This window comes from Heliconius melpomene, chromosome 20 (genome assembly GCF_056956725.1).
Source record: "Heliconius melpomene rosina isolate 202511_hmr_F chromosome 20, ASM5695672v1, whole genome shotgun sequence".
Lineage (NCBI taxonomy): Eukaryota > Metazoa > Arthropoda > Insecta > Lepidoptera > Nymphalidae > Heliconius > Heliconius melpomene.
The window spans coordinates 4874894-5019072 of record NC_140408.1 but is presented as its reverse complement, the minus strand read 5'-3'; the positions used below and the strand labels follow the sequence as shown (position 1 = coordinate 5019072).

Genomic DNA, 144179 nt, shown 5'->3' with positions numbered 1-144179 from the left:
CGATGTAAACGCGACGGTTGTAGATTCGATTCCCATTTGGGAAAATTTAATACGTTCATTTCCTTGCCTTGGTTGCAAAGTTAATTGCGGCATTGATTTGATCCGCCACTTAACACCCAACGTCCCAACAAATCGGCAGAAACTGGGAAACAAAGTTTCCTTATGGGAACTAAGTGTCTTAACCTGCTATGTGCGGGATAGAGCGTGAAGTGAACATTATACTGACCAGGATCCTGGGCAACAACTTCAAATCCGTCTTTTTTACTACTTTTTGCTCCAGATTTGTTTTCAGGCGCCGTTACGTTCTCTTCTACGTCGTAATCACTATCAGATGACTCATCACTTGATTCATCAGCACCTTGTTTTCTTTTGATACCACCAGCTTTTACATCGTTTTGGTCAATTTTAACTTTTTTTCCTGTAATCAATCAATATAATATTACTACTGTACTACTACTGTACTCAATATAATATTACTACTGGGCGTAAAAAGTTTAAATTTAGGCAGATTTATTGGATAATACTGAATGGCATTAAAAGATTGTCAGAAATTGTAACAAAAACGGAAAAAACAATCACATCAAATGATAAAATTTGAGGCCATTATGTCACATTAAGATTACGTTGTTCTAGTGTTGTTCGTGTTGTAAGTTCATTATTGCACACAAAAGATATAACTATCAAATAATATTAGTGTTTTAAGCGTATTTCAACAAAACGAAATTTCCATTAAAACAGGCATATAAATGGTAACTTATAAATACAATATAATACCAGCCAGAAACAGAAGTATCTCAATATGCCTCAATATCAGGTTCCCATGTTTCCTCTGCCTATCCTACTATTTTTTAGGGCAATAAAAATGTACAGAATACAGGGTGAAACTTAAAATAGTTTACCTTTTTCTCTATAGCTTTCAGCTAATTTATCTAAATCCACTCCTTCATCCTCTTCTTCATCTATGTCTTTGAAACTATCTTTCTGAAACCACAGTTCAGCTTTCATTGACCTCTTGGATACTGGGTCAGTGTTATCTAAGTCCGTAAGTAAAGGATTGTCCTTCGGTATTGAAGGCTTTGAATTAATTTTGGCATTTCGCAAAGTATTCAATTTTGTTATTTTATCGATTTTTTTGGACTCATTTTCTGAATCGGAGAATGCTGTAAAAAATATAAATAATAAATGATTTTAATAGGCAGTAACAAGTGTGTGACTGTAAACGCGACAGGTTGTAGAATCGATTCCAATTCAAGGAAATTAAATATTTTATATTTTTCTCGCTCTGGTAAGGTAAAGCGCGGCGTTGAGTTCCGCCACTTAACATGCAATGCCTCAAGAAATCGACGGAAAGTTCGTAACGGTTCGTAAGTGTCTTATTGGGAAATGAAGTGTCTTAACACTAGGTTTCGTGATTCCCTCTGCTTACCTTGCGCTGTGAATCCCAAATAGTGGGATACATGTAATGAAAAAAAAAGGAAATTATAATTATTTACCTAGAGTTTCCTTATCGTTATCACCATCTGAATCAGATTCCATTTCAAGTTCACTGTCGGAATCCTTGTAGAAGAGCCCTGATGAATCTAATTTTGATTCTTCTACATCATATTTCATATATTTAGGTTTTGTCTTCAATTCATCATCAGATCCACCATTATCATCCACTACAATATCGGGTGATTGATCGACAATCATTTTCAATTGCTTAAATTAGAGAAAATCATTTATTAAATATACTATACTATATTAGTTATAATATTGACGAAATAAATTTTTACAATTTTTTCTTTCATTTACCTGCATATAGGATAGGCAGAGAGAATAGGGCGGATCCATTCTTATATGCATGATTGGATTGGAATTTAACAGAAACAATAGTATGAATTCATTGTTGAAGATTTTGCTTTTAAGTTAACTTTAAATAAAATTTAAAAAACTAATATGGAGTTTAATTTTCAATATATAATAATATTAATATTGCATTTCTTTACCTCCTTGTTCTTAATATCAGCCAAACTAAACATGTCATGACTTTCCAGGATAGGTCCATCATCACCTTTAAGAACCATCTTAAGATTCATTTTTTCTGCTAGCTTTTGTCTTTGCTTATTTAACTGTTTTCGTTTTCTCTTTAGTTGTCGTTTTTCTTCATCCTAAAATTACAATTAAATTAATTATAGAATGTTATTGTGACTGAGTATTTTTTTATATTTATCATCTTAATAATAAAGAAATAAATCGCAACAATAGTAATAAAAAAGAGCAATAAAGGAACAGACAAAAGAAATCTACAGTGTATAGTAACAAAATGTATAAAAATATACTTAAGATACATTCTTAATCACTTTAATTATAAGCCATTTATTACAGTGCAGACTACTTAAATGAATGCAATTGATTTGCGAAGTAGGGACTAAGTCTTCTCTTAAAGTAATAAATGTACAATGAGTATAATATATATGACTTGAACTATAACCAAGTCAATTCTGAAAATCTCTGGAAAATCAAAAATCTAAAACTTTTTTTATTTATTACTGATTATTATTGTGATATACATTACAAATATTAATTTACAATAATTACTACTAAAAACCACAAAAGTTAATCTCAGCTGTACAATCAAGTATGTGTCAGGTAAAAGTGAACTACAGAAATGCTTAAAGCCAAATTCAACATGGATGCCAATAATGAAGACATTGGTCAATTATTCAGAATTATTATTGTTTTGTGTAAAGTGAAATTTAATCACTCCCAATCACTCAAGAAGTTCAAGACTTATGCGTTCAAAACACCATAAATAAAGAACTGAACTGAACTGAACTCAAGACTTGTATCTAAAGGTATCTAAAAATAGGTCGGTGTCTCATTTTAATTTTTAAATTTTTACAATTACTTACTTGCAGTTCAGCTATTTCTGTATCAACTTTGTCAGTTTCATCATCAGAATCCTCTTTACTTGTCTTGTCTTCATCTTCTGTGACAGATGGTTCCTAGTACATCATTCAAGAAACTAATTAATAAACCTTTTTAATTAGACTAGTTAAAAATATAAATATATTATATTAATTTTATTGTTTATGTAGTATACTGCTACTTACTACTACATTAGCTTGAGAAGTTTTCCAGTCTTTGACATGTTTCAACCAACTTAATATAGCCTTGACATCCTTTCTTCCCAGAACTTTGATATCTTTGCAACATTCCTTTATTTCACTAGTTGTCTTAGGATGATTCAGAACATCTTTATCATCTAATATAATCTAAAAAAAGAAATGTAATATATGAATTTAATTTTTTCACTAAATAATGCACCACATTAAGCATAAAACCAAATAGACTAGATTTCTATACCTCAGAACATCCCTGCAGCATGTCAATTGGATCCTCCTTTTCAAGTAGTTCTGCTACTGATATACTATGATAAGTTGTATAATCATTTTCTTTGTAGCCCTCTGCCTTAGGTTTCTTCTGTTTTTCAGGATGTAAGATGTTATTATGTTGCTTTTTAATGATTTCCAAGTCTTCAAACACATATTTTGGGTCCAGTAATTTAGGATCTATACTATCAGGAGCAATGTATCCTTGGCATACGACAAAAATTTCAGATGACTCATTACGAGAAGCTTGTGGTTTTGTTGCATGAACTTTCTTAAAAAATTGTTTCAAAACCCAGAGCAAAGCATGATAGTCTTTCGATCTGAACACTTTTGTTACAAACCAACCACCTTGTCTCAAAAAATGAGAAGCTAATTTCATAGCGCTTAAAGTAAGTGATGCCTGTTGATATGCATCATGAATCCAGTTAAGACCGACATTTGGTGCACCATCGTTTAAAACAACATCAGCTTTCCAAGTTTTTATTTCTTTCTTTATAGCGGTTTTACATTTTTCTGTTGTAATATCTTCTGTAAGACTTATACAACCAGGTACAGGTTTTATTGGAAATAAATCAACACCTATGACGACGCTGGAGACGGGCATATTCTGATGCGCCACCTGCATCCATCCACCAGGTGCTGCACATAAGTCGATACATACTCTAGATTTTTGAAGAAAGCCAAATTTTCTATTTAATTGAATAAGCTTAAAAGCAGCTCGAGAACGATAACCTGAAACAAATATAACAAAACATTAACTATCTATCAAAATATAAAAAGCACAACAGTAACTAACAAAACTAACCTGTTTCTTTTGCAAGTTGATAATATTTGTCTTTTCGTTGTTTTCCTACTTTTGTTTTCTTCCCCATGGTTGTAAAATATTAAATACTATTTCTCATAAAGAAATTCTGTTCATATAAAATACACACAATACGCTATGGTTTAAAAATCATGATCATTGTTCAGGCCTAACCTAAATTTAAAGTCACGATTTATCAATGTTTATTTTATAGGTTATGTTTTTACTTTATTTTCTTGACAACTAAACAGATAAATAATTAAATCTAGGCTCACTAACTGCAACTTATATTGACTACATTTTTATAATTATAAGTTATATTAATGTTAATTTTCAATTTTGTCATATTTTATTATATTAATTAAAATAATATTGTTTTGTATATATTTTTTAAAAAAAGTATTACAAATTACAATAGAAAGAAGTAGTACAACAAACCGATTAGTGTTTTAAAAAACAGTTACCGTGTTATGTTACTATTGGTTAAATTACGTCCCTGAATAATCGATTTTAATTCTTATATCGATTTTAAAAATAAAAGAGATAATTTATTTTGTTTTTATTTTCATTACATGGATAAATATTATTATGTTACATGAAAATTATACTCGTTCTTAATTTTTTCGTTATATTATAAAATTAATATTGATCTTTTTCCTGTTATAATTTTTTTCTTTACATTTTATTTTATTTTATTACTATAACGCACAAATCCCACTTCATCAAATTACTTGAAGAGTATCCTTTAGTTTTAAATTTAAAACTATTTTTGCTAATAAGTACTAACTTGGCTATTGTAATCGATAATATTATCGACTACATATCGATTATAAATGTTCTAGTAAATTACCAGTCCAATGTTCATCCAAACTCCATTTTATAAATTTCGTGGTACATGAAAGAAAGTGCATTGTGTTTATTAAATTGTGTTCTATTGCATCACTTTAATTCACTTCTGTTTATAGCGTTTTAGGATAGTGGATTAACGCAGGTTTTTGAAAGAATATAGAAACGTATTGAAATTATCTGGTCGTCAATTAAAAGAAATTTTCAACATGACTCCAAATATACAAACTTTCATAAATAGCTTTCAAAACCGCCTGTAAGTATCGTATATATGCTATTTTAACTAATAATTGTAAATTCTATTATAAGTCTTTCTTTATTTACGTCAAGGTCATTGTTATCGTCACAATTTATATTAACTAAATAAACAAATTATCCTTTAACATTAAGATTATTCTCGAAGAATGCATCATATACATTGAAACCACAATAAAAAATGAATGATAATAGAAAATTTATTATAAAAATATTATGTAAACCTCCCATGATTTGCATTTTTTTTATTGAAATTGTAATGCAATGATCTTTATTTATTTTTTTATAGGGAGCCCCCAGTGCGTCAGCATCTTAAAAATGTTTATGGGACACTTATGATGACCTGTGGAGCAGCATCAGCTGGAGTATACATTGATATGTATACAAGATTTCAAGCAGGATTACTTTCAGCAATTGTTGGTGCAGGTCTTATGTTGATGCTAATTGCCACTCCTGATAATGGAAAGAATACACAATTGAGACTTGGATATCTCTTAGGATTTGGGCTCACTTCAGGTGAATTTTATTTGAAATTGTTCACTAGAATGATATTGCTTAACTCACTTCTCTACTAATTAAATATTTTTTTAGGCTATTGTGGCCTATGACCTTAAAGAAGATAGTTGTGGGTTTGATTCAAACCTAGGGATTGAATTTTCATTGCTCTGGAAAAGCTATTGGTACCCACCAAATTTGAGACATAATGTCCCTAATTTAGTAGGTAAAATATAGTGATAGTAGTAAAAGAGGCCATTGTAGTACAGTGGGACATCTTCTGACTATAAATGTGATGCTTATAATACCCACTCAGATAAAATAATTATTTTCATTTCTTCACTTTGGGGAAGAAAAAATGCAACATTTGTGGTCTGCCATTAAATACATATTTATTTGGTATTAAAGCAGAAATTGGAGAACAGTCGCTGGACACTAAGTTCTCTCTGCCTGTTATGTAGGAAAAAACATGAAGCTGATCTTTTTATATAATATACTTATAATTTACTGTGAACAAATAGAATTATAATATTATCATTTCTAATTATTTATCTAAATTTTATAATTTATTAATATACAATTATTTTTTGTAGGCATGGGTATGGGTCCTTTGTTGGAATATGTCAGCATTGTTGATCCTTCCATAATTGTAACAGCTCTTCTGGGAACTACAATAGTATTTGTATGTTTCTCCATTGCTGCTATGCTAGCAGAACGAGGAAGTTGGTTGTTTTTGGGTGGCACACTTATGACTTTGCTAACTTCCATGTCTTTGATGACTTTGGTTAACATCTTTATGCAGTCTCATTTCCTTTACCAGGTAAAAACTAAATATAATATTAAAATTTTATTGTTTATGTTAATGTATTTATTGTGTGTAGATGAAGAAAAATTATTCTGTAGAATTTTTTATTCCCTTTCAAGGCCATAATTAGTAAATAAAGCTATATTTAATTGGTGTGTAAACAAAAAAAAGCTTATTTTGATTTTTTTATCTTTCAGGCTCATCTTTACTTAGGACTGATGCTTATGTGTGGATTTGTTCTCTTTGACACACAACTGATCATTGAGAAACGCAGGATGGGTAACAAAGACTTTGTCCAACATGCTTTGGAACTATTCATTGATTTTATTGGAATGCTAAGAAGACTTCTTATTATCTTAACGCAGAAGGTATTTATACCAATTATCTATGTCTTTCTTTATTTATTTTTTTAATTAAAAATAGCATTTATACAAATTAAACAACATATTGTATTGTATTTCAGGAGGAGCAAGATCGTCGCCGCAAACGTGAATAAATCTATGTTAATATTTATTAATTGTTTAAAATTATTTGGTGAAATTGACTCATACTTTATTTTATCTTATGTTATGTGTTCAGAAGTTTATAAATTTCATAATATTAAATAATCTAAATTATATTTTGGTTTTATTGTGTATATATATACCCTGTCATTACTGAAAGTAGCTTAGATTAAAAAAATATGTAAAACATACAGTATCCTAAACAAAAAATTATGATATTTTGTTTGTTCTATGTAAGTATTGACACCAATACTAATTGAGCATTTAAGTACAAGAAATATCTTTTATCTATTTTATTATTTGATTAAAATAATAATAGCGACTTTATGCTAAGTACTAGTTTAAAAATGAACACAAAAAAAAATGTTATGAAGTAAAAGTGGATTAAGTTATTAGCTCATTGGCTGACTTCATCAAGACTAATGACTATATAATTGCGTCTACCTACGTCATATATTACGATTTTTAGCAAATGCGAAATAAAAAACAAGTAAATTTTATTTAAGAAAATTTAACAAAATATTTTTTAAAATCATACACTTAAGGCACTTGTTACAACAATAATTTACCACACTCTTTGATTGTACATAAGTACAGTTAGATTCCTATTAGCTGGATAGTTCAATATGATTCGGATGAATTTTATTATTCTCATACAAGAAAATCTTTTTTGCCTTATTTATTTCATCATTTATTAAAGTGTTTATTAAATTTTTCATGCTGGGTTCGTGATCAAGACTTGGAGTTGGATTACTTTCGCAATTTACTTCATTTGATTGTATTTTATTTTGGTTAAATAGATACAGCCGCTTAGTTTTTGATCTACAACACCGATAACTCGTCGAAATAGTATTCTTGTTGGAGTTTCTCATTATATATTCGTAAGTAGAAACACCTAAGAAGGATATGTATATATGAAAACACAACAAATGCAATAAGGCACATGAGATTGCTAATCCACTTAAACAAAACGTAACTAGAAAAGTTAAGAAAAATAAGGAATTTTTACAGTATTTAGTATAAGGAACAATATCTGTTGTTACTGTGCAGTTTATAAAACTCTTTGCTACAAAACTAAATTCATTTGTATCTTTTAAAAAAATAATAATGTTCGTTAAGCATAATATAGAAGTAAACAATGCTATTAAAAATGCCGATATTACACATACAATAAAGGCTATATAGTTCCGACGGCCCACACAATTGTTCAGCCACTTGCAGTGATGATCAAAATGATAAACACACTTATTGCATATGCCGCAATGCTTAGTTTTCTTATCTGAAGTATTAATGTTACATAGGTGACATCTTCCATTTTCTATAACATGGGCGTGCACCGCGCGATCGAACTCCGGGACAATATTTATTTCTTGCTTTCTTAAGGCACTCTCACCAGGATCCAGAAGCAGAGCAGTCACATGTGAAACGATGTGAAACACGTACAACAAGCTAAATATTAAAATTGACACAAATTTTAATTCATCAAACAATATTTGGACTAATATTAAAAAGTTAAGTAACATCGTAATAATAAACACTATCCATCCCAACACTTGGAGGTAGTTGAGTGGAAGCTGCAGTCCATGTAGCCTTCTTAGGGTCCTTTGCGTTTGATGTAATGTGCAACATTTGTGCATTTAATGAAGGATTTACGAAAGTTTTTGTCACCTTGGCCACTGCTCAAACACGCTGGGATGTTAATTATGCGCGCGCAATGGAACACAATGCATGATTGACTCGACTCGATGTTCGATACGTCTACATCTACCTACATGTAATACGCATATACACCTTTTCTATTTTTAGGTACTTACGTGACCTGCTTATGCTTTCAAGTTTAAAATGAATGTCACCTCAATTGTATATTGTAATTAAATCTTTTTTTTTATTAATTAGCTGATTATAATTTCTTCCAAGCTTAATCAAGTTTATAGCATAAAATTGCAAATAAAAAATTTTATCTTTTAGAAAAACATGTTTATTTATATTTATGTACAATATATATTTACAAATTACTATATATTTATGTACAATATATATTTACAAATTACTATAAATAATAATAATATCATAAGCTATTTACATAACACTATCTATGTCTCAACAATTTTATTTACAGCAAACTTTTTGGCCATTTCTCGCCTTGTATGAACTAATATTCTGTGACCTTTGCAGTCTAAATCTTCTTCAAAACATTTATTTCTGCAACATTTCTTACAAAGCTGGTAAACACATTTTCCTCCCTGTAAAAACCAGTTTGTAAATTGGTGAAACTTTTAGTAAAGTTTAACAAGAATAAATCGGTTAAGGATAAATATATTTCACTTAGAGTAAGCAAATGACATATTAAATTAGCAAAAGTACAAATACAAATATACACAAAACTAAAAGCTTGTAAAAATACTTGATTTGATAAACGTAAAACTGAGTAGTTTTTTTAAGTATACAGCTCTCTTAGCTACTAAGGCACACAAAGTGATATAGTAAATCAATATCTATTTTAATTTTTGTCCAGGTTGCCTCAAGGAATGCTCTCTCAGCAATAAAGCTGCTTATTGTGATATTTTACATTATATAATTAATTCTTATAATGTATTAAGAATAAAAAGAGTTTAAATTTCACTTGAAAATAATAGAAGAAATAAATAATTACCAGAGGATTAGGGCAACTGTCATTGATACATATTACTCCGCTTCTACCATTTTGTAAATCACATTCAGATTTTTTGGGACGTCTTAATATTTTTCTCATTTTTTTCATCTTCTTTCTGGATATCATATTACCATCTGGATCCTCAAATGTTCTTTTGATGTCATTGTTATTACCCTTAAAAATATATCTTACTTAAATTTATACTTGTATTATATGTTTGTGTTTATTGTATAAAATGTATAAAGAAACTGAGAAAGAAAAAGGACTTAACCTGTGCCTCCTGGAAACTATGCAAGCAATCTGGCCACTAAGCCAAGTTGTTATAACTTATTTATATTGTTAACATATCCATAGAGAATTTTACAAATTTCTGCTACCTTAAAATTACTGTTAAGAATGATCATTTGGTAAGAGAGAAAACAGATAATTCTAGTGTTTTATAATATTTTTAAAGTATTACTCTCCACATTAAAAATAGAAATATTTTTTAAAAATATATAATTTTAAAGTAGCAGTACTCAAATTAATATCTCTTGGAAAGTCCCACTACAATTATTTTTTTATATGCAAACTAAATTTTTGTTCTCTCTTTAATGTAGAAAACAATGAATATGAAGAAGTTTGTTATCTAATGTTACCTGTTCTGTATTTAATTTTTCCATTTTTTTTGTGTGCTCCTCAGGTGACATTCGCACATAAGGTTGACATAACCATGGTGGTAAAATTAAGTTAAATCCATTTCTACTAACACCATCATCATTATTCATTGATATTTTTCCTTCATGATATAGTATATACTTTTCTTTTATTTTTATACAAACTTGTTTAAAGTCATCTAAATTTTGAGCAATAGCCAGGAGTTGTCTTTCTTCATTGTTGTTCTCAATAGTAAAGCTAGAAATGATATAGAAGTAACAATATAAGTTTTAATATTTAAATGTACAATTTGTCTCACTGTTTCCTAATTAAAACTATAATATGTTGGATGAAATGTTCCAGAAACTTACATTTTATGAAATATTTTAAATAAATGGCCTCTTATGTAAGATGAAGGACATGGATATTTTTCTACAAGTTCTAAATATTCCAATGCAATGTCCCATGTTACAGCATTAATGCCTTCAAAAATTGCTGGATTTGTAAGATTTCCCTCAGCACTCATCACACCATCAACTCTTGTATAATCTATACACCTATATACATCTTGTAGACACTGAATATTCCCATTAGCAAACATTGGTACAGAAACAGCTTCCCTAAAATTAAATTGTACAATTTTATTATATTATATTTTACAAATTTTTCATAATGCATATATTGCAGTTAAACTAACCTAATAGCTTTAATATGCTGCCAACTAGCTATACCTGTCAGTGGCCCTTTCTGTTCTCTTGTTCTGCCATGAACAGTTAATAATTTGCATCCAGCTTCTTGTAACATTAATGCATACTGAACAGACTTTTCTATACTTTCAAAAACTCTTACTTTACAAGTTATGGGTACTGAAACTGCTTGTGACATTGCTACAACTATAAACAAATAATATTTAAATGACAATTATATATATATTTTAAATTCATTTTGTATCCTGCACATAGCAGGGTAGGTAGAGGGAACCTGGGAACTTAGTATTAAGACATTCTAAGTGTTCAGTGGCAGAACTTAACGCCGCATTTCTTGCCTCAGCAAGGAAATGAAAATATTAAATATTTCATTATCCATCTGTGCAAAATGAACCAACAACCATTGTGTTTACAGTTGCATGCTAGTTGTACCACAAGCCTTTATATTATTATAATAATAACAATACTAGCCTATCTGTTGTAGTAATTGCCAGTCATCTTGAAGAAATGATCCATATTGACCTCGTTTTGCTATAGACTGGGGGCATCCAAGATTTATATCAATAGCATCACAGTCATTTTCCACAAATTTAGCAGCGGCTGCCATTGTCACTGGGTTATTACCGCAAAACTGACAAAAAATCAAAGAAAGATAACATTAAAACAAAGTTTTCTATGGTAAAAAGTTTACATTCATTTATAATTTGAGCATTACTTGAACAATCAACGGCCGATCTTGACTACATGTTGTAAAATTTTCTTTTCTATATTTAGGATCTTTTGTAAAAACAGTACTGTGAAGCATGGGAGTATAACATAATGTAGCACCATGTCGTCGGCACAGAAGTCTCCAGGCCAACTCACTGGCATCGACCATGGGAGCTACTATAAATCGTGGATTCCCAATTTTATCAAACCATGTAGAAGCCATTGTATATGTATTTGTATTAACATAACCTAAAAATAAATATAAATTGTAATTTCAATTCAACTTTCAAAAAGCATGACGTTGTTTTGACTTTTGAGTGATTTAATCGCTTGACGAGTTACGTCTCAGAGTTCTCAGGTGTCAAAAATCTAAATAAAAATATTTCAAGTCGTTTAGAAACCGGCAATTATAATAAATTGTTAAAAAATTTCATGTATTAAAAATATTCACTTTTCCTGTAAATAATATAATATCGTTTTGGTTATATTTTAGGCAGCATTATTAAAATGTAATTTCAATTCCAAAGCTATTTCTGTCCACCCCACTATATGGTACATATTTTATACTCGTAAAGTGGCCTACTACTCAGTGGGTCACTGAGGTACTAATTATATATTTTTACACTAAGTGCAAAGAAATTCACTTTTGTTATGATAATTAGATATTTTTTGTTTTTCATATACCTATTAACGGACACCTAAGCAGCCTGCTTATTGTAACTAGCCAAAAGCCAACTAGTAACCAACGTCACTATCATTGTCATATGTCAATTGTCAGTATTAGTATACTGTAGAGATAACCTATCTTTTTTTGTTAATTTCGTATTATATTACTGAAAATATATTAAAATTTGTAATTTAGTAATGAAATAATATACAACAAATATGTCACTGCCACAAAAAAAATATTACAGACAACGCGCACATTCAAATCCAATTGCTGATCACTGTTTTGATTAGTATGTTTCAATGAAACACATTTTTATTAGTGTTAATATGTAAACTTTGTTAGGATTTTAGTTGTTTTAAATGATAATAATTAATCAATTTTAGCCCCGTGCATCCTGATAGTTATGATTGGTCAGAGCTTTATCCTATCATAAAAAAGGAGTCTACTGAGAATAAGAAAGTAGAATTCTTAGATGTCGGATGTGGCTATGGAGGCCTATTAGGTAATTCATAAATTTCAAATCAGGTATCAATTTTAATCAAATAAAACGGAAATATGAATTAATTTTTTAATAATATATTATTACAAATTTCAGTGACCTTATCACCAATGTTTCCTAACAACCTCATATTGGGGCTAGAAATAAGAGTTAAAGTTTCAGACTATGTCAATGATAGAATACATGCATTAAGAACCCAATTTTCAAATCAGTATGAAAACATTGCAGTTTTAAGGACAAATGCCATGAAATATTTGCCTAATTTCTTTGATAAAGGCCAGGTAATCATTTAAGGAACTTCCTTTAAACAGATGGGCAAGATTTTAAGTATATGTATTTTAACATTTTAAAATATTTCAGTTAAAAAAAATGTTTTTCTTGTACCCGGATCCACATTTCAAAAAAGCAAAACATAAGTGGCGGATTATTAACAAATGGCTTCTTTCAGAATATGCATATGTGCTTGCAGAGCAAGTAAGTATAGTAATAATATTATTATTTAAGTGATTCTAGTTGTAAAATATATTTACACTTATAATTTAGGGTTAATAAAAGAAACTTAGTTTATCATATTCTTATACTTAAGACCACTTTTCTAAAAATTGATATATTTTTAAAAAGTCAAATTTACATAACTTTCTCATAAATACTTATTTTAGATTTACAACTTATTTCAGTATTTTATCTTACTTAAGTGTCCAATAACACTTTAAATACATTAAAAATACATTTTCATAGAACATTTTCACATATTAAATAATTTCAGGGTTTGGTTTATACAATAACTGATGTAAAAGATTTACATGAATGGATGGTTACTCATTTTGAGGAACATCCATTATTTGAAAGAATATTAGAAGAAGATTTGGTAAGTTGACAATGCTAGCAAATCGTGTATATGTTATTTTGTATATATGACAATACTAGCAATTATAATGTTTCTAATATATATATTGTATCTTAGTTTCTAAGCTATGCAGTTAATTTAATATATGTAATGTTAAGTATGCCATGCTTATTTTTATTCAGCTTCATGCTGTATCCCACATATAGCGGAGCACTTTCTGCTGATGAGATACATAATTGTTGCTTCATGCTTTTTCATGCATAGAAAGAGGAAGTGGTGGCAGAGGGAGTCAAAGTGTTAAGATACTCCACCCAGCTCTCTCCACCCAATTTTATAGACATTGAATATATGAGTGGTGGAACTTAATGCTGCACATTGTTTACTAGCCTGGGTTAATGGAAACTGAGAGTATTAATACTATTAATAAAACAAAATAAAATTAATAATTTCTCTGATTTAATCTCACAATCATCACTTGTACAGTCAAACACTGCCCCTTTATGTTACAACAGATCTCAAATATATAATTGGTTAATTTTATCAATATTTTAATTTCAGAAAAATGACAAAATAGTTGAAAAGCTTTATGAAAGTACAGAAGAGGGACAAAAAGTAACTAGGAATAATGGGGATAAATTTCTAGCAGTTTTTAAAAGAATATCAGATACTTATATTTGAATTATAAGAAATGTTTTTAATAAACAATTTTATTAAAAAAAAATACATTATTATTTTAAACATTTTGATGTGTGATAAAAATATACATTACAAATATTAATCTACAGCTCTTTCCTTATGTATAAAAGTACAATTGTGTTATAATTAGTGAATGTTTATGAAATTAGAAAAAGCTATAAATATTAATAAATTTATTTTATTACTTCTTTACAATAGTATTTAGCCATGTAATTGGTATAGAGAAGCAATTTTTAATATTAATAAAAACAAATAAATTAATATAAGAAATATGCATATGCATTTAATTGCTTATAATTTTTTTTTCTATAAGATTGAGCCACCGGCTAAGAGCTCTACTTGTAGTAACATCTTTCCGCACATGAGTAACAGCACTTAAAATCCACTGCTGTTTGTCTGACCATATTTTGTTTGTCACGACAGAAAGTAATAGAGCAGCCCAAATTTCAGGTTGGCAAGGGTATAAGTGAAGCCCTATTTTACCTAACAAGAGAGCTTTAATTTTATCTCCAGCAAGATATTCAGCAACACTGGCAGTAGCAAGAATTTTTGCAGAGTTATTTTTGATATTATGTGCCGAATTAAGAGCTTTTTGGGCGCAACAACTTGATATTTTTGGTTTAATATAGGATTCTTTTAAACAATATTGTGCCATAATGAACCACAATTGTGAATTACTGGGATGATCCAGAATAGAATTACTTAATATTTTAATAGCTTTGTTATGATCTTCCCTAGCATGGTAAGATTTTAGGAAACCTATGTCATAACCAAATTGACTATCTTTTTCATATTTTTGTAATTCACTTATGGCCAATTTTGATAAACTTTGATCAGAATGAATAATCCCCAAAGAACAAATAGCAAATAAACTACATGGATTGGGCTTCTTTTGTGATACTTGAATACTATGAAAAAGTAAAGTTTTTGCATCATCTAGTCCTTTAAACATGTATACAATTCCTGCCATAGCAATAAGAAGATTTGCTTTATCATCATCATTATCACAAAGCCAGTGATAAGCAGTATCGTAAGCTGCATAAGATTCTTCATGGAGCCCTTTTTTAAATAAAGCAAGTGCAAGCCCACATGCTGAATCAAAACTAGCTTCAGTAATAGATTTGTAAATTTTCACAGCCTCATCATATTTCTCCTGCCTTAGAAAAATTCTTCCAATATTCAATAAAATTGTATTTTTCTTTCTATCATCTGCATACCTAAAGGCTTTTTCATATGACTGTAGAGCTGTATTCAGAAGTCCACTTCTTTCTTGTAAAATACCCAATATGTTACAAGCACAAGGATTATGTGGTTCAAATGTTGAAAACCACATAACCAAATCCATTGCATAAGGTACTGCATATAAGCTGTCTATAACATATTTAATTTCTGGGCTACTGTCATAATCATATTTCTTTAAAGTGCGACACACCCAATCAGCATATGCCAAAGCGCTTTCAGGATCATAACCTAAGCGAGATGCATGTCTAAATAGGTCCATTGCTTCTTCTTCTCGAATGACTTCTGCTATTAACCCTTGACCAATCCAGCTCTGAGGATAGGAAGGTAAAGTAGATTGTCCACGCCAAAAGCAATAATTTGCCAATTTATAAAGTTTAAGTTTTACATAGAGGGTTCCCAGATTGCACCATATGGGAGCATTAGACCATTTTCGTGTAACTAATAGGGCTTTAATAAAACAATGTTGAGCAAGGGAATATTTTTTCATGAACACACATATTCTGCCTAGTAAGTTCCAGTTGCGCCAAGATGAAGGTTTTAATTTAACACAAGCTACACTTAATTGAAATGATATATAACAGTTATTAATATTCTTAGATGCATAATAATATTTTAAATATGTAGATGCTAAATCATAAGAGGTAAATTGTTGTTTTTGTTTTGCTATATGGGAGTAACATGCTAATGCTTGAGGATAAATATCAAGCTTGTCTTTTCTAACTTTGTTTTCGTTTTCATTCAATGTACTATTAATAAATACAAATGAATATTGATCAGGTAATTTTGTAATAAACATTAAAGTGTCAGCTAATAAATTCCAAAAACAAAGATATTTCTGTTCTTTTGATAGTGCTTTGATCAAATAATTTATAGCATTTTGGGCTGTGTCTCTAGCACTGCCATATAATTTTGCGGTGAATTGTTTTTTCGCAATTTTTGACCAGGTATCTGAAATGCCCCTTAAAGCCAAAAGTGAGTCAGGATCTTCAGTTAAAACTTTTTTAAATGTTGATATAGCATCGTCATATTGTGTTAATAGTGAATAAATATGGCCAATTTTAGTGAGGCAGTAAAGAGTCTTTTCAGAACTCATGGACATGACCTTATCATATGCCTTTAATGCAGAAGTAAATGATCCTCTAGAAAAATAGGCATCTGCTAAGCATTCAAAAGCCATTACATCTTTATTATTGAGCTTGATTACATTTCGAAACTGCATAATAGCATTTTCCCAATCCCTACTATTGGTATAATGTAGCCCTAAACGATAGTTAATCCATGGCTGAGATATTTCAATATTCTGTGAAGCTTTATATAATAGATCAAAATTATCTTTCTTGAGATCTATTCTAAGGTATATATCACTCAAATGTTGTACTGTCTCTATATTATTATTATTAAGATTATAGGCTTTTTCGTAACATCTTCTTGCTTTTTGGTAATCTAATTTGTAATATTGAAAAATTTTTCCTAAATATATGAATGTATCCTCATGTTCAGCATTTAATTTAGCTGCTTTCAATAAATTAACATAACACTTATCATATTCATGTATTTTCCAATAGGAAATGCCAATGTAATATAAATTTATTGAATTTTCTGCAGACTGCTCTAATAAGGATATAGCATCTGTAAATTTTTCTTGCTTTATTAATGACAAAGCTTCAAGCTGTATGTGATATTCTGTTGTTTGCAAACTTGCCATTATATCTCCAGCACTCTCATTACTCTCAATATAACATTTTGCAAGTAATGCATGTTCATTTGTATTGAAGAGGTTGTTAGGAACTTGTTTTGCCACAGATATGGCTTGCTTCCATTTCTGCTGTTCAGCTAGTGAGAGAAATAGAAATTTCTTTAGAATGTGTGTGAAATCTGTATTTCTAACTTTCATTAAGAAATTTGTAGCAAGTTTCTGGGCTACCGACCATTTTTTTAGCATCAATGTACACTTTATTATAAATGTCGCCTCAGTGAGGTCTGCTTCCTGATAATTAACCAAGGGTATACATTGTTTATAAGCTTCTAAAAACAATTCTTTATTATAACATATCATACTTTTTAATAATCCAGGGTACTTTGAATTTTCTATCCCTGCAGTAACTTTATCAACATACTCTTCAATATTGACTTCACCAAATGAATCATATTGCACAAATTTTGTACATAAATACTTACAAAGCCATTCTCGAAATTCTACACTAGACTTAAAAAAATCTAAGTTTAAGACTTCTTCAAATGCAATGTTAAAATTTTTTTTTTGCATGATTACATTTCCTAACAAAATTTGTAATGATGAATTATTGTTTTGTTTTTTTATTTTTTCTTTTAAATATTGTATTATTCTGGGAATATTCTCATCCTTACATTGTATACCAGATTTTAAGAGATCTAAAAGTTGTGTTTCAGTATTTATAAATATTTTTTCATCCAACTTCTTATCCATATAATCAATAAGAATACTTATAGATTGGTTATCCTTTAAGGTAAGCCCCAGGTGACCGAGTTTGCTTAAAATTTCATTAACTTTTTCATCTTCTACTTGTAATTTTAAAATTTCAGCATATACAGTAAAAAGCTTACTTTTAGTAGATATATCTTCTTTACGTTCGTAATAATTGGCCAACCCTTGCCAAGCTAATGGATGATCTATTTTAGTTGATATTGCTTTTTGAAAAGCTAAAGCTGCTTGATCAGACTCCTGCAATGATTTACCAAGTAAAACCAAGCCTATATAATTTTGCTTATCTTTTCGTAAAATATTTTTACAACATTCTTGAGCTTCATCATATTTTTTTTCATCTATCAATTTCCGTGCTTCTTTTAAAAGGTTTTTAATATCAGCCATCTGTAATTATAAAAAAAATACCTAGTTTGTAATTTTTAAATATCACATATCATGCATTTTTTTTAAATTTATTAAACTATTACTGACATTTAAAAAATTAAATTGCTACAGAAGCATTTTTAAAAAATGTAAGAAAAATAAAACTAAAGTGTTAAGATTTCGAAAATGATCACCTGTGATGTGATTTGACACTTCTTTTGTAGTTCGCGAACGAACTAGTTCGAAAGAGCGCTCCCACAGGTGAACTATGCGAACTAGTTCGCGCAGTGAGTAAATGTGTTCTGTTCTGTGAGTCAGCGTGTGCAGCTGAATGTGTAAAGATCCATTCCAACTCCATAGTAATATGTAATATTGTAAAATTTCTTTATATAAATATATACCAAAAGTACAGTAATCGTTGATTATTTTTAAAACTTAATAAAAATATGTAAACAAGTGTGTATACTAATCATTACCTAAACAGCAGTATTTATTTATATGTTTATCCTATTTTGAGAAAGTTAAGTTGAATATATATTTCTTATTTTTGTCGCAACATGTAGCAAGAGCTATATTCAAGCAAACGAATGATCTGCCAGCAATAAAAGGAAGATCCTTTGTTTTTAGTTCATCGGTCACCTAGCATAGACGAAGTAAAGGAGCGAACTAGTTCGTTTAAGAGCAGCGACCTAAACTGAGCGATCTTTGTTGCGAACTATTACGTCGAATCCTACTTCGTAGTTTTATTATAATAGAGTGCTGGTATTCGTTTTTAATCAACTTTTTCATAATAATCCATATGTGTGAGCTAAATTATGCTTGTAAAAAAATTATATATATCATTTTTATACCCCTGTTAGAAAATCAGTAAAATATTTAGGTCGTATCGATAAACATTTTAAGTGAATTCTACATTTAAATTGAGTTGATAGAAGCACAAAGCTAGTTTTTGACAATTAATGTTTTCGGCTTTAAATACAAAATATATATTATATTGAACTATGTACATTTAGTACAGAGTAAAATGTGTATTTAAGCACAAACAAAAATTATTACATACAAAAATTAAAGTAATTTCTATTTATATTAAAGAATGTGGGGTCAACGATACGAAATAAGGGGTGAATAGAAAAATGCTAGGATCAAATTAAATAGGTACTCGGGATATTTATATCTAACTTAAAGTCTAAAAATGTTTCTATTGACCTCATCTTTTCCCCCCGCTTTCTACTCTAAACATTTGCTTATCTTCGCGTCCTCACTAAAACGGAAAACCGTATCTTATTTTGTCAACAGATAAGATATATAGAAAGACAAGCTTTTTAATGTCAAATATAATTTAAATTTAAAATTTGGCTTTGTGGACAATTTGAAGTTTGAAGCATTGAACTTTGAAGTTTCATAAACAATGTTTATGAAACACCGGTTGTCGGGGTTTTAGTTTGTGTTGTATATTTTAAATAAAATGTAACAGTGTAACTCAACTTCGTGTTATTTTAATAAAATTTATATTACTAGTAAAATTTAATTTACGATGACATCTACAGATACCTTAAGTATTTATATAAAAAAATTGAGTATGTACTTAATATTTAAATCAATCATCAAAATATATTTGTTAAAACTTTTTTTTAAAATAAATTCTAACTTTAAACTGCTTATATATTTCAGGTCACCCTGTTAAAGAAATACGTGAACGGGCCTTACATTTATTGTTAGCGAAATTTCGTTTAGGCTGGGAACTAGAGGATGAGTTAGCCAGCACTAGAGACTTGCTGGAGGCGTTATTAGCTTGGTTTCGTACACAAGATCCTTCGATGCAACAAGAAGCTTTAAAGCTTTTAGTGATAACCATCAAAGTAACAATATATATTTTTTCTATTTTAATAACTCAATAAAAAAATCAAATCAGCTTCATGCTGTATCCCACACACAACAGGGTAGGCAGATGGAACCTTGTGTAACACTCTGTTCCCGTCCGCAGTACGGGGATACTGTAAATATTAAATTTCACCGAGTGGGGATAAAACCCACAACCACTCACATTTACTGTCACACTGTTACTGCCCCTGCGCCACAACTACCATTGAACTATTTTATCGATATCATAAGTGTTATATTTTTGTAGACTAAATCTGGAACTTACATATCTAAAGAGTTGGGTATAAATGCAATTTTGGAGAATCTTGATAAAATTAAATGTAAAATACATGAAGATGCCTTAGAAACATTTGATGACTTAGTAGACACTCTTCTTTTTTTGAACACTGTTGATTCACAGTCAAATGTGGCTGTACCACCACTTAAAATAAATTCTGAAACAAGGTATGTATTCGTTTTATAATTTTTTTACATCTATAATACAATATTATAAATTGGGCAGTAAATTTTTTGATTGATATACTTTTTCAAATAAATTTTTGATCAATATAATTTAGTGTTTAAGAGTATAGTAATGAAATGTTGATGTTAATATATAAAAAAACACTATTCTTAATAAGGGACTTATGTTTTCCTCTTTTCACTAAATTCTAGGGGCATTACATGTTGAGTGACCTTGTTACTGGAGAAAGAAATTAATAAAATATTTCTACATTTCCTTTCTCTGGTTTTTTATTTCATATTTTTATTAATTATAGTTATATAAGGCCATTACTAAAACAAATCCAAAGTTAAAAATTTATTAATAAAATTAACTACTTTTTTTCAGTTCTAACACAATTGGATCAAGTAATTGTTATTATAATTTAATAAATGGAAGTAAGGTGTCATCCGAACCCACTTCTATAGTAAAACTTAGAGAAGAAAATGTAAATGACATGTAAGATAAGAACCTAAACTATGATTTAACTTGCATTTAAAAGAAACTTGTACTAACAATGTGAAAGTAGCAAAAGATATGTTTTTTTTTGGATAAATATTTTTTTTGTGTCCACCTGACACACTCAAAATGCCATAGCTGAAGAGTTGAACTCATGGACATTTATTAAAGTAATGACTGACTATGGTTTAAAAAGTGTTTCTTTGAGAAATGAGGGAATGATCAACTATATGTATAGATACATTGCCAAATTTAATTATATATTGAAAATTTCATTTAATTTATTAATTTTTCAGTGTAACTCAGGATGGCATAGTAATCTTGTTATATCCTTGGGTATGCCTAAATTCATCAGATTTGAAAACAGTTACATTAATAAGTGATTCTTTAAAGATCTTGAAGTCTACCAGAAGGTGTTGCAGATTTATACAGTATGTATTCCTGAGGGACTTCCCTGCTGAAATGTTTTTGAACAGACCTGCTATTATTAAGGTTGGTAATATTTGAATCATATGAAAACAAAAATTGCTTATTAAGTTTTATTAAATTGATGTTTATGAAGTTCTGTCTGCCTACCCTGCAAAAAATGTTTTATTTCCAATTAAGTCCTTCTAAAATAAAAAAATAATAAAAATCTCTTATAGATATTGTTGGCTATATCTGACAGACAATGTGGTGGACATCCAGTGGAAGCTTTAAATGCACTTTTATATATAACTCAAGCATTATGTTCAAGATTTTATTCATTGTTTTCAATGGACTTGACATCACAATCACATGAGGTTTGTGTTGTATTTGTTTTTTTTAATTACTTTGTTAAATATTTCTTTGACTTGAAAAAATGCATTGTAATGTGGTAGGTAAATTATCTGAAATTTAACTTTAGCTTTCAGACGATTTCAAAGACTGTGAGGACAATATAAATATGCAACTAGAAAAATTTGTGAGCCTATCTAGTTTATCGTTACAAGACTCTTTAGTACCATTACGACAGCTACCAGCACCTTTGTTTGTGTTAGAAACAGCGCAAATTATAATTACAATTATGACACGAAATGTAATATTAGTTGACATGAATGATCAAAATGATGTCTATGATATGGTAAATATTTTATACATTTCAATGTGGCACACACTTTTATTAATATCTATTGTTATACAGTACTAATTCTACATATTTAAAAAATGTATGCATTTTTTGTAATTTGAGATGTATGTACTTCATCAAAGTAAACAATATGGATGATGAGTGTTTGTTTAGGGATTTTTAATAAATAATATATAGTTTTTCAGGTTGATGATTAGATCTTTGAAAAATGTCTGATGCACTGTCTTACTCCTGTAAAGAGGTCTACTCTTTACACTTTCTAAGTGAAAAATATATTTTATAAGCTAGAATTCTGGTAAAAACCAGAATGATATAAATATTTGTGCATTTATAGAAGTTAAAAAATAATCATTTGTTATTACAGAATGAGTTGAATGTATGTCTATGTCTGGTAGAAAATCTAGTTAAACTGCTGTTACAGTGTGTCACAGAACACTTTTGGTCAATAGACCACACTAATAAAACTCACAGGGACATCTCTCATAAGTCTTGTGTGCTCATGCGCATGTTGGGAGAACTTGTAATGAAGTATAGGTCAGTATGCAATTTGTTTTTAATTTAGCTTTATAAGTCCTTTCTAGGTTCCCATGCTCCCTCTGCTTACTTTGCTATATACAGGACATACAATGTGAAGCTAAAAAACAAAAAATAATAAGTAGTTTGTAATTGAAAAAAACTTTTACATAATAGCAATAATAACTTTTAGGACATCATTTACTCAGGATCCTAAGCGTATGCATTATCGAGTAGCATGGTTGCGGCTAGTTGTGTGCGCTGAAAAGTTATTAAACTGGGCTAAAGATTCTTCTTTGCCGCCGACATCGCTGATAGCGGCGTTACAAGCTGCTCTCATTGATCCTGCTTTAACAATAATATATCCTGATATAAGTGAGAAGATTTCATTTGTTTTGTTTGTAAGTTATTTATATTTTGTAATATCTTGGGTATTTTTCTGAGACGGATCTGTGAACACATGTGTGGAAATTATACGTTACATATATATGAACTAATGTAAAATACTAATTGTTAATAAAATTATTAGTTTTTTAAATTAAATTATATGGAGCTTATATTCATAAATTTTAATTATTAATTCACAGAATGCTAAATCATCTGTGGATAAAGAATATAAGAGTAGATACAAAGAGCTAAATAAATTATTCGAGAGCATGGATCATGAGAAGCAGTTTATAAAAATAAAAGACACAAGTTGTAATCCTGCAGTATTACTAAATTGTATAAAAAAGGCTCTTCCATCATTACATATAAATTTAAATGAAACATTTTTAGGGGATGTGGGGATGGTTTTGTTGAAAAAATTAAAGGATTTTCATATGAATGATGCAGATTGGTCCATAGCTCGAAGTATAGTGTTGAGTCTAATGGCTCACAACTTATCGTGGGTAAAAGAGTCTTTTTATAAAATGTTGGCTAAGATGGTGAAAATAACATTACTTGGTGATGATATAAATCAAACTGAAAATGAAAAATGCTTAACATTGATTTGTGATGTTGGTATTCTCTCAGAGATTTGTTGTCATGGATTATCTGCAACTCTAAAGGAGGTAATTTTTTTTCTGTTTTATGTGGTTGTAAAATCATTTAGAGAGAGATTTTAGAGTAATCAAATCTATTTGTTTTTTTTTTACTAACTGAAATTGTGAAAATATTAGTAAATTAAGACAATGTATATATAATATAATAATGATAAACCTGACGAAGATATTTTAGTTAAAAGCAGAAATAATTTTAGAAATAAATTAATATATTAATTTAACATTTTTTTAAATATTTATGATAAAAAATGTAAATGTTGTGAAATTTAATATTAATATTTTTTGTGGAAACAGAGTGTCTTATCACCAGGTTCCCTCTGCCTAATAAAAGCAAAAAATAACAATAATGTTAATATTTTTTTCAGGTGCAAAATAATGCAAGTGAAATAATGCTATACTTATTGCGGGGGAGAATGATTTTAAGTGACAGTGTCTGGTGGAGGCTGCTGGCCAGCTTACTGCCTGTTTTGCCACTACTTCACGTGTATGCTGCTCATGATACTGATCTGGGTGAATATTTTTTTTTCAAACTCTTATTTGCCCGTGCCCATTTTCCCATATAATTATATTTATATAAATATAATTATTTGAATATAATTATTTTAATTCGAAAAAGAAGAAGCCCTGGCTGTAGCACATAGAACTGTATTCATCAATACATGTTTTTGATCACAACCCTATGTTAATTATAAAAGTCGCTTACACAAAACTAAATAATATTAAAGATAAAAATGAAAAACAATAATTGCGCTATAGGGATTGATATTTTTTTATTTTAACTTCTTAAAGATACATATTTTCAAAAATCTTAAATATGCTTTGATACCTACTTCATTTATATACGCTTAGGCTTAAGTGTAAATTGATGAAATAATTAATATTAAAAAATGTCCTATTTTAGACAATATTATTTTTTCAGGTAAGGCAATTTGCAAGTCGTTAGAAACAGACATTGTAGAGTGCATGGGCGTTTCTAAAGCGGAAAGGATCGCCGGTCTCACTCGTTTGATGTTCGTAAATTGCGCCCCAGTTCGATTAGATGCTACACATTCAATTTGCCGCTTATTAGGTAAGAACCATTTTTTAAATTTTTATCATCGTCCACATCTTACTAGTTTTTCACTTTTCGCTCACTTAGAAGTATTGTATGTAAGGTGCTAACAGTGAAATGTACATAAGCGCACGTTTTACATCCTATTTGAAATTATACTCAAGTAATTTTGTAATTTTCAATCTAGACCGTAAACTGGAATTAAAATTTAAATATTATATCTTGAAACTTTTTTATTTAAATGATTATTGCTAAAAACATAATTTATGGCAAATTTCGTCAACTTAGTATATTCAATCATATTTTTTTTGGTCTTGCAGATGACAGCAAATATTTACCTCCTCGAGAAGTCTTACGTGCTGATGTTATAATAAACGCACTGCGGCGAATCAAGCCACAAGACTTCAATGTTGACCAGGCTAGTTCTCCATCAAAGAATCCACAGGTATTTAGATATTACTTGTTCTACTATAAATGAATAAATTATATCAATTATATATTATATACAAAAAAGAAATTGTAATGTATTAAGATTTACACTAGCATTGTGATTTATCAAAAATTGGAGATTGCTAAATTAGCTTGGTGTTTACTTGCTACTCTTGTTCCACTACTTAACATTTCATACTATAGTAATATTTTTTAATTATCTTTTAGTATATATGTTTTAGAGCTTTTGTGTTATTTCCATTTAATAATTTAAGATCCAAATATAGATATGCAGTTACTACTATTTTTATTAATAACAATTATTAATTTTGGTTTCACGATGACGGATCTCGGTCGACACTTGATAGAAATGATCAAAAATATATGTTATATAATATGAATATACTCGTACTATAAAATATTATGTTTAAACCGACCCGACAGACTACACATAATATAAAATACTGTACATTTAAGCCGTCATCGTGCTTCTTCGCTATGTTAACGAGGCAATACACAATGCACCTCTAGAATTCGGCGGAAAGTGGATAATGGAAGTATGTTAATGATGAATGGAGTTTCTTAACACTAGGTTTCCACGCCGTATCTCGCCTTTAGCAGGCCTATTCTGATATGCTACTGCTATGATCTATGATACTGCGTTAAGCTAAAAAAAGTGTATACATTTCTTACAGACATCTGGACTAATACAGACTATAGAAGTCTTAAAACAGGATCTAATTATTGATGAAGAAACTCTTGAATATAAAGGGCAAAGTACTAGTAGACCCGCTTTAGAGCCATCGTTACGTAGAAGTACTTTACAACAGCTAGCTCTTATGATTCGACAGCAAGAGTTACATGATACTTTTATACAAAATGATGGGGTTAATCTCATAATTTCTTTGCTAAGGTAAAATATGATGCTACCCACATAATATTAAAATAAACTATTTCTAATATATTACATTATTATTATTCATATAATTTTTATTTCCGATTGTTTTTATTTTTTATACAAGTACAATGAAATTTATAAATTTAATGTATTTTTATTATTATTTCAGATTATCATTGATGGTAGACGATTATCTTGCATTTCCTGAATGCGCGATCAGCTGTGTATCGGTGCTCAATAGTGCATGTTTCAAATGTAGACATAGTTTGGTGAATATACCGGATTTACCTTTACTTTTAATAAGAGGTAACATTAGTTCTATAATTTCTATAATTAATAAGCTAGTAAATGAGGTTACAATTTATTATTATTTCTAGCTATCAGTTTTGCTCTATAGCAATGCATGTGGTTTATTTTATGGAAAAATAGATAAATTGATTGTACTATTATTATTATATTTATTATATTAAAATATTATGATCTAAAAATTAACAAGATTAATTGTGATTTGAGATTGACTGTAAATAAAAACACGATATTGCGAAATACTTTCATACAATACAAATATGACTTTAAACGCGATTCTATCTCCATTTGGGGAAATGATTGTGTTTAAATTATTTTCTTTTATCTGTTCTTGTACATAGTAGTAAAGATAGTATAGAGTGTCTCAAGACTATGTTCCCTCTGCCATACTCTGCTGAAAAAGAGCGTAAAGCAGCAATAAAAGACCAAAAATTAATATTTTAACATTTATATAATTTTTTTTTCAGTCATACTGATATTCCCCGCGAATGACGATTGCGTATTGATGTCAGCACAAATACTAGCACTTATAGCTTGGGCCGGTTTTGCTCTACAGGAGTTAGATTCGTCTCGTCGTAAAGTCCCTGCGTTACCTGCAAATGTCACACAAAATACTAGCTTACCTTTTGTTGCTAATAGCTACTGGACCACTAGTCCTAATTGTGAACATTCTTCTGTAGGTAAATATATTTTTTGTTTTTGTTTAAGTATTTTTTCTTTTACAATTTGATAGCAGCTGATGATCATTGTTTTTATCTAATTATCGTCCCTTTCTTTTAAATTACTCGTCAAATAACTAATTATTAAATTAATACTTTATTAAAGTTTGTATTTATTATATTATTATTATTATTGCAGCTGCTATATGATATTCTAGTGATACTATATGATATTTATAGTTAGAATGTCTGTGTTTAATACAATTTGAATAGTTAATACTATGTATCCAGAATATTGATCTGAAATGTCTATCGACCACAATGATTATGGGTAATATATCCAATTCAAGAAAATATTTCTACAGGCTTAGTAACATATACAAAAATATTCCTTTGAAAAGCAAAGCTATTTTGCTATCGAAACTTCTAAATCGAATTTCTGCAACTGTGCTAAAACTTATTAAAATAGGTTCTTGATTTTAATTTTTATTATATAGAATGGCTGCTTGCCGAGGATATGTGGCGTACTGCAATAAGGGTACGTTGGTGGTGGATTCAAAGCGGTGGAAGGCTCGCGTCCCCTGCGCCCTCTCTCCCGCCCTCCTCCCTTGCCTTGTTGCGTGCTGCCAACTTGCGTCATTCTTGTACCAATTTGCTATTGGCATTAGAGAACGCTACTTCTCACTCACAAGTGTATGATGCATTGAATTTGTTGGAATGGTATGTAATACTTAATTATGTATGTGTAATTATATTACATGTTTAAAAATGTACGTTTGATTTTGTGAAGGCCCATGAATGTTATCTATCTTAATTTGCGTCACTCTTGTAACTATGTCATGGAATGAGTTGATTCTATAATTTTATTTATATTTTTTTTCTTATATAGTTATGTACATTTGATAAAATATCTACCATCGAGTGGTAAAGAGTTAGAAGGTCTGCCGTGGCATCTTATGAAAAGATTTCTTGCAGCACCGCCGGCTTCTTTACACGACACCACCCTGTTGATCTCATTATTGCAATTTATTATAGTTTTTATGGACAATGCTTCCGAAGATGGTATGTAACAGTTATTTATTACGTTGTTAAAATAGTAATAATTAATAGTTGCAAAATATAATATAATAAGACAACAATATTTATTTCAAGATAATACAATAACATGGGTTCTATCGTCTTTCATTGGAAATGATGCGGTAATAATATCCCTGTTAAGTAAAGATCGCCTTTATCCCCAACAAACAGCGAACGACATAGTAGAAGTGACTCAACTACGTATATATATAGTCAAAATAGTATTTCGATGTATAAAACAAATGGAATATAGAAGGGATTATAGTAGTAGAAAAGTGGAGAGTTTATTGAAGATTTTATTAACATGTTTGGAAAGAATTGATTTGAAAAATTTTCATATGCTTGGTGAGTATTCATTTATATATAATATTAGTGGCCGACTTAGCACGCTTGAACTATTTACTTAATATTATTTAAATTGTCTCTGTTCTTTTGTACTAACATATAAATTGCTCTAGTACTTTCCGCTAGCTCCTCTACTTTTATCGATTCGGCAGTTCCAGAGGTGAGCCCTGACACACACAAAGACAAACAGGCAGACAACATTTTTAAAATCGTTTGTTTGTGTTTTAGTATTGTGTAAATAGCTGTTTTTCAAGCCCTTAGGCAGTTAAAAAACAGATATGTTGGAATCACAGGCAGACATCTTAGTTTTATTTATATGTACACATAATATTACATACAATTTCCTAATTTTAAATTGATATTTTTACTGTTCTTATTTGAAATCCTATAACATTCAATAAAATCTTCATAATATTCATTCATTCTTTAACCTGATTTCATCATACAATAGCTATTAGATGTTTAAAGACTAACTACACATTGTTAGAATTTTATTTCCTAACTTCAAACTCATACTTTGCCAATACAATTTAATGTAAAAAAATTAAAAATCTTTTTTTACATATTAAATTAAGTATATAAATGAAGTATATATTTTGGGATCCTGTCTGGTTTGTTAATTAAATATTCATTAATTAATATAAATCATTCAAAATATAATATTTTTTTGAGATGAAACTTATCACTGAGATTTGTCTAAATGTGTTTTTTACATTAAAACATGTGTTTTATATTAAATGCCGCTAACTCTAAGTGTGCACTCAACATATGTTTGCATCACATGTATTTACCATGACAGTTGCATCTCATCGTTAATTATAGTAACTGCATGCGAATGTGAAACGATAATTTAAACTACTATGATATAAACATGCTTAATCTTTATATTGAATATTTACAATAAATTTAATAGTAATATTTCTTTTATTTTGTTGCTTAAGACTAGTAATTCGGTCTTTATGTACGCTGTTCAAAAAGGTTACCTTTACCTTATTAACATTACCTTATGATATCCTAAAACATTTGATTTGTATGTAAAACTTGCTATAGACAAAAAATATATGTATATAAATACAAATGGGTATCTGACCGTAAATTCCCATCCAAACATAATATAGGGAGACGTTTGTTTTAAAAATACTGACGCAGAAACGCGTCAATTTATTAACGACAATATAATAATAACCTTTTAATAATTTAATATACATAATTAATAGTAGCGATTACCCCTATCAAATGGTTTTTCCAATATTCTAAAATATTAACGCTATATTACTAATAAGCACGAATATTGCAGGATATCTCAATGAATTGATACACTGCGTGAGATACGCGGTGTATTCTCAGTATTGCCAGTTATCGGAGGATACTTTATTGGAAAGCTTGAGAGTGATGACGAATGTGTTGAGCGGATGCGCGAGCGGCGCCGGGCGCAAAGGACAGGCTTGCAGACTCGATACAATGCTTACACTGCTCGCTTTGTTGCAATATATACAAGAGCAATCTATACCTGTGCAGGTATGGATATAGTGTACATAATTTTAGTCGCTTATATATTTGTTCTGAGTGGATTTATAGGAATTTACGATAGACACGCTATGAGTACAAAATTCGATAACACATAAGTAGTTTAACATTCTTGAGGGGTTAACGTGATTGATAAGACCGCAAATAGACTTTATTCCTTGTTTTTTGGTTAAGAAACATGCTTAATAGATGGGGTATAAAAATTGATGAGACAAAATATGGAGCGTCCTTTTGTGATTTCAAAAAAATAAAATGGGTTTGTCGCTGATATTTGATAGTGAAAATGAAATTAATTATATTAATAAGAAAAGAAAATTTCATGATTACTTTTTATAAGTTATCGAAAAAAAAAATTTTTTTTTTCGTGTAACCGAAACTAATAATAACTTCAGAAATGCTATCTTATTTGGCGTCCTATTATTTTGCAAACATGTTACTGATTAAACATGGACACGTTTTAAGATAAAATATATAAAGATAAACATTGTAGGTATGACTTCAGTATTTTTGTTGTCGTTTATGTCATAATTTTAATATTTTACGATAAAATAAATAAAACATATGCATTGCGTATTTATTTTATACTAGCTCTCAGCATACACATTCTCTCCTTTTTTAAAATAGAAATATAGAAAAAAAAATCATCTTTATATAAAACCATCGTGCCTGATTTTTAAGGAATTTTGGATAATTTTTAATTCTGTTATTTATTTTTAACCGAATTCTGCAAAAGAAGGTTATCAATTCGACTGTATTTTTTATAGAAATCTAGTATATAAGATTTGAACATAGAATTTCGCTATAAAACATTAATTTTTATAATTATTATAAATATTAACTATCATGAAAATAATATAATTAACAAATGAATCTTTTATTTTAAATTATATAAACTGATCTATTTTAAAAAAGAGATGGAGTGAGCTGTGGAGCGGCAAGGTAATGGACGCGGTGGGTCGCTGCGTGACGTCGCAACTTGCAGAGCTGCGCGCGGCGGCGCTGAGCACCGTGGCCGCGCTGGCACACTACACGCAGCTTATACCACACTTGTTGCAGAGTGAGAAATTAATGTTTTTTCAGCTGTTTTCATTGTTTCATATATTTTATAAGCTCATATTTGTATGAGTCCATCGTAGCGCAGTGGAATAACGTCCGACTGTATCGCAATGGTTTTGAAATTTTATAGAGTGATTTATTATATTTTAATTTTCCTGTTATGGCAATCAACACAAAATGTGTCCAATTCAAATGGAAAGGGAAAAATTAAGTAACGCAAATTATAAAAGCAATGTTTTCAAACATTTAAATTTCTTATAAAATCTAAGTTAGGTATGATTGTTAGTTATTCGCTAACAAAATCAACTATGGCAAACTATTTATTTATTTTCAACAAACTTCAAGTTTAAAAGAAAAAAAAATGGTTGAAGTTATTATTACGTTTATATCATAGACTATTTTTCAGGTGTGGGTGTGGAATCATTAAGCAAGTTAGCGCTAGAAAACTTCTCCCGCGCCGGGGAAGCAAACGTGGTGAGAGCGGCCGCTGCTTCCTTACTTACCATTGCCACGGCTCGGACATCACCTCAGACTCAAGTAAGTTTACTTAATTCTGTATACGCATAAATATATGCGAACATTCAAAAAAGGATTATGTTGATCTCATTACAATTATCTATTTAAGTTTTATAAGTAATTTATACAAGCTACAGTTTTACCCTGTATCCCGCACATTGCAGGGTAGAGTCTAGTGCTAAAACACTCCGCTCCCGTTTTCCACTTTCAACAAAATTTGAACACAAAAACATGAATACAAAAGTCACAATCCACATTTGCAATGAAAGATTCACAATGGCCTATAATTTATAGTAACCGCAAGTGTTCGTGCGTGGAATACCTACCCAGGACCACCTACGTTGGTGTTGCGAGATAGTGTTATTTAGTACAGTAGTACAGGCAGTGGGTACTGTGCGTCATTAAAAATATTAGTAATGGAACAGTAATTCATATCAGTTCTTTGTTCGCTAAAAATATCACGACTATATTTGTAATACAAATAGTATGTGATGACATGTAAATATTTTATCTGACTTTATTGTGAAATTGTAATAGTTTTAGTTTAAGATATTTTTATATATTGACTTGGTATGGACTTGGTGGGTGGTTTTTTCCCCCCAAAGGGGTTTTGGAGGTCAGACGGCAGTCGCTCCATTTAAAAACCGCCAACCGCCACTTATATGGACCGACAAAACAACAGACTGGGTACGGCTAGGGCGTCGCCGCAAAACGACGCGCAGGCACATCGCCCTACACCTGCGACAAGTGGGCAAGGGCTACCGTGTCATGTACGGGCACGGCTAAAGACGCTAGTACCCAGAAGGAAACTCCGCTTTGCAACGTGGAATATTGGCTCTCTGACCGGACGATGCAGGGAACTCGCAGATGTACTCATGAGACGTCGGGTCCAGTGTGCCTTCCTCCAGGAAACACGCTGGAAGGGCAATAAGTCCCGTAACATCGGACAGGGTTACCGGCTTATATACACTGGGTCACCTTCGGGTAGAAACGGTGTAGCGGTAGTGCTATCTGAAGAGCTTCAGAATGGGCTCCTTGAAGTTGACCGTCGCTCCGACCGCTTGATGCGAGTGAGGGTACTGATTGAGGGCGTCATCACAAACTTAATCAGTGCCTATGCTCCCCAGGCGGGATGTAGCGCGGCCGAAAAGGAGACATTCTGGGAGCAGTATGAAGGGGTGCTACTTGCTGTGCCGTGTACCGAAGTGGTGGAATCAGTGCCTATGCTCCCCAGGCGGGATGTAGCGCGGCCGAAAAGGAGACATTCTGGGAGCAGTATGAAGGGGTGCTACTTGCTGTGCCGTGTACCGAAGTGGTCTTAGTTGGGGGGGATTTGAACGGGCACGTCGGTAAGGCTGCTGAGCCGTATGAACGTGTTCATGGGGGTTTTGGGCACGGTCTTCGCAATGCAGAGGGAGAAAACATTCTGAGAACCTGTATTGCGTCTGATCTGGCCGTCGTGAATACGTTCTTCCAAAAGAATTCTCAGCACCTTATCACGTATAAGAGCGGGTCCCACTCAACTCAAATAGACTACTTATTGACCAGACGGTGTCATATGGGCAGGGTAACTAACTGTAAGGTCATTCCAGGCGAAAGCCTAACGGCCCAACATCGTCTTCTTATCATGGACTTTAACGTCACTCCGAAGAAGAAAGTAGCCGAGAAACGTAGGCCTCGGATCAAGTGGTGGTTGCTGAATGGACCGATGCAGACCGACTTCCTGGCAGAGGTGAAAAGTCACGATATTTCGACTAACACCGAGACTGCTCAGGATGCTTGGGATCGGGCTCAGTCGGCAATCATTGCGGCGGGCAGGCGAGTTCTTGGCCTTTCTAGGGGAGGACGTGTCATCGACAGGGAGACATGGTGGTGAAATGACGAGGTGCAGGAGGTTACTCGTGAAAAGAAGGCTGCCTTTAAGAAGTGGCAGGAATCCAACTCTCCTGAAGACAGACTGGAGTACACAGTAGCTAAACGTGCCAGTAAAAGAGCTGTAGCCAGAGCCCGCAGTGAGAGTTTGTCACCATTGTATGATAAACTTGAAACTGTGGAGGGGCAGAAGCTCATTTACAAACTGGCACGTTCCCGGGATAAAGTGACGCAAGATATCGCAAAATGTCTTTGCGTCAAAGATTCCCAGGGCACGCTGCTCTGTAATCATGACTCTGTGAAGGAGAGGTGGAGAAGCTACTTCCAGGAGTTGCTAAATACTCAGCACCCGTGCAGTCTTCATCACGACCCACCGCCTAACCTCGGACTTATTGCCCCAATAACCCTTGACGAAACACGTAATTGCCTTCGACGCATGAAGAACGGAAAAGCGGTGGGACCTGACGACATCCCGATCGAAGCGTGGAAATCGTTGGGCTCTCTTGGTGTGCTCATGCTTACTGACCTTTTTAACCATATCTTGAACACTGGTAAGATGCCGCATCAGTGGCGGCTTAGCTTTATTACCCCTATTTACAAGGGAAGGGGCAGTGTTCAAGATTGTGGTAGTTATAGGGGCATTAAGCTTATGAGTCATACCATGAAGCTCTTCGAGCGCATGATCGACCTCAGGCTCCGCCGAGAGTGTACTGTCTCTGAGTCTCAATATGGATTTCAGCCAGGATCGGGCACCATGGACGCCATTTTCGCCCTCAGAACTTTGATGGAGGCATACAGGGAAAAAAGGAGAGCTCTGCACGTGGCCTTTTTAGATCTGCAGAAGGCCTTTGACTGTGTGCCTCGTCAGTGTATCTGGTGGGCATTGCGATCCAAAGGGATCCCTGAGGCCTATATTGAGATTATCAGAGGCATGTACCACGATTCCGCTTCTATGGTTAGGACTGCTGTTGGCGACACTAGACCCTTCCCGATTACAGTGGGGGTTCACCAGGGCTCGGCTCTTAGTCCGTTCTTGTTCAATGTAGTGCTTGATACTGTCTCGGCTCACATCCAGGACCAGCCTCCATGGCTGATGATGTATGCCGACGACATAGCACTCATTGCCGAGAACCGACTGACGCTGGAGCGTAAAGTGAACCTCTGGAAGGGTACGCTTGAGAACGGCGGTCTTAAACTAAATGTGTCGAAGACAGAGTACATGGCCTGCGGGAGCCGGGACTCGAGCACCATCCTTATAGGTCCTGAGCCAGCCGTTAAGTCGGAGAAGTTCAGGTACCTTGGATCCGTTATGCACGAGTCTGGAGGCATCGACCACGATGTCCATGGCCGGATAAGCGCTGCCTGGGCCAAATGGCGGGAGGTCACTGGTGTGGTCTGCGACCGCAGAATACCGCCCAAGCTCAAGGGGCTGATATACAAGAGCATCGTCCGACCGGTTCTTTTATACGGCAGCGAATGTTGGCCAGCACTATCTCGGCACACTCTGGAGCTTCACGTCACGGAAATGAAGATGCTGAGGTGGATGTGCGGCGTAACGCGGTCTGACCGCATACGCAACACATTCATTCGAGGTAGTCTTGGGGTCCGTGACGTAGCGGATAAGCTCCAAGAGCGTCGCTTGAGATGGTTTGGCCACGTTACGCGCCGGCCTAAGAACTATGTCGGACGCAAGTGCCTTGCTATACTAGTTCCTGGGGCGCGACCTCCCGGACGCCCAAGGAAGCGCTGGTTGGATGTCGTGATGCAGGACATGAGAGCCAATGGTCTAACCACCGAGGACGCAAAAGATCGTGCAAAGTGGAGTAGGGTAAGTAGGAAGGCAGACCCTGGTAATAGCCGGGATTAATGCCAGGAAGAAGAAGAAGATATTTTTATATATTGACATTAAATGTTATGCCCCATCAATACTCCACATCATGTCGAACGAATATTCTTCAATCAATTTATGTATGACGCGGCTTTTGTCTTTTTCGCTGGTGGTTTGTCTCATAGAGGTTTTTTATTGGTTATGTTATATTATCATTCTTCCACGTGTAGCACGTAAACCATGTGAGAGAACCATGTGAACCATGATCAACCATAGAGTGGATTGCTAGTTTTAGATGGTCAATATAAAGCAACTGTCCCCCCTGAGCATCCAGTATACATCCATAACAAGTAATAATACCATCAATCCAATAAGAAAATAATAATGGAGCAACACAGTTTGAACGCACAACATAACGGCCTAGAAGTACCAAATGGCACCACACTTATGCATAATAAAAAATCATGATAGCATATCGCAGCAATTGTACAATTTTATTTTGTTGTAATACCTTTGTTTATAATATGCATAAACAAAAGTATTACAACACTTTACTTGTATTTTATTGATAAGTAATAATATATTAACAAAATGACTAAGTTGTAAGTTGAAACTATTAAAAAAAAACAACACTGATTTCTCGGCGTTGGCCAAGTTAGTGTGGGTAGATATGACAAAAGAAATTATACAAAAAAAATATGTTGTTTTTGTTGTTCTTTAATTATGGCGAAAAAATTAAATTACATTCACCCACCATTCCGTTGACAGTGAAATGTCAGACTATATTGACATAAGGCGCAAAAATTTACACACATTTTATCGGATACCGTTAGGCTATAATGGGCTGAAACAAAGCTAACATAAATAATAACAAGTAAGCATTACTTGTATACAACATAAGTAACGTAGCCACAACAATATATATATTCAATAACAAAGGAAGGAAATGAGTTCTGAATAACTGAACTATTTTTACAGAATTAAATTTGACTTTAATTCATTTTAAAAGTGTGAAAGGAATCTACTACTATTATTATTAGATACACTATAATATTCTAATCTGTGTCATAGTACTTTGTTAATGATTTTTTACTTTAAGAAATTGTGATGCTATCTATATGTATGAATAAAGTTTGAATAGTGTTTAAATAATATATAACATAGCTTAGTTATTTTTAAGGAAAAATCAAACCAATCGTAAATGTGTACGGTCGTAAAATACGATCGTTCGACTGTAATGATTTACAAGAGAATTGTTTTTCTCGAGTAATCTCGAAAACCATTTTCACACAATATATTATCCATTGTGTACAGTACAGTACGTACTCACAACATTTATCTTCTTCCTCCTGGCATTAATCCCGGCTATTGCCAGGGTCTGCCCTCCTACTCAACCTACTCCACTTTGCACGGTCTTTTGCGTCCTCGGTGGTTAGACCATTGGCTCTCATGTCCTGCATCACGACATCCAGCCAGCGCTTCCTTGGGCGTCCAGGAGGTCTCACTCCAGGAAGTGATATAGCAAGGCACTTGCAACCGACATAGTTCTTAGGCCGGCGCGTAACGTGGCCAAACCATCTCAGACGACGCTCTTGGAGCTTATCCGCTACGTCACGGACCCCAAGACTACCTCGAATGAATGTGTTGCGTATGCGGTCAGACCGCGTTACGCCGCACATCCACCTCAGCATCTTCATTTCCGTGACGTGAAGCTCCTGAGTGTGCCGAGATAGTGCCGGCCAACATTCGCTGCCGTATAAAAGAACCGGTCGGATGATGCTCTTGTATATCAGCCCCTTGAGTTTGGGCGGTATTCTGCGGTCGCAGACCACACCAGAGACCTCCCGCCATTTGGCCCAGGCAGCGCTTATCCGCCCTTGGACATCGTGATCGATGCCTCCAGACTCGTGCATAACGGATCCAAGGTACCTGAACTTCTCCGACTTAACGGCTGGCTCAGGACCTATAAGGATCGTGCTCGAGTCCCGGCTCCCGCAGGCCATGTACTCTGTCTTCGACACATTTAGTTTAAGACCGCCGTTCTCAAGCGTACCCTTCCAGAGGTTCACTTTACGCTCCAGCGTCAGTCGGTTCTCGGCAATGAGTGCTATGTCATCGGCATACATCATCAGCCATGGAGGCTGGTCCTGGATGTGAGCCGAGACAATATCGAGCACTACATTGAATAAGAACGGACTAAGAGCCGAGCCCTGGTGAACCCCCACTGTAATCGGGAAGGGTCTAGTGTCGCCAACAGCAGTCCTAACCATAGAAGCGGAATCGTGGTACATGTCTCTGATAATCTCAATATAGGCCTCAGGGATCCCTTTGGATCGCAATGCCCACCAGATACACTGACGAGGCACACAGTCAAAGGCCTTCTGCAGATCTAAAAAGGCCACGTGCAGAGCTCTCCTTTTTTCCCTGTATGCCTCCATCAAAGTTCTGAGGGCGAAAATGGCGTCCATGGTGCCCGATCCTGGCTGAAATCCATATTGAGACTCAGAGACAGTACACTCTCGGCGGAGCCTGAGGTCGATCATGCGCTCGAAGAGCTTCATGGTATGACTCATAAGCTTAATGCCCCTATAACTACCACAATCTTGAACACTGCCCCTTCCCTTGTAAATAGGGGTAATAAAGCTAAGCCGCCACTGATGCGGCATCTTACCAGTGTTCAAGATATGGTTAAAAAGGTCAGTAAGCATGAGTACACCAAGAGAGCCCAACGATTTCCACGCTTCGATCGGAATGTCGTCAGGTCCCACCGCTTTTCCGTTCTTCATGCGTCGAAGGCAATTACGTGTTTCGTCAAGGGTTATTGGGGCAATAAGTCCGAGGTTAGGCGGTGGGTCGTGATGAAGACTGCATGGGTGCTGAGTATTCAGCAACTCCTGGAAGTAGCTTCTCCACCTCTCCTTCACAGAGGCATGACTACAGAGCAGCGTGCCCTGGGAATCTTTGACGCAAAGACATTTTGCGATATCTTGCGTCACTTTATCCCGGGAACGTGCCAGTTTGTAAATGAGCTTCTGCCCCTCCACAGTTTCAAGTTTATCATACAATGGTGACAAACTTTCACTGCGGGCTCTGGCTACAGCTCTTTTACAGGCACGTTTAGCTACTGTGTACTCCAGTCTGTCTTCAGGAGAGTTGGATTCCTGCCACTTCTTAAAGGCAGCCTTCTTTTCACGAGTCACCTCCTGCACCTCGTCATTCCACCACCATGTCTCCTTGTCGATGACACGTCCTCCCCTAGAAAGGCCAAGAACTCGCCTGCCCGCCGCAATGATTGCCGACTGAGCCCGATCCCAAGCATCCTGAGCAGTCTCGGTGTTAGTCGAAATATCGTGACTTTTCACCTCTGCCAGGAAGTCGGTCTGCATCGGTCCATTCAGCAACCACCACTTGATCCGAGGCCTACGTTTCTCGGCTACTTTCTTCTTCGGAGTGACGTTAAAGTCCATGACAAGAAGACGATGTTGGGCCGTTAGGCTTTCGCCTGGAATGACCTTACAGTTAGTTACCCTGCCCATATGACACCGTCTGGTCAATAAGTAGTCTATTTGAGTTGAGTGGGACCCGCTCTTATACGTGATAAGGTGCTGAGAATTCTTTTGGAAGAACGTATTCACGACGGCCAGATCGGACGCAATACAGGTTCTCAGAATGTTTTCTCCCTCTGCATTGCGAAGACCGTGCCCAAAACCCCCGTGAACACGTTCATACGGCTCAGCAGCCTTACCGACGTGCCCGTTCAAGTCCCCCCCAACTAAGACCACTTCGGTAGACGGCACAGCAAGTAGCACCCCTTCATACTGCTCCCAGAATGTCTCCTTTTCGGCCGCGCTACATCCCGCCTGGGGAGCATAGGCACTGATTAAGTTTGTGATAACGCCCTCAATCAGTACCCTCACTCGCATCAAGCGGTCGGAGCGACGGTCAACTTCAAGGAGCCCATTCTGAAGCTCTTCAGAAAGCACTACCGCTACACCGTTTCTACCCGAAGGTGACCCAGTGTATATAAGCCGGTAACCCTGTCCGATGTTACGGGACTTATTACCCTTCCAGCGAGTTTCCTGGAGGAAAGCACACTGGACCCGACGTCTCATGAGTACATCTGCGAGTTCCCTGCATCGTCCGGTTAGAGAGCCAATATTCCACGTTGCAAAGCGGAGTTTTCGTCTGGGTACTTGCGTCTTTAACCGTGCCCGTACTTGACACGGTAGCCCTTGCCCACTTGTCGCAGGTGTAGGGCGATGTGCCTGCGCGTCGTTATGCGGCGACGCCCTAGCCGTACCCAGTCTGTTGTTGGTCCGTTCCATATTGTGGCTGTTTGTGGTTTTCCTGGAGCGACTGCCGTCTGACCTCCAAAACCCCCTTTGTGGGGAAAAACCGAGGGGAGAGGAAAATAGAGGGGGGTAGGATAGGTATAGGAGGGAGCTGGAGAAAGGAGGAGGAGAGGGGGGGGGACACCATTCTTACGGACTGGATGAGGATATAAGAGTGGCGGCTCGAGGATCCGGGGTCGCGTACCCGTATGCCCACAAACCAATATCGGACAGGTATTAGTCTGGACACCCTCTGAATTGACACCCTCTGAATTGTACTCACAACATTTATATATATATATATATATATATATATATATACGCTTTATTTCACACATATACGTTTTAACAGCAGTTAAGTGTCTCTAGTAAACTAAAAATGAAAAATGTCGACGTTTTTCCTCTTACTCGATAGTTAAAAGATCATTTAGAACACCACGCTTAAATAAGAAATATAACCACTCACTACAATAAAAAAAAAGCTGTGGACATGTTAAATGTAAATAATTTAGCTTAAACGACAAACCGCACCGAATGTTCTTAATTAGTAATAAGATTATTACTATTTTATTACTTAATTAGTATTACTTAGTATAAAGTAAGAAACAGAAGCAGAGTATTTGCTTATGTTAATAAACATTATTGTTATCAATTTATTTTTATTTGTAGTGCTAAGTAACAACTAACCTTATTTATTATCCTACTAATATTATAAATATGAATGTTTGTGAGGAGGGATTTGTTTCACTTTCACAGAAAAAATATCTAACGGACGGATGAATGTACAAATTGCGTATAATTTTGCTATAGTATAAATTTAAGCGGGCGAAGCCGCGTGTGAGTCGCTTGTGAAAGTATAGCGATGATGGCATGATGCTCGTAATAGATAATAATATTTGCTTTAATAATGTATAGTAGGTTCGTGGAATGAATTGAGAAGCTTAAACCAGTAGATATGATTCAGATTTCTTATCAGCATTGTATTGAGTTAAGTGCGTCCTTAAAATTGTACAAACATTAATTGTAATGTTCATATGATATGTATATGCGAATCGTGTTTAACTTATATGATTAATTTAAATTACTGATTAAAATTAATTCCAATTACATCTAAAATTTGCCAATTTGCTTGATAGAGATTAAATGGATCAGGTAAAGATCGAATCGACAATCTCGGTTCAGCTGGCAAATTATGTATTGCACATTAGTGTCTATTAAGACAACTCTACATTTTACTGAATAAGATCGCAATTAACGAAATAAAATTAAAAAATAGAAATAAAAAAAAAAATCTACTGTACATTTGTTAGGAGGAAACGTTAAAGCTTTCACGCTGGCGGGGCTTTCCAGATATGTGATATGTCTACTTTAGCAGTATTAGTTTAAATAAATTGTTTGACGACTACTTTAGCAGTTACATATTTAGATCTTAGAAAATAAATATATACATTTATTAGTAAAATAGTCTACTGTCGAGAATAGTGTACGGTGCTTAACGCTTGGCTATGTTTATTTTTTTTATTGTTGATGCAGAATGCAGATCATGGGCGTAGGAACGAGGGGCCAGGAGGCCTGTGCCCACCCCAGAAAAGTCTTGTGTTCACCCCAGAAATTTTACTACCAAAAAATTAACGCCTATATTAAAAAAATTTTACACGACCATATCTGTTCAAAGCTGTAGAGGCCCCTGGAAAATATCTCTATATGCACCCATGGTTGAGAGTGGGAATAAAAGTAAACAGTAATTTTATAAGCTAAATTGTCAAAACTAGTAAAAAAGTGTGTAAAAACTAGTAAATTGTCGTTGCTAGTTTTTATTTGTAGTTAAAAAACGCCCCAGAGTGGACATGCGGGTGTATGCTAAATGCAAGTCACGAACGCGGTACGTCAACATATATGACCTTGGGGCTACGCATAGAGCTTATCTTGACGCTCTCGGGCGATACTAGTCCAGTGCTCATTCGATTTCTGGCCGCGGTCGTCGCAAGCGCCGCGCCTCACTACAAATTCAATCGGTCACGCACTTCGTTTGTTTACTGTTTGTTTGTATACCGCATGAATTAACAAGTGTTGTTTGAAAGTGTTAATTGTATTTTTAAGATATTGGAAAAAGTGAAAATGCTTGTTACGTTTGGTTTAGTTGCGATTTTGCTTATATTGTTATCTTTACTTGCGATATTTCATTATGTATCGAATGGTAGAAAATATTGGTACTACAGGAAAGTAGCGTATAGAGAACCATGTCCCATATTCGGGAACTTTGGTGCAACACTAACCATGCGACGGAGCTACACGAATATGCTCCAGTTTCTTTATGATGAATATAAAGATGAAAAATATATGGGAATATTTCAAGCTCGAAGACCAGCTTTGTTGTTGTTTGATATTGGATTAGTAAAGTCTGTGCTATCAAAGGAATTTTCTTGTTTTAGCGACCGTACTTCAGTAGCTACGGATACAAAACGAGAGCCGTTATTGCGAAATGTAGCCAACATGAGCGGTACAGAATGGCAAAAAATGAGACACATCATAACCCCCACATTTTCGTCGGCCAAAATGAAAGCTATGTTTCCTTTAGTTGCAGATTGTGCGAAAACTTTGCAAGCTACTTTAATACAGGAGTCAAAAGACGATATAGAAGTTCCAGAATTAACATGTCGTTTTACTACAGATGTCATAGGCAGTTGCGCATTTGGAGTGGACCCTGGTGCACTAAAGAACACAGAGTCTCCATTTTTAAAAATGGCCAAGAAAATGTTTAGAGCTGACAGGACCACTATTTTAAAAAGATATTGCCGCACATTTTTTCCAAGATTATTTAAATTTTTAAACCTCAGGACTTACTCGCCAGATATAGAAATTTTCTTCACTGATATTATTAAACGAGTTATATCAGAGAGGCGTACGACTGGTAAGCAACGTTGTGATTTTATCCACCTATTGCTAAATGTGCAAGATACTGACGCAGTGTTCCCTATGACGGAGGAGTTAATAATATCCAATTCCTTCATATTTATGTTAGCTGGTTTGGAAACATCATCAACTACAATGTCGTTTTGTTTATATGAATTAGCTAAAAATGAAAACTTGCAAAATAATCTAAGAAAAGAAATAAATGAGTGCATACAACGTTACGGTGGATTGAATTACGAAGCAGTGAGCAATATGCGTTTGGTGTATCAAACAATCCTGGAAACTTTAAGACTACATCCACCCACACCGCTTACCACTCGTCTTTGCACGGCACCTTGCACTTTACCTGGCACTGACCTACACATGAAAGTACGAGACGCTATCCTCGTACCTATACATTGCATTCAAAGGGATGCTCAATATTTCCCAGATCCTGAAAAATTTGATCCAGAACGATTCGAAAACGACCTAAATCCTACAGGCTTCGTTGCTTTTGGCGACGGTCCCAGGAGTTGCCCCGGTAAGATTTTTCCTTTTTTATATTGTACAAATTAATAAATTCATTTATAATTAATAGTTGATTAACTATTAAATTAAGTTTGATTGTCATATTGTCTTGTTCAATTTTTAAACACTACTCAAATTCAAGTAGCATTCACTGAATTCGTTGTTGTTTAAACAATACTCAAAGAATGTGAAAGAGAATAATTTGCTTACATTACAATACGATTGTTTAAAAGACTACATTAATATTTAAATTACGATCAGCGCACTTTTTTTAAAAGTAGAGTATGTATAAAACAGTAAATTCAATTAAATTTACAGTTTGAAACGTCAATTTTTGGTACTTTTTATACTTAGTACATATATGTACTTAGTATAAAAGGTCTTTTCCTACAAACATGTGTTCTGGTTGATATAACAAAAATCTAAAAAAAAAAATTAATTGCTCCAGACTAAATAAAATATTTCTATTTTTTTCAAAGTGAATAAACAAAGTCTTACTATTATAAGACAACATACTATATAATAAAAGCTTTTTGCGGGACGAATACTTGCTTCTAATAGTAAAAAGAGGTCATCGTAATAATATATGTAGATATTCTAGTTACCGTTATCGATGAAGACATCTTATCGACCAAATTACCAATTTATTTGACATGTTAGGAATTATCTACACTTAAATATTACTGTTTTATAAATAGTATTATTTACTAAGATAATGTTATAGGTTCATTGATCTTATTTCTACAGCTGCATTGGAGAATAGAGTGTCTAAAAATAAGGTTCATTTTCCGAAGTAACATTTTTTCCCTAAAATCAAAGTACATGTAGTTACAACAATAGTATATTTAAAATAATATAAATAATAAATAATTTCACAGTTAAATTAATTAGCATTTTGCTTGTGTTCAATGACAAATGAAAATTTATCGTCATTTAAACCATAGATTTGGTGATAAACTTCATATTTATTTACATAAAATATTTTTTTCATACATATATTATGAATGTTAACTTATCGTAATTTCTTACAGGTGGACGTTTCGCTCAACTAATTGTAGGCGCAGGCTTGGCAACAATATTATCAAACTTTATAGTGGAGCCATGTGCAAAAACAACACCGAGAATTCAATACGATCCCAGAAGCGTCATGTTGAAAAATAAAGGAAGCATTTGGTTAAGATTTAGAAATATACAGTCTCGTTAGTTGTACTTACTTGTGTCTTACGAATGTAGGTTTAGTCATCATGCTATTTTCAGTATTAGTTATTTCTTAATTATGTTTATACTTTTTTTTAAAGATTATATAGATTTTATAAATATATTGTGACGATTATTAAATTGTATAAGTGTGCAATTATATGACAATTGAATGTATTGAATTTATCACAGGCAGCATCTGCTAATATTTTAAATTTGTCTGTGACTTTAAAATATTATAAGATTCAAAAGATTCTCATAGAGTATAATTTGATAATGTAAGGAAAAAAAGATTAAAATAACAATATATTTATAGGTATTTTTAATTCATGTACATTTATAATGTTATAAAGGGAATATTAGGTACAAGCAAGACAAGACTTATAAAATTATATTGGTTTTATTTATAATAAATGTAGTAAAGAAAAAATTAAACACTAAGTTGTATTTTTTATTTCATGCGTAACTGATACACTAGGTATCTCCTTGTTATTCGGGTTGGAACTTCGGCAAGTAACTTCGGTTTCGGTTCAAAATTATATAATATGTTTAAATTTTTAAACGTAGATATTTCCATTTTCTCGTTTTGGTAACAAGGTAAAGCGCGGTGTTGAATTCCCCCACTCAACACGAACTGGAAGTATCTTAATGATGATGAGGAACGGAGTGGTTTAATACTGGGTTCCCAGGTTCCCTCTGTCCATCCTGATATGTGCGGAGTACAGCGTGAAGTTAAAAAATATATTATGATTCCATCGGGCACAATGTCTGACTAAATGTTATGACCGTAAATGCAAATCCTAGACATTATAGTATTTATAGATTCCATCCACGGTTCTTTGAAGTAGCCTTGAATATTCTAAATTATCTATGTCTGTTTCTTGGTGAACGGACAGTGGGCATAAGTTCCTCGAAAAGTAAAAATCAATATTTTACGGATTGGGCATATTATAAGAATTATCAGAAAAAGGAAAAAGGTCATCTTATTTTGATAACCAAGAGATAAAAATGATTATAACAATATGGACGTTGGGAAGATGAAATAAACAATATCTCAGATAAATAATTTATGCAAAAAGAAAAACAAATAAAAAAATAGATAAAAATTAAGGATTTAGATCTTCTAAATCCTACAATTTTCGCGTCTTCGCTTTTCTTAAAACAGGTACAGAGCAAGATGTTTTTTAGCACTTGAATTTTTTTGAAATTAAGGCGTTTATTATTATTTGTCTTGAAATTCGCCAGGTAATGAAACATGATACTTTTATTTCATTAAGTTTTTATCACAAAGCAATATTATGGTGAAAATTACATTATTTTATACACTCTTCAAGTAAATAAGTATTTACTTGAAGAGTGTACAAAATAAAGATAAAATATCGTCTCGACGGGTACATTAGGTATAACATATTGTGGCTTTGGTCAATGTACCTAATATTAAAATGGAACACTTAAACTTACCTTGCATGCGTACATAGTGAAGGTAAATATTTATACTGTGGGAAGAACGAACTTTAGACTTGGAATTTCCGCTCGTCTTTTATTTATTTGTGAAACTCGTTTCTTCATCCTTTCATTATATGCAAAGGACTTAGTGCCTTGTGCTATTACATTAAGAAGTATAGTTTTTCACACTTATATTACTTTTACAAACAATATTTTCAATACTTAATGAATTAATATTTGCTATTTTTGAATTATTAAATAATAATTGATTGTTTAGGTATTTTGTATCTATAAATTTTATTTTATTTCAATATAGATATTTTTGTCACATATTTTGAAAATAAATACTTAGGTATAAAAATTAAAGCAATCGATCACAGGATTCGTTCTTTTACAGGCTGTAGAAGTTGATGTGTTACAAGCGTTAGCAGACGGCGAGTTTATAGAAGAGTGCCTAAACATCTTCGTTGAATTCTGTAAAGATAGAGATTATAAAAGTTATATCGGTAAGAAATATATTAAACTTTGAGAAATCACAAATTTAATTGAACTTTTTATTAAGTATAAGTAAAAAAAAACACGACGAATGGTAATTTCAATATTAGAATAGAATAGAATAGAAAAAACTTTATTGCTCACATAAATACAGATAACAGAAAAAAAGAAACAATATATGTTTATAAAATGTATGCAAAGGCGGCCTTATTGCTTCAAGCAATCTTTTACAGGCAACCCTTGTAAAATAAAGGACTAAAAATTTAATATCGAAATGGGAATAACGTAATATTATTACATATTTACAATATTATTATTAATTTATTTATGAAATAGAATAATAAAATGTAAAATTTCATATTTCTAGAGCCCAATGTACCTTTGTCGATGCTAGAACGCGGTGAAGAACTCGAAGTTAGAGCACAGAAAAGTGGAGAATTGAATTTGGCACCGTCATTGCCTTTTCAAAAACCTCCACCTACTTCAAGTTTAATTGCCTCGTTAGCTGATGTTGTCCACAACCTCACTACATATAAGAACGCGCCCGTACAGCAGTGGAACGAAGCAGGACTCTACAGAGTATTATTCAAGTAGGTACCTCGTGTTATTACTATTCTGTTTTTTTATCTATATTTATAGATGTATCTGATCGTTGAGTGTACATGGAAGATATCTATTTGAGAAAGTCCATTATTGGGGCCATTTTTACGTTTGTTTTCTTTGCATTTGCGCTGGGACCAATAAAGGGCTTAACCGATTAAATGTATTCACTGTATGTTTGTATTTATTTAAATTATATACATTATATGTAATTAAATTTCTGTTTGTGCTCCCTACTAAATGTCGTCATGCAATATCTTTATCATCAATTCTTCCTAAATATACAAATATACATACATTTGTACTTCGTTCGCAAAGTGGAACATAATTTTTTTGATGGACATAAGTACCCCACTTATTGCCTTTAAATATTTTTTATCTAATCTGATCTGGAAACGGTGTGTTTTGTTATTTTTTTCTTTTTTTCTAAAGGTAGATAAACTTAAATAATGTCACACTAACTCTACATTTTTCGGCAGATGTATATTTTGGTGTCAAGGGTCCGATCCAGAAGTCTATAACGTGCGTAACTCAATAAGCCGCGCCCTAGCTACAGCGTCTAACAAGAAATGTGTGCGAACATCTCTTGCAGGCACTAAGGATTGCTTCTATAATTTACTGTTGACGCTGACACCCTTGGAAGAAGGTATTTTTTTGTATATTCCTTATATAGTTCATATTTGTATGTAAATTTTTTATTGTATTTGCCTGTTGCATTTTTTTTGTTATAGCTAAGAGAACTTAATGACGTGAGTTACGTAACTATCGGTAACCTTTGTCTGACTAGACTGAAAGATCGCCTATATTTTTAAATTTGCAGTAGAATTTGAAACGCAACTATTGTATGCGGTTGAACAAATATCATTAAGGTTACGCAAGAATACACCAGGCACAAATTCATCGAATAATATTATTGATATATTAAAATAGATTAAAACAATCTACCAAAGGTTTCCAAAAATATATATAATAATTGAATTATAAATGTTTATTCATTTGCTAAAATCCGCATTCTTTTTGTTATCAATAAGTAATAATTGTTCATGCTTATCCAATTAAAATACTTTTCGCTTTAGACATTTCCGCTGCTAATATCTCAGTATGTAATTGGATTATATACACGATGACTTCAATTTTCGTAGAACGTATGAAATTAATATTAAGAAAACAATAATATTATATCACATTATATTATCATAATAAATCATAATTTCCTGTTTTATCTTTAACATGATGTTATAAGGTTTTTATTATCAAATTATGTTTCTTACATTATAATTATATATTTTATCGTTCTTAGTATTTACTATTGTGTCACTTATTCTCCTTATGCGATCAAAATACTTGGGCACGTTATTAATTTCCGTTTTTATACCTATGTTAAAGCTTCAGTATTTTTAAACTATTAGTATTTACACACAAGATATCGTTCAGATCACATTTATTTTCACTATCATACAAATAATAATATGCGTGCTCAGAAGGTTTAGATATATTTGGAGAATGAGTGATTAAAGAATGGCATAAAGATTTATGAAGGAAGAGTGAGTTGTAAGAGAGGCAGGGGGAGACCTCAGTTGACCCTCAAAAACACAGTATCGATTATACTTGTGTAGAGTCACGTAAATCTCCTGGAACTCCTGGAGGGGACGTATATGCGGATTGATGAAATTGGACGAGGCGAAGGAGGTATGCAGAGACTGCAGCGTTTGGCGCTCTTTTCCCTCTAGCTATTTCGTTTGGGATAAAGCATGAATCTATAAGTAATAATGTGTCAAAAAAATATTTTTTTTAGAGGAAAATGAAGCTGAGTGTGTGCTAGCGCGGGCGCAATCGCTTAATTTGCTAGCGGCGTTGTTGTCAGAGCGCGCGGCCAGTGACGTTGTATGGTCGGAGTTGAAAAAAAACCACTTGTTATTCCATTTGCTCCTTCAAGCTCTACAAAGTGAATATGGAGGTATGATTATAATTGGAATACTTTATATAATATATTCATTTAAGCAAAATTGTTATTTTATATTAAAATTGCTAGGAACACGAAACTTTAAATATTTCGAGTTTCTTGCCGGCTCTTCTCAGCAGAACTGCCTTCCGAACCGGTGGTAGCTTTTTGTTCATATGTTCATTCGACGATTCAAAAGTGCTTATAATAATTGCCTATTTGAATAAAGAATATTTTGAATTTGAATTTGGATTTCAAAACGTAAGTCTTTTTAATAAAATTATCTACTAATTTCAATTTAAAAAAGTTAATATTTAATATTGTTAATTTTTTTCAGAATTACAAGACGCGTCAATGTATTGTATCACACAACTGGCCAGATCTTTATCGTCTAAAAACAAAAAATGCGTCGAGGCATCAAATCGTGAATCGCTTATGAACTTTCTCGATAATCTACCGTCACCGTACTCGCAATCAGATAAAGATATACTGTGCGCTGGAGATAGTGCCAGAGAGGACTGCCAACCAGAATATATTATCGAGGACTGTTGTAAAATACTAATAAATAAATATTTGAAATGTTCTGATAATAATTTAGCACGCAGTTGTCAAGGTTTGTATTTATTTGTTAAGTTTGTACACTTTTTTTCACTGTCATTGCTTTCATTTGAGTAGATTAAACTGCTAATATTGCTTGATTCGCCAAATAAAATTTAAAATGTTTATTTATTCCAATTTTTATATCTATTCAATTCTAATGCATAACGCTATTGATATTTACAAGATTATAAAAAAAATGTCATCTGTTTATTTAAAAAATATTACATGTTGGTTTATATATATCAAAAAATTTGCATATTCAGATGACAAATGGACATTAGTATGCACGTGCATATGCAGCCTACTAACGTGCAGTGCACGTGCACGTTATTACTGCGTGCATCGGCGATTCCCGCGCGTGTTGCTGCGACATTTGCACGCATTGCGAGACTCGATGTCGTTGCATGCAAAACCTGTTGAGGTTATACGAAACGCTGATCACGTAAGATTTTTAGTATAACAACCGATTTATTTAGTGTGGAAGGTTAAATGATTGTTAATAAAGGTTAAGAATAATGAAATATTTTTTTACATGATACATTTTTTTTAACGTCACGCAGTATCCCACACATTAGCAGGGTAGGCAGAGAGAACTTAATGTAAAGACACTTTGTTCCCCATTTTTCGGCGAATTCTGTATGCGTTGCGTGGTGGAACTTAACGCCGCGCATTATCTCGACACCAAAGCGAAGAAAATGGAAATATTGCATTTCCTCGAGTGGGGTATCCACAGCCTGTCGCGTTTACAGTCACATTTTACGTCCCTTGCACCACTGCTGGCCTCAATATATAAAAATAAATAAAAATATATACGTTATATGATAAGCGAGACGGACGACGTCATGATTATATCATTAAGAGTTATTACATTTAAAGTTAATAAAACTGATAAACAAAAAACTTACATGAAGAATAATTCAAGCAATTATAATTATGATTTGGCAAATAGTATAATATTATATTGGCAAATAATATAATTATAATTTGGATATATAAAAACGTGGGAATTGTTGTTAGTACGCACACAGTTTTTATATATCTAAATATAAATAAATCTGGCGAGTAATATATGCATAAACAATTTTTGGTTGAATACGATACATAAAGTATGAAAGAACAGTTATATAAAAATAATAGCGAGTAATTTAATAAAATTATTTTTTTTCTTACAGGAGCCATCTTTAAATACTTTATATTGGATTCTTACTCTGATCACTTGTCAAATGTTCGAATGTGCACCCGCTAAGGAGCATATAGCGGAGGACGTAGCTCCTTCTTTAACGAGATTGTGGCGCTGGTGTATGATGAACGAACGATTGAGAGATGCACTCTTGAATCTACTGGTTACTTTTACGAATGATTGTCCCAGAGGTACATTTTATATTTAAAGTGCTAACAGAATAAAGCTTATGTGGTGTTACTTCTATAACCAAATTATCCATAAAATTAATTTGTTGATGATTTGTTACTTAAACAAAATACGGTGATTGTTAGTATATATACATATGTTATCCGTACATAATGTAGTAAAATATAACAACAACTACCGCAAAGTTTTCGCAGCATTGGGTTTCCAAAAATGAATAAATTTCTAATAATTTACTTTCCAATTCTAAACAGTCTGAATGTAGTTATAAGTTTAATTTAAATCTGTAAAAATTACGAATGTACGAAAATCAACGATTAAATTAGTTAAATGAACATGATTCTGTTTGTTTCACGAAATTAATAATACTTTTTATTTATTATTGCAGCGTGGGCGAGCATGTGCAGCTGCACCGGCGGGCGCAGTCTCCTCAATGAGGCGTGCGCGCTGGCGACGCGCGAGGCGTCGCGCGCGCGCCCCGCCCCCACACTTGCACTCGCCCTGCGCGCGCTCACGCACTGCGTACCGCACCACCATTGCAGGAATATTATTATTAAGGTATTGTTACAAATTGGAAACGATAAATATATATAAAAATACAATTTAGTATGGTCTAAAACTACTTATATTTAATAATATTTCACTTTAATGAAATACAAACGTTAAATCACTAAGACTCTAACAACCGTTTACTTTGAAACATAAAAAAAGCACAACTAATACATTAAAATAGAACGAGCTCACAATATCTACGCCAACCACCTTCCTGAATGACAAATTAGCCTGGTACTATGTTGCTGGGTATTGATACCGTTCGCACGCAAAAGTTCCGCTAACATCATTTTTATGTTGAATTGATAACCTCTTTTTATAGAATAATAAATCAAATCAGCTTCACGTTGTATCCCATGTAAAATTGAGCGATGCGGTATCTTTATACTAGGTTCCTTTTGCGTACCCTGATATATGACGAATAAAACGTGCCTGTAAAAGAATCACACCTCGTTGACAGAACGACGTTCTCTCGTGCATGATAAAGCTGCGTGCGCGAGGCAGCTACTCAGAGGGCACGTGGACAGCGGTGGGCGCACAGTGGGCGCGGCTGTGCGCGGCAGCCGCTGCCCGCGCTGATGGTGCTGCGGCGGTGCTGGCGGTGGCGGCTTCGCCGGCGCTGCGTCCGCTGCCCGCTGCTTTGCTGCCCGCGTTCGCTAACGCCGCGCACCACCAACGGTTGACGTTTCTGCAGTCCCGTTAGTATTATATATACTTTTATTCTCTTAAAATATATTCTTCTTTTTGTACTTCCTCATTATGGCGAAAAAGATTTGTCTTCTGTATGGAAATAAAAAAAATAATTCCCTCGAATGGGGATCAAATCCACAACTTAATATTTACCAATTATAATAGCTAGACATTACAGAAAATGATTTTGGTTGGTCTTGAGTACCGTACCATTTTCATTTGTTATATTGAATTTATAAACCATGTTGTAGTTAAAACTTAAAGGCCAGTGTGAGAACATGTTTAAAATATACTGCTGTAGTAAGAGAAATATTTTCAAAACAACGATAAAAAAAGAACTTTATCCTCTTCTCTGTATTTTCCACAGAGGAATAAAAAAATTAAAGAAAGACTTCAATCTTATAATGATTCCATATTCCGTAAAAACTATAACAAGCATGATGAGATATTTCAAAATATCAATACTTTTTATTAAAATCGTCCGTGAACTCACTGTCATTACCCCAAATAATGTTGTACCTAGATCTCCCTTCCCATTTAACAAATAACAAAAATATTTTCCATATTGATTTTTAATATATATTGAATTAATAAAACACATAACATAATGTGTTTAAATATATATTTCAATATTTGTAGCGGATTTACTGGAGTTTCTGTCGGGTTGTCTGTTAACGGGCACAACGAAGGAGGTGGTATCGGCGGCGCGTGCTGTTTGGGCTTTGGCAGCAAATAACCATAGGGTAACATATCTTTGGTGTTTACTTCTATACAAATAACATAAAAACGTACACTGGCAAACTTAACAAATAATTTATTTGGACAGGCCAAATTAGTATTCCGTAGTGCGGGCATCGTGTCCGCCGTGCAGTCCGCGCGCCAGCGACTGCAGCGCAGCCAGGACGAAGCCGCGCAGCGAGCTGTGGAACTACTGACATATACAAACACTGTATTACTAGCAACATGATCTTATTTATGTATTATTAATAAATCTCGCTTCTTTATAGGCTTTGGAACGTGCCTTAGAGGTTGAGTACAGAACACACAAAGCAACTTATTGTTGATGATGTTGTTGATTGTTGTTTTTGTAATGGAAAAGTATTTTATTACATCCACATATCTATGGAAAATGTTACACGATATTACGACAATTTTAACAGCTTACATTATTACGGACTATGGATGTAACTAAATTCTGCATTAACAGTAATGTACCTGCGACTATTGTTAACCTATTTAAATAAAATCTAAGAAATCTATTATTTTACTGTAGCAAAATATATACAAAAGCAAAGGAATTCAATACAAAGAAATTGAATTTACATATTTTTGATTGTTTGCGAATTAAATAAATAGGCTAGTTAAATAGCAAGAGATTTTCATGTAAATAGAACTTTTGTGTAATTTTTTTTCTCATAACAATGGAATAATATATTAGTAATTCGATTATAGGCACGAATCATTTCACTATTAACAAGGAAGTTAAGATCTCCTGCAATCTAAGACTACTAAAGTTTTTTTATCTCAAAATTGCTATTTTTTCGTCTAGTTTACTATGTTAAAGTGTTGACAAAAATGCTTGTTTCGTATGGCATTTAATTGCGTAATGGAAAATTATGTTGAAATTTTGTATGAATTGAAAATAAATTTTTGAATTAAAAGTCGTGTATTTTTATTTAACACTTTCGAACTACCATAACTGAACTTCCTTTATTTATTTTTTTACATGGAAAGTTTAGCAGGTGCTTCAGTAAGGTGCTTAAATTAGTTTACATGGACTCTCTTTTGTTTGTTTTTCTGTTTGTGCAATCATAACCCAATCTCAGAAAAGGCCTTAAATTTTAATTCTTTATTTTCAGTATTAGATTCTGGCAAGCTTCACCTAACATGTAGTGTTTGTTTTATTTCAATCGTTTCACAAATTAAAAAAGTTTTTTTTAAGAAAGTTATATAAATACTTACATGCAACAATATTGCTATAAAATAAGTGTTTTGTAGAATTGGCTAAAGCTTTAGTTATGAATGTATGGATTTTGTCTTTAAAATGACAATGTTATTAGGTCACGAAAGTAATTAAGATTAGAAAATATCTATTTCTGTTGTACAAACGAGCAAAGCCACATGGGGACCACTAGCTGTATATAAAAATATTGCTATATATATTGAAATAGAAGTTTGTACGTAAGCACGACAACATATTAAAGAGGAATATACTCGTAAATGTACATTACGTTTCGGGAAGATGGCACTGATAATTTTAAACAAAGTTGTAAATGTAATTAACAACAGTTACTACAGCTCTATCGTTTTACTTCTTGAATTATAGGATATGTGATGAAATGATAAGTAAATTAATTGATTAAGTTCTAGCGAATATTTTTTCTAGTAAAACTTAGAATCACCTAAAATGAATAATTATTAATACAGCTACATATGTTTTCCATATAAAGCTACGGTACATACCTTACAAAAAAAGTTTAATCACTTAGAATAATGAACGTACGTACATTTTATTTATAGTGCGTGAGTTATCCATTGTTAATAAGACAGACGCACATACTTATATATACGTATACTTGCGTACATTTATCAATTGTTTATATATCATAAATAATGTAGGTAGTCGCAAGATAACGAGGGCCGCTCTGCGGTGGCAGGACTAACCGGGCACGTCTAACCGTCAAACATCAGTTATTATACATCTTGCTAAAGTCCATTAATTAATGATAGAATTGTGTGTTTTGTTAATATAACTATAAAAAATGATATTGACGCGATTTGGGCTATAGGGAAGTTTGCATTGGTTATTATCGCTATAAAGTGTGATACAGTGTGTCCGCGTACGCCTAGGCGCCGGACGAGCGTCAGTGAGACCGCGTCCCTGCCGCGGCACCCGCGCCGGTAGTACACGTCGCGGTCGCGCGCCTGCAACGTTCACGGCTGATCGATAAGGAACCATGAATACGCGAGTCGGTCACAGCTGCCAGCCTGCTATCTGACCCGAGCATTGGAAACCTAAGGGACCATTCCTGCTTAATTGAAGAGGTGTAACGTGATCGTGATTGGAAATGTCACCAGCGCCATTCATATTTCCACCAAAAAGTTACTCGGCCGTTTACACCGGCGACGGTACGAGTGCAAATGTGAGTATGATTGTATCGAAGAGAGGCGAGTGGCGATCGGTGTTATCTGAACGGTATGCGTGTGCGCAGCCTCAAGGCCACGCCGGTGTACGCCATCAGCTATTGGTGCATTCAACTTGTTTTATAAATTAAAATAAATAAATACTGATAAAACTTGTATTAGTGGAGTCGACTAGTAATTTAAGTCATCAATTATGTGGATTAATGTGATTAGGAACTAAAGATTAAGCTTAAATTGTAGCAAGTAAATCTATATACATTTGTGCTATTCGTTAGCTACATCTGTTGTGTTCTTTTGCATATTCAAGGTTAAGAATACAGATTTATAAAGCTGTAGCTGAGTTAAAGTTTTGTTTACGTTATTGTAATTTAACAAAATGGTTTAATATAATATTTTATTTATTTTAATTACTACGCTCAATTATGTGTGTCATTAAGTGTCAGTAATAACGACAATTAAAAATAATACGTAAGTAACTGTTTTTCAGTTAAACTTTCATTTATATATATAGTTTTAACCTAGTTTATATTATTCTATTAAATAATCGTTTACATGTAATTACATTCAAATGCGTTATACAGGATTTGCACTAAATGCAAACGATAGTAAAATCAATGTAGGTATGTGTGTGCATAAGTGTATATGCAACGTAGAAAATGTACTTTTAAATACACCAGATTAATTTACCATTTTAATAGAAGAAACACTAAAGCTTATTTTATATTGAAAATTTGAATTCGTAATGAAATCTTTGCATATGCCTAATACTAATAATGTATACATTTGAATCTATAGTATAATAGTTATATTTAAATTTATTAGAAAAATTATGAAAAGTTTTCTTTTTTTTATGCAGCAAGAGCATATAGACATATAGGTATTAAATGGGACAACTTTATATGGACTAATATTATTTATAACATTAAGGTACGCCACGCCTTTTTCCACTGTCCGTCCGTTGACCTTCTATAGAGTCGAATTGTCGATAGGAACCTTACCACGAGGGCCAAGCAGGCATGAAAAGGGAATTTTGGTCGTTCTTAATATCGATATTAGTACAAGTTTTACATAACAATAAAACTTGTATTATTGTGGAGAGACGATGCACAGCATCTGTGAGAGGGCGCTGTATACTTCCCTTTGATTATCCAATGATTTACACTTCCGGTTGCTGTTTTCGACCAATCAGCGATTCGCCGGAAGTCACGTGGTCCCAGGTGGTAGGGCGCCGAGACGTTGTAAAGGCGACGCTACGCTTCTTACCTCATAGCAGATTCTCACCAGGAGCCTTAAAATGATGCTGTGCATCGTCTCTCCACAATAATACAAGTTTTATTGTTATGTAAAACTTGTACTATTATTTGGGATGTGACGATGCACAGCATCTGTGAGAGACGTGTTTATAACTCCTGGTGACCACGCACGACGCTATGTGATCTAAATCAGAATGATTGTATAAATTGATTCTGATACCTTCAGATAAATTGATCTGTAAAAACACAAAAAACACGAGTAACATTGTTTTATTTATAAGCAATTTGAGAAACAAAGAATTGTAAATTGCTTAATTTTTTTTTTTTAAATTCAATTAATAATCGCTCTGCCAGAAGCGGAGCCAAAATAATTAACTTCAATTATTAGACTTACTTATAATCTGCATACAAACAAATTTTGAAAGATATTTCGCAACTCGCTGATAAGCACGAGTAGGAAAGGAAGCTTCCATAACTGTCTAAATAATAAGCTAGATGTTCTCACTTTTGATATTGATATAATAACCTATTTATATAAGTATCGATTATTATTCATGAAGCCCTTGCTTAGCCTCACCTCTAAATTAGACAACAAAATTGTTACCTTTTGTAGCCCGTTTCCGGTGGTCTAGCTAGTTTCTTAATGTAGAACCTAGAAAAACATTTTTCTTAGGATGACACCACCGTCTCTAGAGCGTAATTTTCAATAGGTCTCACCTGTTTCACCGAAATATTTCTAATCGAAATATGATGTTAGAAGAACGAGCAAGATCAAAATGCCAATGAAAATGTCGTCCGGTCTATTGGAAACTATCTCCGGCTCAGACAGCAGGTCATAGATAGAACCGGCAACCGACTCCATGCTTCCTAACATCTATAATAAATTTATAGTAAGCAGAGACGCGTTCTAGAGTGGAGACCACGCCTCGCCAAGCGTAATAATGTAGGACGTCCTTCCGCCAGGTGGGGCGACGATATTCGTAAAGTGGCGGGCAACGACTGGATGCGAAGAGTTGAAGATCGAGCTCAGTGGCGTGCCATTGGACAGGCCCACGTCCAGCAGCGGACGAGGACCGGCTGATGATGATGATGAAGTAGTTACCAGAGTTAACTTTACCTTGTAATTGAAGATATTAGTACCATATATTAATAACACAAGAGCATTTAATAGAATGCTCTACAAAATACTATGTACTTAGCCCAATAATATGTTCCAATTCAGAATTAAACTGGTCAAACCTTTGAACGCCTTTAAGACTTGATTTAAGACTTGATACCATCATCACACACTTTGAGTATTAACTTCATAAAAGCATCAATGAATGCTCACCAGAACTGCAACCAGTCCGACCATTCATGATATGAATATCCTATCTGCTACTTATTTATTTATTTGTTTATATATACTTTATTGCACAAAATTACAAATAAACAATGTACAAAAGGCGGGCTTAACGCTAAAAGCATTCGCTCCTAGCCAACCTTGTCATGTGGGATCATAAGTATGCAGGTACTTAGGTACAGTTTTGAAGAAAACTGGACTTGACATACGACGTGTTAGAAAATGTGAGTATATAAGCTCATTAGTTTTTCAACCAAAATTTAGGCCGACTAATGATTATATCATTCTTCAAAGTGTAATAAAGTTATAAGTAATTGATACTACTATACATTTACATATCAAATTATCAATTTTATAATATTTCAATTATCGCTTCTTAGCTGTATTTTAGAACTACAATAGTCCACTCTCTGAAATTCGCTTTTAGAAGCAACTTTACAGTTTCAAAATTTATACCATTTAAATACAGATGTACTCAATTTAAACGTCCGATTTTCCCCGGACTTAATGATGTCGTAGACATCCAACATGCTCTCCGCCATATTGGAGTTGCGACTACGTGTACACCTCGCTAGCCAGGTTCAGTTTAGGCAAAACTCATGGCAATATGCGGCGGAATACCTACGTTACGCACGTAGCAATCGCCAAAGTATATATGTAGACATTATATAACAAGACTGTTGACAGTAATAATTAGCACAATTACCTTACACAGCCCTCATGTTCCATAAAGACGATTATTTTCATTAGCTTTCCCCAGCTTTGGAACCAAAGTTACAAAAACGAATTACACTTCTTGATAGTCTTTTTGCAATATTATTGTGTATCATACTTTATGGTATCCAACAACTTAGTAATAAAAGGTTGTCTGTAATTCTCGCATTTCATATTTTATCCTATCTGACAACTTCAGTTATAAAAGGTCGTAATACAATACAATTCACTGCTTGATAGGCCCAACTGGCGACCTTAATTTGGTCTTGATTTGCCTTCTGAATTATTTAACTGCCTTCTTTTCCTCTTTCTCCTGCTTCTTATTAACGTTTCCTTCTATTTAAATGCAAATTTTACTACTTTTTCCAAATATGAAACTTTTATAATACTTATGTGGACTTAAACGACTGTTTTAGTCAGTTTCTAATTTAGTTTTAGACGCATTGCTTCTTTTTATCCATTACTTAACAATTCATATATCAAACTTTTTTTTTTTTTTTTGATAAACCTTTCATTATCTATTAGAAAATTTCCTATTGGTTTGTTTTGTCGAACGCGAGTCGAACTGTTTTCTATCCTTGCTTTCTCGAACCGCTTGAAAATTCTTATTGGATAAAGCCAGAGATGATATGGAGAATGCTCATTATTAAATCGAAAAGAGTTTTCAGAGCCCCCAAACCATCTACACCCGTCTCCGATATACCCAGAGGCAGGCTCCGTATTTCTCAACACAATGTATACAGAAAGATACGGTTACATTTAAATAAAGTTATTAACAGTCATGCAATACCCTTGTACTAAGTTCTGGACTTGTGTTACCAGTCGGCGGATTCTCACTCCATACTACCGATATCCGGTATGCACCGATACTTGACAATTGCTAATGTATAATTAAATGTGCTAGAGTTTTATACTCAACTCATGCTTCTTAATTTCTTTGATGCATGTACGGTTGACGAAGGTCTAACTGCTTCAAATAATCTTGGAAAAGGATTATTGGTGGTATGGAGGTAAATGGCTAGATGCATTCCCGCGATTAAACCGGGAAGGGCCTACGGAGCCCAAACCATCAGCCACTGCCTCCGATACGCTCAGAGGCAGCCTCCTTATAACTACCCCCCTCCCGTACAATTGAGAGCATTTCTAATTAAAATGGTACCGAGCTTTTTTAAATTCTAATGGACAGATAAATGCACTTTAAATAATTGGACATACCTTATGTAATAGCCCGAGTCCACCTTAAGGCAACTAAGATAAGGTGACTGGCTAGATCTTTGCCGAAGATGCCATACAGAAGATCCCGTGATTGCTAAATACTATGACGCCCATTGCTAAATGTTATGACGTTCATAGCGATGGCAGTAACCATGAATAAGCAGCAAATCCACAATTGCTTTATCCTCACTCCTCCAGGGATGAGAAAATAAACCTCCGATATTCCGTGTTTGAAACACTTTTCCTGCCAGGCTTTGAAATTGTCTTCGAATTCTTGTGTCTAATTCTTCCGAGTATTCGCTTGCAATTGTCAAAAGAAGCCAAAAGAAACTCCCACGCAGATTTATCCATTGTTGTTCGTTAACTCGCTTAGGATACGCTCCCAGCGAATATAACATTTCAACAAAGTTAGTAATTAACTTATTACAAATAAATAAAAAAGATTATCTAAAAATAGACAGACTTTTTATATATGTCGGAGAATGAGGTGGTTGGGACCGGAGCTTGTTCCGATCCCACTTCTGATTGTCATCGATCGGTGTCACGTCAGAGTGACAGGCAACGCCATCTGGTTTTGACAACTGGCAACTATTAAATAATCCGCTTCCCTGATATATATGATGAGAAAAGATTTTTTTTTTTTTTTTTTTTTTTTTATATATTTGATAACTCGCTCAGGATACGCTCCTAACGAATTTATCGCATTTAAACGAAGGTAGTATATTAATAGATAGTATACAACTAAGTAAACTCGGTGAAAATCGATTTATTTAGTAAACTCCGTTTACATCGCATGATACTATGCCGAGAACGTCTCCAAGAGCGTTAAACAAGCGATGAGTCCTCTTGCTTTGTGCAATGCCCGTTAGTTGAATAAAATTGGGCCACAACTGCTAAAAATCTGAGACATATACCTAACCTTATTGTAGGTTATAACACAGCCGTGTTCGGTAAAGCTCAGAATCCACTACAGTATTGGTATATATAATACCAAGCAATAGAACAGTATTACATGCATGTAGATACTTGTTAAACAAGAGGTTCAAATGACTCACCCGTTGTCCATTTTTGTACCTTTGAATTTCACAAAAGAAAATTCTCTGACGAGGATGTACATCTTTGCTGGAGGCCTTCCATGAGTAGGCCCGATATAGAAATCCGGGTCACGACGTGAAGAAATTCCACCTCCAACACTACACTTACCACAGCACTTTCACTTTTAAACGATGTTACTCTATTGGGAAATAACGACGCTATGAGGTAAGAAGCGTAGCGTCGCCTTTACAACGTCTCGGCGCCCTACCACCTGGGACCACGTGACTTCCGGCGAATCGCTGATTGGTCGAAAACAGCAACCGGAAGTGTAAATCATTGGATAATCAAAGGGAAGTATACAGCGCCCTCTCACAGATGCTGTGCATCGTCACATCCCAAATAATATAAAAATATTTATTATTGCAATATTCATTCCTTAATTCAATATTCATAATTTTTAAAGATAAGGTAAACTATTTAAAAATAAGTAATTTTGAATATATTAGTAAAGTAAAGTGGTAAAGGTGTTTTCATTTCTTCGCTCTGGTGTCAAGACAAAGAGCAGCGTGGACTCCCGCCACTCAACACTCAATGCTTTTAGAACTCATAAGCTTCCTCTGCCTACCCTGTTACTGCGGGATACAGCGTGAAGCTGAATAGAAAGGAAGTTTTAACTTTTAATCAATTTTAATTTGGCAGGTCGTGAACACCATATTAACTAGAGGCGAGGCTGGCAGTGCTTTGTCGCCGGTGTCTAGTGTTAACACATCCCCCGTATCAATCTTTAGTTGCTTCCATTGTGCTGTAAGTTGAATAATGTCATACTATTAATTAAATAATAGGTAAAAAATTAAAATAATATATTAATATGTGGCAGTTGGTATGTCTGTTATCAGCGAAGAAATGAAAATGTTAAATATTTAATTTTTTCAAGTGAGAATCGACCCGCAACAAGTCACACGTTTGTGTCGCACAAGCATTATTTTTCTTTCTTTTAAATTTACATATACGATTATAGCATTTACGCAAATTATGAAAAGAAAATTCTCCTTATATTGTATCTACCTAGTTCCATTAAAAACAACAGAAATAAAAATAATTAAATATTATTGCTTTATTATTACCATGATTTTTATTAGCACTTAACTGAAGAGTATTTAACTTTTTAATAGTCAAATCAGCTTCAAGCTGTATCGCGCACACAGCAGTATAGGCAGACGGAACCTAGTGTTAAAAAAATGAAGTATAAATTTAAATAAACATTTCATTTCTTCAAGTGGGAATCGAACCCACAACCAGTCGGTTTACACACTTTGTGCCCCTGCGCCACAACTGGCCTAACTGGCTAACTATTTATGGTATTTAACTTTAATGGAGAATATTCGCTTTAGTATTTGATATTTTATGTATGAGATGTGTTTAGCTTCACGCTGTATCCCGCACTTAGCCGGGTAGGCAGAGGAAACCTAATTTTAAGACAGTGTGTCCCCATTAAGACATTCGGTCCCCCATTTTCCGCCGACACTCGAGATATTACGTGTTGAGGGGCGGATGGGCGGATGAAATGAAAATATTAGATCATTATAACAATATATTTTTGTTTTCAGTTTTCAAATAACATCAAAGTTATAAAGAAAGAAAAAAGACCGAGAAAGGATAAGGTAAGTCATTTGAAACGTAGTTGGAGTTACTTATATAACATTAATAAAACATTTTTTTATTGTATGAGACCGTGGTAGCGCAGTGGCATTAGCAGGTGACTATAGACGCGACGGTGATAGGTTCGAATCCTATTCGCGGGAATTCTCAGATCTTACTATGGTAATGAAACAAAGTGCGGCGTTGAATACCGCCATTTAACACGCAATTCGGGGAATGGGGTCTCTTTAGTCCTAACACTAACCTCGACCCTGTTACAGTATACAGCGTGAAGCTTAAAAACAGGTACCTATTATTGTCAAAAAAACAACATTTTAAATTAAAAGAACAATAACAAGTTATGATTCATTATGTAAGGATTTGTATTGAAAACGTTTACATTTGAGATTTCCAACTACTAGGAAATATTTGCGTTGTTCATTCAAAAATAAACGCACTAAAGTATGTTTAACAAATAACGTTTAAATAAATTAAACAGTTTCAAGTCATTATCTTGTTTACAGAGTGGGTGTGTCTGCCCTTATAAGAAAAAAATACTTTTTATTTTCGTGATCAAATATACCTAGTTGTTTTGGATATTGGATTTTAATTATTAAGATAAATATAGATACTAAATGCCAACGCGAATGGTTGCGGGCTCGATCCCGACTTGAGGAAATGAAATATTTATTTAAATTTATATTCATCATTTCTACGCTATGATGTCGCGTTGAGTTACGCCATTCAACACGTAATGGAGTGTCTTAACACCAGGTTCCCTTTGCCTACCCTGCTGTGTGCGGGCAGCGTGAAGTTAAAGATAATATACAAATGCAAATAAAGGTTATATAATAGTACGTAGTTTATATAGGCACTAGGTAGTATTTAAAATACTCTATATTTGTAATGTATCACACAATTCAACAAATACACAAAGTAATCAAAGTTCTTATTAGTTTATTATATTCTGATATTAATATAGAACTTACACCTTGTTTTTCAGAAACAATTTCTACAGTATACAGTAGCTTATGTTACAAAAAATATTTCAATATTTAGTAACTTTTCATTATACATTTCACGAGCTAAATGACTTTTTTATTAGAATAAATTCTGGAATAATCCAGGCTTATACTAAAGTAAATGCGGTGAGTGACCTGGCGACCGTCGCGCGATCACGTTTTTTCTTTTGCCGAGTAAATTTCTTTCTTCCTTCCTCTTTTTTCTAGGGAACACGTGATTACATAATTTATTATTATTTAATATAGATCATATTGCTTTCCATATTATAAAAATTTAATAAAATATAATATGTAAATATTTATTATAATTTTTATAATATATAAATTATGATACTTCTACGTAAATATTTCGTAATGATTAATGGTCTATTCTATTTTAACCTGTGTGAACTTTCGTATTATATGAATTGTATTTTTTTATCTGTAATTTAAATTAGAGTTTTAAAAGTAATAGAATTTATAATAAAGTAATTAGAGTTTTAAAGTATATTTTATCTGATAATAAATATATTATTAGAATTGAAATATTTTTATCTATCCAAGTGAATATTTAGATATCATAATAATACTGATTATAACTTAGAAAAGATATTATGGAAATTTTCACAGACCTGTCTATAGTATAATTTTAGTAAAGGTCACTTAAAGAATAAGTTTGTCACGTGTCCTAATTGTTTTTCAAGTAGGTAACTGTTACAAAGTTAATATTGATCTGAGCTATTCTACGAATAAAAAAAATATATTAGATATATAGAAAATTATATTAGATGCACGAGTATACGTACATCAACGTGGTAAGGATATAATATTATCATAAATTATTACATATATAATAGTTTTTTTCCATAACTCCAACCGAAACATGACTTTCATATAATATTTATTGATATTTGAAATAAATACTTTATGTTTTTCGATATTGTATAGTAGGTATACGTTTCATGTTTTCTTGTAAAAAGTAATCATCTTTTATATATATTCAATATTCATATAGACATCATCTATGATTTAATATAGCAACAACTTTTTTTATCTAGATTTAAGCACTAGCCACGAAAAAATGTTTCGATTTAGTATGTACAGTCATTTTATTATAATTAATTATAATATATGTGATATTAATGGTGAGTCGTCAGTACTAAAATAAGAAAATTTTCTATAGGCCAAAAGTTAAAACAATATAAAAAATGTAGCTATTAAGTAATCGAACACATTATTATTTAATCGGATTTAGATAATTACAAGACCACATCCAACGAGTACTTAATCGACTTTCTAATATTTTTTTTTCCATAAAAAAAAACAACGATTTCAAAACTGTGAAAAACAAAATCAAAAAAACTTTTACCTATCACATTGTAATTTTCAATGACTTACGTCGGTTTTAAAAAGAAAACGAAATGGCCACATTAATAATAAATAGATAGAGTCACGTGTATTTCGCTACTTTTGTCTAAGTTTCTGTAGTTGGTGCTTTAAATGGCTATCACTTGAGGGCAACACGTGTTTTACGAATCAATTATAATATTTCAGGCTGTTTATTCAAAGAGGCTCTTTATTTAGGCGGCACATAAGCAGTTCAAGATATTTAATTAGCCTCCACGGGAAAGGTTGTTTAGAAATTAAAAGTAGCTTTTTGTATTTTTCCGTGTGAACTTGTAAACATGTTTGATTTAATTTATCGATAAAATAAAATGTAATTGCTTTCGCCGCGTTATCACCGTCTACTGTTCCCCCTACCACCTTTAATGTTTCAGTTTTTTTCTGTTCTGTAATTATAGTTTGGAGCTGGCTAGTAGTAGATCACTCCATTTTTAGGGTCCCGTACCTCAAAAGACGGACGGAATCTTTTTAAGATCAGTTTATTTCCCATCTGTAAGTCTGTCAAGATAATTAATTTCAAAATCGTGTGAAGGTATCAACCGCTCGAAGCGCCATAAATAAAGAACCGAACCGAACCGAAGGTATCAAGCTGAAGTTTATATCAAATATTCTCATCATGTTTCTAAGTTACCGCAACTAAAAGATATGAGCATCAATGGATCGCTTTTGCTCCATTTTGTATGAAATTTACCGTGAAATCAAAACCTATGGGGTATTTCCCAATTTTCCATTGGGTTTCCCACTTTCCGCCGAATTCTTGAGGCAATGCGTGTTGAGTGTCCGAACTTAACCTCGCGCTTTTCTTCAGTACCAGAGCAAAGAAATGAAAATATTAGGTGAATATTTTATTCGCTCGATGAATGAGAATCGAAATCACAACCGTAGCGTTTACTGTCCACGCATTAGGTATATTGTGTCAGGACGGCCTCAAATTTACTTGTTTTATCATCAGTAAATAAAGCTCTTATTCAAAAGCTTGTATCGTCGAAGAATTTTATCTAATTTTAATTTCCTGTTTTTTACATGCCCTTTTTTTCATGGTGTCGATCTATTGTATTTTACGAGTTGAACGCTTTCATTTATGATATATACGATACACGATACCCATATTATCAGTTGATTTTGTCGCGGCGGTCAATTTGAAGTAACAACAATGTTATTTACGTGTAATATTGTTGTTATCAAAACGGAAGGTAGTCCAGTTTGAGGAGCTTTTAAGGGTGTTTTTAAAATGGCTTCAAGCCTTCAAAATTTAATTAAAATGATGGTGACAAGCGACAGAAGTGAGTACCGGACGTGATGAGTTTAAACTTAATATAATGTTTTACTTAACTATTTTTATTTAACTTGCTTTGCCAAAATTCTAAGAATCTCTTAGCTCTTGGGAGGTCTTATGAAATTACTTATTACTAAGGTAAAAAGGATTTACTGGGCGACATAATGACAAAAAGTCGCAATTCCAGCTTAATTAAACACTGGCCAGTGGGTCAAATAGAGCTTACTAAATTTCATATACACTAACTAACACTAAGAAACTAACGACGACATACGTCAAGTTACATAAAATCTTGTAATAAATAACGATCCGTGAACGACGTTACCTAACGTATAAAAGTCAAGTAATACAGTCTTACATATTGACAAAAAACGTTATATCACGAAGCACGTGTATATTTGTTATTCCCATTCTGTAACTTTTATAACATCGCAAACAATAAAAAAACTTAAATTTATTCCATTTTGAAGTGTCTGTATGCTGCCATAATTCAATTACGTAACTTACGTTTGAATGACATGGAGTTGGACATAAAAAAATTGGTGAATAATGAAGGTATATTACAATTACAAGTTTTTTCTTATAAACTACATATATATTTATTCCAGTTGTATAAAATTTTCTTGAACAAATACGTTTTAATTGATACAAAATGGTTTTAGTGTTGCTGTGAAAAGTAAGTTATTTCTTTTAAAGTTATTTTTTTTTTAACACGATTCAGTTACATTAATGTTTATTATCATGTAAGGCATTACAGCTGTCTTGTCTGTCTTATTTTATGTACAATTGTACAAAAGACGTTTCACAATATAAATATATAGGGGAGAGCGTGACTGACAGTGCCGGGGCTAATTTATGTCGGAATAATATCGTTTTTACCATTGGCAGAATTAAGGGAGAAATTCAAGGGAGAACTATAAGTTACATACATCTGAGGCTGACATCAAGGATGGAAGTAAAATATTCTCTAGCTATTTTTAAAATTTTTATTATTCATTCAAATGTGTCGGCGTCAAGGGTCTAAGCCATCGGTGGCCAGGGCTTCAGAGAGACAAACCTCCCGAAAAAATCACAATACGCGCCATCTCAAGTAATACTGCCTTCTGCATCGGGTTCTAGATCCAACATCTAAGCGATACCTCTTAAAAACTAAAAGCTTAATAAGCCATAAGCTTATCAATAGTGTAAATTATTGATTTATTTGTATGTTATGTAAAATGACATTACATATGCTGATACTGAAAAAGACCTTGAAGGCTTTTATACGAATAATAACTAGCTTTGCCTAGAAATACAAAAACATGTGAGTAAAATGGGGGACATAATATAATCGTTGCGTAACCCATATCAACATAACATTACAGTCCTTATGTTACAAAACAGAAAAATATTATACAAAATATAAACTGTGCCCATTATTCTTCTGTAGTCAAGTGACTTTATAGTGATATCACCTTATCATGATATATGTAGCTTTATAGAATATACGTATATTACATCTTTTAGATCTTCTTAAAGGTATTATAATTTGAAACGAAATTATCTTAATTATATTTTAAAATCATAATAAGTCAGTTGAAATACTTATTCATCATCATCATCATCATCATCATCAGCCTGTCCTCGTCCGCTGCTGGACATAGGCCTCTCCAATGGCACGCCACTGAGCTCGATCTTCAGCTATTCATCCCACCCCACCAGCTGGAGGTACTTATTAGAGTTATTTAACTTTTTTTGCTTGTGAGTTTTGACGAATATAGTGTATTTAGGTATGTAGTAATTTGAATTATGCTGCATTAGTGTTGCTGGAGTGCAGTTCAACATGAAATACCTTTGTTATAGGATTAAAGAATAACGTAGACATAAATTATTATAAGTAATGAATTTTAAAAATTGTAAAATTATATAATTATTTGAATAAATCAAATACGGGTGTGTACGTCTGCGTAAAAAGTAAAACCCATATTGTTTTTGGCAAACCCATTGTTTTTATCGTGTAATTCATGACAGTCACGTTGACATAGAAACTTTCGAAAACGTGATTTTTAAATCTAAACAATCATTAATATGAATGAATGAAAGGTGTTGTGAGAAATTACAATGATAGATACATACCTATGTATAACCTAAACACTGATGTTATTTATTTGCTGTCTCCTATTTTACAAGTAATCTAGGTTCCCTTATTGAATCTATAGAAAGGTTGATGTTAAAATTTTGATAATTTTCTGAAAAGCTCCCCAATTCTAATAAAAATTCAAAAGGCATTAAACGGATACCGCCATTTAAAATCAGTATTTACCAGATATTGCATTGTTGAAATCTTCATGAACTCGAATTCTCTAAAAATAGTAATAATAAATAATGCAGATTATGAAAAAAGAATAAAAATAAAGATTTTTTCTGCGCCTTTTTATACAACAACTTACTTACTTATTACTTAAAATACTTTGTTGCACAAATGGAAAATAATATAATTCAATTACAGATTACAAGATTGATTTATTGTTTTTTTTGTTATACTATATATAATTGTCAGCGCCACTTTAAATGAAACCACAGTTTTAACTACTCTATAAAAGCCTAATATAATTCGGAAAAAAAATAATTCTCAAAAATGAAAAAGTTTTTTTTTCAAACAAAATAAATAATAAAATTATCGTTTTAAAATAAAACGCCATTTGTAAAGTATAACATAGGCACGCACACACTTACCTGTCAAAGCGGCAACGTCGCATACGTATGTGTGCGTGACACGAAATACAGGTATGGATAAAAATCGTGAAATGAAAAAAAATCCTACGTCCAAACCGGTGAAGTACCTTGATTATTTTTTTTAATTCTGGGTTTGAAATATTTTACCATATATGCAGTTTCAGTAAAAGAAGCGCTGCCTCTTCCACCCTGTATAGATAAAATAAAATTAATAAGTCTTGAAAATTTCAATATCGCAACGAAATAGCACGTTTAAATTTGTCTTTAGTTTATAAATTTACGAAGGGAGATTTTTTTTATTGGGAGAGAGTTCTTTCTTTTTAAACATAGCTACTTCGTGGGCTAAAATATATACATACTAGTGGGCCTGGACGCGGCTACGCCCGCGAAAATATAAGCCTAAATAATTAAAATAAGTAGAAAAATAATAATAAGTGGAGATTTATTATTAGAAAAAATATCTGAGTAACCGAAATGAACAAAGAAAAGAAGTAAAAGTAACTAAAGGAAATTCTTAATATTAGAAAAAGTACCTAAAGTTTGCCGTGCGCGCGTACTAAACATTTTTCAATATTAAATAATCATTAATTTTTGCGAACAATATTAAATAAAATCTAAAATGATTAAAATTATGATATTTTAAGTTTATAACATCGGTATAGATAACCGAACTGAGATAAATTAATTATAAGTTTACAAAATCATCAAAGTCATCTGCCCGTTCGCGTCGGTCATACTATACCACTCGTAGGCTAGGTCATTTGGAATCAGTGACATCTCCTTAATTATTTATTAGAATATTATACAGTAAATTATAATTTCAATCTAGATAAAATGCTAAAAGTGACTCTTATATTTATTTTCATAAGGATGAATATCAAATATCGGCGCGCGCCATGTATGCATTAAGCAAACTCACTTTGGGTGACATTTTCTTAAAACAACAAACTTTGCAAGTCGTTGCTTAGCAACGCGTAGCGACGATTGTTATTAACATGGCGGAATAAATTGCATGTCAAATTAATTATTTTAATATTTTGGTATATATCGAAAATATTACAAATATGAGAAAAAAAATATCCTATGTTCATCCCGAGACCCTCAAGTATCTCTATATGAGTATTTTATCACAATTAAATTAGCGGTTTGGCCCTGATTGCGTAAAAGACAGACAGACAGACAGAGTTACTTTCGAATTTATAATATAGGTATGGATATACTTATATGTAAAAGTTGATTTCTTTACAGTTACTAGCAGAAACTATAAAGGGGTAACTCGATCGACAAAGTTGTCTATAAATGGTAGACCTCAGTATCTACCTATATTATTTTCTACAATCTCTGAAACTTAATATTAACCACCACCCAAGTGCATTAGCCAATATACCGAAATAGTCTGTGTATGTGCGTAGAAGGTCTCCTTTTATTATGTGGAGGTGGACTTAGTGGCTATTTATCTTTTAAACTTTTAATTATTACATATGAAATAAACTATTGACTTTCGTTGCGGAATTTCAATTTTGTGACAGCGATGATTAAAAGATTTTTCTAATGATATTTTATCAGCTTCACGCTGTATCCCGCACACAGCAGGGTAGGCAGACCGAACTTAGTGTTAAGACACTCCGTTCCCCACTTTCTGCCGAATTCTGGAAGCTTTGCGTGTTGAGTGGCAGAACTCAACGCCGCGCTTTGCCTCGACACCAGATGATATTTTGATCGACTAATGATATTTTGATTCCAAATTTTCAAAATGCACACATTTTGTATAAATTTTTCAATTAACTTCTCATAAAGATAATTGATAATTAATATGTTTAAAGATTTTTAACAATATACACAACCACCTACAATCTCAGTAAGAATGATCCACCTTGATCGACAACCTCCTCTTAATAACATTTCTCAAATGTGACTAGAGAATTACAAAACAATCTTAAAAGGAAAATCATTTAGGTAATACGTAAACATACTATATAACATACGTATATAACATATTTTCTTTGTTTTTGTCATTTAAATTCTAGAATTTACTTCTTGTAGTTATATTAAATACAATTAGTAAGTCTAACTAAGCCTTAGCCGTTACAACGAATAGGTATTTTATATCAACCCATACATATAAACAGCGAACATATCACGATTGACGTATTAAATGCTAATTCTCATACGTTTTGAGGATTTCGCTAATTTATAACATTGAATAACTTGAAATATGTGTCGTAATTCGAATGCGCTACGAATAGTGAGGAAGCCGGCGGGTCGGCAACGTATATGTAGGGTATTTCGGCACCGATAAGCAGGCAGGAGGCGGGCTGGTGCTGACAGAGGTCAGGATTGACGTCAATGATCACGTGACCGAGTACCAATACCTACGGCCGTGGAACCGTCCAAGCTAAGAATGCTGAGAGCTAACAATGCTCGATGCGCGTACGCACGTCGCGTCGCGGGCACAGTGCACCTAAGGCAAAATAAGTAAAGTGCCACATGTCTTATGTAAAATATAAATAAGCTGCATATATTTAAAATTTGTATTTGCGTGTTAAGTATATGATTGTGTACGACATCCACGTTGCAAGTAACTTGTTTCTATATAATTATAAAATATATAAATTTATCTACAAACATACTACTTTGTTAATTTTTGCACATGTGTTTGTGTTTTTACAACCTATGTTGTTTACATTTACTTATTTTATGCAACTATTAATGTAATCAATTATCGGCAGTACGTTAAGGAAATAAATTAAAATATATTTTTAAAACGAATCAATGTTAAAGGGCTGGAAGCTCACCTTTTTAAACTTCTCTACAAATCTACTTACCTGCATGAAATTTGGGATACTTATTAAAACCACGAAATTAAAAATCAACCTGATAGGGGTACGTCCAGTACAAGCTGGAAGTATACTACCTTGAAAATAGCCGTAAAAAACATTGTCAAGTGAAATTTCGAACTTAAATTACTTATATCCCGAGTGAACACTGAGCTCAGCACCCTACGTAGATCTCCGATTCTTTTGTCAGTGAAGTAAAAAACTTGGCTGTCATTTCACATATTATGAAAGTATTCACATTTTCTAAAAAAACTATTATTATGTATAATGAATTACCGACATAAATATATTAATAATAAATTATTATGAAAAAAATACTTATTTTCTAAACTACTGCCCCTTGTTAAAATATTAAGCAAAATGTCCAAGCGACTCTAAAAAAAATTGATCAGGCGTCGAATTTAGATTTTCCTTAAGATTATATTCAAATTAACAATTTTATATAAATATTATAATAAATGTAGATTCTTATTTTCTATGATTAATTGTAACATCCACTGTTGCTCACAGTCTTCCTTTTAGGATCTTCACGACAATCAGATTTGCTCTTCAAGCATATAGCGAATTTCCACGACTTTGAATAGGGGGTCCGGGTGGTCCGGGAAAAATATTAGAAACCACAGTGTAAATTATCCCAACTAATGGAAACCAACTAATAAATATTAATAAAAATACTACTTCTTAATAAAAACTTACTTAATAAAATAGACATTGCGTGTTGAATGGCAGAACACAACGCCGCGCTTTTGCCTTGACACCCGAGCGAAGAAACGGAAATATAAATTGAAATAAATATTTCATCTTCTCGGGTGGGGATCGAACCCACAACCAGTCATACTTAGTGCCTCTGCGCTACGACTGGCCCCCAAAAAAAATTAAAAGATTAAAAGGCGATTTATTAATGGTCGTACTGGTGACACCGAGCGCTAGGTATATAACATAGAAACTGCATAATTTTCATATTATTATAATAACACATTCGATGGTACTAAAACTTTAATATACGAGTGTAAATTACACTTAGTCAATTACGTAATTAGAAGATTATTTCCATAGAGAGTTAGCTGTTACATAATTATTTTGACTTCATATATTATAGCCATAGTCGTATCTCGTGATATATATATATATATATTTTCTTATGTTCGTGTAAACGCTGTTCGTTATTTTTTCTACTATTGGGACTATTCTGGGGTGGGAACGGACCATCCCCCCCTCTCCCCATATTCCTACGTTCATAATTATATCGCTGTTTCGTGCGAAGCAATCATTGTTATAAAAGCACGGCGCTAAGTTCCAACACTCAATATGTATTATGTCCAATTCTATGGAGGCTCTTAACATTATATTCTCTCTGCCTACTCTGGTTGTGTAGTATTTTTTTTAAAATATACATAAGTCGATTTAGAGATTTTTTTTATATCGCTGGAAAATTAATTTACGCAGAACTCATGGACGCATGGTGCTGTGTGACTTGCCGGTGATTCCGATCCCACCCAGTAATACCCAGAAACTTCTTATTCACTTCATCTAATGTAAAATAAAGACTACAGTAGCGCTTGTGCGGGGTTTTGTCCATAGGATCACTTTCCGGTGAGCCACACATTTGCCTGAGTAATCTAACTTCTGAGTAATTATACTTAAAATAGATTTCTTTCTAGAATTTCTCGGCTTTACATTTCATCTATTTAAATAAAAGTTTGCTGTTGTTGTTGCTCTTTATTTATGGTGTTCCGAGCGTGCCAATTCAGCACTAATCACTTCGCCAGTGTCACGTTGAATGGAAAACACACAAAGGAGAATGTACGGTAAAAAAGACAATATAACGCAATAGGAGAATGCACGTTAAAAAGAGATCCAGCTAAGATACTGCCTTCACCTATAAGTAAAAAAAACTAAATATTATATATATACAAATATTACAATATATACATACTAAAAGTTTGCTGTACAGATAATGTAATTGTAAAGCAATGTGTACACATTTTTTTTTTCAAGTTTCACCACGCTATTTAATGTGCTCGTACGTCCTTAATAGTTTTTACCTTTTATATTTGTTGATAACTTTAGTTCTTTGAACGTATAAGTGGAATATAACATAGATTAATATAAAAATTGTCATTAAATAGACGGTCATCAAATTGATTCGTTATAAGAAACGATTTAAAAATGTGTTTTCTATCCCTGCCTGTAGTCACGTAGGCTTTTCGGTGCAGAAAGGCTCGTGCCTCACACTAATAGTTGCCGGTTTTATGCGATTATAGTTTCGCTGTAAAAGCCAATAGGGCTAACAGCATTATCCACATGTTCGAAAAAATGCGATTACAGTATAATTATTTTCTTAAGCTTCACACTTTATCTCACAAGCATAGAATTTTATATCAAGATACTACTATAGATTACTTGAGGCCAGTCCTGGCGCAGGCGCACAAAGTGTGACTTTAAACACGGCTGTCGATTCCCACTAGAGGAACTGAAATACTTAATAATTCCATTTGCTTTATTCTGGTGTCGAGGTTTACCTAGAGGTTTACCTCGCGTAGCCTTGAGTTTCCCCACTCACAACGTAATGTGTCCGGGATTCGGCGGAAACGGGGAACAGAGTTTATTTATCAAGACGTATGGCGTATTGAGTGGCAGCACTCAACGCTGCGCTTTGCCTCTACATCAGAGCGAAAAAATGAAAATATTATACATCATTTCCTCAAGTGGGAATCGAACCTACAACTTGTCGCATTTACAGTCACACTTTGTGCCCCTAAGCCACGTCTGGCCTCATTTTTTTGAAAGTTAATACTTTTTATCTTTGAAAATAGCAAATATTAATGTCCTTTCTTTAGTTTCAGGCTTTAGCCTCGTAGTAGGCAGAAGGCACTAAGTGCCATATTACTATTCTTAATTCTTTTAAATTTCTTTTAAAATACACGTGGTCCGGGAATTACTTTAATTATAATCCAATTAACCCCATTTAGTTGTCCAGATTCAGGTTTAAAATACAAAATTGTATGGAAAATCTGGATATTCACTACATTAGGTTAAAGCTGCGAAATCTTCACATAAGGTACGAAAACATAAGTAATTAATTAATCAGTGAAAAATATGTATATACATTATTTATTAGACTTAGCGGTCAAACTCATTTTTTTCTTCATGTTATAAATTGAAGAGTCGTCAATGGGGGTGTAGGTAATTTAGGTTGCTTCTTTCATTACTATCAATATTTAATTAATTGATATTGCATAGAACTATTCAATTTTCCAACAACGTCAATCTCTAATTGTGTCATTAATTTATCTGTGGTTATAGATATATTATTTTTTAATGATCGCAGAACGACATTAGGGGCAGTGTGATTTTTTCATAATTGGCGTTCTCATTAAAATGGGATAGTAATATGCATGAAAATTAATTAATTCGAAGCGTACGTGACTGACTCCAAGTGTGTCAGATTATATCTAATGCTCGGAGGCGGGTCTATTAATTGTTACGTTAAATTGATTTTTAATTAATAATTAATAATTTTAGTAAATATTTTCCTCATCTCATTAAAATATTAGGGGTCTTAATAATTTAAATAATAAGAGGACAACTTGGCACGTGTCCGCACTTTTTTTTACATTCATAAAATTTGAGCATGTTCCGCCTTCGCTTTTTTTAATGAAATGTCTTTTCATATAATATTTTAAATAAAATATTTAAGGAAAATGCATTAAATTAATATAATTTGAGTAATATATAAGACGATCAACTCACTTGTTGAAGTTTCCCGTTATTACTTTGTGATGCGTTACTTACATTGGTCAGATCAGACTTTACTATAAATTAACATTAAGTTAATTCGAAGTAAGATTTTTCCGAAATTGGAATTAAGTGTCATCATACGTTTAAGAATTTCCGGACAGTAGTAAGAGATCAATAAATTATACGGGAATTATAAGAAGCTTCTGTGCGTTAACATTCGAAAATCATTTATTATAAGCGATACACTATAAATTTTGATGTCGCATTGTTTCAGTGTTACCAGTGTAGGGTAAAGGGCAACGCTCAGGACCTCGGAGCGAGCTAAGAATGCAGACGTTCGGGGTAAACGGACTTTAGCCTGTTAATGCATAATTCAGAAGGTGCATCATTGACCCTTGCTATCTGAATCCATTTATTTTCCTTCTATTTAAGTATGTACATATGTCGTCTTGCGAATCTGAACATGTCTGTTGGGGTAGGTATGGTGTAACTATTTTTTATACATAAATGTATTTCATAAATTTATAAAACCTTTTACGAAACTATTTACGAAATGATAACCCTCCGTTTCGCTTGCGTGAAAAAAAAAAATGGTACTTCATAATATACACTAGTCGTAGAACGTAACTTTAATAATTTTGATCCGGAAATAGGCAGAAGGAAAGTTATAAAGGGATATTTTTATTATGTCAATTTAGGTGGTCTGGTAAATGTCTGGTCTATAAAATAGCGTAAATTTTTCCTCATTTACTTATCCTACATAATATTTAACACCCATATCATACAATATGAAAGCTTAAAAATTCTAAGCTTTCATCAAAACTTACACAATTTTATATTATACAATTTAACGATCGTTCTAGAATATTTTCATATTTTATACGTAACTTTTGCGCGTCTATTTTTATGAAAAAAAAAAAATGATCAGTAAGTGATTGAGGTTAAACATAGGTTAAATCATAATTGGGTGTGACAGCACTCAACCGTGGGTTCAGATGTAAAATGATGCCCGTCCGTCCCACGGTGCCAGCGCGTGCTGTGTAGGCCCACCGCGAACTTTATTTTTATCTATTACCTCCAATTTTGTATGAAGTTCTTGTATGCGTAATTTAAAAAAAAACTAAAGTTTTGTAAAATATAGTTGCCGTAAGTATCTTATTTGTCGTTTATTCGACAACGTGATAGATTCATATGATAATTCACACATTTAATTAGTGCTAATTTTAAATATCATATACTCGTATAACACAATAACATATTTAAAAATTAAGGTTTGTAAAATTTATATACAATCTTATTATTATTTTAAAATGGTTATTTGATCATTGAATATAGACAAAACATAAAACTTTAGTTAAATGACATATTTTTTAATATAAAGAAACATTTCAATGAATAAGAAATATTATATTTATAAAAAATATTTAAAAGCAATTTTTAAAAAGTAAATAAAAACAAAATATTTTCATAGCAACCATCGAACATAATTATAATTCATTTATCGAAGGCAGAAGAAACTCAAAGGGCAACCCCTTAGATAATATAATCTTGATGACTGAGAATAATCACATCCTCGTCGTCTGCATCACATTAAAAGGATAAATAGTACGTAGGTGGTACTGTCTGTGGGCGACAGGCGGTCATCAGTCACAACGAGAGCGCGTGCTGCTGCCGCCCACGAGACGGCGCTCACTGATCGCTTCAATCACAGCCATTACAAATGATTAAAGTAAATATGCTTATAAATAACATAGTATCAACAAGCGTATATAAAATAAAAGGTTTAAAGTTAAAGCTAGAAAGAAATGTTGGGATATTTTGGCAAATATTAAAATTAATAATAATGTATGCAATCTTTGTTAACTTTACGCTTCACTTTAATTGGGAACCTAGTGCTAAGATATTCCGTTCCTTATTCGGCCACTTCTAATCCGCGATTTTCAACCAAAGTTTCTCTTAATACACTTAAATAATATTGAATAGCATGCGAAGTCTCGTGGAGCCACTAGTAATAATATAATAGAAATTGCATCTTTTATTGCTGTTATAATAAGTACTCTTATCTGATATTTAAAAATAGAAACATCCAAAATAAATATTAAATCGGTAGAGAATTTAATTTTTTTTTCTTATGTCAGAAAGGATGTGACTAAACCATGTTTCACGAAATGTACGTACATATATATATATAAAATCAAAAGGTCACTCACTCATAACGAAATCTCAGAAACTACATGTGCTAGGAATCTCAAATTTTGCATAGGAGCTATTTATAAGACGTAGGGAATTTGCAATATTCAACTTCTAAGGGGTTGTTTTTGGGGTTGAAAGTTTGTATGAAACTTCTTTCTCAAATAATAACGTAGTGCACGCAGGCGGAGCCGCGGGCGGCCGCTAGTATTATATATGTAGATATATAACTAGTCCACTGTAGCCTTGTAATAATTATAAAATATATATTCTATTACGTCAATAGATAATATTATGTAAATAATACGTAAGTATATGTATATAATTATACAAAAATATGATGCGATGTTAATTTGTAGTATATCTAAATGGCCATCTTAGGAGTTTATAATTATGTTATAAAGAACAATGAAATGAAAAAGTGGGGAACGAAGTGTCTTAACACTGAGTTCTAAGAAAATAAAAAAAAAGAAAATAGAAAATAAATATATTAAGCTTTATATATCATAAGCTTTATATAAGTAAAATAAAACGATGGAAAAATTAAATTTCAGCACTACGACGCCATTACAGATTTTCATACTGAGTATTGTATTTTTAAACGACATCATGTAAATTTCTCATTTAAAATTAGTATAGGCACAAAGATTTTACATGCAAAGGGTACGCCTTGATTTGCAAATAAAAAATTTGAATTAAAATTCTTTAGTGTTTGACGCATTTGAGTGTAGGTAGTTTCAGAATAATTCATTTTATGTTGGTGACAGATGTAAAAAAGCAAGTTGGTTCTGTATGCTTCAAGTAATAATTTTAAAAGGTTTTTTTATTATATTTGGTATATTAATGAATTATTAATGATTGCGGCAAACGTATTATATAGATATATCTTACAAATATGTACCATATGTTAAATTATTTTTTAATAATTAATAATATTTACTATAGTAAAAACATGTCTATGAAATAAGTATCTTTTATCAGATTATTTCATCAGAGTTGTGGGAGGGTGAAATGTTCTAAGTTCTATGTAAACAATTCTGGTGTAAAATTTTTTGAAAATATCTGGAGTGAATTTTTGTTCTATTTAGTAAAAATAAAATAATACTAATAATAATAACATAAAATACAACATTTTGTTATTCTCAAGTTTAAAGAAAGATAGTATATTTACGTAATGACCTTATACATTACATATATGTCAATATATAATATAATTGACATTTAATATGTTATATGTATATTTTTTCACAAAAAATAATATGAGTAATTCCCGCCGTACTCCATACGGGCGGTCGGTCGGGTCAAACGCCCCGGTAATCATCTACATTTGATTATTGCAGTGATTGTCCGCGGGTAGTATTTTAAGAAGCTTCCATTAATATTAAAGAAGCACTTTGCTGCATATTCAGTGCGACCTCGGCCATGGACCGGTCATCCGGCGAGTCACTCACGACCGACGATACTGAGGTGTAAGACCAACGAATCTTCACAATCCCTCAAACTTTAAAAGAATACTATAAATTGTAAATAATTTTAATTAATTAATTTATATTATAATCCATGATAAACAATTTTTAAATGTGTAACTGAATTATGTGTTTACTGTAAGAAAAATGAATTTAATTTTTTTCAAATCAATTTACATTGAAAATTGTAATTTCCAATATTATTTGTTTATGCTAGTAAATATATAAAATTACGAAATGTGACTACAGTGTTCTTTCAAGACGTCTTTTTGAAAGGCATTTCTTATTATAAACAATATTGAAATTATTTATATGTAAAACCGTAGGCTAAGACTATAGATTTTTTACGTCCGCCTTTGACTTCTGGGGAGCACGTTGAGTTCAACGCTCCATGGGTAAAAAACTATAAGCGACACCCTATGAATTATTCTTCCACATAAATAATAATAAATATTAACACTGACCACACAAGAATTCTTGGTAAAGAAGGAAAATGTTGAGATAAAATTCCAAGATAAATTACCAGATAAGTTTTCCCAATTTTCGTGCAAGTGACGTAAATGTAAATATTGATTAATACAAAACATGATCTCCAAAATTGGAAGTTCTTTTTGTTGCTTAAAATGTCTCCAGAATTCGGCAGAAAGTGGGGAACGGAGTGTCTTAACACTAGGTTCCCTCTGCCTACCCTGCTGTGTGCGAAATGCAGCATGAAGCTGAATTTTTATTTATTTTTAAAATGCTATATTTTCACATTTACTTTAAATCCGATGTAACATATTATTTGCGACTTAACTTATATGAGTAAGTTCTGCCACAGGAATACAAATCGCTTAATTACTGTCTTCGATACAATGAATTCTATATTCGCCCACCCATAGCGAAAACATAATAAAAATAAATTATATCAGTATATATGATTATACAATTAATCGTAAAAACTATAATATGTTATTTCGAAGTAGTAAGCTTGGTTTCGCCACCCACGGCTCGCTTTTTTTTTAAAAGGGCAAAGTTGCGTAATAATTTCTGTCATTGGATCTCTTCAAAGGGTCGCATAATGTTGTTTGTCAACAATATTTGTTTATGTTATATCTTTGAAATAATATTCTGTCATTTGTTATACATTTCAGGTAGTAGAGATGCATAGTTTAGAACTATTTAGAACGATTCATTGTACATGTTTTTTAGCCTTATGCTATATGCTGCACATAGCAGAGTACGTAGAAGGAAAGTTTTTATGAAATTACTAAAACTAGTCAAGGCTTTTTTTTTATTTAACTACGACGTGTTTGAAGTCTTGTCTTGTCTGTTTGAAGTTCGGTTGGTACATGAATTGTTGACTAAAATATTATACAAACAAAAGAACTGCCGAAGATAATGTTTAATTTTCGATCTTCAATGTAAGGGATGTTTGCCTATTTAAACATATTTACCAAAATTTGCAATAATAAATAAATATATAAAAATTAAGGGTATCTGTAATAATAAATTTAACAATTTATAAATTTAATACTAAAAAATTCAATCGATTTTAAATATCTGTCTTGTTCTACTAACAAAAAAAAATTTACAATTAACTCAATAAGTGTAAGTAAAAATTGCTTAAATTACTACCTATTTTATTAGATTCATATAATAATAATCTTTTTTGGTAAAACTTCTCTAAATAATTATCTATTTTAATAATAAAAAAAAAAGTTTGTTAGCAGATATGGTTCTATAATTGTTATTTTAAAAATATATTAATATAATATAAATTATTAAAAACCCCCACTAGTATGACTTCATACGTATATACACATTGTTAGAACGGTATGCTTAAAAAATATTTTGCGTAGGTACGAGTACTTTGTTGGTTGACATTGCATTAAATTTACGATTATGGGCTTAGAGTATCGTTGAGTAAATGTTTGCAGTGATTACTAAAGAAGTTTTTATAATTGTTTATTTAAACGATGATTTTTTTTAAAATAAAAATTATATTACAATAATTTAGTTTACGTTATAATTACGATCATATTATTTTTACTAGGAAAACTTAATATGTCATGTAATCTGTAGAATAGAAAATAAACTAATAACAAACTTAAGATTAATATCTAACATCTCTACTATATTTTGAAGATAAAAAAAATATTACTAACTTACTTACAATAACAGCAATAATTTTCATAAATAAAATTATATGGAATTTTATTTTATTTTATATACATGTATAAAATATCATTTGCATTAAGTAATATTCGGCGAGCGTTTATTTCTTGAACGAGGTACTTGTTCATTGACGTCATAGAAATATATTACAGAAGAATATACGAAACGAGTTCCACTTGTCTCATTTATGAAGTGAAACACAGATAAAATAGAAAACTTTAACAACATTATCGAAACACAAAAATCTGTGTTGTAAGCAGGGCCGTCGATTTTTTTTTTCTTTTTTTTTTCTCGCAGGGGAAATCTTCAAAAGATATCCAATCCTTGGGGAGGACCAGATTATGTAGGATTTTTACCCACTAAAACCCCTGCGGCTGCCGACTTCGACACAATGGGAGGACCCGGGAAATTGGTAGAACCGCGTCCGTAGCCCTCCTCAGATGGCGCGCTCCTCTACGGAGCTCTCTTATATTTTAAAATTAAAATCACCAATAGACCAGAATAGGGTGCGCGGATTCCCCACACTGCACACCAATGGTCTAAACTAATTGTAATAACTAATTAACATTGAGGACTAGGGGGGACCAGGACGATTGGCCCTCTCCCGTTCTCGTCCAACAGCCTCCTTCCGTGACATGACCGTCTCACAGAAGGTGACTACGGATGTCCACGCTGATTCCCTGCGCAACATTTTTCTTATATATTTCTCATTAAATGTTTCATATTTTCGAAGAAAGTGTAAGTAATTTAAAGTAAAAAAATAATATTTCTTGCTTATTTTGTACGCTTAGAGAAATTAGTGTCATCACTTTAACTTAATAAAATTCAATTATTAGTAATTGCAAAACCAAGTCCACCCAGTCCAACCAGTCCAAGTGAAAATGGTATCATATTATAGAGTTACACTTATATTTTTTTAAAATTCTATCATATCGCCTACGATGCTAAAAGCAGTGACATATTCCGCCCTTCTATAGTGTTTTTATATTCTTAACAATAAATATAGCTTTTGGATGTTTATTTTATGATTAATTGTGTGGAAACGAAATTTACACAATGCTACGATGGTAAATATTTCAAGAGAAAGTAACGCAACCCTGTTGCAATTGTCATTGACGTCACAAGTTTCACAATCAGCACCACACGCCGTAACGCGGCGAATCATCACTGATGAGAATAAACCATGGTGCTGATGTGGTGTGATGGTGCTGTCCCAGTCACATTTTCGCCATTGTCTTAGTTTCACTTCCTTAATTCATTAATTTTGATAGTGACGTACCAATGACGCATACTGGCTGATAATTTTAACTACGCATTATATGTTTCGGCAAAGTTATAATGTTATTAGTTCTTGTAATTTTAGCTAAAACATAGAATTCTGTTGTATTTTATTATCAAGTTAATACTTGTATAGGTTTTATTAAAATGTATAGTTTGCATGTTATTATGAAAGTAATAAAAATATAATTGCTCGATGACGTCTATGAATATAATTTTACATATCTATTTATATAAATTTTATTTTTTTATATAAATTAATATTAAAATTAGTTATGCATAGATAACTAGAGGATTCATTGAATATAATATTTTTAATCTATGTATCGTACCGTATGTCATAGTATATTTTACGAGGAAGAAAATATTCTGAGACGACATGTTTAAGAGAAACTAGGTATAATTTATTATATTTAAATTAGAAAAAAAAGAGTAATGAGAATAAATAAAGAAAGATATAAATAAAAAAAAATCTATTTTCAATCACTCTCATTTTGACGATGCAGAATAGGCGAATATCCACGACAGATTATTGTAATTTGGTTAATATTATTTTCTGAATGATATTAAAGCCACTTAATAAATGTATATTTACTTAAAAAAAACTATAACAAACTTATAATTTTAGAGTTCATATGTCCGCAAACTTAACTCTTGAAATTGGTACGGAACCCTTGGTTGGTTCGGTGGGCGAGTCTGACTCGCACTTGACTGGTTTTGAAAAGAAAATTATAAGTACTTCTCATACACATCACTATTTATACAGACAAAGGTTATAAAATGTAATACATGGATAGAAATTCCTTCCTTCTTGGCAAAAAACACGGGAATCATTTATTTGTTGCGTAATTAATCTTCTGAAGAGCTCAACCAGTAGGCGGGTCACGTCCCGACTGCGCTTTAAACACATACGAGTACCTATGGCGCGCCGGGCAACTGCTAATGCCGGTGCCTTTAGTGATGACGTTAATGCAGTACTCGCGTCTTGCATTTACAATTGTGGGTTATATCAATATTTAAAGTATTGTATTATCTCCATTTAAAATAAATAAAATTAATCAGCTTCACGCTGTATTCCGCATAGGTACAGCAGGGTAGGCAGAGAGAACCTGTTAAGGCACTCCGTTTCTTACTTTCCGCCCAATTTTTCGAGGAATTGCTTGTTGAGTTGCGGAACTCAACGTCGGGTTTTTTGCCCTGGTACCAGAGCGAAGGTAAAGCGCGGCGTTGAGTTCCGCGAATTATGTGCGGAATACAGCGTGAAGCTAAAGAAAATGAAGATCACTTAAATAAAGTATTATTTCTAATTTACCATCTGTTGATTATTACATTCTACATCATAAAATATGCGAAATATAGTTAGTTATTTTTAGATATTTTAGCGGCGTCATTAATTAAACATAAGGCAAGATTTTTAAATGATAATTTTATCTTCTGGCTTTATATTTGAGAAATATATTTTTTAACATATCATACAGGCACGAGCTGCGTGCATACAGAATGACCCTCACTTACACAAACTCAGACGTGGGTTATCGGTCAGCGCGGGCTCTTTCCACTGCCTTCTTATGCGTGTCTCTCTAGTTCACTACAACTGTTTACTAGGCTTATGGCCTATTTATAGACAGACTTGTAGATATAGTGATACCATGTCGATTTGTACAGTATATTGAGAATATTTAGTAGAATTCTTACTCAATCCGAAGAAATAAGTCGTATAAGGTAGGCAGAGGGAACCAATGGTTAAGACACTTCGTTTCCCACTTTTTGAGTGGTGGAACGGAGTCACCAGAGCGAAGAAATGGAAATAAAAATTTAAATAAATATTCCATTTCCTCGAATGGGGATCGAACCTACCACCAGTCACACTTTGTGTCCCTGCGCCATGATTGGCCGAAAAATTAGTTAAGTATATTTAAAAAATGTTTGCGCCGAGTAATAATATATGTATTCTATTTTGATTTGACTCGAATATTTAACAAAAAATAAATCTTTAAAATAAAGATTTTATAATAAAATACAGTGACAACATTGTATTATATGTTTTATTTTTTATGTTACGAGTTTTCAATGAATCATACTACATACATTTACTGCGGAATAAATTTTCATTGTATATCTATATTCTACATACATATACATAATGTATATATACAATTAATACATTAAAGATAATGGTTATAAGTAACGATGGTTCAAGTAATAGTTTATCGATATACTAAATTTATTAGTTTCTTGTTGGCGGTTACTTGACAAAGTAATTGTGTAAATTCGGTCTTTGTTACCCTAGATCATATTTTATCGGGTTAAGGTTAAATTTAAAAAAATCTCCAAAAGCATTATAAGTAAAACACTTTTAAAGTATTGTTTTAAATGTGTAACAATTGCTTTAAGTAAATATAGTTTATATAACTTCGACTACTTCGAGTAGTCTCTATGTGGACTCATTTGTCAACAATAAACATTCTCACGGTCCCGTCTTGTTTTCAGATTGCGTGTTACTCTGTTGCAATATTTACTAATAGCTAGCTCCTACTATATCTTGATTCCAATTATATGAATATGAGATATATAATATTATATTACATGAATTGCAGCTTATATTATCAGTCGTAAGGCCGCAGCGAAGAGAGTCATTGTGGGGCAATGGTTAATTTCAAAATACTACGTTAAAAATATCATCACTAATTCAACTCATACACCATTGCTTTATCCTAAATTTTGATATTCCAAAACATAACGTACGTTTAAGTTCAAAATTGTCATAAATATTTATTTGCTTGGCTTCCTAACAGGATAGTCAGAGAGAACAGAGTGCGTAAGGCTGCGGCCTCTGCATATCTCTTTCGCCTGCTCTAGTATCGTCAACCTCTTCATACATGCCATCCGGGGGGTCCTCACTTATGTGACCTTTCACCAATATCTTTGATATTGTGCTTTCGAAGCTCATCCGAGATCCCTCCCTCTCATAAATTTTTAACAAAAATCTAAAACGTTTTATTTTACTCAAATTCTATCCTGTAAAAGTAAAGAAAGCTGGTCACCGCACTAACAATGCGGTCAAAACGTGAGAAATGCTGTCGACTCGCTAATGAGTAATAGCAAGCGGACGTTTCGATTAAACTCTCAATACACGTGAAAGAAAACGCGACTTGTGTTTCAGTGAAATTTAAATTTCAACGTGACACTTTCATGATATAGTAGTTGTTAGTTTATAATTATAGTTTTCTGTTATTATAAAGTAGTTAAACTTAATTAATTAAGTAATTAAATGTATGTTTAATAATAATGAATTATTATTGTATGTCTATGCTTGTGTGATGCAATAGTATTTTGGATAAATGTAGTAATAATTTACTAATATAGCAAGGAATTATATACATACATAATTATTATATACGGATTATACGATAACATTCACAATTCTAATGTATTTTTTTTCTAGATTCCGGTGTTAAAATATCTATATATTTTTAATAATGTATATATATTTTTTATCATATCGTATTTAATTAGAATAATGATATACATTTCATACTGACAGACGATCTCGTGGTCCCTGGAGCAACATAAAGCCGTGTTTATATGCAAAATGATAGCAATGATTACAAAAATATCAAGAAATTAATCTGTATTCTTTTTCTTTTAAAACAATGAATAAAAATATTACAAAAAAATATTTAATATTATAAAGCTAAAAAGTCCATTTATCGAGGAGGACTATAATCACATAAAGTTAATTGTTTCGATAAAACTCAATTGACGTACATATATACTTAATAATATAATTTTCAGATGAAAATAGAAATTTGAATTAAGTAATTATTTAGAAATCGCTACATTTGTTTTTATAATATCTAATATTATCTTCGTAAATATCCTTTTAAATTGTTCGAAAATATCCTTTTTTTAAGACAATTTGTTATTTCATCATGAATATTCAAAATTAAATGGCTAAATTCTTAGTCTTAATAGTCTATTAACATTTTTTTGTAGTAGTAACATTAAACATAAATCAAAGTTTCTAAAAATATAAATATCGGTTAAAAGCTTCCATGTCTTCTAGAATATAATACGTTTCAACTTGTTTAAAAACACTTTTAGGTTGTTCACGAATGAATGAATACAAAATGGCAATTAGCGTTGATCGTTTCTTTTATTAAACACTTCGAATAAAATAAAATTCTAGAGACTTCTACGACTTTATGTTCCTTTTTCTTACATACTATTGTTACTGTTTTAAACTTGTGTCAATGCTTAGTTTTCTATTGACTAATTTACTTTGTCATTTTAAAACAAGAAGCACTTCTTTCTAAAAGTACTGTTTATTTTAAATAATATTATATGACGTCCGTTCTGCCATTTAGTTAAGTGTTTTGGCTTAATTAGTTAAATGATAACTTGTAGCAGCTGTGGCTGTAAAATCTTTAACGACGGCATTTTAAATACTGTACTTAATTAAAAATACTAACACACTTTCTTGTTTTTAATTTTGTAAAGTTTAATATTGACGGAACAAAAAATAAGATTATTTTTTTTTAAATTAAATTATAACATTTCTAAAAAAATATTCCTAATTGATATTTTTATATCCAACACTATCAAAACAGACCCAATACACATTTAATATTTCATAGAATATGTGGAATTAGTCTGTGGTTTTTGCAAACTATGTAAATATCACATATTTGTCACTCTTAGCTCCGCGACGTTTATTTAGGAAACCGAAATGAATAATTACGAAATAATAAATATGTATGGAGTGGTGGTCAATTGACGTCAACGGCCCCGCTGTGGCGCGCCTCCGAGCTCCGCCCCGCATGCTAGCTGCACTGACTCCATGACGTGTCCAATGCTGTGTCGGCCTGCCGGGTGCCCTACAGGATACAAACATATAAGAATGTTCGTACCGGTCGTTTACCTCAGATTCTAGAACATTCCTGGACCGAAACGTAGAAATTAATCGAATGATTTATTCATATATGTTAAGATATATCTTACGATCTCATCTTTAATGATAAAACAAAAGAGAGTGTTCGAGGGAGGGATCTGTATATTAACATACGCTCAAGTCACGCATAAAACCGGTCAAACGATTTGGAATTTATAATTTAATTTTCGTCGTCATTGTGATACAATATTAATGATTTCTGTAAATAATAATTTTAACATGAAAAATATAAATAATACGGTTTTTTCAGGTAATATTATAATGATCCTGTGTCAGCGTTGTCAGACGTTTTTGGCGGGACGTCCCGAGCGGGACAGACATGGTCTCGCGTTTCTTGAATTATTCCACGCACTTTGAGGATTCATTTTTAATTATTTTATTTTTTAAATATTTTACTAAAAATTCCAGAGATAAAAAAAACCCAATTTTCCCGGAGACTAAGCCTGTTAACGCTGATATGTATAAATATGTGTGCTGTGGTGTTGGCAGTCATCTGGAAAATACTTATTTGTAACTAGAATTACTATTTCACGGGTATACACCATGTTGTTGGAATTTTTATGTAAACATTTATAAATAACATGTTCGCCGAAATATTGTATAAGGAAGATCTGGCTGGACGTTTAATAATTTAATAGTTTGTTACAATTATACTTAAACGAATTGATTTTACTGCGCGAGAATGATTTTTACGAGTATGTGTATTTATTTAGTGCCTGGCTGGCTGGCACTTAAATGAAATAAAATTACACATAAAAACAATATGTTCTTGCAGCGTTATGACCGCTTAGTAAAATTTTTCTTTTTTTTTATGACCGCAGTTATAACTTGTTCGTGAAGAATAAATTAAATACTACAGTTTTAACGTATGAAATATACCTACTAAAAACAGTTTTTATATATGTATTTGGTATTAATATTCATATATCTTTTTAAAAATGGAATAGTGAAGGAATTACTTTGATAGCTAAAATTAAATGTGTAACACATTAGGTAAGGCTGGCCTTAAGGTTAGAAGCCTAACGTCACGGATATGCATATTCATTAAACCGGAGTAAATTGGATCATAAAAATGTTGCTATTTATTTTATATTTTAGCACTAACAAGTTGTGAGTTTTTTATAGAAGTTTCGTTATTTCATATTAAAAAAAAAATGTTGCTAATATACTTTCCGTCAAATTCTGGAGACATTGCGTGAAAGCGAAATTCAAGCTCTGTACCTCCGCTTCCCACTCGAGGAGATGATATTTATTTAAATTTATTTTTCCATTCCTTTGTTCTGCTGTCGTGTCGGGGCAAAGCGCGGCGTTAAGTTCTGCCTCTCAACATGCAATGCTTCCAGAATTCGACAGGAAGTGGGGAACGCAGTGTGTCAACACTAGGTTCCCTCTGCCTACCCTGCTGTGTGCGGTATACACGGTTAAACTGATCTATTTCAATTAATTTGTTCTGTACAAAATTATTATAAATACTTTACATTCTACCAACGCAACGCTGCTGTAGAGGGTCGCTAGTTTAAAAATATAATCATAAATCTTAAATTATACTTTCGTTTCCTCTTTAACATTTATCTTAATGACCCATTCGTCACTTTCCCATAACAACAACCATTAAAATCTGGCGTCATCATCCCTGACCTACCCGCATCTACTCATTATGTTAACCATTCAAAAAGATAAGATAAGCTTATACAAAATCGATAATTTGAACTTTCTCTATTTGAACTTTTACCCATAGAGCTTACTGTAAGCTACATCTTTAATCCATGCGGAAATAGCCTTTGAATCACTATAATAAAGGTTCTTATTGCGAAATGTCCACATCTGGTCTCACAATAGACGTTTACATCCATATCCATATATGTTATATATACCACTATAGTACACGGGACGCTCCGAGTGATGGGGAGAGCAAACGGGTTTTAGGAATAGTCTCAAGTCCAATATTTCTATATTAAAAGTTCCGAAACAAGATGATGATATAATTTTTAAGCAAAATAAATACTGACTGTAACATTATTAATGTATTAATAATCGTGTTATAAATAAATATATAAAATTGGTGAATGTTTTACAATATAGGTTATGTTGACAAAGGATCTGTGCCATGCTGTGAGTAAACCTTTTCGAATTTTGTTTAAAAACTTACCATTTGCAATTTTTTTATAAATATATTTTATTTTTTAAATATATGGTACATTTATTATAGTGTAAAGATATTACTATATTTATAGTAAAAACCTTTTTGTAATGATGTGCTTTTAATTACAAGTAAAAATTTACATGAATACAATTTTATTATTATTTATTTTTATTTGTATTATTATAATTAATTTATCATTAACAATAGGTTTAGGATTTTTTAACGATAATTGTTATTTTTTTGTATAGACAGAGTCTTTCACATCGTCAGGGAATTGTGTACTATTTAATTATTAACAGGTATATATTTATTGGGACATTTCATCATATTTACATTAATTAGCAGATTATTTATATGAATCTTTATTTCTACAACATCCTTAAACTAACTTTAGATTGGTGGTTTTTCAATAAACGTAGCGAACTGTAACCATAATAGTAATATAGCAATCCATTAACGTAAATCTGACTGGATATCTAGAAAGCTCGATACCTAAGTTTTATCACACCGCCATTTACTATGATGGATGGCTCTCGTGGTTGGTGTTTGTTCCACACTTTATATAATTGTAGAGCTTATTTATAGTAAAAGCGGGTCAGGTCGGTGGCCTGGCGGACGCGCAGGGAAAGTTATTCGAGCGTGGGCTAATAGTTGTATAGTTTCTTTTTTGCAAGCGCGGCACATCGAGTACGCATGCGCGGGGCGTACCTACCTACTGCCATACGTCAGTGTTGTGCGGAGGCTACGTACACTTCGGACGCGCGAAAAGCGCTACGGCCCATGTCACAGTTATTAGCTATCCTTATGAATAAACAGTGTTTTTGTGTGGTGTGTTGACAATGAGTGGCACGGGCGTGACCTCCCGGGGACCGGAGACGGTCTCCATGCCGGCGGACCTGCCCGTCAGGCTGTACATGCGCGCACTGCGCCAGTACCAGAAGTTGATCGACTTGAAGCGCTTCACCCAGGAAAAAGTAAGCGGAAATGTTGTTTGTTGCCTATTACAACTTGCATCGTATAATCATTAAGAGTCAGGTCGTGCCTGATTTAAAGGAATCTCTTCGGTAGTTCAGTTACCCCGTATTCATATGTCATTTAAGTGGTACCCATTCAAATGAGGCGCGCTTGAAGTATATTTAAGTACTTTTCTTTAGTTATTAGATTTGTATCGTGATTTACAAATATGTTTTATCATATCGTTTTCACATGTTACAAGTTGTCAGTGCTTTTAATGATTTTATGCGGACGTAATTAATAATAATTATATAAATAAACATAATTTCGCTTAGAATTAATAATTATATTTCATTTAAATAGAAAAATCTAAATTACAATAAGTTTAATTAAATAAAAAATAATTAATTTAAAAAAATATAGTAATAAGGAAAGACCTTTATTATTTTGTCCACATGCCAAAAGCTGCATTTGGGTTATGTAAATAATTTTTAAATAAATATATAATTATTACACTACAAAATTAGAAATACATCAAACAATATTAATGAAATATAATAAGACACTTCTTTTAAAAAAGTGGAAAAAAACATACGATTTATTTAATTATACTAGACATACCATCAAGAAGGATTACTACATACATAGCTTTTCCTCACGAAACGAATGCCACATTATTTTGGATCTTATAAATATGTGAATAAAAACGATATTTCAATACAATTACATATAAATATGTTCGTATATCAAGGTTATAAGCGTCACCCGCACCGCCGGCCCCGTCGGGGCTCCGTAAGCTTACGATAAGATGACCTTAAAGTGTATAGATTATTAGGGAATAAAGTTTAATATTTAAATGAGTATTTAATTACGACACAATTTTTAAAGTTTTTTTAGTTCAATTTGTTTTAAATAAATTATTATTTTTAATTTATATTCTCTTTAAACAGTTATATATGTGGATTACTTTATACATGTATATGCACAGCTTACGTTATTTCCTGTTGTCGTTACTCGTGACAAGATCTATATAGCTGCCACTTGACCTAAAAACAGGGCTTAATTTATTTTATGTATAATTACATTTATATATAACTAGCGGACCCGGACGCGGCTACGCCTGCTTGAAATATAAGAATATAATTTCTATAGAAATATAATTTCAATCTAGATGAAATGCTAAAAGTGACTATTATATTTATTTTCATAAGGATGAATATCAAAATGTCGCGGCAACAAACGCGGTCGCGTAGCGACGACGGTTGTTATTAACATGGCAGAATAAATTGCATATGAAATTAGAAAATATTTTAATTTATTAGTATATATATGTAATGTAATGTTATATAGCCTATAGCACTTCTGAAGAATGCAGCTTTCATACAAAACAAAAACAAAGTAAATCGATCCAGTAGATCCAGAGATCTTAGCGTTCAAACAAACAAACAAACAAACTCTTCCGCTTTATTATATTATAGTATATATAGTATAGATTAATTTTATATCTCGCACGACTATTGCCACGATATATATGTCAATTATAATTGAAAATATTTATTTTTTATAACATTTTTTATTGTATATATATATCCTTTACAGCGCGTAAATGTTTAATTGTATGTAGTAACCTCATTACCAGTTACAAACACTGATTACGTCTACTTCGCTATCTACTCGACTTCCTGCTATGACTGCAATTAACATACAATTAATAACATAATTTTTATTATGACTCCATGATTTTATTAATATTTTTTTATTTATTATATATCCTACAAGTAGATTAAAAGTATATTTTAGCATTACATTACATTTTAGTAATAATTTTTCAAAATCAAGAAAGATGTTAATTTAAATGAATTTTGTTTTTTATAAATAATTGTATAGTATAGTGGTACATTGTAATATTGAAACCGTCAGGACGAAATCAGATTATATTACGATTTTAAATACTATTGGTAGAGGCATGCGGACTAATCGATAAAGCAACTATCGTAATTTTTGTAATAAAATGTATGTACTTAAAAGTTAATCCCAATTATGAAAAAAATACATACATAGGTCTTTCTTTCTTTATGAAATGATTAAATTTTAAGAGTTGTTTCACTTCAATTACCTATAATAAAACGTTTATAATGTAGCGTCGGGGAAATTTTTGAAACTGTGATCTACTATCTGAGGCCGGCTACTTTTCAGCCGAATATAAGTTGGCGGCTTACAGCCGAAGATCGGAGTTTTTATTCTTTATTTATTTATGCCCTAAAACTCAGGTAGAGTTTTAAGTGCCATGGAACTCAGGTAGAGTTCTACGTACCCTTTGAGTTCTCTCAGCCCTGATCAGTTATTCTGTTAAATAAGAAATATTAGTGACAATAATGTTTGAAATAAACTTTTGCAAGTACTTTTGGTAAAAAACATAAAATTATTACCGGCCCGAATGAGATTTGGCTTTGGCAAGAAATTCAAAAACACGAAATACGTTTAATAGTCATTTCTTTGTGCTTACCTCATTCTTTACGAGTCGAAGGCATATAGCCCGAAAATATATTATAAATATTTATTTTTATATATATATTTCTAAAAACAAAAATAACCACCATATCAAAATATGGTATAATTTTTTTTTTCAAAATATTTATCTTGCTACGGTTATGTCTCGTAATATAGAAATGCAGAATATCTAATGTCTTGAAAACGAACATTTTTCACATATGTCCAAAAATGAATCGGCTTCACGCTGTATCCCGCACACAGCAGAGTAGGCAGAGGGAACCTAGTGTTAAAACACTCCGTTCCCCACTTGCTGCCGAATTCTAGAGGCATTGCGTGTTGAGTGGCAGAACTCAACGCCGCGCTTTGCCTCGACACTAGAGCGAAGAAATGGAAATATAAACGTAAATGAATATTTCACTTCCTCGAGTGGGAATCGAACCCACAACCCTCGCGTTGCACTTACACTCTTGTGCCGCTGCGCCACTACGGCCTCTTCAACCTTCCTTCAGAAATGAACCTTTTCAATTTGTAATGTTAGCAAAGCTATTTAGAATAAAGCAGGTTAAGGCGATAAGTATTAGAGAAAGAGCTGTTAACGAGACCAGTCACGAACATTTTATCGATGTAATTTTTGAGTAGGCTGTACTTGAAGTAGGCTGCTTTCAAATGAATATAGAAGATAGAGATATGAAAGTAATATGAAAGTCAACAGTAATTACTTATATTAGGCACAATTGACAATAATTACTAATCGTTGTTGAGGGTAGATAATTTCGAAGCGGCACTTTTAGTATTGAATAAGACAAGATATTTCAACTATTATAAATAGCGAGAAAAGTAATTTAGTTTATTGTTATTAACAATTCGTTAAAGTATTTATTATGCTCTATATAATGTGATAAATAAAATTTTTACTTTTACCATGATGTACAATGTGTCTCTTATACTATATAATTTTTAGTTCATCATCATCATCATCATCAACAGCCGTCTTTTTTCCACTGCTGGACAACCCCAATCCTCGCCACCACACTTGATCCTCAGCTTTTTGGACCCATCCGCTTCCCGTCAACCTCTTCAAATCTCATTTTTTGGTTAATAAATTTAAAAAAATAAAATATTTGAAGGTGTATAATATATTTAGTATTATAAAAGCTGTTTGATATGAGTATAATTTTACGAATTTTTACCTGTTTTTTGACGTCAATGTAAAATGAATTTGATTATAAAGTTAATATTTAAAAAAAAAACATTATAATACGAGTATATCATATGTTCTAAGTTTATACGATATTTAACGTCCCATAGAATACCTAATCGTCCCAGCTTAAAGCTCCAGACAGAAACTCAGACGTTTCAATGTCTGTCTGTGGCCTCATGACGAACGAAATTACAGTTCATATTTATATTGGTTATTTATCCTCCTCTGCTAACTTCAAGAGAGGCATGAAGAATAAGAAGAAGATGATAATTAACGTAAGTACTTCAAATTACGCAGACACGTATTCCTAAATGTCATTAGTGACTTTTATTCTGAATATTGAAAATCTTCATCTTCTTCATCTTTTTTTGTGTGGCCGTCTTGGAGCGCGAACAGTTATGGGTTCGATCTCCACTCGAGGAAGTAAAATATTTATTACGTTTATATTTCCATTTCTTCGCTCTGGTGTCGAGGCAAAGCTCGGTTTTGAGTTCTGCCACTCAACACGTAATGCCTCCAGAATTCGGCAAAAAGTGGGGAACGGAATGTCTTAACACTAGGTTCCCTCTGCCTACCCTGCTGTGTGCGGAATACAGAGTGGAGACGAAAAAAAGATTTTTTTTTATCTTCAAGCTGTATGATGTAGAGATTAGTAAAACAGACAGAGGGAACCGAGTGTTAAAATATTCCGTTCCCCAATTTATCGAATTCTGGGGGCATTGCGTGTTGAATGGCGACGCTCAAAGCTGCCCTTTGCCTTGGTACCAAAACGAGATAAATTAAAATAGTAAATATTGAATTCCTCGAATGGGTATCGAACCCATTATCTGTCACGTTTAGTCACGACTGGCTGCAGAATGGCTGTTTTAATGAAAATAACTAATTTCATCACCCGCTGAAGCCGATGTCTGTCTGTTTATACAATAAACATCACGCGATGATTCCACGCGAAGAGATAAAGTTAGTGTTAAATTAGACCAGTTTATTTCTGAGCCGGTCGAATTAAAATATGTATAAGATAACCTCTTGTACTATAAATATATTATGTTGACGTCAATTATACGCCACTGTTGTACGATTCATTTATTTTTATTTATTTCTCAGACCGTTTATATGCAGATTTATATTAAGATAAAATTATTAAAAGATTATTTGTTTATATCCTATATAAAAATGTTTTATATATATATGTGTTTATACTCTGTAACTATATTTATTTTTAACTGTCTTCTTTTTTATTTTTATACTTGTGATAATGAATTAAGTCAATGTCAGCTGCGAATTTGCAAGAGATGAATGTCGTAAAAATATTTAAGGAACGACTGTTGAGTCGATGACGTTGTCTCGCTTAATTAGGACTCCCTTTCAAACCGGTAGTAGCTTCCTGTGAGACTCAAAATAAATATTGAGTTTTTATATCAACAGAACTAAATAAATTATTGAAAAGTATTACACATAAATAATTAATTATGTTTTATTACTTGCTTTATAAAAAGAAAGTGATATAAAAAAGCAATAAAATACGTCAATAAATATGTTTACATTTCGCAGAATTCTGGAGGCATTGCGGTTTAGAGTGGGAGCTTAACACAATCTCTCTATAATTCGGTAAAGTAGGGAACAGAAGAGTTTTAATGGGAACGGAATGTCTTTTCCCGTTCCCCGATTCCTTCTGCCTAGCCTGCTAAAAAAATATGTACATAAGTAGGTACTCGTATTTAAAAAAAATACAACTTCTCAAAGTGCTGTGCAGTTGAACGTTGTATTTAACTTATTCGGTAATTAACTATTTACAGGTTAATTTTTTATCTTATCTTAGGAGTTTTTTGGCTGGAATAGTCTCTAAGCATATACATTTACAACAATGGAATGGAACATTCTAGTAATTATATAAATGAATGTAAAAAAACTTCACTATGCATCTCTTATTCTTAATCTATATCTAATGTTGCAAGAATGTAATGTAACCAAAGCAACGAAGACATTATTGTCAGTTCTTGTTTCCCACTTCTCATGACCAGGAACTACTGCAAAGTGTTCGAAAAGTCGGGTATCCATAAATGTGTAGTATATGTACTGAAAAGTGAAAAAAAAGGGAATGTTTTAATCTTTGTTAATTGAACACTTAACCACTGTATACGTTCGTGGTACGTGACCTTCCCAGATTTTTGTTTATAGCCTAATTTTCGATTATTGAATTATGCTTTTTTTATAGTTTTTTAGTTAATAAATCCCTTATTGTTAATTAATTTTTATTTAACAATTTCAATAATAATTTCTTTATGACGTTTTCAATTATTTTTTAATATATTATGGAGATACAAACTATACATATCGGTTCTTAACCGCTTATTTGTTGACGTCATATCTTCTCTTATCACTTATTGTGTAAATAAAAACTATCTCGTACTTATATAATTTTGTTGTATAAAAGCTATTATATATCTTAATAATAATATATCTTAATACCTTAATGTACTTAACGTAAGTCGTCATGACGCAGTGGCACAGCGTGTGTAAACGCGACGGTTGTAGATTAAATTTCCCATCCGGGGGAATTGGGTGAATTAAAAATTTTATATTTTCATTTGCTCATTTTGGTAACAAAGCAAAGAGCGGTGTAGAGTTTCGCAAATAAACTTACAGTGTCTCTAAAATTTAACGGAAAGTGGAGGACGGAGTGTCTTAACACTAGGTTCATATGAATTATATCCTTGTTATTTATGAAATGTTATATTGTTACTGTCATATTTGATTTAACCTTCAATGGTTAATATTTTTTTGTAAATGTTTTATTTGGCTTTTTAATAATAATTATTATATTTATTTATTTATTTATTTATTATATTTATAAAAAGTTAAACTGCTACTTATGGCATGCATACAAAAATATTGCTAATTTCAAATTTTAAAAATAAATAAATATATTATATACATTTAATTTTAATATTTCTGAACTTGGTATCCAAATTAGGTCACGAGGATTGGAATCTATGACTACAATCATTAGACTGCTTTCAAAGTTTCAATGGCGTAAACGTTACTTATATCAATTAATATTTTTATTAAAGAGGTTACATGTTATCATTATATGTAAATGATAACTAATATTAATACTAAAGTATTAATTTACAATTTACATAATAGTGCATAATATTTCCGGAATTCATTCCACAATAACTTCCTTGTTTTGATCTGAGAGCGCTATCGATGCATTTTTTGTATACGTACTTTGACTTTGAACTGATGTCAACTGAAGTACGATGATATATTACAAAGAATATATAGTACGATTTTTACAAATAAAGATTATTGGTAATTTATAAATTGTACCTATTATAGATAAACTAATATGCTTCAGATTTATGAATGTAAAATTAAGTTTGTTGATTTTTTTTACAAAACAATTTTTTCAAAACATTTTTTTTTACAATCATTCAAAAACTTATTCAATACATTTATTTTCTCATTTTTGCGCAAATTATTAAAATATTGTAAATATTTACGTTTTTGTTAAGGTAAAAAAACTATTTTTGTTATTGGAATTTATTGGAAAAATAATGTATTGAAATATACAAGAAGATTATATGGATTATTATTTGTTATTTTACCATATAACGTCGTATACATCGAGGAACGGCTGCACGCATGAAAAAGCATGACTCATTGTATTTTGGCTTTGCGTAGAGACGTCTCCTCGCTGTGCTTTGTCTACTATATTTATCTTGGAGAGTGTTCTGGGGAACTGTTTGACCTGTTACTGCTGAATTCTGTAAGCACATTGAACGTCACAAATTTTAATACCATCTACACCTTATCGATATGTGGCATTCCACTAATATGCGGTTTCGTAGGAACTTCCTTCCACGCGCCACGCAATTGTGGAATGGCTTACCTGCAGCAGTGTTTCCAGGGCTTTACGACTTGGGTACCTTTTAAAAAGACAGACTCTCTTTATCTCGAAGGCCGGCAACGCACCTGTAGCTCCTCTAGTCTAACCCGTACGCCCATTTGCCTTCTATAAAAAAAAGTGATAAAGAGTCTCGGCCTACGCATCCGGCTTGTGACGCATCTATCCATTCATTGTTAATTGTAATTAATCTGTATAATTAAAGTAAAAAAATGTTTGCATACATAATTTTTACAAGCTCTCATTTTACTTGCCGTGTTAGCACATATAAAAAACAGAGAATAAAAATAATAAATTTCTTGTACGATACATCATAATTATCTCTAAAAAATTATTTAAAAAAATATATTTACATTTCATATTAAATTTAAAGAGAGTTTCGTAAAAATATAATGTTTTTTAATGTAATTTTTCATAAGTAAATAATAATATATTTTTAGTTTCCACATAACAATGCTTTGTCACGTTCGTCGTTTGTTAATGCATTCGATTACAAGCTCGATAACTCGCAAACGCAATTATGACGTACATTCACTGCATAGATTTGTTATCGTTTACTTTTATCTATGTATTTTGCAAAACTATTTTTATTATTAAAATAAAAATATTATGTGAAAATAATAATTATAGGTTGTTGTTAATTTTTTTTTTTACATAAAGTAAATAAACATAAATTATCAAAAATAATAAAAAGAATCTTTGTAGAGTTAGGTGTGATTTTATTAGGTATAAGGAATAATTCCTTTAAACAATTAATCTAAATTAAATCAGAATTATTTCTAATTTACTATTATCCACGATTGGAATAAGAGAATGAAAACTTATAATATGTATAGCGAAGAGTTAAAATTTGTATTTGTCAATAAAAACTGCCCATGATATCTACTTACTTAACGACTTTTGGTTAGACAACGCTATAGTTAGTTTCTTGATTAGATCTCTAATTTCTATATGGAAATATAAGATATCTGATAATATCATTTGCTTAGGCGTCGTTTCCTTATTTTTTGTAGTCTAGCTGAAATATTATGGTGCTACATCAGGAGCGCCAGTCTTCACAATTAATTATAACCTAGATTAAAATTTATTTAAAAACAAATTTTAAAAAATAATAATATCAACATTTTGTTACGATTTTGAATTGAATTCCTTTCAATTTTTTACGATAATATTCATATACGTCACAGATTTTTTATGATATTATAGATAAGAACATATATTTCCAAATATTCTAAAGAACACGTGGATGATGATGTATGTATAGACTATAAGTATATGCTGAACGTGCCAGTGGCACCCAATGGTTGCGCAAGCGCATTTGAAGGCCACGACAAGTGTCTCCATTACACAATCAAAATAGCATTACCCATACACCAAATCCACTTTACGTCATCCAATTGAATTTTTGAAAAACAACAACAAAAAAATTGTTACGAAATATTACATTTGAACTGAAGAATTTTACATAATAATACCATAAAAAACAAGAAAATAATATACGTCATATTTATCACAACGTCATCTTTGCACAAGGAATACTGAAACACTATATGTGTAGCAGTATTTATTTACATAGCACTACACTAAATGCAAATGTAAATTATCATACAACGTATGAAATATTAATAATTAAAGTTATATTACCTCCTTTTCAAACTTTTCTCATTTCGTTTGCAATTGCCGTTTGTTGTAGTTACTTTTAAAACAAAAAAAACGAAATTAATAGCTGCACACTTAAAACCTTATAAAATATATTATTGTTAACTATATTTTTTGTAAATTCGGATATTAAAAATATAATTCTTGGATATATGCAGATACGTATTCGCTTCGCCGTCACAGTGAGAAACAAGATTTAAGCATTAAATCTAATTTTAGCCAGTAACTAGTAAGTTAGGTTATATTCACATCATAATGTGGTAATTGTTCGTAATGTTCATAATTTTGGATTAACATCTATACTTAGTATTATTTTGATGACGTATGTAATGTACATATATATATTTTATATATTAGAAACTATCATTACCATTTTCTTATAAGTTTCCTAATATAAAACATAAAAAGAATATAATATTGTCGCGGAAAGGTAATTGACGTTATAAAAAACCTTTAGGGATAAAAAAACCTAATAAATATTTATAACTATGTTTGAGCCAAATAAAAAGTCTGAAAATGTCGAAACAAGTTTTGAATAATTGAAAAGTGACGCACTTTATAGCCTTGCGGGGAGATGCGCTCTATTTTGTAACAGTCGACTAAACGAAGATAAAGAAAGTGCGATACCCACACGTATGACTAGATCTGATATTTTATAAAGAGATAAAACATTATTTTCTTGTACATATACGAGTAGGTAAAATTATTACGTTTTCTGAAATATTTGAGTGATTATCGCAGCTTAAACTTAACTTCACGCTTTTCCCTAGAGGGGTAGTAAGAGAGAAAGGAGCGCCAAACGCTACGGTTTCTACACACCTCTTTCCTCGTCGACTGTCATCAAAATCTTACTCATACATGCCCTTCGGGGGTGCTCATGCTTTTGACGTGACTTTCCTCCAGTATCTTTGATACTGTGTTTTCGAAGGTAAATCGAGGTCTCCCCCTACCTCTCTTACCACGACGTAAACAGTACAGTTTTTTATTGTCATATAATAATAAACTTAAACATAAGCCGTCACATTTATTATATACGATGAATAAGGACCTATCAGGATACAGAGGATAACAGAACTTGACTTCCCTTTCCGCGATGTATCCTGAATTTTGATTAAAACGTCTTATGAACACAATGTTTTACACGTGCAATTGATAAGTTGCCAATTTTAGACAAGTCTAAAGTCTTTTTTTTGTTTTGTTACAAACGTGCTGTGCTTGTGTGTTAACCTCAAGAGGTTTATGTTTTTTTTTTATTTTTGCGTCAATAGTAAACAAGTAAACAGATAGATAAATTAAAAGAAACATTTGTTTTGCTCATATTGCAATTGAGTATACTTCGAAGAATTTAACAAATTACAGAAGTGACTAATATAAATATTTTTTAGACAGAGGGGGCAAGTTACCCTACGCTACTAATATAACAAAAAATATTATTATGTTTCTAATATATTAACTCCTTAGAGCTCTAACATTATTGCATGTGGAGCCCACCTGTAAATGATTGAGCAATTAGAAATTATTTACTTTGTTTTTTTTTTCTTTAATGGCATGTAATAATTGTAACAATTGTTGGTTAAAAACAAAATGGCAGTTTTCGGAATTCTTATATCTTATTACGGAATGTTTCTAAGAGCGTGTAGTGTCCTCTGCTGGAAACCAATGGCTGTTAGAGTTCCGCTTTGGACACTTCGTTATTTTGTATTCGCCAGTGCGGGTTTCCGCTTGCCGATATAATTAACATTTGACCCCGAATTGAACGAGCTGACGAACTACGGTACGATTGTTATCCTCAAAGACATACCAAAGAAATACATGTTTTAATATGATTTATAGCATCATTAATTAAATAAGAAATAAAATCTTTTTTCGCATTTTGTGCCCCTAGATGAAGATATCATATAAATATTGTTGCTTTCATAACATAAACTAGAGGCCAGTCGTGGGAGATTGGGATGAAAATGGGAAACGGCGTATGTTAACACTAGCCTTCTGCCAACCCTGCAGTGTGCGGGATACAGCGTGAAGTGATAAATAACTTAAGCTATAGGTTTAACAAATCTTGTTTTCAATATTGTATGATGTACAAATTTGATTAGTAGTTTCGTTGAGTTTGCGCATTCCTGCACGCTCACTTCCTGTTGGTTAACTGCTCATTGTTTTAATTTTTAGTTTTATTATTGTTTGATATGGCAAATTTACATAATATACGCGTTTTGCAAGCGTATATCATTTATCCTATTGATATACTGTAGCTAGAGAAAACAAAAATAACATATAAATATAATTATTTTCTTTCAATTTTAACATTGATTAATTAATAATTTTTACTTTTACCATTAATAAGTTATTTTTAATAATCTTTCGGAATGACTCATACTCGTATACATATACATTGTTTTTATAATAAATAGACTAGTATATTTATTTGGTGGTACTGCAGTTGTGTCAATAAAAAACACATGCGCGCCCGCAGCTCGCACGTCACACAGCCAATTTCGACATTCATAACAACTCATTCAATTTTACTCTCATTAAGTAGAAATATTATTCGTCGATATACTTATTATGGTGACGTTGAGAAGCTTCGTTATACGCGTGAATGGCATTGGCAGATTTTTTTAAATAACAGTTTAAAATATTAATATAAAACTTCATATTGTACCATATCTATAATATTATAAAAATATTCTAATTACTTATATAAAAATTCCCTCGTAATGTAAAATTGCCCTCTAAACTATGTTAACATTAAATAATATAAATATTCGATATATTTCATCATCCGAATAAAGCGGGTAAGCTCGTTCGGTTACCTTTAGAGAATAAGTAGAAAATAAAAGAAATACGATGTTTAAACAATTGTGCATATTTCTTATTATAATAAAGATATATTTTATTATATATGTATATATGTATTTCCCCTTTCTTCTTATTCTTAATATTCTTTTACATTAAATGAAGCTTGCCAAAATACAATTGCTAAACTGTACTAAGTCGATTAGGCCGTTTCTGAGATTAGCGTGAACAAACGTAAAAACAAACAAACAACAATTTAATAATTTAAAAATCATTGTTTTTGATGCTATTACTATTTACCATAATACCGCCACCAATAATTATTTTCCTTATATATATTCCATGTACAGACGCCAATCCATTATTTCTTTAATATAAGTATAGATTTCACATATTAGGTATATACATATATTATTGAAACGTTTTAAGAATTTATAAACAAAAAAACGTAAAGGAATTTTCTGATGAGTAAAATGATTAACCAATAAGTATGAAGTTTTAATTTTTTTTATAAATTTAGCTACTTTATTCATATATTTTTTTGATAGAATTTTCTAATAATAGATATTTCTAATAATTAATTTCTAATAACGTTCCATTCTACACTAAGCCTTGCTCTATCATTAGTTCTAACAATATCTCAAGCAAATCAACATTATTGTTTATTTATTTTACTTCTACGTCAGAAAGATGCAACGACAGAACGTGATAATAGACTTAGAAATTAATCTTAAATATTCCTTTTAATTTAGTATTTTTTTCTCCATCAAAAATATGAATTTCGAGTAATGACATATGTACATATTTTTTAATATAATATTTTATTTAATTAGTTGTATATTAAAATTTAACCCACATGTATATAAAATGGGTATGTAATATTTAATCACTTCACGAGCTATGGAGTGTATAAAGAGTTAACAGGTAAATTATCTTTTTCCTAGACCTCGTTTAGATATTAAGGCCAATTTATATAAACGCATACATATATGTATGTTATTATGTTGGTATCTATATATTATACTAATATTATAAATGTGAATGCCAAAACTACTTAACCAATTATCATGAAACTTTGTACACAAGTTCTACGGGTTATTAGAAAGGATACAAGACACTTTTTATTGAAAATATAAATTGAGCAAAAAATATCCTTTGGCTATAATATAAAAATAAGTTTAAACGAGCGAAGCCGCGTGCCAGTCTCTAGTGCTTATATAAGTAATAAACACCCTATAAAGGGCGGAGGCACAATAAACAATATTTTTACAAGTGTCTATCACAACTTTATGCTAATATCATTAAAATCTGTCACCAAAGGCGACATTAACAGAAAAGTAATTTAAAAATATTTTTACAACCGAGGTGTGTATTTCGACCGCAAACTGAGCGTAATCTATTAGCTGGCGCTAAACATATTTGATTTGAACATACAAAAGGAACAGACAGCAAACATCGGAAAAGTACTACAGGTTCCAACGTGTTGGCATAATTCTAACTAATTCTTTTGTTAATCCACCCTTTGTTGTTGTGTGTAGGTGGAATCGTGCATTTCTATTCTCCTAGCTTAGATCAGTATCTGACACATGATACAAATATGCCAATGATGTTTTACAGTTATTTTGTATGGGTTTGTATGGATCTGTTTAAACGTTATCTATATATATAAAATCGAAAGGTCACTCACTCATCACGAAATCTCAGAAACTACAAGTGCTAGGAATCTCAAATTTTGCATAGGAGTTACTTATAGGACGTACTTCTAAGGGGTTGTTTTTGGGGTCGAAAGTTTGTATGAAATTTCGTTACTACAAATGCTAGGAGTCTCAATTTTTGCATAGACGTCACTAGGACGTAGTCATGGAGACAGAAATTAATAGTAACATAGTTCACGCGGGTGTAACCGCGAGCGGGCCGCTAGTTTATAATATAATCCATACGTCACTCAGAAACTACAAGTGCTAGGAATCTCAAATTTTGCATAGGAGTAACTTATAGGACGTAGGTGCTCGCTAAGACGGGAATTTGCAATATTCGACTTCTAACTTTATAATATAATCCACACATCCTATTCTAAAAAGACGGTATTTTAGATGGAAGTGTTCTTTTTAAATTCTTTATTGAAAAATCAAAACATAAAGAAGACGAATAGAACGGACTTAACGCTAAAAAGCGTATTCTATTAGTACAATTTCTTCTATTAAATTAGGCATTTCATCGTTGAATCTTATATAATTTTCTTGTGTAATTAAAAGAACAAGTTTTTGCCAAGGATACGTCATTCACGCCTCGTTCAACCCACTGACCTATATCACGATGGACATATCAAATGCACAGACGTCAGTTTACTCGTATATAGTGCATTCAGTATATGTATATGCAATTTTGGCCTCCAGACGTGTATTAAAGCCACGCGTAGTCTGTGCATAATGCAACTGCAATATCACCAGCTTGCACCTGACAACTAGGTTACTTTCTTGGTGTGACCCTGACCCGAGGCAGGTCGTTATCGTAAATAACATTAATGTCTAATATTATTCGTCCTAATGTCGGTGTGTATGTATTATAGTTTTTGTGTTTCGCCAAGTTTTAAGAAATGAATTCTTCATATTTACATAATATTACAAAATATCTATTTAAAGCGAGGTCTTCATTTTAAATATACATTTTGAGATTTGACCTCGATTTTTTATTCCATTAAATTTTGTTTTATTATGAATAGATATTAATAAAAAACATGAAAATACCTACATAATTATGTTCCATTTTTTTTAATTATATAGATATTTCTTCTTCTATTATATACAGGCCAATTTCAGTGTTGAATTCTATTAAGTTTTATGTACGCAGTAAAAAATACTTTAAACTATTTTCCCGTTTCCGTTGGAACTAGTAGGTACGTCATTCTCCGTGATAAATAGTAGGTGGTAATAACCAAGTTTTATGAAAATACGTCCAGATGTTCCGTTCACATTAAACAAAGCTACAAATAATATTTTTTAATATTTCGAGGATTACTTTAATATGGATTTTCCATATCCTAATTCAAATATAAAAAAATGGTTTTTTATATAATAGGTACTTACTTTAGTTTAAAAACAGAAATAAATTCTATAAGTATAATAAATTATACATATATTACGAGTGGTAAATTATTAAATCCATAATTAATTAATTCTTATTTTAGGAACCAGATTTACATTTACTGATGGAAGTTAAATAAGTATACCTACTTGAATAAATCTCATCTTGTTCCTATTTTAAAATTCGTTTTCATAGTTTTTATTTTCAAATAAAAAATACATACATATACATAATCTGTAACATGCTCAAAATCTAAAATAATTTTAAACTAAGAAAGTACTTCAAGAATATTAAATTTTTTTAAGGAAAGCAAATATAAAATATAAAATTTTTAGTATCTATTTGATTACATAATTTCTTTCTTTCTTTCTTTCTTCTTGATTCTTTCAATAAACTTGAAATTATATTGAAAACATAGTCCATTAAGCTCGAAATATACAATTTTACTATATAAACAAAATACTTAATTCTATAAGAGAAACCATTCACTTCTAAAGAAAACGACAAGACTATATAAATAGGGCCACAATACATACATAAATACAACGTAGCTACTCACACAGCCTTCACACTAATCTTTTAGGAGCAGTCACGACCTGGCGGTGGTAGTGACGATCGAAAATATGAGTGGTTTGAAATATAAAGTATCGATTAAATAGTTAATTTAAAACGTTTAGCTGCTTACGTCACACATGCTCGGCACACTAAGCCTCAGAGATTTGGGCGTCATATTTGGCAGCGAAGTGTATCTTCCCCATACGTCATATGTAGAACAGAGGACGCTGGTTACGTCACTATTTCATGGGCAATTTCAACTTCACGTAATAAATGTTTTCGTATTATTAGGCCGTCGTGACGCAACGACGGTTGGGGGTTCGATCTCCACTCGAGGAAGTGAAGTATTTATTTACGTTTATAATTCCATTTCTTCGCTCTGGTGTCAAGGCAAAGCGCGGCGTTGAGTTCTGCCACTCAACAAGCAATGCCTCCAGAATTCGGCATAAAGTGGGCAACGGAGTGTTTTAACACTAGGTTTCCTCTGTCTACCCTGCTGCGTGCAAGATACAGCGTGAAGTAGTATCGTTATTTTTAAAAGAATGTTTATCGTTTTCCACAATACTTATGTGAATACAGTGCTTACGTTTTTATAATACGACTAATGATTTTTAAGGCGTAAAATCGATACCTGCGTATATTAACATTTTGTTTACAATATTGTATGGTGTAACCCTCTGTTCTGAATAACAATGATTTTAATTTTACATTTTAACTTTTAATTATAGCCGAGACTTCTTGTATATTCTATTTTAGCATTTTTTTTTAATTATGTACATTAGTTATAGGTTCAAACGCAGGTTAAATGTAATAAATAACTAGTACATCTGTGGTATTTTAACAGAATGTGGCTCGAATTCGAATTCACAGTCAATTGCCCGAAGCCAATTAATTTCAGGTCTCTACGATGATATGTTTTCGTTATTACTACAATACTGATGTTAAATAATATAAATTACTAACAAAATAAAAAAAACGTACGGTCGTCGGTAACCTCCTCCTTTTTGAAGTCGTTTAAAAATTATTAATTAAGTAAGTTGCATTTTGGTGCAACATTTCATCTTTACATCTAATACGAACATACGAATAAAATTTATGTGTTTGCCTGTGATTTCGAAATAACTGTGTTTTTTCAAATGCATGTATATAATTATTAACACGACACTAAAAATGTCTGTCTATCTGTCTTTGTGTTGCTCCGGGCTAATCTCCGGAACTGCTGAACCGACTTTTATAGAACTTTCACTGGAACATAAGGAAAGTAGTACAGCATACAGACTATTATTTATCCGGAAATAAAATCCGCGGGTGGCTCACTAGTTTTAAATAAAATTAACGGAAAACCATAGTTTTAAATTAATGCCTGCGATATTTTTATACATTATTTAATTAACTTAATAGTAATAACATTTTTGAAGAAGGGAAACGCGACACACGCTACTGTCTTGATGGCAGAGCTATCAATAATGTAGTTTGACGAATTTTTAAAGAAAAACATAAGAAAACTTCAATGTATTTGATCTGCGGATGAAAAGCGGAGGGCGCGGCCGCGGCGCGTACGTCACGAGAAAGCCGAGGTCTCTATATAAAGTCGCATGACCCTCCCGCTGGCACCACTCGCTAGCTGACAATAGACGTTAAGCCACGCACGCTTATCGCCTCTCGCGCGCTACTCTATATCGCTCACTTGCGTTCACTCCTCCGAGACACGCACTCGTACCTCGTACCTCGTACGCTATGACCGTAACCAGCAAGATGAACAGCGTCTCCCGCCAGTCCGTGCTGAGCCGCCTCGGCCCTGGTGGGCTACTCTATGCCGCGAATAAAATAATAGCGGTACGTCATCGATTTGTGTGGTGCTTTTAACCTTTTATGGATGTGAAAATTGTTTTCCAGTGTACATGTGATTACAAATATGGTGTTTTCAATTGTGTTTTCCATTGTCCGCAGGTTGCTTCTGGCAAAGATGAGGAACGTTGGCGCAGTAAGAACGAGGGAGCTCTGTTTAGACGGTGGAAACGCAATACTGCCTCAGTAGAGTCCAACCCTCCTGTTCCTGCACCGAATACTCCATCTCCGCAACCTTCAGATTTACTTAAATTCTTAGCAATTGTAAGTAACTAAACATCTAGACTTTATTTAATTTGCAACGAAATACTATTTCAAATACGCTTTCGCCTACAACTCTATGAAAAGTTATTTTATCTTAATATGAAAACTACTTTACCCTAATAACTTGGAAAGTAATTGCTCATTTAAACTAGGTTTTACTTAGTAAAAGGTTAATTATAATTACAAAAGTCTACTATTATTTACAAAAAAGTAACACTTGGTTAAATATATATAGATAAATAAGCATTATGTTATTATAATTTGTGCATATTATTTAATAAATTAAATGTGTCTTGACGTAAATGTTAATTTAGAGTAAATTTTAAATTGTGCCTCTTTCTTTGTTACAGAACGCATTAGAACTCTCAGCACCAGCATCTGATGCTTTACTCAAGTCACGGTCTTCAGAATGGTTCCAGTTGTCCGGACACCCAGGATCATTAGCACCTGCTGGCCCTGGCACTGTTTGGAAGAGACGTGCCGCCGGCGATCATCCTATGCACAATCCAGAGCGAGACACCTACGAGGCCTTAGCTGCCTGCCCTCATATGCGCTCTGCTATACCACGTTATTATAGAGAATTAGAATACGAAGGTGAACATTTCATCGAACTTCAGGATCTATTACATGGATTCCGCGATCCGCACGTTATGGATATCAAAATGGGCACGCGGACTTTTTTAGAAGATGAAGTCAGCAACGCTAGGGCAAGATCAGACCTTTATGAGAAAATGGTTCGGCTGGATCCAAACGCGCCTACCGAAGCGGAACACGCAGCTCGCGCGGTGACGAAGTTACGTTACATGCAGTTTCGTGAACAGTGTTCGTCGTCCGCTGAGCAAGGCTTCCGCATAGAAGCCGTCAAACTCCCCGGTCAGCCACCGCTCACTGACCTCCAAAAAGTTCGTGAGCCTTCACAGCTAACTGCTGCGGTTGCACGATTTATTGGCAACGACGAGAGAGCTCGTCGTGACATCGCAGCCCGTCTTCGTGAAATTAGAAATTTATTTGAAAAATCTGAATTCTTTCGAACTCATGAAATTGTCGGAAGCAGCATTTTCATTATTTACGATGATGAACGCGTCGGTGCCTGGCTTATCGATTTTGCTAAGACTCGCCCCTTACCAGACAACGTTAAAGTAACGCACAGACAGCCCTGGCAACAAGGTAATCATGAGGAGGGCTTCTTGTATGGCTTAGATAGACTTATAAATACAATAGAAACGGCGAGAATATCTGAAGCAACTACAGAAAGAGACGTATCACGTTGAACATAATACGAGGAGATGTTGGATTCGCCTCGGTTACTTCACCGTTCGCTTGGTTCTCGTGCCCCAGTGCTATGCTCCTGGCGCCAACGTTGACGCTGGAGATGTACAGATATTACGTTTGTTTGTTCATATGAAAGAGAATGCGATGTATCATCTAATTAATTGATCTAGTCTTTAATTATTAAATTATATTTTTATGAATGCAAAGATTGTTTTAATGAAAATCCTGTGATTACCAAAAAGGCAAAAATAATCATAATTTGCTGTCTCAACTATTTTAATATCAATTTATTTGTAACAAATATTAAGTCTCAATAAGTCTTAAAAATGTAAATTTTGAAGAATTCCATTCCATTCCATTCCACATTTTTAATTTTCAATTTCTTTTATATTTTTAATTTTTAATTTCTTTTATATTTTTTTATTTAATTAATATAAGCTAGAGTTAACAGAAAATAAAAGAAATATTTAAAAAATGTGCTAAAAAACCGATATGTAATAATAAAATCAATTGACGCTAACGTTCTGTAGAAGTGTAGAGATTGAAGATTACAGAGCCTCATATTCCTCTTTAAGACTCAATGTTAGTTTCCTACTGTGATAATAGAACACCAGGAATTTTGTATTGCAACTCATATCGTATAAGCAAAAATCAAAGTTGATATATTGGACAATGTTTACCGTCTGACGATAGTATACACCAAGTTAATGAACAACCTAGTCAGAAGTTTTATAGATATAGTAGCGCCATCTAGAATTGGAAACGAAATTTATTTAATAAAAATGTCATTTTAAAAGCTTTTTAATTATAAAATTGTAAATACAATGTGTATATTTTCCTATTATGTAAATAATAACAATATATTTAATGACTATTAAATAATTTTATAATAATAATTTACTCTAGGTATATCCAATTATACTTATAATAAAATGGTAACGGATCGGTCTGTAGATACCTATTAATTATGAAGTAGCATACCTACTACATGTTAGTAGGAAGTTGCTGAAAAGAAAGTACTGAGTATTTCCTTATAAATCACGCGAACTTTCATTTATTAAAATAACATACTTAATTGCAAGATGGAATTTGACGCAGCTTACTTTAAGACCAGGAAAGACATTCTATACAAGCAAACGTTTTACTGATAAAAACCTTACCGTATCACTTATATATATATCTTAAGTCAGTATTATCACAGTCATGATGCCCACTGCTGGATAAAAAAACTTAACCCAGGATCACCACGACCATCGATCCTGCGGTGATGCATCCAGCGGGTTCCTTGGCTGGATTGTAGGTGCACCTGGTGATGAGCCTGCCAATTCAACGGCGTCCAGCAGGAAGACCGTCGTCCAAACTAATATTAGGAATATATATTTTCAAAAATGTTGAAAATATTCTTAAATATGCAAATAATTTATAGCATTAGTTTACTTTAAAATTTATAATTTTACTGTTTACTTTAAAATTTATCATATATATAATTGTAAATTTGTAAATAAAATAATAGTATTTTTTTTAAATTATCAACATATACCTGTCGTTAGTTGAATCTATTTTCAACATTTTCAAAATGTAATTTAATATTTATGAAAGAAAAACACCATCGGTGGACGGTTTCCACGAGGGATAACATTTTTTTTAGTTCGCTTTATCTAAAAATAGAAGTTGAACTTAAAAAATATAATAAAAACATACAGCCATATCTGAGCGCCTATCTTGCGGAAATAATATGTTGGTAAAAACAAATTTGTGTTCATTCATCATTATTTTATTGCTTACTATTAATTACAAGTAAAATTAAGAAACAAGTAAAATTAAGTTAAAATTAAGAACATACATATTTTTAATTAAAATTGAAAAAAAGTTTATTTTAAATACATGTCAATAGATAAAACACATGAAACATACAAGTCATAGTATTTGTAAGTATTTAGCATTAAATACTAAAACAACTATTTTTCTATATGAATTAGATGAAGAAGTATTTATAAACATTAATGTTAAATAAGTCACATGATAAAAAATAATAAATTGATAAATGTGAAAAAGATGCAATAAAAAGAACATATATTACAGTCAATACTTGTCCATTACTATAATTAGCATATCTATCAACAATAGAGTTAATAAAATATTTTCAAAGACTATCTTTCCAAAACAAGTTATATTTGACAAAATGCATATTTAATAAAAAATCTCAATTTTGGCTAATATTGTAACATATAATCAATAACATTTGCTTCTTTGCTCATTTTCTTAAAAAATACTACACAACAATATTCTAAAGGATAAAAGTATATAATCGGTGGATAATTCTAAGAGAATTTAACATTACAACTGTAAATAATAACTAAATGAATAATAATAACTAAATGAACTACATATTTTTAATAAACACATTTAATTGCAGCATCTATAGAGCCCATTCAATACAAATTGTATCCCATATCTGAATGCATAAGATTTTTTTCAGATGCTAAGACTATGTGTTTATTACCTCAGTAAAATATATGTCAATAAAGGAAATTACATGTCAACCATGGTTATGTTTTTCTTAGCTCTTACTGTTCGACAACTATTAACTTTTGTGGCAAATCTTAAGGAGTTAAGAGTCTCATTGAAACATTCATCAAATTGATTAACATTGACCAACATAAGAGTCTTGGAATTACCTCCAAGACTGGGCATTAATAAATGTGTTAACTTTGAATTCCTGTAAGGTATATGAGACTGATTAGTTTGCAAAGACAATATAACTTTTGAAAGCTCAGAAAGAGATCTGTTAATATGTTTTGTTTCATCCATCCTCTGTGTAGTTTTGCCACTTTCTGATCCAGCTAAATCAACCAAATTTAAATTACTTGTGAATTTTTCTTTGCGTTTTTCATTAATTGCTGATATTTTTATTTGGGCGACAGAATGTGACCTAGAACTTCTTTCATTATTTAAAGTAGCGGCAGTTTGTCTGTTACGTTGAGCAAATATTAGCAACCTGATGAAATCATGAGAACTCCCAACTTCTTCTTCCTTCAAGTTTGAAACATATAAGTCAGTGCCTTTAGAGTTAACCATTTTAATATCATGACTCACTTGATCCTTACTGGAGTTTAATAAATCGTAAATAATTTCATTATATATTTCTAAAAATGATGCTTTTACTGTTAATTCCCATCCCATTTCTTTCAGCTCATCCATACCCGTGAATATCATATTTATGGCTCGAGGAATAATACCATATTGTTCGATCCCACAGCCACCTTCCATAGTAAAGGTTTTGCCAGACCCAGTTTGACCATATGCAAATATACAAACATTATAGCCATCTAGAGCAGACTGAACCATTGGTGATACTTCAGCAAACACATCTTCCTGAGATGAATGGGGTGTAAAAATACCATCAAATGTAAATGAATGTCGACCTTTTCTTGCTGAATTGAGAAGTTCAATTTTTTCTACTTCAATAGAACAAGCATCAAGTACATTAAGGTTGTACAGAGGCTTTGTAACTTCTGACTCCAGCGGAGGTCGCACTCTGCAATATACTCGAATGTTACCTTTTAAGTCTTGTATTGTATTTCTTAGAACCCGCTGATCCCTATACATATTTGCTAGTATATTTTGTAAGGCATCAGAGTCTTTCTTACTTTTTGTAATTGCCACTATTGCATCTTTATGGTCTAGTTGCAATTTATCATGTTCTGCAGAAATTTTTTTGAGATGATCAGTCAAAACTCTTAATGCTTCAGTCTCTTCACTTAAGCTTTTATATCTGCGAGTTATGTCATCACACTTCATTTCAAGTTTATCATATTCTAATGTTTTTACTTTTAAACTGCTGGTTACATCTTCTAATAGTCTGGTTTTAGAATGCAATTCTTCATTTTCGCGTTTTAAAATTTCATAGTCAAGTTTTAAAGCTTCATATTCATTTGACTTTTGGCTTAAATCTTTTAAAGTATTAAATAGCTTTTCTTTTAACGTGTCTGTTTCACTAATACTTCTTTCAGCAGTTTCTTTAATTTTTTCATATTCATCTGATACTTCCAAATGTTTTTCTTTTAGATCACTTAATTCACTTTTAATCGATTTATGTTTTTCCAGCAAGTCATTAAATCTAGCTTTATAGTCATAAGGAGCTATTCTAGGAGCAACAGTAACTTTTTTCTCTACTTTTCCTACTTTGTTGGGAACTGCAGATGTTGTGGGCGCTGTAGCCGATCTTTTAAGGCGGGGAGCTGCCACAGTTGTAGGAGCAGTGGTACGCAAAGGTTTAGTATGATTTGTTAACAAAGCTTTTTTGTCGGCATCACTTAAACCATTTCCTATGGTTCTCGTTAAGTTTTGACCATTTCTTAGCATGGGTTTGTTTTCTTTAGAAGCATTGGAAGGAAACTTTGGAATACGAGACATCTGAAATGAATATTATAATCATAATAAGTTTTATTTATAAAATAAAAGGAGTAAGTAAAACTGTATGAGTATTACTACTTAAACTTACCTTTAAATTTAAAGTAATCCTATTCACAAACACATTAGCTAAACACGAACAATCGTTTCGTTTGTCAAGATAATAAACGGACACAATTTAAAATTCGAATATTTATGCTTTGGAACAGTGTTGCAATACACAAATAAAAACATACAAGGGTGAAATGTTTTTTTTGTATGTTTGATTACGGTAATTTTATCTATAATTTATCTATGTTTTATTATAATAATAGTAAATACGTAAATATGTCAAGCAAATGATAAAATTCTATCTGTATAATTATTCTTTATGTTTGATGAACTAATTATTGTCTAGTTAGATATTATGATAATTGAAATATTTTTTACAAGTAGGAGTGTATTAACTTCTAAACTAGTAAGCTAAATCCTACTTAAAAATCTTGTAAAACACCAACACAAGTTGATGAAGCTGTTTGTTTCGCTATAACAAATAATGAAATCTCTAGGTAAAGCTAAACCAAGATTAAGGTTCCTTCCTTTATTAAATATAGTTAAATTTTATGTGCCTGACCGTTGAACATTCTTTAAACAAACAATGTACACAAGTCAATGCCCAAGCCAAGTTTAAAGTGTGGATACTGTCTTTAAAATAATAGTAACATTAGAACACGGAAGTAATTCAGATTAGTAAATAAATTATTATGTAGTTCAAGGGGGTGAAGCTGTGAGGGGCTCGCTTGCTTAGAATTAAGTTCATGCTATATTTAGTAAGCAATATTTAATGCAAATGTATCTGAATTACCACACCGTACGGTATCATACTTTAGAAAGAATAAAAAATATATTTAAATAGTCTGTACGGATAGCATTTACGAACACGGGACTTTGCAAGTGCAACACTGACAAACGAAGTCAAGTTGTCATTTTCCTATTTGTCTCAGTCAAGTACATGAGTAAATGTGTTCTGTGGTCAAGTAAATGTGTTCTGTGGTCTCAGTGCACAGAACACATTTACTATTTGGTCTAGTGTGGTGAATAATTGATGAAACCATATTGTTTTTGTATTTAGTCTTACAGATATAAGATTTCCCAAAAAAAATGTCATATTAGTCGATACTTATTATATATAGAGTTTTTAATCTAGTTTCCATCATATTTGTATACAGTTGTGAGACCTGTTTATCACCATTGACGGATGTCCTCGTACATTTTGCAAGAAATATTGTGGCGGTAAATTTAATTTTTACTATTGACTACCGAATTATTTAAACAACAACAACTACCATACAAACAAAAAAAATATTAATAATACAACAAGAGCAAGCATGCAAACAATTTTACTATTATATTGTATACTATATATTAACTAAGAAAAAATTAAAATGAAGTGCACAGCAGCATGACAAAAAAAAAAGGTGGACCACTCAGCATAGTTAATAATAATAATATTAAATTCCATTCCATAATCCTAGTTTAAATTTCCACATTTTCCATAGTTCCTACGTATTAACCGGCGACCATCTCTGGGCAATTACCTGTGGTTACCCAGAGATGGATCCCGGCTGATGCGTCACAGTAAAACATTTGAATATTCTCTAAGGAGCCTACGTGTTGGACCTATGTCCCCACGCACGCCTTCCAAAGGACCGGGTTCTTTTGAACCCGTGAATCTTTAAAGAGAAACATAATAATAATAATAATACTCTTTATTGTACACCCATAATGAAAATAACAATAAAATAGACAACAAAAAAAAAAACGGAAATGTACAAGAGGCGACCTTATCGCTAAAACAGCGATCTCTTCCAGGCAACCTTAAGGCATAGGATAAAAAAAAGGGAGGAAAAGGGTTGAGGTGTAAAAGCAAACAGCATACATATATTAAATGTATACAAATATAAATACCTAATTAAACGTACACATTACACATATATACTTACATACATAAATATATACATACATACATACATACAAACATACATACATACAAATATAAATAAACATACATACATACATACCTACATACATTTTCATATTTTATAAGTATAGGTGGCAATACAAAAAGGCAGTTTAGAGGGCATGGTAGTGTAGTTTTAGGAGTCGCTTAAATGTTATTAAAGATTTTGCCCGTCTGATATTCAGAGGTAAGGGCATTCCAAAGTCGGGAGGATGTGACAGTAAAAGAATTGCTGAGGAAGGAAGAGGAGTGTGAAGGTATTTTTAGAATTAAATTTTGTTTAGAGCGAAGATGTCGGGAATGAGAGTGCCCCAAAAACTCGAAACGCTCTTTAAATATAGTGGTGTTAGTGGATCAAATAGTACACAGTAAAGAAGACGGAGAATATGAGTATTCCTGCGAAGACGGATTGGGAGCTACTTGAGCTTTTTGCGGAAGTCAGAGACATGGTCGTACTTTTTTAATCCAAAAATAAACCGAATAGCAAGATTTTGTAATCGCTCAAGTTTGTTTAACTGCTCCTCTTTCAAATCAAGATAACAAGAGTCAGCATAATCAAGAATTGGTAAAAGTAGAGACTGTGCTAACACAATTTTTGTCGGAATAGAAAGGAAATTACGTAGCCTGAAAAGATATCCTACTGATGCAAACATCTTTCTGCTCACCTCACTCACCTGCGGATTCCAGGACATATTGTGATCGATGATCATACCAAGATTTTTAACTGATTTACTATACGATATAATTTGGCCTTTTAAAATTATATCAGGTAAGGCGGGTATGCTAATTTTAGATATGAGCTTTGGACTACCAACAACAATGGCTTGAGACTTGCTAAGATTCAATTCAAAAATTCAAAATAGTTGTTGGCATATGAGCAATAATACTCAAAAATACCAATGCTGATTTTCAGTGGCCACCTAGGAAAAGATGCGCCTGCGAATGTAACTGTTTATTAAACACAAATTCAAAATATTCTTTATTCAAATAAGGCCATTATTAATAGCACTTTTGAATCGTCGAATGGACATATGAACAAAAAGCTACCACCGGTTCGGAAGGCAGTTCTGCTGAGAAGAGCCGGCAAGAAACTCAACAGTTGCTCTTTTCAAAATCAATGGTGCGATCTATTACATTAGATGACAGCTATCCTGCATTACATTCAATAGACATTAATTCCATACATGCTTATCCTCTAAATATTCTTGAACAGTGTAATACGCTGTACTTGTTAGAATTTTTTTTACAGATATTTTAAATTTCTGTAGTGGCAAACTAAGAATACACTACGGAATTTTATTATATACACGTATACTCAGACCCATAAAGGATTTATTTACTTTATGGAGGCGAAAACTTGGTGTAACAAGCTTATCTTTATTTCTCGTTTCTTTCGTATGACTATCACTATTTTTGCTATGACAATGTATATTGTGTCGGACAATAAAATTAATTATCCATCCTATGATGAATTACCTTATGATCACTTAATATTTTTTTTTTCTAGGTATTATGGCTACCGTAACCTGAATGCCACAATATACTAAGACTGCAAGTATTTGAGATGCATCAACATCTATTTCAAAATAAAGATGTCCTAGATATAGGTTGTAATGTGGGCCACATTTCTATAGCTGTGGCTCATACTCTTGGAGCCAAAACAGTTGTTGTATTTTTCTATACTTTATCTGTATCTATTATGAACTTGATTAGAAATTTTAAAAAAATCTTAATTTATATCAATATTTAAAAAATAAAACATCTATCTAATGCTTATAAAATTATGTATGACAAGCCATTTTAAGTTACTTTACATTTATAATAATTTGTTCACATTGGGTTGTAAAACACTTCATACTTCTTTTAACATTTTTATGTTAAAAGAAGTATGAAGTGTATTTTAATAAATGTATTTAAAACAATTTCAGGAAGGGCAAGGAAAAATTTGCGATTCTCTGTGACCATACCCCCGGAGCAACTAAAGACAGAAGAGACAAGAAAGCTGACAAATTTGAATATTGTTGAAAGTAATGCAGATTAGTAAACTAATAAATTATGTACCTCAAGCAAACAAGACGCAAGTGGGTCGAATAAAGTATGAATATAATGTATTTCAAATAACATTGTTTATAATTACATATAAAGATTAGTCAAATAAAGTAAATATGGGCTAATTAAATATGAAGTAGCATACCTACTACAGGTTTGTAGAAAGTGGCTGAAAAGAAAGTGATGAATATTACCATAAAGATCACATGTTCTTTCATTTATTAAAATAACATAATTGCAAGATAGAATGTGACGCAGCTTACTTTAAGATGATGAAAAACATTTGTCAATACAAGCAAACGTTTTACTGATAAAAACCTTACCATATCAATTATATATATTTTAACTAATATTCATCATCAGTATTATCATAGCCATGAACCATGCCCACTGCTGGATAAACAACTTAACCAAGAATGTCCACGACGATCGATTCTGCGGTGATGTATCCAGCGGCTTCCTTGGCTAGAGTGTAGGTGCACCTGGAAATATTGTCCTAAAACTTAAAATAATAGTAATTTTTTAAAAATTGTCAACATATACCTCTCACTAGTTGAACCTATTTTCAACATTTTCAAAATGTTATTCAACATTTATGAACGAAAAACAGCAATACCGTCCATCGGTGGACGGTTTCCACGAGGGATTACATTTTTTTTAGTTAGCTTCATCAAAAAATAGAAGTTGAACTTCAAAAATATAATAAAAACACAGCCATATCTGCGCCCATTTCGCAGAAATAATATGTTGGTAAAAACAAATTTATGTTTACTCATCATGATTTTATTGCTTATTATTAATAACAAGTAAAATTAAGAACATACATATTTTTAATTAAAATTGAATAAAAGTTTACTTTAAATACATGTCAATAGATGAAAACACAAGACACATACAAGTCAATGTGTTTGTATTTAACAATAATTACTAAAACATTTATTTTTCTATATGAATTAGATGAAGAAGTATTTATTAATGTTAATGTTAAATAAGTCACATGATAAAAAATAATAAATTGATAAACGTGAAAAAGATGCAATAAAAAAAACATACATATTACATACAGTCAATACTTGTCCATTACTATAATTTTCAAAGAATATCTTCCTAAAACAAGTTATATTTGACAAAATGCATATTTAATAAAAAAACTCAATGTTGTAACATATAATGGCTAATGTTGTAACATATAATCAATAACATTTGCTTCTTTGCTCATTTTCTTAAAAAATACTACAAAACAATATTCTAAAGTATAAAAATATATAATCAGTGAAAGAGAATTTAACATTAAAACTGTAAATAAAAACTAAATGAATTCTACATATTTTTAATAAACACATTTAGTTGCAGCATCTATAGAGCACATTCAATACAGATTGTATCCCAAACCTGAATGCATAAGAATTTTTTCAGATGCTAAGATTATGTGTTTATTACCTCAGTAAAATATATGTCGAAAAGGAAATTACATGTCAACCATGATTAAATTTTTCTTAGCTCTTACTGTTCGACAACTATTAACTTTTGTGGCGAATCTTAAGGAGTTAAGAGTCTCATTGAAACATTCATCAAATTGATTAACATTGACCAACATAAGAGTCTTGGAATTACCTCCAAGACTGGGCATTAATAAATGTGTTAACTTTGAATTCCTGTAAGGTATATGAGACTGATTAGTTTGCAAAGACAATATAACTTTTGAAAGCTCAGAAAGAGATCTGTTAATATGTTTTGTTTCATCCATCCTCTGTGTAGTTTTGCCACTTTCTGATCCAGCTAAATCAACCAAATTTAAATTACTTGTGAATTTTTCTTTGCGTTTTTCATTAATTGCTGATATTTTTATTTGGGCGACAGAATGTGACCTAGAACTTCTTTCATTATTTAAAGTAGTATATTATATTATATATTAGTAGTAATATTTTTTATTATATATTAGTAGTAATATTTGCTCAACGTAACAGACAAACTGCCGTCTGTTACGTTGAGCAAATATTAGCAACCTGATGAAATCGTGAGAACTCCCAACTTCTTCTTCCTTCAAGTTTGAAACATATAAGTCAGTGCCTTTAGAGTTAACCATTTTAATGTCATGACTCACTTGATCTTTACTGGTGTTTAATAAATCGTAAATAATTTCATTATATATTTCCAAAAATGATGCTTTTACTATTAATTCCCATCCCATTTCTTTCAGCTCATCCATACCCGTGAATATCATATTTATGGCTCGAGGAATAATACCATATTGCTCGATCCCACAGCCACCTTCCATAGTATAGGTTTTGCCAGACCCAGTTTGACCATATGCAAATATACAAACATTATAACCATCTAGAGCAGATTGAACCATTGGTGATACTTCAGCAAACACATCTTCCTGAGATGAATGGGGTGTAAAAATACCATAGAATGTAAATGAGTGTCGACCTTTTCTTGCTGAATTGAAAAGTCCATTTTTTTCCACTTCAATAGAACAAGCATCAAGTACATTAAGGTTGTACAGAGGCTTTGTAACTTCGGACTCCAGCGGAGGTCGCACTCTGCAATATACTCGAATGTTACCTTTTAAGTCTTGTACTGTATTTCTTAGAACTTGCTGATCCCTATACATATTTGCTAGTATATTTTGTAATGCATCAGTCTTTCTTACTTTTTGTAATTGCCACTATTGCATCTTTATGGTCTAGTTGCAATTTATCATGTTCTGCAGAAATTTTTTTGAGATGATCAGTCAAAACTCTTAATGCTTCAGTCTCTTCACTTAAGCTTTTATATCTGCGAGTTATGTCATCACACTTCATTTCAAGTTTATCATTTTCTAATGTTTTTACTTTTAAACTGCTGGTTACCTCTTCTAATAGTCTGGTTTTAGAATGCAATTCTTCATTTTCATGCTTTGAAATTTCATAGTCAAGTTTTAAAGCTTCATATTCATTTGACTTTTGGCTTAAATCTTTCAAAGTATTAAATTGGTTTTCTTTTAACATGTCTCTTTCAATGATACTTCCTTCAGCAGTTTCTTTATTTTTTTCATATTCATCTGATACTTCCAAATGTTTTTCTTTTAGATCACTTAATTCACTTTTAATCGATTTATGCATTTCCAGTAAGTCATTAAATCTAGCTTTATAGTCATAAGGAGCTATTCTAGGAGCAACAGTAACTTTTTTCTCTACTTTTCCTACTTTCTTGGGAACTGCAGATGTTGTGGGCACTATAGCCGATCTTTTAAGGCGGGGAGCTGCCACAGTTGTAGGAGCAGTGGTACGCAAAGGTTTAGTATGATTTGTTAACAAAGATTTTTTATCGGCATCACTTAAACCATTTCCTATGGTTCTCGTTAAGATTTTACCATTTCTTAGCATGGGTTTGTTTTCTTTAGAAGCATTGGAAGGCAAGTTTGGAATACGAGACATCTGAAATGAATATTATAATTATAATAAGTTTTATTTATAAAATAAAATGAGTAAGTAAAAATGTATGAGTAGTATTATTTAAACTTACCTTTAAATTTTACAGTAATCCTATTACTATTCTCCTTTAAATTTACTATTCTCCTTCTTTAAATCCTAATATTCTCTCTTTTCACCTTTAAATTTAAAGTAATCCCAGGAATCCTACTATTCGCAAACACATTAATTAAACATGAACAATCGTTTCGTTTGTCAAGATAGTAAACGGACACAATTTAAAATTCGAATATTTATGCTTTGGAACAGTGTTGCAATATACAAATAAAAACATACAAAGGTGTAATGTTTTTTGTATGTTTAATTATGGTAATTTTATCTATAATTTATCTACGTTTTATTATAATAATAGTAAATATATCAAGCAAATGCTAAAATTCTATCTATATAATTATTCTTTATGTTTGATGAACTAATTATTGTCTAGTTGAAATTCGTAAAAGTAAAAACATTTATAATGATATTATGATAATTGAAATATTTTTTACAAGTATGAGTGTATTAACTTCTAAACTAGTCAGCTTAATCCTACTTAAAAATCTTGTAAAACAGCAACACAAGTTGATGAAGCTGTTTGTTTCGCTATAATAAATAATGAAATCTCTAGGTAAATCTAAACCAAGATTAAGGTTCCTTACTTTATTAAATATAGTTAAATTTTACGTGACTGACCGTTGAACATTCTTTAAACAAAAACAATATACACAAGTCAACGGCCAAGTCAAGTTTAAAGTGTGGATACTGATCTTTAAAATAATAGTGTCATTAGAACATGGAAGTAATTCAGATTAGTAATGAATTATTGTGTAGTTCAAGAGGGTGAAGCTGTGAGTAGCTCGCTAGCTTAGAATAAAGTTTATGCTATATTTAGTAAACAATATTTAATGCAAATGTATCTGAATTACCGTACTGTACGGTATCGTACTTTAGAAAAAATAAAAAATATATTTAAATAGTCTGTACGGATAGCATTTACGAACACGAGACTTTGCAAGTGCAACACTGACGAACGAAGTCAAATTGCCATTTTCCTATTTGTCTCAGTGGGTCTAGTGTGGTGAATAATTGATGAAACCATATTGTTTTTGTATTTAGTCTTATAGAAATAAGATTTTTCTAAAAAATATTTCATATTAGTAGATACTTATTATATATAGAGTTTTTAATCTAGTTTCCATCATATTTGTATACAGTTGGGAGACCTGTTTATCACCATTGACGGATGTCCTTGTACATTTTGCAAGAAATATTGTGGCGGTAAATTTAATTTTTACTATTAACTACCGAATTATCATGTAATTTTTTATTAAATATAAAATGGGTAGCTCAGAGGAAAATGTGCTTACAAGTGAAAATAAAAGTGAATGTGAGGTCGTCGAAAATGAAGCCGGTGATATTTCGGAAAACGATCCCACTGAATCTGCGGAGGTATCGATGAACATTAGCACTTCTTCAAACGCACTTACACCGAATGATGCTAATTCTTCAAAAGAAGGCGATATATCTGCTGGTAGCTCAAAGAAAACAAAAAAGAAATTTCGGCACGGCAAAAAAGGACATCTCCCAACTAAAGAAAGTCAAGAAAGAAGTACTTTAAGAAGAGTACATCATGCTAGCACAAAGTTTAGGCAATGTAAAAAACGAGCACAAAGTTTTCCATCAATATCGAAATTTTTTCTTCCGTACAAAAGACCGCGCAAGGAAGCTTTTATCCCACCTACAAAATTTCTGCTTGGTGGCAATATTTCAGATCCATTAAATCTCAATAGTTTACAGGACGAAGATGTGAATAGAGCTATGAATGCTGTCACTCCAGAATCCTCTCCTTTACCAACACCACCAAGGCACAAGGCTAAGATAGATGTGATAATTCCACCTAATATTAGAGATCCACTTAATTTAATGGAACCCTTAGATAACGAGGAATATGAAAAGAGGCTGGAAATGCAACAGCGAAAACCTCGTAAAAAACCTAGATTAAGGAGGCGCACAACGGAAACAAATCCACCTACCATAGAAGTCGCTATTGTGAAGGAAGAGGGGATTAAAGAGCCACTGCCACCAGAGCCATCAACATCTGTATCAAAATCAAGAAAAAGATCATGTAGTGATAGTGAAAATAGTTCCCAAAAAGGTAAAGATTGCAAAAAGTTACGCCGAATGGATTCATTGGATAAAATAGTAAGTCCAGTAGTACCTCAACCCGGGGCGTGGATGAGACCACGGCCACAACAGAGGGCTGGAACTCAGGAACGGCCAGCTTCTCCACACAGGACCAAACTGAAGAGTTTATCTGAAGAAGAACAAAAGTTGCCTACATTTCATGCAAAAAATTCAAGATACCAGTATGGCAATTATGATAGGTATGAAATTTTCTGGTTCTATACTAAAATGTTTAAAATTTTATATAACTAACTATTTGCTAGCTAACATAGTTTTAGTTAGCTATGTTTATAATCAATATATTTTATAAATTTCTCTTGCTTATGCAATATGATTTACATAAACATATTTTTCAATTCATGCTTTTATTTGCATATAACAAATAAAACCTAGTGTTCAGATACTGTGTTCTCAGAGGGTTAGAAATGAAAATAATAAAATTTCATCATTTTAATAATAATTTAAAAGACATTTCATTCAATTACAATACACTTACTATTTTTTATAAAAAAATATTTATTTATTTAAAATTTTATTTAAACAACAACAACTGCCATACAGACAAAATAAAACAGAAGAATGACAAACAAAAAAAAATGAATAATACAACAACAACCATGCAAACAATCTTACTAGTATATTTTATACTATATATTAACTAAGAAAAAATTAAAAGAAAGTGCACAGCAGCGTGACATAGAAAAAAGGTGGACCACTCAGCATAGTTGTTGGCATATGAGTAATAATACTCAAAAATACCAATGCAGATTTTCAGTGGCCACCTAGGAAATGATGCACCTGCGAACGAAACTGTTTATTAAACACAATATAATTAATTATCCATCCTATGATGAATTACCTTATGATCACTTAATATTTTATTATTTATTTCTAGGTATTATGGCTACCGTAACCTGAATGCCACAATAGACATAAGACTGCAAGTATTTGAGATGCATCGACATCTATTTCAAAATAAAGATGTCCTAGATATAGGTTGTAATGTGGGCCACATTTCTATAGCTGTGGCTCGTACTCTTGGAGCTAAAACAGTTGTCGGGATTGATATTGATACAGTGCTTATTGGTATGTATATTATAGTTCTTTTTAAATGCTTTGTTTATTCTTGTATACTAATTTGTATTTTTCTATACTTTATCTGTATCTATTATGAACTTGATTAGAAATGTTAAAAAATCTTAATTTATATCAATATTTAAAAAATAAAACATCTATCCAATGCTCATAAAACTATGTATGACAAGCCATTTTAAATTGCTTTATATTAATAATAATTTGATAACAATGGGTTGTAATAAAGCACTTCCTACGTCTTTTAACATAAAATAATAAATGTATTTAAAACAATTTCAGGAAGGGCAAGGAAAAATTTGCGATCCTTTGTGCCTATACCCCCAGAGCAACCAAAGACAGAAGAAGACAAGAAAGCTGATAGTGATGAGAAAAAATTAGACTGTAGTAAATGTAAGGAAGATAAATGTGAAGACTGTATTTCTGTGGACCAGAAAATTGATAAAGATGACAAAGAAGATGACTCCAAAAAGACACTATCTGGAAGGAAGTTACGAAAGCCAAGGAAGAATAGGAAATCAATAAATAAACAGGAACTCGGCCAGTTCTTCTTTCCTATGTCAATGTCTATTATGTTTGGTCCGCTCCGTGATTCAAAGTCAGATGTAATAAATATGGGCTTTCCGTATAATGTCACATTTAAACAAGTAAGTAATAAAAGGTTTTAAGTAAATTATTTTTTTTTGGAAGTGAGAAAATGAACATAATTCACTAATGATTCCCCATGTCGGAATCCAACCAAGCACCATGGAGTTTACATTTAAATGCTGTGCCGCTATGGTAAGGTGGTCTTAATATATTTATTATTATAACAATTCTTTTTCATTTACAGGGTAATTATGTGCCGCGAGAAGAAGTAGCGGTGGGCTCTGGGATGGAAAGTCCTCAGTTCGATTTAATATTATGTCTATCAACGACAAAATGGATGCACTTGAACTGGGGCGATGCTGGCTTGAAGCGGGCGTTCCGCAGAATGTTTGCCGACTTGCGCCCTGGAGGTAAACTTGTATTGGAGGCACAAAACTGGGCTAGTTATAAGAAGAAAAAGCGTTTGACTGTGAGTATTTGTCTTAATAATATTATAAATAAAATGCATTTATAGTTTTTTATATGGTAATGTTACTACTCACATGCTTAAAATCAGTGTAATAGATTTGGATGTTTTTTGTCTGTGAAGTCTGTAGTTCATTTTGTGTGTTTTGTTAGAACAAAATAATAAGCATAATTAATATGAAATACTAGATAATTAAAATTTATTGTAAAATAGAAAAGTTCTCTAAGATGTGTGGTATTCATATTTGATATTAACTTAAACATTACACTAACTGGATTAATGTTTAAAAGTATTATTTGAGTGTTTTAACTAAATATACATACAGAGCAATATTTTTAAAATAATGCATGCTGCATGTGGCACAGTAGGCAGAGGAAGCTTAGTGTTAAGACACTCCACTCTTGCATGGCATTGCGTGTTGAGTAGCAGATGTCAACACCGCGCTCCGCCTCATCACCAGAGCGATAAAAATGAAAATATTAAATATATTATTACCTCAAGTGGAAATCAGACCCACAACCTGTTGCGTTTACAGTTACACGCTTGTGCTCCTGCCCCACAACTGGGCTCATAGCACACCATGATGTTGGATAATAGATTATGATTATAGTGTAAAATACTTTATTAACAATTTATTTTTTATCATTACAGCCAACTATTTACGAGAATTTCAATTCAATTGAGCTGTTCCCTAACAAGTTTCGAGAGTACCTGCTATCACCCGAGGTGGGGTTTAGCAAGTGTTGCATTCTGGGGGTTCCGCAACATACAAGCAAAGGTTTCCGGCGGCCCATCCAGATGTACGTGAAGGGGGATTTCACGCCCAGCAAAGCATGCTGGTCGGACGCCTACGCCCCGTCTTCCCACCATAGACCAGAGGCCGAGCCACCGCGCCGCACGGTGTACGCACCCGTAGCACCCGCGTACCGGCCCAGCGACGACGCGCCCTCCACTGGCGCCGTCACGCCCTACTCGCCCAACCTGGACTGCAGCGCCGACGACTCCCCCTTCTACAACCCCCGCAGCGACTCCTATGCGCCCTCCTACCAGCCGCCGCGGCCCACGGTCTACGCCACGCTGCCATCCCCCCGCGGCGTTGCCTCGCCCGCCGCGTCGCCCGCCGCCTCGCCCGCCCCCGACCATCTCACCGCGCGCGTGCCCGACGACTGAAAACCTACCGCCTGTAAATAATGTAGATCCCCTAATTATGTTTCGATAGGCTGAAAATATTTTATAATATTATATTCGTAACGTATTAAGTTATTATGTGTTTTATTTTTTTTATCGATCATCTGTCTAGCGCTCCTTTAGTGGTAAGCCTGGTAACATTTTGTTGTAAATGATAAATTTGGTTAACATATAATAAAATAAATACTTAAAATATATCGACAACTGCATCACATTGTGGTAATTTATTTTTAAAAATCTAAAAGGTTCCAAACATACATTTTTATTCACATTAAGCCTAAATAAAACTAAAAAGTATGACAATTTGTTTCCATTTTAAAAGTACTTATATGCAGTTGTAGAGTACTTATACCTTCATGATGAATGTGGACACACAAATGATTTTTATGGTAATGATACTTCTAGTTGAAACGTCAGGAGCCTTGACCTCACTTATGCTAATCCTACACAAATGAGGCTAATTTATCTTTTGAAAGTGGGGAATACACTGGCTTGTACAGCAAAAGATGGGAAACATGTTATTTGCTTAGTATAATTTTTTTTTTTGATAATATATATTTTTATTTATGTTTATTTAATGTAAATAAAAAAAATCTTTATAGGTCACCTGTTTACATGTTAAAAGTATAGTTTTCAAAAAAATATCGTATCGTGTAAGGCTACAACAAATATATAATAGTCATTATATTGAAAGTAAGCAGTAATTTACTTTGCCTTAAATAATATTTAAATATTATGAGCGAAAACACATAACACGTATTGTTAGTTTTTTTATTATTTTTATTAGACCTTAATGGTCCGTGCCCTTTTCTGCTCTTTTTTCTCTTTGTTTTCTTTTGTGATTTTGACTTTCTTTTGATTTATTTTTCAATATACTCCTTTACACAACAGAAGAATTGAAGATTTAATTTGTTTGTTTGTTTAATGGTTTGCACTATTCATTAAAAAAAGGAAAAGCGCATTGTTGGTTTAGTCATAAGTGATTATTATATTATTATTAATTGAAGCGTATTATTTAATTATTTTATAAATTTATTTTAACAAACATAATTAAGAATTACAATTGATCATATTAATTTAATATAATTTCATCGCAGTCTTAATATAAACAGTAGAACAAATGCTACAATTAAATAATAATTAGATAAGAAGAAATAATCTTCCATGGAAAGGAGCTTTTAACAGTGCTCCGAACTTTTGAAGTTGTGACCCAAGGGTAACTAAAGATGCTTTACCCGACCTCCTCTCTTTGAAACACTTTCTAGATATGAATCGATAATTACTTATTAAAGTAAATTACATAAAAATTAATAAATAATACAGATAGAATAAAGAAAATAATTTAATTTGTAAACACTAGTCGTTGTTGGTGGGGCTGTCAGGTGACTGCCATACGATCATATGAAAAGTGAGGATAGTCAAGTAACATTTTATTGTAATAAGATGTAATTTCTTAACACTAGGTTCCCTCTGTCTACCTCGCTTCATGCGGGATGCAGCGTAAAGCTGAAACAAAATAATAAATATTGTAACCATAACAAAAACCCGAAACGTCAGCTGCGTGTATGCGCATTTATTAAGTGCGTACTTCATCAGCGTTACGACCTGCCGCGAGCTCTTCCCCTCTACATTATTGGACACGATTACTTACATGTGTTATTCCACTCGAAAATGGTAATATCTTTTACACGGAGTCTAATTTTTCCATTTTGTCATCCTATATTTTTGTTATATAACAACAATTCTACTTCAATAAGTTATTAAAAATAAATAAAATCTTAGTAATATTGGGAAGCCAGTCGCGTTTTTAGTTTGTTTATGCGGCAGATGTGGCAGCTGTTGCAGATAAAAACACACAAGTTGCCGCCATAAGGACTTCCTATTTTACCTGCAAAATACGAGTGGACTACGAAATTAGGTAACTAGTGGAGAGTTATAACTTACTATATTATATGTTTTAAAATACTGAAATTCCATTATAAAAGGTTTTAACATGGAATTTGAACTTTCCATTTTTTACTTTTATATTTTGGGTATTTAGTTTAATTAATATCTAATTAAATAGGTAGGTAGGTTCAGAAAGACAAAATTTTAACATAATCTTATCTAATCTAATATTATTAGATTTTTTTAAAAGTTTTACCGTTGAGTAGCGCAATTTTATAAAAAGTTAAGAAAATAGTAATTTGTCTAGAAGAGCTTCAATTTAGTCAACTTCAAATTAAACTTTTAAGAAGTCATTCATTCGCCCTGATAAGCTAAGTACCGTTGAATTAACTGCATGGTTTGGGAATCACAATTTTTATAGATCTTGCTAATCAAAATTTTTATATGAATAGATAATTATACAATATATAGTTTTTTTACAGCTCCACGCTGTATCTCGCATGTCGCAGGGTAGGCAGAGGGTGCCTAGAGTAAAATACACTCACACACCAGACCACACCAGAGTAAATACACACATCGCGTGTTGAGCGGCGGAACTCAACGCCACGCTTTGCTACAACACAACCTGTTGCGTTTACAGTCACAGCTGGCCTCTATTTATAGATATTATACTATATATTATACTATTTTAATTGAATAATTTCCCTTCTGTCTTTTTCACATAACGTGCCAGTTATATATAGTTATAGTTGACTTCCATACATAAAGTCACCAATTGGCTAAAAGCCAAAAACAAAGAGTCGGTAAAAGGAATTTACGTAGGTATTATTTAATATAGAATTTAGAGCGAATAGTTTAGCGTATATTATAGTGAATACTCTCCGTATTCAAAATATAATCAGACATGTTATGTGAGGTTAACGGAACACATTACTTATGTGAGATATATAGGTTCCATTTAACATTGCATTTATGAATATGGTTCCACAGTTTCACACAATCATTAGTACGTAGAATTAATTTCAAGATTTTCTACCATTTCTTTTACTTGTTTGCTTATTTGTTTACATTTTATAAATTTTATGAAGCCTGATCTTTATAAAACTAGATATAGCCATTATAAAACCATTACTTGTGCTCTTGTGCTTGTGCGAGCTCGAAACGCTATATATCAAGAATTCTATTCTATTCTAAAGCATTATGTAAATTACTTTTAGTTTAAAATGAATTATTAGTTGTCGTTCATCTCCCGGACTCGAAGATTATTGATTAATTGGTACGTCGTACGTCCTCTAGGTATACGCCGTGGGAGAGTGTACGGGAGGGCCAAGGAGTGCTATCATGTAAGCGGTTTACATGCATCTGCCAACTGTGAAAGATATCTATTATATATTAAATAGATTATTACTTTATTTAAGATATTGTTATATTTTTGATTAATATATTTTTATAGGTCTCTCCGTTTTTTACTCTCCGCAATGTTTAGATTGCAATGGCGTTGAGTTCCGCCACTCAAGGGGAAAGTGGGGAACGGAGTGGTTTCGACAAGGCTCCCTCTGCTACTCCAGGTGTGCGGGATAAAGCGTGAAGTTGATAATGTATTTTTCCCTGTTGATGTTGATATTAATGAAATGTAAGCGTGGTTTTGACTGGAAGTGTTCTACCGTTACAATTTGCCTTGTTTCAGATGCATAAAATTATAAGTCGATATAAATTATATATTATTTTGGTAACACTCATTTTTTTGGTCTAAAATGCTAATTCATGATAATATATTTTAATTTTAACCTCACTTAAGACGAAGAGTAGTTCATCCCGAACACTGAGTCCTTCTTCAGTTCCCCTGCACGTAGACACTGTTTTCGCTATCAATAATATCTTTAATATATATAACTAAGTTTGAACACACTGCTGTAGACTGAACGAGAATAAAATAACGTAAACAAATCTTACATAAATAAATATATGTGAGTTAAATGGTTAATAAATTTACATTTTAACGACTATATACCCTAGTTTGACCCTTTTCAGCATACAAATTGAGCATAAAGTCGTCTTAGGTACACATATTGTTGAGAATTACAAACAAAAGTCGAGTTCTATAGTTATTCAAATAACTTCAGTTAAAGCTTTTGAAGGTCGACTAGTCGACAGTTACGCCATCACAATAGATCCTGTATTCCGTAGCTTATTCTGAAATAATTGTAAGTGGGCTTACTTAATATATGTTTAAAGAAGCGTCTTGGTTGGGATGAGCTGTAAAAACTTGGTAAAAATAAATAAATAAATCATTATGTTATCTCAAGTTTGTAAAGTCGGTTTACGGACGCCAAGTTTTTGTGATAACATCTTAATGATGAATAAGTCTAGGCTTTCATCGATTGAATGGTATTATTATCACAGAATTATCATTGTTTAATTTCAAGTAGCAATGCCGACTTTGCCTCTTTATCAGTGCCGGTTTTAGCACTACCGGCGCCATGGGCGAAATTTATTCGGCGCCCCCTAACTACATTTCAATAATATACAAAAAAGGGAATGGGTACAACGAAATAACCATCTATTAAAAAAAAAAAAATGACAAAAACTAATAAAATTTCACTTCTTCTAGCCTTTCTATCTGCGAACTCTTTTATTAGGCATTCAAAGTCTATGTTTTCTGCAATTTTATTTTCAAAGTTGTTAAGATCACTTTGTTTTTTTTTTTAGATATCAAAGTCGACGATCACTTTGTTTTTTTTTTTTTTATCTTAGACCATTTTAAAGGGCATCAAGTCCCCTAAGCCGCACCGGGCCGCAAATACCCAATACATCTTTGCGCAAAGCACCCTAAACGGGCGTCTACGGCGCCCTTTTTATCCGGCGCCCCTGGGCAGTCGCCCAGCCTCGCCCTACCCTAACGCCGCTAGTGCTCTTTATCATTTGTTCCCCGCTCTCATTCGCGCTCTAGTTTCAGGTGGAACGTGATAATGAGTCATGCTTTTTCGTGATATGATAGAACGTTATGGCGTTAATAATATTTAAATTATCTTTTTCTATATCACCACATTAATGAATGAGACTAATATTAAATTTCTTCACTTTAGAAGCCTAGAAAATTTGGCTCGTTAACATTTATTATATCTATTATCTCATCGGCTTTTCATATACCGTAAAATAAATGAACTGGAAAAAATAAATATTTAATTGAAGTAAGTGTACATGAAGTTAAGTAATATATACGTACTACTAATCGTACTGTACGCGGTCTCAATCTGAAACTCTCTCCGAGAAACTCTCTCCATGTACTATGCAGATGAGATACGATTTGAGGGTGTTGATATTATACCTAGTTCTGGTTACCTTACCGCGATATGAAATACCTACATGACTTTACTATCTTAGATATATGTAGGTACTGTGTTTTTTTAAACACTTATTTTTAGCTAAAATATAGGTATAAACAAGGATATGAAAACGAAAATGACCTTGAATTATTGAACTTATGGCTGAACACGTTTCGAAATATTCATAGATATTTATGATTGGATACTGATTTCAGCTGAAGCATAGCCTTAAAGCCGCATTATGATGGAATTGAATGTGCCTGAAGGCTGAATTCTACGGAGATATTTGGTACAAATGCTTCCTTATTTTTACTTTTCTATAAAAAAAATGTAAAATATATATTTTTTATTTATACCCTTCATCTTTCACACAAAAACCACTAAAAAGATCAAACTTGAGTGTATCCAATATTCCATATTTGTATTTATTGTAATTTATTTTTTATTGCTTTTATATATAGGTAAGTTCATGATATAAATATTATGTTATCTGTGTTTATGTGCTATCTGTTAATTTTACTAAGCGCAGTCGGGTATGTCATTAAAATTTGCAAATATTTGCACGAACTTAGCTAAGCTGTTAAGAAATTATTTAAATGGTAGAAACAATGTACTGATCCTAGTCCTATTGGTTCTTTTTTTCATAAGAATATATCTTATTGGAATAGAAAACATAATAATATTCTTTCCAGGTAATGTGGCTGGAAGGCTGTCTGTCATTTGGATGACAAATAAAATTGTTATTTCTACACACATCATTAAATATTGTCTCAATATTGCCTCATAAAAACCCATACAGCCGGTGTGCCTCAGTTGCTGGTATTACATTTATTTAGGCGAACACATTCACGTATCGCATTTTTTCACGTGTATACGAGTATATCACTTTGTATATTATTCTCTATATCTATTACAGCACTTTTTACGCCCTTTGAATAAAAGAAACCTAACGAAATAACAAAGAAGTAGTAAGAGTAACAAATACAATACAATAAGACGATATAATATATAACTGAATATATACATATAATTGACACTATACACTATATTTTTATACACTTTGAGTTTTAGACAAAAAATCCTTAAATTAAGAATATTTTGAAAACGTAATTTTTTTTAAAAATAGCTAATAGCTTATCTTTGTACATACTTAAATCTTACTCATATAGTTCTAAAGGTATCGTTCAGCTCGTACTGTTATTGTAATTGGGTCATCATTTTGTATATAAAATATTTATTCATTATTTATTTCTCGGGCGAAGTGGTCGGCGTGGAAGGTGACATCTGAAAAATGTGTTATTAGGGAGCAAAAGTATATTTCTTTATTGGAGGTAAACATTCCACGCTTAGGAAAATTTTAATATAAATTGGCTTTTATTTGTCGTACCTACTTGTAAATTTTTGTGGGGATAAAAAGTTAAAGAATCTTAACTTTTTCACATTTAAATGGTATGATGGTTTTTGCACTGTTAAGCTTGGTATTTATTAACTTTGTTCAAAACAAATCTGTCAAAAACAAGTTGACCGCAATAAAAGTTGATATTTACGTTATGTCTCTTTTTCAACTAAAGTCGACATTGAAATAAGAATATGAGGTAAGTATAAGTACAAACAATACCCGAGAATGTTGGATGTTTGGTTTGGAAAAATAAATTATGTGAAAATTTTGTTGAAAAGGAAATTCAATATCCTAGTCAACATCTGAAATAGAAAATGATTATACCTATTATATAGTCTTAATATTTTTAAGAAAATAAGATAAATTAGGCGAGCCGCCCAAGGGCACATGCGTGTGACTGTAAGCGCGACGTACTCGTACTTTTGGTTCCATTCTCACTCAAGGAAATATCAGTCATAATTTTTTTCAGAATTGTGCGTCAAGACGACCTATTCAATATTCAATATCTTAATTTTCTCGCTCTGGTAACGAGGATTGAGTTCTGCCACTCAATATGCAGCGCCTCCAGAATTTGTAAGAAGTGGGGAACGGAAGTGTCTTAATGAGAAGGGAGTCTTAATGGGAGTGTGTTAACTCTATGTTCCCTGTGCCTACCCTAATATGTGCGCGATACAGCGGAAGCAAGCAAGATCAACCGATTTAAAAATTATCTGAATAATTAAAAGTCGAAAGGAAATATACAAAACCTACACAATATTTTTTTAAACACTTTGATTTTGTTAAACAAAAATAATTAAAAAAAGATTTTATAATTTTGAAGTCGGTGTCAAGCTAATGTTACAAAAATCTTACTAGAATATCTAATTACAACGCCTGTTTGTTTATGTTTTCCGCCCCTGTACGTTAAGTACCGAGTCAGCGGGGTGTTGCTGTGGAATGGGTTCTGCCATTGAATACAATCATCTAGAAATTATGAATTTAAACAATAAAACATTGCCTAGTAAATGGAGGTCACCTGGACACAAGTCCACGCTAACAAAATTGCGGGCGACCAAAAAAACAAACATTGTCGAAGTAAAGAAAAAGCTTTCGTTATTTTCCTTTAAATTTCAATTATATTTATTTTCTTAAATTTATTCATAAATTTTAGATTCTTTTTAGACGTCAATCAAATAAGATTCTAAAGAATAAAGGTTCTTTTGTATAATGGACTTTCAGGATTCAATTTAAATTGGTGAAGTGGTTTTTAATTACAGATGATCGAAAAATTATAAATAAATTTCGGTCTGAGATATTTTACAGCAAAATGAGAAAGCTACAATGAAACATAAAAAAATAATAAATTTAATAGATTAATACTGTTTTTGCAAATTTGATTATTTATATGAGTATTACATTATTTGTATTTATATTTAGAAAGTGGGGAGCGGAGTGTCTTAACGTCACGTCACTACCTTGCTGCTTGCGAGGTACTGCGGGAAATTAAAAAAAAGTCGAGTTTGTATAAAGTCGGGTTATTTTATTTATTAGTTACAGAATTTATGTAGCTATATCAATTATGAACTTATGAACAAAGCCATACCTACTAAACCGCTGACCTATATTTCACTGGAGTCAGTATTTCCATATTAATAAAGTTGTTAGCTGCCTTATGAGATAAGCTAGATCAAGCAACTGAATGGCAAATGTCCTAACCCAAAGTCCACTGAAATAGAAGCCGTTGAGCAATGGTTATATTAGGGAGGCTAGGATGATGTAGAATACTAAAATACCTGAAATTGTGAAAGTTTTGTAAGTGTGGTACAGTTGAAATATGCTTAATTTAAAAGTAATACTATTTTATATTGAAATATTCCTAAGAGTAATCTATAATATCTATTTTAATATAACGACGAAAAGTTTTTCGTCTGAACACGCTAATATCATGAACAACTGAGTGGAGAAACAATATTTTTTTTAGCTTCAAGTTGTATCCCGCACATAGCAGGATAGGCAGAGGCAATCTTGGATACTGGTGTTAAGAACGAAACTCTCTGTTTCCGTTTGGGTACTTCTCCGCTTTTCGCTGAATTCTGGATTGTTGAGAGTCATGCTTGAGTAGAAATCAAACCACAACCTTTTGCGTTGATAGTTGAACGTCTGTGCCCCTGATGACCTACGACTTGCCTCAAAATGAATTAAATTGTATATATGTGAAATTTAAATATACCTATTTTGGTATCAATATTATAAACCAGATAATTTGATATAGATAGCTAAGTTTAATAAAACGTACCCGTGACGCTGCCTTTGTGAGTCACGTTAATTCATTTCATATAAGTGGGTCATACGCACCATGTGCGCCTGAAAAGCAATTACATATTAGAATAGCGATCGATCGCTCCTTAAATCGGTTACTTTTTTTAGTAGTTCAGAAAATATTTTTAATATTTTTCTCTCTATAAAATAATTTAAGCACGTTGTCTCTTAATAACGTAGCTTAAACGAGAGTAATTGTAACATCATTAAAAATTGCTAAAGTAAAATAATAAACTACAAGGCCAGTCGTAAGCACAAATGTATGATTGTAAACCCGACTGGTTGTGGATTCCATCCTTTAGGAAATTAAATATTTATTTAAATGTATATTTTCATTTCTTGCTTTGGTGTCGAAGCAAAGCGGCGTTGAGATCCACCACTCAACACGGAATGCCTCCAGAGTTCGCCGGAAAATGAGAAACGGAGTGTAATAACACTAGGTTCTCTCTCCATATCCTACCCACTAATGTATTTATCAAATTATCATTGACTTTTAAGAGGAATTGTAAATCTTGTTGATATAGTATTTGTAATTTTTTCCGTTTTCGATTTTTGTATGATAACAATTTAAGCACATATTTGTTTCCATAGGCTAAATACGGTGTTTGCGAAGGGATGATTATGTAAATATTTTTACATCGCAGAAAACGTGGTTTGCAATTCTAAAGGAGGGTGATTGAATTTGTAAATGTTAATATAAAATTTGCTTCATTGATGGAATTTAACCTTTCATAATAAATTATTCAAATTCATTGTATTTGTATACACATAATAAAATAATTATTTAATCACTTTAAGAGCTAACTTTCCAAATATTGAAACCTCAAATATGGAGTTAATTTCCAAAACACGGAAAAACGCATTTATGTCGACAATTATTCACAAAAATGTTTTATGCAATTTTTGCCTGTCCGTTGTTTGTGATTCAACCAAAAAAATACTGAACAAATTTTATCCCTTTGTATGTGGTGCTGTATTTGGAGAAATTACGTGTGGAGTGGCGGAACTTAACGCCGCGCTTTGCCTCGACACCAGAGCGAAGAAACTGAAAATATATATAAAGAATCCTCGAGTGGGATCGAACCCACAACCAATATGTAAGTATGTTTTGAAAATCAACTGTAGGTATATTTAAATTAATATATAATGTTTTCACTAATTAAGGACTTGTTTGAGAATGGAGAAGGAGATAGATACAATGTTGAAGATATCCCTCGAAGCTTTATTTTTGCTGACGTGATTTTAATTAACAACGAAATTAAACTTTAGTAAGATGCCCGAGAAGCGATATTTTTTCTGTTATTCTTGAGGTATTATTAATTATGTTTAAGTAAGAATATTTGTATAAATATATTGTTGAATTCAGACACTCACCATGTAATGCCTAAATAATTTCATTGGTTCAACGCGCTTTTCTCAGAAACTACTAGTTCAAATTTAAAATATGTTTTTTTGACAGATAGTTCATTTATCAATGAAGGCTTTATAAAATCATATTAGTTTTTAAGATGTTACCCTCTGTATCTGTGGTCAGTTAGTTTATTAGTTATTTCCGCTTGATCACGGAGCCGAAGCCGCATCTGTTAGCTAGTAAAAAAAGAAGTTCATTTAGCATTAGATATAAACTTTAATATTAAACAGACACGTTTGAAAGCGGTAACTTAAGCATTGAAAATCTATATAATATTTAATAATAGAAAATATTTTAGTAACAGAATTGTATAAAAAAATAAAATGGCCATAATAAAATAATATCACAACATTGAAAAAAACAAGTCCATTAAATATAAGAAAGAGAAATCCTCATTTTTATCCGGATAAGCTGAAATAAATACAATTGTACTTAACGTGCTTTTTCCTTCTTTGTTTTATGTAGTCTAAATTCATTCATTTAGTATATTTTTTTAACTTAAAATTCATTTTTTTACATACGACATTTATATCTTTTAAATTTAAATTCTAGAAATGTAAGACTATTTATTTTTTAGTAAGTAATTTCTATGACAGCATTCTTTTCCGGTATTAAAGCAAAACACACCTGAAGGTAGTGCGATTCGCTATAAACCAATTATAAAAAAAATATTCATAATTAAATACCCATATGCCCGCCCCAACAGATGTGCCCTGGAGGACTGAAGGGTTTTTGTGACATAATAAGGTCTACTTGGTGAAAGTCAGTGAGGTCTAAGAGGTGAAACATATCGTTAGTAGATAATAATTATAATAGGGTATATTTCGCAGTGACTTTCTGAATAAATTTATTACACAGTAAAGCTTATGTCACATTATTATTATTTTCTTTTATAATTTCTTTCATTCCCTACCCTTATATTTTTTTTCATATATAAAGGATGAGCCTTTATATATGCACAGATAAATAAGTGCATAAGTTATTGTATCTCTTCTGGACAACCAAACGCCACGCTTTGGCTAACTAGCCTGAATAAATTTACATAGTTTAAATACCAACGTTCAGTTAAAATAGCATCTACCACCCACCATTACGTATATACGCAGACATATAGAGATACTAGCGGACCCGGACGCGGCTACGCCTGCTTGAAATATAAGAATATAATTTCTATAGAAATATAATTTCAATCTAGATAAAATGCTAAAAGTGACTATTATATTTATTTTCATAAGGATGAATATCAAAATGTCGCGGTAACGGTTGCGTAGCGACGCGATGGTTGTTATTAACATGGCAGAATAAATTGCATGTCAAATTAGAAAGTATTTTAATTTATTAGTATATATGTGTAATGTAATGTTATATAGCCTATAGCACTTCTGAAGAATGCAGCTTTCATACAAAACAAAGACAAAGTAAATCGATCCAGTAGATCCAGAGATCTTAGCGTTCAAACAAACAAACAAACAAACAAACTCTTCCGCTTTATTATATTAGTATAGATTGTTTTGCAGGAAAAATATCGTAAATTATGATGTTTTTGAGATTGGTGCACTTTCAGAAGCGAATATTACTTACCTCGAAACCATTCTTACTTCGAATTTGAGTAGAAGGCAAAATATTTATTAGGAATCCTACATGTAACTCAGCAGAGACTTAGAAAAGCGTTACTTCCACAAGCAAAGAATGGTCGATTTACGACACGGCTTAACCCGTAATTTATTCGAATGTATGGTCGCGAGGCTATCGCTTACACAAACGAAAATGTTTATAGAAATGGTTTATGCTTTTCTGTATGAAATACTTTGATTTAAGGGTCATAATCAGAAAAGTGGACATTTTCGAATTCGTAACGTAACTGATAAGTAACAACACTGATAAAGTTTGTTACGAAACTGATGACATAAGGCATTATACACAACAAAATAACGATATTATATGAATAAAACTATTGTTTTTTTTATTTAATAAGACACAGATCAAAATTTTAAAGGTTCAATCGTTGAATTAACAGATTATAAATGTAAGAAGAAAACATAACAAAGTGAGAATATTAACAATATAATAATGCTAGTTCGTAACGTAATAAACTTATATTTCTAGTTAGAGATCACAAAGTTAATGATAAAATTAAATTCACTTTAAAATATATTAAAATTTGAGTCGTTATCATTGGAATTAAGTTTAATTCTTTGTAAGTGTTTATTCCGCATATCTTCATATTTAATAGGATTGGTTTTTTTAAGACGTTCTCTATATCTAAAAAAAAAAAGCATTTGTTTCAGCATTTGACATAGGAGCTTACGCTTACTAAAAATACAAAAATATATATCAAAAAATAAAAATCACAAAATCACAACTAATTTCAGAAAGAATAAAAATAAATTTTAACTAAATCGGTTCAGCTGTTTCTGAGATTAGCGTGCACAAACACATAGACAAACAAGCAAACAAGCAAAAAAACTTAAAAATCATTATTTTTGGTTACTTTACGTTATGAAAAGTCACTAATAGTTTTTTTCATATGCCAGCATTTTTTTTTTCTTATATACATATCTTCCATATACAAGCACCGGTTCGATAAAATTTTATTATAAACATATATAATAAAACATTGGTACCGTAATTGTGAACTAGGCTTCATATTTTCTCAGTTTCGTTACGTAACGAAATATAACGAAATTGAGAATGAAGTCTGAGAAATTCTAACCTTTTTAAATATTTGCTCATAAGCCGCGTGTTGCATGTGCAAGCACTGACGTTCTTTTTTGAGATTTTGTAAAAAGAAGCAAATAACATAAACAAGAAAACGAAATTATAGAATACTTACCAAAATAAAAGCCGTTTATAACCCTGAGATGTAATTTTACGCATTCCCTTTAAAACATTTGAACCCCTCCACTGCTGCGAGAACACTACTGGTTGTAGCTACGACAGCATTGACTTTTCGAATAATGGTGCCACAATAAAAACTAATATTAAATACCATCCAAAATAATTGCGTTCATAATTTAATTGTACGTTACTAGCCCTGAGTAACAAAAAGACAATATTTTGGGACAAATTTACTTAATTAATATATATTATTTATTAAATAATGTATCAATAAAAGTAGTTCTATTTAATATTATGCATAAAGTAAAGTAATATAAACATATCTGAAATCAAATAAAACCATAAATATTCGTAACAAATCAATTTTTAAAAAGTAAAGTGGTGAATGGGACACGAAAAATTGTATGGAAGCATTTTGAAAAGTTTTTTGCAACTAACAAAAAATACTATTAAAAGCCTTAATACAATTAAAATATTACAAAAATCTGTAAGTTAATAAGTAAATTTATCTTAAATGGCAAAATATATAAATTATCTTTAAAATTGTATTTTTAAAACGCATTCAAAGTAGCGGGACAAGAAAAGACACAAAATGTGCACTTTTTCTGATTATGACCCTTAAACTTTATTATTATCATTTATTGTCAAAGAACTTAAGGTCTAGAAGTGTCTAAAAATAAAAATCTTAAATCCGAATAAGTATGTAGATCAGAATGAATATGAACGAAAATGGGGGAAGAGCCTAGTGTTAAGACAAATCGTCCTCCATTTTTGGGTAAATATTTAATACTTTGCGTATTAAATGAAGGAAATTCCAGACGATTATTAACCTATTCGTTTTACTAAATATGTTATAAATTAATTATAAAATTAGTTTATAAAGAAATTAAAATAATAGAATATAATATACTAACTACGATTCTGTCTATAGCTTAAAATTAATTTTGTTGTGTAAATATATGAAAATAAATCCCAAGAAACAACACCTTTAACATAATTCATTAAGGAACAATTATGAAGTGATAAAAGTAATTAATATAGCCTATTAGTCTGCTACCTTTCATTATATGTAACTTTTCATATAATATTCTTGTTATACCCAGTACCTACTGATTAAAGTTGGTAACGGCGTTCGTTGCGGAAACCACGGACCACCTACACAAAGTTCAAAACAATAACGCGTATGTAATTACTTTAAAGGTCAGTTGTGGTGATGGGGCACATGAGGAGGTTATCAATTCGACTGTATTTTTTTTATTATTATTTTTTTATATATATATATATATATGTCGGAAATAAAAAGGCGCAATAGATATTAAAAATAAACGAGTAGAACCTCCGACCATGTCCTGGCCTTTGGTTTTACTCGAAATACTTAATTAAACAAATAAGTAAATCTAAAACAAATAAATGAACCAAATAATAACTGGAAACATAGTAAATTACAAGGAAAATAATAACAACATTATCTTATTCTTTAAATGATGGCTTGGAGCAGTGCCTGGGACTTGTGACCCCAGGAGTAGGCTTAAGGGATCCCTTTCCGATATATCAACACTCGCCTTTCACTGCTCCAGTCCAGTATAATTACGAATAGGTCTTAACAACATTCATAATTAAAATAGTCGAGGTTAACCAGCGGTGGAGCACGAGTAGTGCTCCGAGCCGTGGCAGAGCCTCGACTGGGCGTACAACACCCGCACGGCCTTTTATAAATTAACAATGACATTGACAACGGTGACGCGCCCAAAATGGCGCCACCGGAAGCTGACAAATACAGAACCATCAATTCAATAATTACAGCATTTTATTAACTCTTAAATGTTAATTCTAATTTTACTCCTTAAAACATCTTTTGTGATTAATTAACTAATTATGAATTTATTCTTAATATTGAAATAAATTATCACCAGCCGACACGGCCATTCTGCAATAAGGTCGCCCCTGACCTTTATCATAATAAATTAATAAATATTGAAAACCTTCAAGTAGCAAGTAAACTTTGGAGGCCCCTGTCCTCTACAAAATTACTACCACTTAAACGCTGTCAACGTTGCAGTTAAAATAAAATATTAAATAAATATAATAAACAAATTTTGGAGGCCCCTGTCCTCAACAAAATTCGTCACAAACACACACAAATTTTGGAGGCCCCTGTCCTCAACAAAATTGTTCACACACACACACAAATTTTGGAGGCCCCTGTCCTCAACAAAATTGTTCACACACACAAATTTTGGAGGCCCCTGTCCTCAACAAAATTGTTCACACACACAAATTTTGGAGGCCCCTGTCCTCAACAAAATTGTTCACACACAAATTTTGGAGGCCTCTGTCCTCAACAAAATTGTTCACACACACAAATTTTGGAGGCCCCTGTCCTCAACAAAATTATTAAAACTCAACAACCTTTTTTTTAAATTTATTTTTTATAAAACAAAAATAATAATAATGAACATAGTCAAACAACTTTCTTATGAGCAAAAACTTATAAACAAAAAGTCATTTGTATTGATAGAATGATTAACATTTTATGTTGAAGTTTGATAAGTAGGTTCAGGTGGGTCTTTCATCTGTCACCTCTCCCGATGCCGACACGGAATCCTGCACCATTACTCTCTCACCTGGTTTGGGCGCCAATCGCAGTTGTTCATGAGAAACCTCCGTCAGTTCTCCTCCTCCAGACATACCCTCTACTTCACGTAACATTTTTCAGGGCATCAGGGCACCTAAGTTCTAATCCAATTTGAGTACTAGGTCCCGCTCTGAACAAAACTATTTCGTCTATTTTGGAATCTTTCCACGTTAGCTTCTCCTCCGTCGAACCCTAATTTATTCTCAGCACTTCCAGTACCAATCCTCCTTCCAATACAATTATCCCCGTCTGTACGACTCAGTGAATCAGCCAGATCCCCTTCAGGACCAACATTTGCAGTTCTATGCCTAGAACAGTCAATTGCCAACGAAAGCGCACCTAATCCCCTTTTCCAACCCTTATGACATAATTCCGAATAATCGCCAGTCCATTCCTAACCACTGGACTGCCATGACACGTTCAATCTGTATATAAGTATGGCTTACGCCGAGAGCCATGTAATGCTAATGAATGCCATAATTTTTACATAACTTCCCAAGCTCAACTCCATAGGCCGCATCCTGATCACTTATAATTTGTCTTTAGTAACCCAAACGACAAAACCACGTTCTAGCGTACGAAGCATTGCGCTCGCCGTCGCATCAGTTGTCATATGCCAAAGTCATATATTTCGCGTATGCATCGATCAGCATGACCACACATTAATGTTCGACACCTTTCCCTGCGAAATATCCTGTCAAATCCATGTAAATTATGTAAAATGAAATAGGTTTCCTTGTCGATATTAAGTTTTTGAAATTATATTATTGTAAAAATGAGCACCACCTTCGTGTCCCCGAATAAGGACATCTCCAAGTCCCGTGTCACTTGCATCCGCATGCAGCTCGATCGGCCAATCCTGCCCAAAAACCGTTAGCACTGGTGCCTAGGCTAGGCGCCGCGTCACATCAAGTCCAGCACTTCCCACATTCAGGAGTCGATTCAAACCTAGCATTCCTTCCCGGTCAGGCTGTAAAGCAGCATCATACGCTTTAAAAAGGCTTCAAATAAATTAAGCTTCAAATAAATCGTCCAAAACGACCCGCTGGGTTACAGAACCGACGCTACCGCCCGACATTGGCTGGCACAGGCAACCCCTCAAGCGGCTCAACCCCTCTTGAACCCGGGCGTCGGGGGGCCCGGACGCGGCTACGCCCGCGAA

General features: G+C 32.4%; 11 protein-coding genes, 1 long non-coding RNA gene and 1 pseudogene across 20 annotated transcripts in view; 7 read left to right on the top strand and 6 right to left on the bottom strand.

Moving 5' to 3' along the window:
- LOC146527656 (pre-rRNA 2'-O-ribose RNA methyltransferase FTSJ3) overlaps positions 1 to 4440 on the bottom strand; it is a 5541-nt gene extending 1101 nt beyond the window's left edge. Inside the window, exons 1-8 of the mRNA XM_085204713.1 lie at positions 4180 to 4440; positions 3349 to 4106; positions 3096 to 3257; positions 2895 to 2987; positions 1989 to 2150; positions 1494 to 1701; positions 900 to 1160; positions 227 to 418 (exon numbers count right to left, since the gene is read on the bottom strand). Of these exons, the coding sequence (XP_085060839.1) occupies positions 227 to 418; positions 900 to 1160; positions 1494 to 1701; positions 1989 to 2150; positions 2895 to 2987; positions 3096 to 3257; positions 3349 to 4106; positions 4180 to 4246 (1903 nt within the window). The 5' untranslated portion in view covers positions 4247 to 4440. The remainder of the gene's footprint in view (positions 1 to 226; positions 419 to 899; positions 1161 to 1493; positions 1702 to 1988; positions 2151 to 2894; positions 2988 to 3095; positions 3258 to 3348; positions 4107 to 4179) is intronic.
- Positions 4441 to 4994: 554 nt separating this feature from the next.
- Positions 4995 to 7194, top strand: BI-1 (Bax Inhibitor-1). The gene is made up of 5 exons (XM_085204712.1): positions 4995 to 5278; positions 5567 to 5793; positions 6366 to 6592; positions 6775 to 6945; positions 7041 to 7194. Exons 1-5 carry the CDS (start codon positions 5232 to 5234, stop codon positions 7071 to 7073), a joined length of 705 nt encoding a protein of 234 aa, XP_085060838.1. The 5' UTR covers positions 4995 to 5231; the 3' UTR covers positions 7074 to 7194.
- A 366-nt stretch (positions 7195 to 7560) lies between these two features.
- Positions 7561 to 8854, bottom strand: LOC146527654 (palmitoyltransferase ZDHHC11). The gene has a single exon (XM_085204710.1). The coding sequence runs from the start codon at positions 8715 to 8717 to the stop codon at positions 7689 to 7691; it is 1029 nt and encodes a 342-aa protein (XP_085060836.1). The 5' UTR covers positions 8718 to 8854; the 3' UTR covers positions 7561 to 7688.
- Positions 8855 to 9035: 181 nt separating this feature from the next.
- Positions 9036 to 12121, bottom strand: Dus1 (Dihydrouridine synthase 1). The gene is made up of 7 exons (XM_085204709.1): positions 11792 to 12121; positions 11548 to 11707; positions 11067 to 11262; positions 10741 to 10989; positions 10372 to 10627; positions 9734 to 9907; positions 9036 to 9323 (listed from the first exon to the last, which is right to left on the bottom strand). The coding sequence occupies exons 1-7, from the start codon at positions 12005 to 12007 to the stop codon at positions 9174 to 9176; spliced, it is 1401 nt and encodes a 466-aa protein (XP_085060835.1). The 5' UTR covers positions 12008 to 12121; the 3' UTR covers positions 9036 to 9173.
- Positions 12122 to 12529: 408 nt separating this feature from the next.
- On the top strand, positions 12530 to 14578 carry LOC146527652 (tRNA (guanine-N(7)-)-methyltransferase). Its single transcript, XM_085204711.1, has 6 exons — positions 12530 to 12743; positions 12838 to 12956; positions 13050 to 13234; positions 13314 to 13427; positions 13720 to 13821; positions 14359 to 14578. Exons 1-6 carry the CDS (start codon positions 12670 to 12672, stop codon positions 14476 to 14478), a joined length of 714 nt encoding a protein of 237 aa, XP_085060837.1. The 5' UTR covers positions 12530 to 12669; the 3' UTR covers positions 14479 to 14578.
- On the bottom strand, positions 14239 to 18918 carry LOC146527651 (tetratricopeptide repeat protein 37). Of its 2 annotated transcripts, none has more exons than XM_085204708.1 (2): positions 18760 to 18918; positions 14239 to 18586 (listed from the first exon to the last, which is right to left on the bottom strand). In XM_085204708.1, exon 2 carries the CDS (start codon positions 18584 to 18586, stop codon positions 14780 to 14782), a length of 3807 nt encoding a protein of 1268 aa, XP_085060834.1. In that variant the 5' UTR covers positions 18760 to 18918; the 3' UTR covers positions 14239 to 14779. The 2 variants fall into 2 exon arrangements, with proteins under 2 accessions (XP_085060834.1, XP_085060833.1); XM_085204707.1 differs by having other exon boundaries at positions 18674 to 18805.
- Positions 18919 to 19954: 1036 nt separating this feature from the next.
- ana3 (rotatin homolog anastral spindle 3) lies at positions 19955 to 53916 on the top strand. Of its 2 annotated transcripts, XM_085204704.1 has the most exons (33): positions 19955 to 20142; positions 20237 to 20424; positions 20694 to 20890; positions 21276 to 21386; positions 21683 to 21878; positions 22031 to 22168; positions 22273 to 22488; positions 22859 to 23028; positions 23201 to 23408; positions 23595 to 24059; positions 24416 to 24560; positions 24970 to 25119; positions 25422 to 25546; positions 26226 to 26443; positions 26598 to 26734; positions 27202 to 27414; positions 27891 to 28113; positions 28283 to 28455; positions 28546 to 28815; positions 30113 to 30333; positions 31255 to 31399; positions 31805 to 31935; positions 46406 to 46514; positions 46871 to 47093; positions 47583 to 47749; positions 48899 to 49060; positions 49383 to 49658; positions 49909 to 50087; positions 50818 to 51016; positions 51400 to 51569; positions 52024 to 52261; positions 52893 to 52996; positions 53080 to 53916. In XM_085204704.1, the coding sequence occupies exons 1-33, from the start codon at positions 20100 to 20102 to the stop codon at positions 53218 to 53220; spliced, it is 6051 nt and encodes a 2016-aa protein (XP_085060830.1). In that variant the 5' UTR covers positions 19955 to 20099; the 3' UTR covers positions 53221 to 53916. The 2 variants fall into 2 exon arrangements, with proteins under 2 accessions (XP_085060830.1, XP_085060831.1); XM_085204705.1 differs by lacking the exon at positions 21276 to 21386 and having other exon boundaries at positions 19956 to 20142.
- LOC146527650 (cytochrome P450 6a2-like) lies at positions 41880 to 44955 on the top strand. Its single transcript, XM_085204706.1, has 2 exons — positions 41880 to 43378; positions 44397 to 44955. Exons 1-2 carry the CDS (start codon positions 42064 to 42066, stop codon positions 44567 to 44569), a joined length of 1488 nt encoding a protein of 495 aa, XP_085060832.1. The 5' UTR covers positions 41880 to 42063; the 3' UTR covers positions 44570 to 44955.
- Positions 53917 to 54934: 1018 nt separating the features above from the next.
- Positions 54935 to 109995, top strand: IP3K1 (inositol-trisphosphate 3-kinase-like protein). Of its 4 annotated transcripts, XM_085204700.1 has the most exons (5): positions 54935 to 55396; positions 61656 to 61760; positions 62564 to 62617; positions 108356 to 108517; positions 108868 to 109995. In XM_085204700.1, the coding sequence occupies exons 1-5, from the start codon at positions 55322 to 55324 to the stop codon at positions 109786 to 109788; spliced, it is 1317 nt and encodes a 438-aa protein (XP_085060826.1). In that variant the 5' UTR covers positions 54935 to 55321; the 3' UTR covers positions 109789 to 109995. The 4 variants fall into 4 exon arrangements, with proteins under 4 accessions (XP_085060826.1, XP_085060829.1, XP_085060827.1 ...); XM_085204703.1 differs by lacking the exons at positions 54935 to 55396; positions 61656 to 61760; positions 62564 to 62617 and adding an exon at positions 89570 to 89722; XM_085204701.1 differs by lacking the exons at positions 54935 to 55396; positions 61656 to 61760; positions 62564 to 62617 and adding an exon at positions 90472 to 90727.
- Positions 109996 to 112245: 2250 nt separating this feature from the next.
- On the bottom strand, positions 112246 to 114424 carry LOC146527647 (protein claret segregational-like). Its single transcript, XM_085205096.1, has 2 exons — positions 114294 to 114424; positions 112246 to 114205 (listed from the first exon to the last, which is right to left on the bottom strand). Exon 2 carries the CDS (start codon positions 114203 to 114205, stop codon positions 112322 to 112324), a length of 1884 nt encoding a protein of 627 aa, XP_085061222.1. The 5' UTR covers positions 114294 to 114424; the 3' UTR covers positions 112246 to 112321.
- A 725-nt stretch (positions 114425 to 115149) lies between these two features.
- LOC146527646 (uncharacterized) lies at positions 115150 to 121737 on the top strand. Of its 2 annotated transcripts, none has more exons than XR_014879176.1 (4): positions 115150 to 116970; positions 117115 to 117321; positions 117709 to 117864; positions 118130 to 121737. It is a non-coding gene; the product is annotated as an uncharacterized LOC146527646 (long non-coding RNA). The 2 variants fall into 2 exon arrangements; XR_014879175.1 differs by having other exon boundaries at positions 117709 to 117986.
- On the bottom strand, positions 117824 to 121961 carry LOC146527645 (protein claret segregational-like; annotated as a pseudogene). The gene is made up of 3 exons (XR_014879174.1): positions 121761 to 121961; positions 120219 to 121672; positions 117824 to 120146 (listed from the first exon to the last, which is right to left on the bottom strand). The product of XR_014879174.1 is annotated as a protein claret segregational-like (transcript).
- Positions 121962 to 122741: 780 nt separating this feature from the next.
- LOC146527644 (7SK snRNA methylphosphate capping enzyme bin3-like) lies at positions 122742 to 127298 on the top strand. 2 transcript variants are annotated; one of them, XM_085204909.1, is made up of 6 exons: positions 122845 to 122983; positions 123503 to 124089; positions 124785 to 124975; positions 125264 to 125628; positions 125814 to 126038; positions 126687 to 127298. In XM_085204909.1, the coding sequence occupies exons 2-6, from the start codon at positions 123524 to 123526 to the stop codon at positions 127203 to 127205; spliced, it is 1866 nt and encodes a 621-aa protein (XP_085061035.1). In that variant the 5' UTR covers positions 122845 to 122983; positions 123503 to 123523; the 3' UTR covers positions 127206 to 127298. The 2 variants fall into 2 exon arrangements, with proteins under 2 accessions (XP_085061034.1, XP_085061035.1); XM_085204908.1 differs by having other exon boundaries at positions 122742 to 124089.
- Positions 127299 to 144179: the final 16881 nt, after the last annotated feature.

Bases quoted from the DNA above. Each gene is read 5' to 3' on its own strand.
- BI-1 (XM_085204712.1), top strand. From the start codon at position 5,232: ATGACTCCAAATATACAAACTTTCATAAATAGCTTTCAAAACCGCCT. The intron at 5,794-6,365 runs GTGAATTTTATT...TATTTTTTGTAG, and splicing joins AGGATTTGGGCTCACTTCAG to GCATGGGTATGGGTCCTTTG. The intron at 6,946-7,040 runs GTATTTATACCA...ATTGTATTTCAG, and splicing joins TTATTATCTTAACGCAGAAG to GAGGAGCAAGATCGTCGCCG.
- LOC146527654 (XM_085204710.1), bottom strand. From the start codon at position 8,717: ATGCACAAATGTTGCACATTACATCAAACGCAAAGGACCCTAAGAAGG.
- Dus1 (XM_085204709.1), bottom strand. From the start codon at position 12,007: ATGGCTTCTACATGGTTTGATAAAATTGGGAATCCACGATTTATAGTA. The intron at 11,708-11,791 runs GTAATGCTCAAA...ATTTTTTGTCAG, and splicing joins ATCGGCCGTTGATTGTTCAA to TTTTGCGGTAATAACCCAGT. The intron at 10,990-11,066 runs GTTAGTTTAACT...ATTTAATTTTAG, and splicing joins CAGCATATTAAAGCTATTAG to GGAAGCTGTTTCTGTACCAA.
- LOC146527652 (XM_085204711.1), top strand. From the start codon at position 12,670: ATGTCACTGCCACAAAAAAAATATTACAGACAACGCGCACATTCAAAT. The intron at 12,957-13,049 runs GTAATTCATAAA...TACAAATTTCAG, and splicing joins TGGCTATGGAGGCCTATTAG to TGACCTTATCACCAATGTTT. The intron at 13,428-13,719 runs GTAAGTATAGTA...AAATAATTTCAG, and splicing joins CATATGTGCTTGCAGAGCAA to GGTTTGGTTTATACAATAAC.
- LOC146527651 (XM_085204708.1), bottom strand. From the start codon at position 18,586: ATGGCTGATATTAAAAACCTTTTAAAAGAAGCACGGAAATTGATAGAT.
- ana3 (XM_085204704.1), top strand. From the start codon at position 20,100: ATGACATCTACAGATACCTTAAGTATTTATATAAAAAAATTGA. The intron at 26,444-26,597 runs GTAAAATATGAT...TTATTATTTCAG, and splicing joins CTCATAATTTCTTTGCTAAG to ATTATCATTGATGGTAGACG. The intron at 52,262-52,892 runs GTTAGTATTATA...CAATATTTGTAG, and splicing joins GTTGACGTTTCTGCAGTCCC to CGGATTTACTGGAGTTTCTG.
- LOC146527650 (XM_085204706.1), top strand. From the start codon at position 42,064: ATGCTTGTTACGTTTGGTTTAGTTGCGATTTTGCTTATATTGTTATCT. The intron at 43,379-44,396 runs GTAAGATTTTTC...AATTTCTTACAG, and splicing joins CGGTCCCAGGAGTTGCCCCG to GTGGACGTTTCGCTCAACTA.
- IP3K1 (XM_085204700.1), top strand. From the start codon at position 55,322: ATGTCACCAGCGCCATTCATATTTCCACCAAAAAGTTACTCGGCCGTT. The intron at 55,397-61,655 runs GTGAGTATGATT...TTAATTTGGCAG, and splicing joins GCGACGGTACGAGTGCAAAT to GTCGTGAACACCATATTAAC. The intron at 61,761-62,563 runs GTAAGTTGAATA...TTTTGTTTTCAG, and splicing joins TTAGTTGCTTCCATTGTGCT to TTTTCAAATAACATCAAAGT.
- LOC146527647 (XM_085205096.1), bottom strand. From the start codon at position 114,205: ATGTCTCGTATTCCAAAGTTTCCTTCCAATGCTTCTAAAGAAAACAAA.
- LOC146527644 (XM_085204908.1), top strand. From the start codon at position 123,044: ATGGGTAGCTCAGAGGAAAATGTGCTTACAAGTGAAAATAAAAGTGAA. The intron at 124,090-124,784 runs GTATGAAATTTT...ATTTATTTCTAG, and splicing joins CAGTATGGCAATTATGATAG to GTATTATGGCTACCGTAACC. The intron at 126,039-126,686 runs GTGAGTATTTGT...TTATCATTACAG, and splicing joins AGAAGAAAAAGCGTTTGACT to CCAACTATTTACGAGAATTT.